The 144179-nt window shown below is 38.8% G+C and overlaps 2 protein-coding genes, 1 long non-coding RNA gene and 1 pseudogene across 3 annotated transcripts; 1 reads left to right on the top strand and 3 right to left on the bottom strand.

Moving 5' to 3' along the window:
• Window positions 1-18936: 18936 nt before the first annotated feature.
• On the bottom strand, window positions 18937-20883 carry LOC105728507 (CCA tRNA nucleotidyltransferase 1, mitochondrial-like; annotated as a pseudogene).
• A 22250-nt stretch (window positions 20884-43133) lies between these two features.
• LOC135272322 (uncharacterized) lies at window positions 43134-93742 on the bottom strand. The gene is made up of 4 exons (XR_010340482.1): window positions 93579-93742; window positions 92249-92339; window positions 49414-49554; window positions 43134-45355 (listed from the first exon to the last, which is right to left on the bottom strand). It is a non-coding gene; the product is annotated as an uncharacterized LOC135272322 (long non-coding RNA).
• Window positions 53373-109732, top strand: RGS5 (regulator of G protein signaling 5). The gene is made up of 5 exons (XM_012468888.2): window positions 53373-53508; window positions 87185-87295; window positions 93448-93509; window positions 102104-102270; window positions 104501-109732. The coding sequence occupies exons 1-5, from the start codon at window positions 53465-53467 to the stop codon at window positions 104660-104662; spliced, it is 546 nt and encodes a 181-aa protein (XP_012324311.2). The 5' UTR covers window positions 53373-53464; the 3' UTR covers window positions 104663-109732.
• Window positions 109733-118485: 8753 nt separating this feature from the next.
• On the bottom strand, window positions 118486-126470 carry RGS4 (regulator of G protein signaling 4). The gene is made up of 6 exons (XM_012468887.3): window positions 126126-126470; window positions 125592-125868; window positions 122650-122754; window positions 122297-122358; window positions 121575-121741; window positions 118486-120903 (listed from the first exon to the last, which is right to left on the bottom strand). The coding sequence occupies exons 1-6, from the start codon at window positions 126181-126183 to the stop codon at window positions 120664-120666; spliced, it is 909 nt and encodes a 302-aa protein (XP_012324310.1). The 5' UTR covers window positions 126184-126470; the 3' UTR covers window positions 118486-120663.
• Between the last annotated feature and the right edge of the window lie 17709 nt (window positions 126471-144179).

Genomic DNA, 144179 nt, shown 5'->3' with positions numbered 1-144179 from the left:
CTGGAGCAGTGATGGTGAAAGGTTTGTCAAACAGTATAGGGCATACTACTGAGTTGTAGTCCACAAATTTCCAGTAGCAGTAATACACACAAGCATGTAACATGCTTTTGCAATGCTCAGCATTCCAAGTGCACAAGTGGAGAAGGCATGTGGCTGGTTTTACTATGGAGATAAATTCACGAGGTGGATTCAGAGTGGGTAAGGGTCTATGGATTTTGAAGTGCTGGTGAGAGTAAGAGATTCACCATGGATCTAGATTGGTTAGGAAAAGAAGAGAAGCCATCAGGAGAGTGATGAACTGGGAGAAAATAGGAGGATTTAAAGAACTAAGTCTCAATGAAGTTAAAGAGCAGGCTGACATAGGGAAATATAATTACTCTAAGGATGGGAGATCATAATCAGATATGAAAATATTAGAATTTACCATTTCAGAGATGAGGGTCCTCTAAGGTCTAGATTCAGCCATGTGTTTAAATTATTAAAGTGGAAGAAGGACTTTGGTGTTAAAAAGTTTAAGATCAGTTTGTTGGATAATCATCCATATGCATGATACAATTCTGAATGATTTTGGCAGGAGTTGGGGCAGAAATAAAAATTGAGTCATATGAGAATGCTCAAGCATGAAATGTGTGGGGTGTAGGATAGAGGGTAAATAATGAACAAATGAGCTTTTATTCAACTTAGAGTTTACAGTGTGGTATTCACAGATATGATTTCACTTAATGTTCACAATCTATCAAGTAGACATGACTATTAATCTAGTTTTATAGATAAGAAAGCTGAGACAGAAGTTGGAACTTGCCAAACAAACATCACTCAAGCTAGTAAGTAACAGAGCTGGAATCCAAGCCCATATTGTCTAACTGCAGATCTCACGTTCTTTCCAAGATAACACACTATCTTAGCTAAGATGAAATCATACCCTTTGGGGCACACATTTAACAGAGGGTAATCTAAAGCTATAATCCCATAAACCAAACAAAGAAATAATGTGAATGTGACATTTAAGACATCTTAGGAGGTAAGGGATGATTTCCCTAAAACAATGGTTGAAGAAAAGAATTTCCCCCAGTTTGTGTAAAAGAACATGGAAGACTTATGTACATGTATCAGTCAAAACCCCTCCTCAGCTGCTTCAAGGTAAAGACAGAACCAACCCTCAGCCATACACCACAGGTGCTTCTTAATATTCAATTTAACTCAATTGCACCTGCATAAAAATGTCAGGTGAAGGGGTCAGGAAATAAAGCATGGAGCATCTAGTATCTTACTTAAAAACAACATAAAAAAAAGGATGGTTCGGGTCTTATTGTTCACATCTCTTTTATGAGTCTTATTTCCTCTCAAAGACATAAGTACTGATAATAATTTAAACAAAATATTTCTAAAGCACCAAATCTCTCTGGGAGAAAGAATCAGAGTCCCTGCTTTTAGACAACATTATGGTAATTTCTTTCTTCTGTTTGATTTGATATAACTATTAAGGCAGGAAAAAAAGATTTAATCCTCTTTCCCACTTTCCTGTAATTTTTGCTACTAGAGTTCATCCATGACAAAAACAGTGAAAGAATGTGATTAGTCTTTGGGAGTTGTTGGGGCTGCTTTCCTACCCAGTAATAACGGTTAGAATTTGGCAGGTATTAACAAATGGTAACTAAGTTACGCTTAGCCTAATAATTAGCTGAGGGCACTGCCCATTAGGAGAGAAAACATTCCAACAATGGGAGATTCAAATACCCAAAAATATTTTTAGAAAGCTTTGAAAGGGAAAAGAATCTAGTTCAAGAATCCTTCCTGAATATGAAAAGGAGTCAATATTTGGAAGACCCAGGAAAGGATCCTCTTTTAGGGAAATGCCTAGTGGGCATATTACCATGAGTTTAGATAGAGTGGGCCCACAGATGGTAAGTCAGGAGAAAATTGAAATTAGATGCAAAAATGTCAAGCAAGTTATAGCTGTCCAGCTTGCATGAAAAGGATTTGAGCTGTAAAGCCCAGGCAATGAGGTCCCTGAGGTTCTTTATTTCATAAGATGTGGGTTTGGTTGGGGGTAGGAAGTGGGCTTAGCTGAGAGGTGAGCTTCAGTCAAATGCCGCCCAGACCAGTTTACGAAATTAATTTCTCCTCCATGCCCAGTAGAGAATTTACCACTACTCAAACAGATGCAGGAATCTCCAGCCCATGGAAATACCTAGGGTCAGAAAGAACTTTGATGTGAGTAACAGTAATGTAAAAAATTTCAAAAATTAGTGTGATCAGCTCTTCTCTCAGAACATAGACTGGCTTCTCAATTCCAGTACTAACCATGTCATCCAGTTAGACTACTGACAGTACTAACCATGTCATCCAGTTTGACTACTGACGGTACTAACCGTGTCATCCAGTTAGACTACTGACGGTACTAACCGTGTCATCCAGTTAGACTACTGACGGTACTAACCGTGTCATCCAGTTAGACTACTGACGGTACTAACCGTGTCATCCAGTTAGACTACTGACGGTACTAACCGTGTCATCCAGTTTGACTACTGACGGTACTAACCGTGTCATCCAGTTTGACTACTGACGGTACTAACCGTGTCATCCAGTTTGACTACTGACGGTACTAACCGTGTCATCCAGTTAGACTACTGACGGTACTAACTGTGTCATCCAGTTAGACTACTGACGGTACTAACCGTGTCATCCAGTTTGACTACTGACGGTACTAACCGTGTCATCCAGTTAGACTACTGACAGTACTAACCATGTCATCCAGTTTGACTACTGACTCTTGCCTCTAGATTGTTACCTCCATTTTGGAGTAGATTATCTGATATTGTGTGGATTGCTTTGCTCCAGAATATCATTGTCCTAGGTGCCAATTTGTGACACAGACCCAGATCATCCAGAATGAGAAATACTTTTAGAAAATGCAAAGATTTAATAAGCGAAGAATATAATAAAATAACAATTTTGAAATATTAACCTTCCCCTCCACCCTGTGTCCCCATTTTCTTTACAAGTTAATAGTTCTATATAATTCAACAGTTATCTGTGTTTGTCATTCTACAAAAGGGCTCATGAGCCTCTTGATCCTGGTTTGTTTTCCAAAGACTTTCAGGAAACAATAGAGGAGATCCAAAACCATTGGGAAATCTGTAGATTGCCCCCGCTGCCAGCTGGATTTGCTGAGGCCATGTTCTTTCCCCTTTCCAACTCTTGAGACTTGCTTTCCCTAATGTCTTTTTTTCTAATCAGGCTATTTGCAGTTTCTTAATAGATTCCTAGCAAATTATGTAATTCTAGTGAGTGATGAAAAACTTCTGTAGCAGCCAGAAATCATATAATAATAATTCCTACTGGCTTTTAAGAGTAACATATCATATGGCTTCTCCCTGTCTCCAGCTGTACTGACGGTCTTTCAACATACCCGTGGTTCCTTCCCTTAAAATTGTTTACCATACTGTCTTTGTGAGTGTGTTTATCGATCTGTCTTTCCTCAGAGACTGTGAGACCTTTAAAGACTAAGACTATGTCTTATTTTATCTTTTAACTACAAGCTTGATGTAAACTGGGAGGTCAGGTACCTTGTTTGAAAAAATGAAAAAATAAACTAGCATCATCATCATGTTATATACATGGAATACCTTGGCTTTTTGCCTAACATTATGCTAGTGATTTTACATGTATTAAAATATTCATCTTGGGAGGCCATGGTGGCTCACACCTGTAATCCCAGCACTTTGGGAGGCCAACGTGGGAGGATCACAAGAACTTAGGTGTTCAAGACCAGCCTGGGCAACATAATGAGACCTTGTCTTTACTAAAAATTAAAAAAAAAAAAACAACTAGCCAAGCATGGTGGCACACCTGTTGTCACAGCTACTAGGGAGGCTGCAGCAAGAGTATTGCTTGAATTTGGTAGATGGAGGCTGTAGTGAACTATGATAGCACCACTGCACTCCAACCCAGGCAAGAGAGAGAGACACTGGCTCAAAAAAAATTGTATACACACACACACACACACACACACACACACACACACTAGCATTTTCCTCTTGAAGATAAGGGTGTGGATGTTTTGGTTAAATAACTTAAGGTGAACATCTAATAGATAAAATTATCAGGCCAAGCCACAGGAAGGTTCAGTGGAGAGAGAAACTTTATAGCAGATTTGTTTATTTTAGCTTTTAGCTTTCCCAAATCACATATAAATGTTTCTGTCTCTGTGTACAATACCAGTTTTGGCTTTGGGATCCTGAATGAGTCATTGTACAAAGACAAAGACACAGAAGGGGAAAGGGCTTTGCCATATATAAACATTTCTATTTACTGCAGATTTATATCCATATTCCATCAACCCACAACTAAATTCTGAAAAGGGCCTTGTTTTGATAAGTTATTTCCTTGAGACAATCTGGAATACTATCTTCATGAAGCTGAAGATTTCCCAGAAGAATGCCCTGAGAAACTAATTGGAGTTCTTGTCTAATAACATTCAAAACCACCAACTAATTCTTCTGTGAACATATTCAAGCCACAAAGGTTGTAAATGGCATTGGAAGAAACCAGACCAGCTACAGGCATTCCTATTTGTTTCAATGTAGGATGAACCTTGCTTGCAACCTAGCTGTGCTGAGAGGGCCTGGGCTGGTGGGAACACAGCAGCTGGGGCCCAGCAATCCTGAGGCCTTCATCTCCCGGGGGAGCACTGTCTTTTAAGGTGCCACAGGGATCAGTTAATTAGGCCAGGCTGAGGTTCTCGGGTCATGTCTGAAAGAGGAAACGAGAAAATCTTCATGGGAAAATTATGCAAAAATGAAAATAGCTGGAATATACAAGTATTATCTAGCACCCTAGGGAGATTGTAAGTATAGCCTGAAAAAGAAGTAGACGGGAGTGATAATGGAAAAAAGAAAAAGGAACTGGATTAGAAGTTTAGACTCAGCTGTGCTACAGTATTCCAGTGTGTGTTGCTAATTTCTCTAGGCCTCCGTTTCCTTCTAGGAAATGTCACTTCGAGTTACATTCTATGAGGTACTTTCCAGTGCTAAAATTCTGTGGTGCTGTTTTCAACTAAGCCCCCTGGATTAAAAGCAAAATAGATACAAAAGAGAACATAAAACAAGATTAATTTTAAATGTGTGAAAAAAGTAGTAACACGGAAATAGAAAGAAGGGAAAATTTTGGTATTTGATTGCCAGCTGGAAGTCTGGGGATCTCTATCCACCCCGCCTCCCATCCTACATCTGAGCTTTATGTCTCAGAAAGAACAAAACTGGTGATGTTAGATCCCTAAATGGGACCCTTAAAAATCCTTTTTGACTGTGAAGACCCCAAAGAGGACCCTAGACTTAAAGAATCCTCCTTGACTATGAAGACTTTTCTGATCTCACCCTTCCAAACCCCAGATCCCCTCCTGTGGGTCTTTCACTTGCCCATATAGAAATAACAATTCTTCCTTTTTGCTTTAAATTGCCCGTAGGACATAGCTCCAAAAAAACCACATCTCATTCTTTAATAACGATTTCTTTAGTTCTACTAACTAGATTAGCCTGAACTAATGTCAGCTCCTTGATGAAAAGGATGAAGCCAGCTCCTTGATGAAAAGGATGCTGACTGAATCACCTTGATAGTCTCCAGACCCATGACAGTATGAGGCCCATAATAAAACCTCCAAAAATATATGTGCTGAGTAAATGGGAAAGTGAATGATTATGATGAAAAAGAAATTTGAGCACAGATAAAAGGGAAAGTGTTTGGCAACAGATTACCTTTCAAAGCCTTTCCAATTCTGAGATTGTTAAACTTTTATTGATTCAACTAACTAAGTGGTTTTCTAAATATCAGTGTGATTCTGACTATGATCTTCCCTACCCATCCTCATCACTGTGTTCTCAGACTTGCGCTTACCTCTTTCTTGCACTTAAATTTCTGCCTCTCTCTCCTCCAGCACCACGACATCAGCATTCTTTGGCTGACTACTGTATTCATTCTTCTCTTCCCTCTGTATCTATAGATTATTGCTTATTCCCTAGTCTTAGGATGACAGGTTAGGAGAAAAGCATCTTTTAAACTGATTACCAAACTGCCTAGGAGAGGTACTTTTCTTTGTGAAGTTCCTTTTAAGCAAAGGTGCTGTTGCAATTAATTATAACCCAGTTTTAATGATATTCTTCTTACTGGATGAATGAGTATCTGCCAACTGATTAATAAATCATCACAGGCCTATACATTAGCTTCTTCCGCCTTCTCTCTCACTCCTGCTCCCTTCCAACCCCCAAATCTCACTTGACTTTAAGAAAAACAGTCTTGGCCGGGCGCAGTGGCTTATGCCTGTAATCCTAGCACTTTGAGGGGGCCGAGGTGGGTAGATCACCTGAGGTCAGGGGTTCAAGACCAGACTGGCCAACATAATGAAAACCCATTTCTACTAAAAATAAAAAAATAAAAAATAAATTAGCTGGGCATGGTGGCGGGCACCTGTAATCTCAGCTACTTGGGAGGCTGAGGCAGGAGAATTGATTGAGCCCGGGAGATGGAGATTACAGTGAGCCAAAATCGTGCCACTGCACTCCAGCCTGGGCAACAGAGTGAGACGTCTCCAAAAAAAAAAAAAAGGAAAGAAAAAGAAATATGGTCTTATCTGTCTTAGTTTATTCCTAATTATGATCATTGATTTTCAGTTTTGATTGAGATCAGAAAGAAAATGATCAGAGAACCGAATGTAGATTTCTAAGTTCTCTGACACAGGAAAGCTAGAGCAGTGGAGGACTGCTTCAACACTTTGATTCCAGAAAAAAGCAGAAAGCATATTGTGTTTTTATTAGAAAGATGTTGCAAAAAATTCATTCATCCTAGTGAAATTTTAGGCATCATTTAAACACACTCAGTGCTCAAATCATAACTATTGTTAAGTGTTCCCAGTCAGAATCATGCAACACTTTCATCACAGATGAGATTCTCATCTGCAACTGGAGGGAGTATTGGTGTAAGTTAGATTATAAGATGTTAAACGTGCTCCCGATTCTTCACTTTTACAGATGAGGAAGTTCAGGCTCAGAATAGAGTGGCCTATCCAAAGTTACAAAAACAATTAATGGTAAATACAAGGCTAGTGGCCATCTGGATATCACTAGACACTCCATATCTAGTGGCCATCTGTTAGCAATATAATGGCTTTTTCCAAACAGCTCCCATAAAGACTAAAACTCCCCCCTTTAATATCACTTCTTATTTGTTTTACATTTGTGTCCAGAAAGCCCCAAGCAAAGCACCAATATGCAAGTCGGTAGAATGGTGCAGTCTTACAGCATTCATCGCCATAAATTCGGTTATCAGAGTAGTTTCTGATGCTTAATAGAAAGTAGAACTCTGAGAGAATTGAGAACACTTGGATGTTGGGAGTAAAAGTCAGGAACTTTCTGGAACAACATTTTCAAGCATGTGTTTTGCAGAACATTTGTGATCTATCAGATGTGAATTATGGACCAAAAAGAGATAATCTTGGTCAAATCAATTGAGAAATGTTGAAACGCAGTTAAATTAATTTTTTAAAGACTTTTGCTCTGCAAAAGACCCCGTAAAGAGGATGAACGAACAAGATCAGATGGAGAAAATCTTTGCAAACCAAATATCTAACAAAAGATTTTTATGTAGAATATATAAAGAACTCTCAAAATTCAACAGTAAAATTTGGAAAATGGGCAAAAGACATGAAAGTCATTTCATCAAGAATATAGAGATGCACAAATTATTAATTATGTTCAACATGCTCACTAGAATGGCTGTAATCAGAGAGACATGCAATACCAAGTGTTGGCAAGGATATGGAGAAACTTGATCTTTCATACATTGCTGATGGGACTGTAAAATGGTATGGTTACTCTGGAAAATAATTTTGCAGTTACTTAGTAAACTAAATATATACTTAAGATACAACCCAGCAATCATGCTCCTGGGTGTTAATCCCAGAAAAATGAAAACATACATCCACAAAAATATATGCGTATGAATATTCATAGAAGCTTCATTTGTAATAGCCAAGAATTGGAAACAACTCAAATGCTTTTCAATGAGTGAATGTTTAAATAAATGGTGGTACATACATAGCACAGAAAATGAGTCAACAATTGATACATGCAGCAACATGGATGGATCTCAAAGGAATTATGCTGAGTGAAAAAAGTCAATCTCAAAAGAGTATATATGATTGTATGTATGATTCCATTTATATAACATTTTCAATGTGACAAAATTATAGAGCTAGAGATAGTGGTTGCTGAAGACTAAGGACACAGGTCAGTATAACTACAAAGGAACTACAATATCTAAGTTGGAGTTATAAATCTGGGAGCCATCAGTATACAGATGGCATTTAAAGCAATCACTTTGGGATGAGAACTCTAAGGACCAAACCCTGGTTTCTGAGACATTAGGAATCCACAAGAAAAGGAAGGACCAGCAAAAGAAATTAAAAGACATGGCCACAGGGTATTAGAGTGGTGGGATTTGGGGGTGATTTTTCTCTTTTCTTTACATTTTCTTCACTGTGGCTTTATAACTTTAAAAAATTTTTAAAAGGTTCAAATACATCTTGTCTTCTTTGATGTGTTTGTAAACTGTTTGAAGACGGGGCAAATCTATGTCTTTATTTGGGATTGTTTATATACTTTAACTCCATGGAGAAACTAATATTCTTCACAGAGAAAATAATTGTTAATTCAAGGAATACATTAGCCCAAAGCATTCAGTAGGCATGATAGAGGATCGAGTTCATCTCGTATAAGTTTGTGTTGTCTCACATAAATGTAACTTGAGGAAAAAAGAAAAATTATAAAATGTATTATCAGATAACCTTCAGGGTTGAATTTTCCCTCTTCCAGATTCTAAGCTACGTAAGGTCAGGAATAGTATATCCAGTTCTTTTCACAGTGCTTTCCATGTAGTAGGGTTCCATAAAATTTGAAACATTTATGTCTGCTAAAATCTCCCAAAACCCAAATGCTACATTTAGGAAAGACTCTTTTGCCAATAACTAAGCTCTGTGCAGAACTTGTCTATAATTTTTATATGTTCGAATTTTTTCCCTTTTATGGATGGAGTTTTATAGATCATAAATTCAACTGCTCAGACAACCCTAGAAGTTATTCTTACCCTCTCTTACCAATCCTCTTTTGTTGAATTACTGACTCAACAGAGCTTAGCTGAAACTGGCACTTTTCTAACACTAATAATATTTTCTATTTTTTTTAGGGTCTTTCTGCCAAGAGCTTAAAAGAGTAGTGAGGTAAGCAGTAAAAGGAATTTCCTCTCTGAAGGCCAAATCTTGAAAGTTCACATCAAGATTTGCATTAGCCAATGTAAGACTTTCTCCATTTCCACCATACCTGACTTCAGTAGCTTTTCTTTAGCAGAGATTTAAGGAGCATGGGTTCTGTTTGTAGGCAAGTCATTTAATCTCAAAGTTGTAATGACTCAATTATAATGCTATAATCACCACATCACCTTCACATCTCATAATTTTGCTGTGGGAACATTTGAGACAATATTCCTAAGTGGGTTCAAGATATACTGATGCTTAAAGGCCACTGTCCTAAATACAAATGTTCTTTACATATTTGTCTTTGGCTCTCTTTTTCCTTTGCACTCATTTATCGTAATTGCAGTGATTGCTTCCAAAAGATTAAATCCACTATTTGTATCTCCAGTCCTCCTCTCTAATGCTCAGTTCTGGATAATCCGGAAGTAGCTCTGTACCAACGTAGTCTAAGTCATGTTTTAAGAAAAGCTTAGGGCCCAGCTGGAGAACCCAGTGATCATCTTTGGGGCGTTGTGTTCTGCGTCAGCCCAGATTCATTAGGTGGTAGTAAGTTAAATGAAGTAGCTGAGTACTTCCAGCCTCAAGCCCATATTAGTCTAAGAACTGTGGCAGTGATGTACCTAACAACAGGAATACCACGTACTAAGCCAGGGCAGCTGAGAGAAGGCAGAGAAAGAGAAATAGAGAGATGAGAATTGTAACTAGCAATTATTAGTGCTTTGTGATGTTAATTCACCTATCACCAAAAGCTTGCATGGTAATTACCATTTTATTTATTTATTTATTTGAGACAGAGTCTTGATCTGTCACTTAGGTTGGAGTGCAGTGGCGCATTCTTGGCTCACTGCAACCTCCACCTCCCAGGTACAAGCGAGAAATTCTCCTGCCTCAGTTTTTTGAGTAGCTGGGATTACAGGTACCTGCCACAACACCTGACCAATTTTTGTATTTTTAGTAGAGACAGGTTTTCGCCATGTTGGCCAGGCTGGTCTCCAACTCCTGACCTCAGGTGATCTGCCCACCTTGGCCTCCCAAAGTGCTGGGATTACAGGCATGAGCCACTGCACTTGGCCTTCCCCATTTTGTTAAAAAGGAAACAGCATCATGAAAAGTGTGGGTGATTTTCTCAACGAAGTATTAAGGGTCTGGCAGAAGGTTGGAGTCACAGTCTAATCTTCTAAAAGAAAGGTCATCTTTCATGTTGTGAAAAACATAAATGAAAAGAATGATGACAAACATACTAATTGAGAGACTATTGCCATAGCAGGTGGGAAGATGATGAAGACCTGAACTAAAAGCTTCCATAAGGAAGAACTTACTTTTCCTTCCTTACATTTTCATAAAATAGACACTTTGATGATACTCCTCATAGAGCAGATAATATTGAAGTGAATACTTCTAACTTCTCCATCTTCACTTATATTTATTCCAACTCAGGGGGCAGAGATAGATGATTTGAAATTTGAGCACCTCCTGCCTTATAGGGTAACTTCACTTAAGGAATATTTATTCAAGTGAATGGCAATATGAGCACATTTCTCTCCTTCCTTTTTATGTTTTCTGCCTTGTTCTATAAGAGAGAACAGAACTTTCTCATCTTTTCCTCCTATCATGAAGCAGGCAAAGGGGCAGTTGTTCTCCACTAGATTGAGGTGAGCTATTCCTCCTTAACATTTGGACGAGTAAATTGGATTCCAATGTTCCCACCTATTGGTGCCAATGTCCCCATTTAGTGTGAGGTATAAAGATGTTCACAGGTTGGGCCCAGCCACAATCTCAAATCCAGCTTCACTGAGAAGCTCTGTATTTTCTTTTACTGAACAGCTAACAATAAAGCTGACTCTTTCTTCCTTCTATCTTTCTAGACCTGTTAGGATGCTAAGGAGAAGAAGAGTTATTAGTACCCAAAAGAAGCACCAGTGGGGATGGAAATACAAGGTTCACATTCACTGAGCTGTGTTTTTTCCAGGGAAATGGGTATTCTTGATATTTTGAGGAAACTCTGCTTCCCTGTTTAATCAGTGCCCAGAACAAGAAAACGGGTTATACTAAAGATACAAAAAATTAGCTGGACATGGTGGCGCGTGCCTGTAATCCCAACTACTCAGGAGGCTGAGGCAGGAGAATTGCCTGAACCCAGGAGGCGGAGGTTGCGGTGAGCCGAGATCGCGCCATTGCACTCCAGCCTGGGAAACAAGAGCGAAACTCCGTCTCAAAAAAAAAAAAAAAGAAAAGAAAACGGGTTAGTCTCTCTGAGCTTTAGATTCCTGATCTGTAAAATAAGGATTAAGGATAGCTCATTTTAAACAGAGGTAATGCTATTTTCTACCCACTTATGTCCATAAGAGGATATGTACAGAGCCTGGTGAGTTTTCTATCATCTCATCTTGAATGACAATCAAAACTCCTTCTGGGCCTCCAGGACACCCTGATGGAGTGTCAGCAGTTATTAAAGTAAAAGAACAAAGATAAACAACAGGAGTCTTTGATCCCTGGGCCTGGTTGATCAGTCCCTTAAAAAAACAGAGGATGAGATCTAGTTATGCTCTCTAACCCTATTAAAACCTAGGCAGATCTGACTCTGCATGTTTCCAGGGCCTGCTGGCCTTACCCAGATCTAATAAAGAAAGTGGTTTTATCTTTGCTCTTACTAACATTGCCACTCTCTGCACTGAGGGAGGTAATATGGGTGAGAAGAAAGTGGTATCTGGAAAGCAGAGCACCAGCTGTCCTAACTACATATTTATGAGATACTCTCTGTGTCTAATGTCTCTTCTCCATGGAAGAAACAGAGTCAAGGCCCATAGAGACTGATATGCTCAAAGTTACAGAGCAAGTTGGAGCAGGAAAAACTGAGAAAACATGTTAAATGATTGAAAGAACATTCATTGATCATCCACCATGAGCCAACATTATAGTAGGCTGTAAGAATCATATGAAAAATATGAATAAATATGAGTCCTTTCTTATCTCTTAGGAGCAACAAAATATTTGTGGTTCTATGAGAGAACATTGTAAGAGATACAACAAGATTACTGAGGGGGGAGCGTCCATTTTTCTACAAGAGAAAATTCAGAATATCTCTATCAAAAAGTTATATGTAATATAAATCATATATCAAAAAGGTTATATATAAACCTATACATATCCTATGCATGTCATATATATACATACATATGTATATATAAATCAATTTCTACCCAATTGAATTGCAGTGTAATTTCCATAACTAAAGTGGCACTTATAGGTGATTTGAAAATGTTATTAGTAGAGTTAAATGCAATTTAATTGGATTTGTTTGCCTGACAGCAAATCTGAATAGTTACTGATTACATATTAAATTAATCTAAGTTAGCAGGTTACCCCGTCACAGATAATATGGTTAGAAATATACAGCCTAAGAATGGCACCATATCTTTGGGCTGAGAAAAACCATGAAAACTCAACAATTCACTTGACTAGAATAAAAATCACATTTTCTTATCAGTTCTTTTCTTATAATTATTCACATGATAATTTTATCTTTCGTTTAATGATATTAGGTATGGGTTTTTCTTTCCAGGTTTTATTTTAGGTTCAGGGAGACGTGCAGATATGTTACATGGGTAAATTGTGTGTTGCTGGGGTTTGGTATACAGATTATTTTGTCACCTAGGTAATGAGCATAGTGGTATCCAATAGATAGTTTTTCAATCCTCACCCTTCTCCTACTTTCCACCTTCAAGTAGGCCCTGGCATCTATTATTCTCTTCTTTGTGTTCATGTGTACTTAATGTTTAGCTCTCACTTATAAATGAGAAAAGGCAGTATTTGGTTTTCTGTTCCTGCATTAATTCTCTTAGGGTAATGGCCCCCAGCTGCATCCATGTTGCTGCAAAGGACATGATTTCATTCTTTTTATGGCTTTATAGTATTACATGGTGTATATATACTGCATTTTCTTTATCGAGTCCATTATTGATGAGAATCTAGGTTGATTTCACGCAGATGACTATTTTATTTATATTGGAATGACTTTCTAATTTTTGGAAAGTTTATCATTACAATAAATCCCAGAGGAATCAGCAGGTAAATATAGACTCATTGTAGATTGCTTGCAGACACTAGTGGGTTTTGTAACAATATATTACTGTAAGAAAAGCTGTTTTTCCCAATGATTAGAGTTGTCATAAAGTGCTTGGGTATTCTTTCTTACAAATGGCTGCTTGTTTCTAATTGATGGCCAACTTGAAGGCATAATCTGAGTGATGTATCTGGAGAAGATTATTATACCTCAACTCTACAGAACAGAGTTTGTTTTTAAGGGACTATTTATTGAGCATACACAATGGATCAAGTGCCATTTTAGATGCTTTTTATATATTGTCATAGGTAATCCTCATAAATCTTTGAAATTGGTATTATTATACCCATTTTTACAAATGCATAATCAGAAATTCTAAGAGGTAAAATAATACAACTAAATTCACACAGGTACTAAGTGGTAAAAGTAGGATTTGCTTTTGCATTTTCAACTGTGATGCAATAATCACCATGCCAGGCATTTCAGATGATGTGGCAATAGAAAAGTCTTGGTTCCTGATTTTTAAGATCTTATAATATGCTTGGAGAATCAGATATTCATGAAAGCAAAATGATGTCAATGCTAAAGTTTTAGAAGCAAAGTCTTATAGCAATATTTAAAAAGAAAAAATATAGAAAGTTCTCTTGGAGTTTTGTGAAACTTCAAAAGAAAATGTTTTTAACAAGTTATCATGGGGAAAAGAGAATTCTGGGCAAGCATTCTTGCACAAGTATGTGAGCTTTGCTCAGATGTCAGTGGGTAAGTGGCTGAATAGGGTTCATGGGGCAGTACATGAGGGATATAGGGGAGGATTAAGCTGGAAAAGTAGAAGTCAATGAAAAGAGCAAGATCACGGACTACCCTTCCTGCAACACACACACATAAATGGAAGAATTTTAAAGCTATGAAAATTCTGGTGTATTTCAGGATTTCTTAGTGGGAAAAAGTCTTTTTCATTGTTGTTTTGAGGAAATTTACTCAGCAGACTATATTCAATAATGTAACCTAAGGTTTTATTTCTCAGATCTTCTCTCTCCAGTACCTCCTATCTATCTAAATAATATGGAAGCCAGGGTGAGGAATGGGAACCCAAGATCTATGAGCCCTTATGGCACATGAAAAGTGGGTGTTATCTGAAAAATAGAACTCTGGATGAAACCAGGCCTTTCCCAACAATGGAGCCCAGGACAATGCTGTTTTCAATGTCCATGTCATTGGACTTGTTATAGATGAGCAGCTATAATGATGGCTTTCTGGTTAATTAAACCCTCTGAATGATTCTGTGTAATGCCGACTTCTGTGATTCATCACAGAACAAGTCTTCAGTCTTTCATGGATTATTACTGTTTTCAGTGAATATATTTGGTTGTTTACCCTGTTTGGCACCAATCACCCAGTGAGTCAACAACCAGAGTTGTGAACAAATTACCCTCATTGTCTTTTCTGAGACCCTTAATTTACTTTATTTTTTATATGTTACAAATGTCATTGTTTCTGCTAATGTTGTTTTATAGCATCTGCCAAGATAAAAAATAAAAAAAATCACTTGTAATCCTTGTAGCTTGTTTTCTTCATGAGTCATAGAAGCTGTTGTAAGATAAACTTCAAGGAGTTGGGAACAATATCTGATAAACTTTGCTGTGTTAAATGCTTTGGAAATCATTCCTGAACAAGAGTAGAATAATGCATTTATAAGTGTATAGTGAAACTTCAGGAAAGATGGAAAGTGTTTACTCATTGAAGTAATTTCTGGGAAAGAAACTTGGAACATGATTTAGAAGATTCTGTGTGCTGTTTCTGGGTCTTCGTTTGTTAAAACAGCAAGACCATAGCTTTGGAGATGATGGGCTTTATCTTCTTGACTCTGTAGACCTCAAGCTGTTTCCAGTAAATGCTATTACCAATTACTCATTGACTTGAAGTACATCTAAAACTGACAACAATAGTGAAAATGGCAGTAGTAATGTTAGCTCTCAGCTATTGTGTACATTCAATGGGTAGAACTATATTAAATCCTTCTCATAGGTTATTACATTTAATGTTTAACAAGACTTAAAAGTAAACATTTTAACTCCATTTTATATTAGAGTTTAATTATCTTAAGCAAAGTTACACAGTGAAGGAGCCAGGCTTTTGTTTGATTCTAAGGCCTATGTTCTTAACCACTACAGTATTCTACATCTCAGATTCACTGACTCTTTGTCAAACCAACGTGTGTATGTATGTGTGTTGTGTGTATGTATGTAAATGCCTCTTTTTTTTTTAATTTTACTTCAAGTTCTGGGATACATGTGCTGAACGTGCAGGTTTGTTACATAGATATACATGTGCCATAGTGGTTTGCTGTACCTATTAACCTGTCATCTAGGTTTTAAGCCCCACATGCATTAGGTATTTGTCCTAATGCTCTTCCTCCTCTTTACTCCCACTCCCCAACAGACTTCAGTGTGTGATGTTCCCCTCCCTGTGTCCACGTGTTCTCATTGGTCATCTCCCACTTATGAGTGAGAACATGCGGTATTTGGTTTTCTGTTTCTATGTCAGTTTGCTGAGGATGATGGTTTCCAGCTTCATTCGAGTCCCTGCAAAGGACATGAACTCATTCTTTTTTACGGCTGCATAGTAATATATTCCATGGTGTATATGTGCCACATTTTCTTTATCCAGTCTATCATTGATGGGCAGTAAATACCTTCTTCTATGTATAAAAACACCTACACAAATGTATCTCTGCACTTCTGAGTATAGAATGTTTGCAGACACATAGTAGAACTATTACCACTCATAGTGAGCTGCAGCTATAGAGACTCCTTTTATTCTCTATTCCCCTCAGTCCAACCAATGCAATTTTGCAGAAGTAACTTTATTTTAAACAAATCTGACCATGTCACTACTGCCCTCAGAAAACTTTAGAGGTTCCCTATAGAAAATGTAATAAAGTCTAAACTCCTCAGCCCTCTGTCAACATTTCCCCTGCGGAACTTTCCAATCCTATATTTCATTACATCTTCCCTCCAATTCTAAGCTCTTCTCATAGTAGGATACCACCAATTCCACCAATATACACAGTTTCCTGACTGTGTACCTTTTTACATGCTGTCCATTCTGCCTGACATTTAATACTTGTCCTAAGCCTTAAACATCTTTTAAGTCCCAGATGAAAACACTTAAGAACAGAATCTGCTTTATTTTCTCATTGAATATTATATTGGAGGATGGTGTGTTTCAAAGTTTGCCTTAGAGCATGATACTCATTTGTGTATGCATCTATCTTATAACTCTCTTCCACCTGTGCTCCTTTCAAGCACAAGAACACCTGGTTTATTTTGCATTTATAATTTCTTGCATAATGCTTTACACATGCTCAAAAAATGTTGGTTAACTTGAAGCAAATATTCACTGTTATTTATTTTTATAATTACTTTATTCCATTAGTGTGAAGAATGCACCTATTCTATGAAATGGCCAAAATGTAAATATTTTTTCTGACATATTTAAAAAATATGCCATGTTTGATCTATTATCTCTCTGTCCTCAAGGAGCCACTAACTCAGATGTTTAGGTCAAAACTTTTATAGATCTCACCTGTAAGACATGAATCAAACATTTAAACAACAAGTTATTATTTTCAAGAAAGATCTTTTTATATAGTGAAGAGGTTTACTTCAAGGCTCCACTTCCTTTATTCCAGTGCTAGCTATGAAATGTGAAGTAGCCTGAGGTGCTTGAGATTAATACTCTATGGACAATTAATCTGGTTCAATCTTGAGCATAAATACTTAATGCAAGTACTATACTTATGCAGCCATTAATTTTCCTAACGAAGACTGATGATATTCCCAGGAAGTCAACCACAGTTCTCCATCGCTTATAGCCACTGGCTGACACTTTATCTCCAGTGAAAATATTGGGTCTTTTTCCATTTTAAATATTTTTATCTTATTTTTATATGTGAGTATCTGTTTATGTCAATGTTCTCTATCTTAAACTAAACATTTAAGAATGGAATGGCCATACCAAAGTCTGGTCAGCCTGATAATTTCAGTCATTTTAATTTAAAGAATGAATTGGATCAGCAACTTAATGATCTGATTTAAGATGGTTTGGAAATAAGATAATATGAGAATAAGTGACTGTGGGCTGCATAAATGTGATCCATACCTATCTGGAAGGATACCATAAACCAGAATAACCATAGTCTGAAACATGGGGTGGAAAAACAACTTTATTACAAGAAAATATTTTACTCCCAGTTTCTTCAGGTAGGAGAGGCCCTTCTAGAGAGCTACAAAATGCAATTACACATAACAAGAGTTTAGAGCAATGAAAGGGAATCTCCCGGCTATGTTCAGAACAGAAGATAATATATTTCAAGAGGTCTTCATTCATTCATTTTACAAGGCCTGCTCTGTGCCAGACACCATTTTAGAATTGGGGATACAGTTAAGAACAACAACAACAACAATCTGCCATTATTAAACTTACATTCTAATCTGAGAATAAATAACCAAATGAACACATAACACAATATCAGTTATTAAGACATGTAGCATTTGGGGATAAGTCAGGTAACAGAATTTCAGAGAGAGTGGTCAGGGGTCTCTTACTTGAGGACAAGTGAGCAGAAACCCAAGTAGGCAAGGAAGCAAGCCATGAAGAGATCTTGGGGAGAGTGTTTCAGACAAAGAGAACAAGTACAACTACTGGAAGAGAGTAGTTGGTAGGTTCAAGGAACAACAAGAAAGTCATGGTGTCTGGGTGTGAGCTCGGGGTAGAGTGACTGAATATGAGATCAGAGATGTAGCCAAGAGGAAGAACATGTTAGACCCAAGCACAGATTCGTTTTTAATTGAGGTGAAATTTATGTACAGTGAAATACATAGATTTTTGGATTAGATAACTTTTTAAAATTTTATTTTAGGAATAGAATCTCGCTTTGTTGCCCAGGCCAGAGAGCAGTGGCTTTTCCTAGGACTAATTGTAGAGAACTATACCCTTGATCTCCTGGGCTCAAGAGATCCTCCTGCCTCAGCCTCCTGAGTAGCTGAGGCTATAGGCAGGTGCCATCACACCTGGCTTAGATACATTTTGAAAAATATATTCACCCATGTTACCATCACCTCAAACAAGATACAGAGTATTTCCATTTTGGCCTGGTGCAGTGGCTCACACCTGTAACCTCAGCACTTTGAAAGGCAGAGACTGGAGGATCACTTGAGTCCAGAAGTTCAAGATCAGCCTGGGCAGCATAGCAAGACTCTGTCTACAAAACATTTAAAAATTAGCCAGGTGCAGTGGCATGCACTTGTGGTCCCAGCTACTTGAGAGACTGAGGTGAGAGGATCACTTGAGCCCTAGAGTTTGAGGCTGCAGTGAGCTGTGATCACAACACTGCAGCCTGGGTGAGACAGTGAAACCCTGTCTCTCTCTTTCTAAAAACAAATTATTTTTCCAATTATCCCTAAAAGTTCCTTCCATCTCCACTTCCAGTCAGTTTCTGCCCTGTCTCCTGATGCATATGGTCTAGTCTTCTTTCTCACCATGGATTAGTTCCACTCATTTTAGAACTTCATACAAATGAAACCACTTTTTTCCACTGTTCTTGCAACTGTTTTAACAGAGCGCCGATTTCTTTTCCTGAAGAGATCCCCACTTCCCTGATGTTTTCCTTTCGGAGACAGTTCTCTCCTTGGAACCTCAGTAGCTCACATACACAAGGAGTCGCATCGTATTCCCTAGAACCTATAATGAAGGCTTGATAAAGTTTCAATGATTCTGAACTATCTGTTGCTTTAATTAAATCTTTCCTATTTTTGCCTATAAATAATCCAATGTTTTTCTCTTTTTGTGCAGGCTTTAACCTCAAATCCACTTTGGTAACATCATCCTGTTATTTGCATAATGAGTCAAAAAGAGTCATTGACTTTGATGAAAAACCTTCAACATTTTTACTGACCTTGTTAAACAATTCTAAACTTTAATTAGCCAGTAAACCTACATAAGGAGCCATGCCGAGATCACAGATAAGGATAATCAAATGATTTACATGATTACCAACAAAAATTTTTCGGTTCCAACCAAATCCTCATTCCTGATGTTCCAGCCAAGACTCCGGCATTTTCTGCAATTGTTTACGAAGTCTCAAGACCATGGTCACCAGGTTGCTCTACAATTTTCCCACAAGAGTGTAGGAAGGTCTAGCTAAGTTGGGGCGAATATTAGGAGGGAAGTTCAACTTGTGTTCCGTGGAAGCTCATGGGTTTCTTATTTTAATTTACTAATCAATACTCTGAGAGTTTTTTCAACTCCTGGAGCATTTTGGAAATTTGAACTTGGATATTGCAGCAGTTTTTCGTTTTTAGTTAAAAGAAAACATTTGGATTTTGTTCTAACATCCTATTCAGATTGTGGCAATTAATATGATTTTGACACTGAATTCTCTAAGGTGCTTGGACCTTTCCAAATAATGTTACTTGCTGTTCCTGTTATTATTTGCAAGGATAGATGTAAATAATTATAACATTTAAGTAGTAAGAATATTTTATCGGCCAGTCATGATCTGTACAAGTATTTTTAAAAAGCCAATACTCCTATAAAACCTGAAATATCTTAAAATTATAAGATAATCCTCTTTTATTTCTGTTTGGCATGTCCAACAAATCTAATGTTCTTATTTTTTAAATCATAACCATTAAAGTAGTCAAACAAGGTACCATTAAAATCTGAAAACATAGAATTTATGTGAAGGGCCCTGTGTTCCGCATCTTTCTGGCAGTCAGTTGTGAATTCGACTTCAGCGTATCTTCCATTCAGTGGCAACATCAATCTGTAGTATAGTAATTTCAACATTTTCTTGGTGAAGCCTGGCAGTAATTGTTCCGTGCTTTCCTCCTTTCTTGTTTGTCATCTGAATCCTGGCCGACTGAAACAGCATCATCATCTGAGTAGGGGTGTCACTGTCGACAAAGCTGTTATCTCCAGGCTTTACTGCATTGCATAAACCCCTCACTGCTCCTGCCCTCCTGCTTTTTTTTTTTTTTTTAACTTGAGACAGGGTCTCTGTCACCCAGGCTGGAGTGCAGTGGTGCTATCTCAGCTCACTGCAAACTTTACCTCCTGGGCTCAAGTGATTCTCCTGCCTCAGCCTCCCAAGTATCTGGGACTACAGACGTGCGCCACTGTGCCCAGCTAATTTTTGTATTTTTTTGTACAGACAGGGTCTTACTGTATTGACCAGGCTGTTCCTGAACTCCTCAGCTCAAGCAATTTGTCTACGTTCTCAGCCTTCCGAAGTGCCAGGTTTACAGGGTGAGCCACCACACCTGCCCCGCTCTGCTATTCTTAATTCATCATTCTCTTTCACAAGTAAATTGTCAAATTCTTCAATCCTTCTGAGAAAAGTGACTGGAATTCTGAAGACTGCCACTTCATTATAAATAGATGTTGCTTTGGAAGGCAGTCTACCCCACCTACGGCTCAATGCTGGCCTGTGCCAAGGATACACGGGTCTCGGCATCTGGAGAGAACATTAGCAGCCTCACATGGACCCCGCCGCCACTGCACCCATGTTTCACTCCCTTCAACAATGTCTGGTTCTTCCACATTCTCCCCAACATTTGCTGTTGTCAGTCTTTTTAAATTTTAACCTTTTTTTGTAAGTGCATAGAACCATCTCATTGTAGTTTCAATGAGCATTGTTTTTGACATCTAATGATGTTGAACACTTTTTCATATGTTCATTGGCCATTTTTATATCATTCTTTGTAGAGAGTCTATTCAAGGGTTTTGCCTATTATATTACTGGTTTGTAGGAGGTATTTATATATTCTATATAGATTCATATAAGTTATACTATTTTCTAACTGTGAAGGAAAGCCATCAGAAGGTTTGGAACAAGGCAAAGCCAGTAGTTTAATTATGCAGAATTTGCACTGTGCAATTTTAGGGGCTGCCATTCACATTTATAGTCATCAGAGGTATGTATATTTGTTACAGTTTTCCTGGATATAACATTATATTTTGAGGAAGAAACAATTTTTTTTTCTAATTCACTCAGAAACACCACTTGAGGTAATGTTGGACCACTGCCATAGATCTGTACAAGGCTCATTCTATCTTCTGTGTGGATAATTAACTGTGAGGAGGCGAGGAGAAGAGGTCATCCGAACAGAAGCCTGAAAGTGTCAACATGATGTCTAAAGTAGAGAGAAACCTGCCTGAAAAATGAATGGTTGGAATGAGTTTTGTCTTGTAAAATGAACTGTAACTTGATAGACAATAGAAAGCTCACAAAGTTTTAAGAGAGTTGTATTATATTAGACTAAAAAAATCAAAGATACTACAAAATGAAAGAGACCTCTTGGCTTCTAACTTTCTACAGGCTGAAAGTTTGCTGAGAGAGCTAAGCAGCTGTCAACACAGACATTGCTTATGAAAAAAGATGTTCCAAAGGGTAGAACCGAGACCCAGACTGAGAAAGACCGGGAGGGTGAAAAACCAAGAGATGAGAAGAACCATGAGTTAGGGAACTATTAATACTTTCAGGAATTAGAACTGGGCCCTAATCAAGAAATAGTCTCTACTTCTGTGGAAGGTGAAATTAACAACATATGTGTAGCTGGAGGTAAGAATTGCTAGAGACCAGAACTTCCATGAATTTCTTTTCCTTCTCCTTTTGAACGGGAGTGTCTGTAGCCAATATCCTACTACTTTTTCAACATTATATATTGTATGTGTTGGAGGAGATGATGTCATTTTTGTTCAGAAGTATCTGGATTAAGAAGAGTGGTATCAGAGAAGATGTGTTTGAGAAACCACATCCAAAGTGCCTCATCAGTATCTGAACCAGATTTATATGATGAGATCAAGAATTTTAAGCCTGGTGCTCTGACTGAATGAGAATTTGGGGGTATGAAGGAGGGATTGTGTAAATTTTGCATGTAGAAGGGATATGAATTACTCTGGCCTGAACTGGTTGTGGTAGATTGCTTGCAAAGCTGGCTGCAACAACTTCTCATATTCTGCATGCCCCTCCTCCTACTTGGAGGCAGAATCTTTATCCCCTCTCCTGAATCTGGGATGTCCCTGTGATTTTCTTTGATTCACAAAATGTGGCAGAAATAATGGTGTACAATTTCTGAAGCCTGGCACAGTGATACCTTGTAGCTTCTACCTCCAATCTTTTGGAACAGTTTCCTGAGGCTGCCTAGGATGAAAGAAAACATGTAGAGCCATTAGCCACAGCTAACTGACAGACTTGGGAGTGGGGCCATCTTGGGGCTTACTGCTCAGCCAACCCTTCAGGTGAATGCAGCCCAGACAAAACCAGCCAATTCACAGAAGTGTGAAAAGATATTAAATTGTGATTGTTTTTGGCCACTAAGTTTTTGTGTGTTTTATGACACAATAATAAACAACCAAAGCTGAGACTGACTTTGTTATAAAAGAAAATCTTTCATCAAAGAAAACTGGCTCAGATAGCTTTACAAACAAATTCTATGATATTCATAATAAAACCATCCCGTATGAACACTCCCTAAACTAAAAGAGGAAGGAATACTTAAAATCTAGTTTTATGAGATCAGCAAAACTGTGGCGTAAATAATGAACTAGTACATTTATTATTAGGAAAAAAGCATTAGATCACTATTCCTCATAACTATAGGTACAAATATTCCTAAGAAAATATTGAAAAATTGAATCACAATATATAAAAATGGAAAATATTTCAGTACCAAGTGGGTTTTATTCTAAGAATGCAAGGTTGTTCTAAGGGGAAAAATATGATCATCACAATAGATGCATAAAAATTTGAAAATCCAATGCCCACTGGTGGTTAAGAAGTACTAAGAAAAATGGAAACAGAAAGGAACTTTCTCTGCTAAAGAACATCTATAAAAATTCTACAGCTAATAGAATGCATTCTCTCTAAAATCCAAAATGAGGTAAAGATATGTGATCTTATTCCTTCTATTCTGCATTATGTTTGAGGTCCTAGCCAGCGGTAGGTCAAGAATCAGAAACAAAGGTTCAGGGATTGGAAATGAATAAGTACTGATTGATTGACTGAAGTATTAATTTTTAAAATAATGTGGTTGTTTACATAGAAATTTCCAAAGGATCCTACTCCCACTGAAAATTTTTAAAGCAAAGGAATAGCCTGCTCAATGAATGGCAAAGCTATTTGGGGAAAGTTTAATGAGGAACCGGATTCTTCTATCATTTCAAAACATCTCTTATTACAGATCATATTAATTACAAAGAGAAAAAAATGGGAAAATCCCATAAATCTCATTTTAGTCAGGTGGTCAAAGTAATGTCATCAATGACCGGACACACAATGACAGAAAGTTAATGTCATTAATCATGTACCTTCTGATATGATGCACAGAGAAGAAAAAATATCACTCAAGTAGTGCTCCTGTTCAGGATTCATAATGAAATCTAATTATGGAGAAATATTTTTTAAAAATCAAAATTAAAGGAAATTCTAAAAATTGACCTTTATTCTCCAAATATGTCAAGATCATAAAGGTTGAGGAATTAAAGTCATGAAAATAATAAAACGGATCTTGAATTGGATCTTGAATAAGAGGAAAAAACTGATATAGAAGACATAAAATTTGAACATAGGCTGAATAGTAAACAGTATTACTGTATTGATGTTAAGTTTTCTGAATTTGATCAATATACAATTGTTTTAAAAGAGACACTCTGTGTTTTTCATTTGGGCCTATGCTATCCTTCATATTGGAAACATTGTTCTTATTTTCTCCATCTACGCATTTTCTGCTTATCTTCAAATTCCCTGTAGAATTCTCTCTTCTCTGAAACCTGTTCTGATGACCCCAGCCCACATCCACATCCCCCTCCTCAGGGCTCCTATAGTAACACACTATTATATTGATAGGTAAATTAATGAAACAGAAGGCACAGCGTATTAACAGATTGAAGAGACAGGATTCTGTACCTGGGCATGTCTTTTGTTTAATGATATTCATTTTTACCTGTTACTTGACTCCCTTTTTACCTTGAGACATTTCCTCCTTGAGAAAGTTCCCAATTTCTCAAGAAGGAATCTATAATAATATACATACAAACTTCAAACCACAGCCAATATTTTACCCAGACTTAATATGTATATAACTACATTGCCTACAAAAAGTTTATACTTATTTTTAAGAGTTTGGTGAACATAATACCAGAAATATATCAGATATACATTATTTGCTTTAGAAGGCACAGGAAACGTTCACTGAGTATGAACAGTGAATAAAGAGACACTAAGGTTGTGTGTCTCTGCTCATCGCAAGTAAGCAGTTCAGAAAATTGCTTCTACTTTAAATGGACAATTGGCCAATCTCCATCCCATAGCCTTCTAGAAAAAAACTATCAAGAAATTAGAGTGCTATACCTTAAGTCTAAGCAACCACTTAGTTCAGCACCCATCCCTCCCCACTCCTGCCATCTTTGCATTTCACAAGAAAACCAAACGAAGAAAATGGAATCCTAATAAAAGAAAATTAATCACCCAAGGATATACAGTTAAAGGGAAAAAATGGTCTAGAGTCCAGGTCTCAGAACTTCTGTTTTTTTCTTCTTTTCTTTGCATATCAGCCTCTCTGATTTTACTCTTATATACAGAAACTATTTAGTTGATAAGCAACTACTGTAGTTGTGGGAATACTTTACTTCTGTGCATATAGTGATATCAAGGAAAGGTGGAAGGCCTGCTATTTCCAAATTGCTTTGAATGAAGTAACAATTTTAACCCTGAAAATAAGAATATGTCCCATTTAGCCTTTTTTTTTTTTAAATTTTAACACTTGTTTCTTCCCAGTACACCAGATAAACGAGGCCTAATAAGCATAAAAGGTCCTGGGGACCTAGGACAAGGGGACAAAAGGCAACAGTACCAAATAAGTTCAGTTTATTCTCCATCACACAAAACATTCCTTCAGGCTTACTCTCACCCTGTGCATACCACTGGACTAAAAATAGACCCAATGTTTATTCCTGGAACATTATTTAGTTTACTATTGTTAAATTCTCCAGGCAAAGTGTTATTCCTAGGAGATTACTTCTGGGGATCAACAAAAGCTAAGGTTCTCCTGGGTTACTCCTACAAAACATACTGCTCTCCTGGTCCCTTGTAACATGAACACAAACTCTCGTCTTTTTCCATTACACAAATTTAACAAGCCAGCTGTCATCTCCATGCCTCTGTTTTCTTGCCTGTAAAATGGGAACAACTGGTTATTTCATGGGTTTTGTATGGCTCTAAGTATACAAATGTGTGCAAATGCACAGGATTTTTATAGTTGTCAGAGACTTATAAGAGGCATTTTTTTCAATACTACCTATTACTTAAAAAGAGAAAAATGTTGGAAAAGTTTCTCTAAATATTATCTTTGTACATTTCACCTGTCCCTCAGGTATCCGACAGCTTCTGACACGCGTGCAGTTTCTCGCATTCCACCTCTACTCTGCTCTTTGGCCAGAGAACGGATCCTGACTCGATTTTGCCAGTCAGACAAATGTCAATCACTGTGCAAAGCCATTTAAAGTCTAGGGTGGCCATCTTATAATCAATAATGGGAAAGGTGATTACAAATGGGATTGAATTTTTTTGTAATATGTCTTTATGGATTTTTTAAAAAAGATATCTGATAAACATATTCTGTTATGCCTCTTACATGGTATATAGAAACTTGTTACAAATAATCAGACAACTGTCTTAAGAGGACCCTATGCTAACTAGTCAATGTATTATAGACTTCTTTTTATATAAATCCAATATGCCACGAGATCCCGAAGGTTAATGATCAGGTGTTATAAATCTTTTATCCTTTACAGAGTTACTTAATGGTAAAAGTAATTTAGTGCCAGTATAGTGTCACTGAATGAATTGTTATTAGAGACTGATCTTCAGATTGTTTTTAAAAGTAATACAAGAAAGGCATGAGTTGACACAGCCTTCACTGATAGTCAGGTATGGCCAAGGTGTAGATAGAGTCAATAAAGTGAAACTGAGTTAAACAAATCAGCCTATGTGGACTAAATACACCAAAAGCTTAGTATCTTACAACTAAGGTAACCACCCAGAGACAAAGTAATAATAGCTCCTATTGGTGTCATTAGCATTATCACTATAACTTTTTTTTTTTGGTCTGGCTAATTGGAGGGAAAATAGGATTGAAACAAATATTGACTGTATACCTACTATGTTCCCTGCTCTCCTTTCAAAGCTCACAACAATCTTATGAAGTAGAGAAGGAAATTATGGTTATGTTAATATGAAGTACAAAGATCTCTTTTCTAGTCTTCAACTCAGGTCTTTAGACCCCCAGATCAAAATTTTGAATTTTACCTCTGATTATAAACATCTCCTCTCTTGATGCTTTTGATTAAGAAATGTGAAGTTCTTTGTAAACATGAATTCACAATCAATGGTGAAAGCAATGACTTAGATGGAGTATTAATTATGATCTTTATTTTACAGAGAAATAAATTCAAGTAAAAAGCGATAAATTGTTTCTAATTAGCCAACAATTAGATATAAAGCCCAGGTTTATTTTATTTATATCATTCATTCATGTAGTTATTAATTTGGTGAATATTTGTTAATCATCTACTATGAGCCAGGTATCTGGAATATGCTGAGAATCCAGAAATGAATAAAAAAAAATGAAAATCCTTGCCCTTAGGGAACCCAAATGTTAGTGGGAGGAATCAGACAGTAAAGCAGTAAGGACGTAAGGAGAGTATTGTATATGTGTTGAAATTTTAATTAAAACCATAGGAAAAGTCTCACCGAAAAGACAATATTTGAGTAAAAGTCTGAAGAAGATGAGAGAGACAGCCATGTAGCTATCTGAGGAAAGCATTCCAGGGAAATGGAACTGCAAGGGCAAATGCCCTGAGTTACAGGAAAGACACCAGTATGGTGAGGACAGAGTGAGAGGGAGGAGAGTGGAAGACAGAGTCAGAGAGGTTGCAGTCACTGGACCTAGGGATGGAGGGAACACGTCAATCTTGCAACCTTGAATGTTATTGCCCCAACTTTGCCTGATGACATGGTTTGGCTCTGTGTCCCCACCCACGTCTCAACTTGAATTGTAATAATCCCCACATGTCAAGGGTGGGACCAGGTGGGGCAACTGGATCAGAGGGGGGGTTCCCCATGCTGTTTTCATAATGAGTAAGTCTCAAGAGATCTGATGGTTCTGTAAGAGTCTGACCTTTCCCCTACTTGTACTCCTCTCTCCTGCTGCCCTGTGAAGAGATGCCTTCTGCCGTGATTGTAAGTTTCATGAGGCCTCCCCAGTGATGTGGAACTGTGAGTCAATTAAACCTCTTTCTTTTATAAATTACCCAGTTTTGGGCAGTTTTTTTATGGTTGCATGAAAACGTACAAATACAGTAAATTGGTACTGATAGAATGGGGTGCTGCTGTAAAGATACTAAAAAATGTGGAAGCAACTTTGGAACTGGGTAACAGGCAGAGGTTGGAACAGTTTGGGGGGCTCAGAAGAAGGCAGGAAGATGTGGGAAAATTTAGAACTTCCTAGAAACTTGTTGAATGGTTTTGGCCAAAATGCTGATAGTGATATGGACAATAAGGTTCAGGCTGAAGTGGTCTCAGATGGAGATAAGGAACTTCTTGGGAACTGAAGCAAAGGTGACTCTTGCTATACTTTAGCAAAGAGACTGGTGGCATTTTGTCCCTGCCCTAGAGATCTGTGGAAATTTGAACTTGAAAGAGATGATGTAGGGTATCTGGTGGAAGAAATTTCTAAGTGGCAAACTATTCAAGAAGAAGTGGAGGATGAAAGTTTGAAAAATTTGCGCCTGATGATGGAATAGAAAAGAAAAATCCATTTTCTGGGGAGAAATTCAATATGGCTGCACAAATTTACATAAGTGATTAGGAGCCAAACATTAATCACCGAGTCAATGGGGAAAATGTCTCTAGGGCATATCAGAGACTTTCATGGCAGGCCCCTCCCATCACAGGCCTAGAGGCCTATGAGGGAAAAATGGTGTCCTGGGCCAGGTCCAGGGTCCCCTGGCCATGTGTAGCCTTGAGACTTGGTGCCCTGCATCCCAGCCACTCCAACCATGGCTAAAGAGGTCAGACCACAACTCAGTCTGTTGTTTCAGAAGATGCAAGCCCCAAGCCTTGGCAACTTCCATGTGGTATTGGGCCTGCGGGTGCACAGAAGTCAAGAATTGAGGTTTAGGAACCTCAACCTAGATTTCAGAGGATGTGTGGAAATGCCTGGATGTACAGGCAGAAGTCTGCTGCAGGGGCAGAGCCATCATGGAGAACCTCTGCTAGGGCAGTGCAGATGAGAAATGTTGGGTTGCAGACCCCACACAGAGTCCCTACTAGGGCACTGCCTAGTAGAGCTGTGAGGAGAGGGCCATCATCCTTCAGACCCCAGACCCCGAAATGGTAGAACCACCGATAGCCTGTGCACCTAGAAAAGCCGCAGGCATTCAATGCCCCTCTGTGAAAGCATCCTAGAAAGGGGCCGTACCCTGCAAAGCCACAGGGGCAGAGCTGCCTAAGGCTGTGCGAGCTCACCTCTTGCATCAGTGTGACTTGGATGTGAGACATAAAGTCAAGAGAGATCATTTTGGAAGTTTAAGCTCTAATGACTGCCCTACTGGATTTCAGACTTGCATGGGGGCTGTAGCCCCTTTGTTTTGACCTATTTCTCCCATTTGGAATGGGAAGATTTACCCAATGCCTGTACCCCCATTGTATCTTAGAATTGACTACCTTACTTTTGATTTTACAGGCTCATGAGTGGAAGGGACTTGCCTTGTCTCAAGTGAGACTTTGGATTTGGACTTTTGGGTGAATGCTAGAATGAGTTAAGACTTTGGGGGACTGTTGGAATGGCATGATTGTGTTTTGAAATGTGAGGACATGAGATTTGGGAGGGGCAAGGGTGGGATGATATGATTTGACTGTGTGTCTCCGCCCAATTCTCACCTTGAATTATAATAATTTCCATGTGTTAAGGATGGGACCAGGTAGAGGTAATTGAATCATAGGGGTGGTTTCCCTCATTCTCTTCTCATGATAATAAGCAAGTTTCACAAGATCTGATGGTTGTATAAACATCTGACATTTCTCCCACTTGCACTCATTCTCTCTCCTGCCACCTGGTGAAGAGGTGCCTTACGCCATGATTGTAAGTTTCCTGAGGCCTCCCCAACCATGTGGAACTGTGAGTCAATTAAACCTCTTTTCTTTACAAATTACCCAGTCTTGTGTGTTTCTTCACAGAAGCATGAGAACAGCAAATACACCTTATATTCAGCAAGATGGAAAGCCATCAGGATGTTTTGAGCAAAGATGTGACCATACTGTGACTTAGCTCTTCCCATGACATGATCACTCTGATGGCTGTGTTAAGAATAGACTAATAAATACAAGTATTTAAGAATGGCAAACATTTAAGAGGGTAAATCATTAACTCAAGCAAAAGACAGTGATAGCTTGGGCCATGCTACAAGCATTGGTGGTTGTGAGAGTATTTTTTTCTAATTATCACTTAGGACTATCACTCCTCTTATTTTGTTATATCACTTTAAAAAATGCCAAATGTTTAGAATGATAATCCTTAAAAACTGAAGTGGAGGAGAAATGCAAAACAACTTTTGGTCTTTAAGGGTAGTTATGGAGTAAAGAAGTTAGGCACAGATAACAGTGAAATGCTAATTACTTGAAACTGTTTTTTCCCACTAGATATAATAGCAATAGTCTCCAAAGACTCACACATCACATAAAACTTAGCCCTATTTGTAATCACACTTCTATTGGTGATTAGAAAAGATAATTCTGTAGGTTAGTTCTTCTTTGTACCCTTAGTTGGCATTTGCTTTACGAACAAAGTCAAGTTCTGGAACATTCTTTGGCTAATATATTGAGCTTACTTATTAGGGTGGTGGCGCTTCTCAGAAACCACAAGAGATTCATGGAACAAATTTGTTCCTCAGAGGTCTTGGTCGCCGTCCCAATGTGCTCCTTTTTGGAGACCAGAGACTCTAGCATCAGTTGAGCAGTGCTTCCTCCTCAAAGGTGTGGGCTGCAGGTCCAAGGGGCCACTAATTCAAACTTTTAAATTTAACTTCAACAGGATCCCTTTGTTCCCCCAACTCTAGAGGTGGCAGCTGCTTCCTGCAGTTTCTACCCTAGTGATAATTTGTCTTTGCTTTTTTGCTTTTAAATGTATCCAGTGAACAATTTTTATACCTAATTAACAGTTTTTCATATTAAATTTTTTCTTTTAAAATTGCTTGTGATTTTGTCCTCCTAACTGAATTGAATCGGAAATTGGAATCAATATTGTCCCAGGAAATAGTTCTTTGAAGATGGAATTTTGGCATTGGTTTGGTAATTCCTTGGACTTGAGTTCAGTGCTGAGATTCTGGCCTTGAGAAATGAGATGCTGGTAATTTATGAAATGCAGTGGTATTACAGCCCAGTTGTTACTTGTGATTGATTGGACTGGTGCATCTCGTGCAGCAAGTGCCCCAGGATGCCAAGCGTCTCGTACACTTAACTCTGTGGCAGACATACAGTAATAAGTCCTGCAAGGACTTTGATATATGAGTGTGTCTGTGTGTGTCGGGGGGGGTGTAGGTGGGTGTACACAAGCACTTCAGGAGAACGACAAACTCAGATCTTTAAACACTAAGCCTGACTCATGGTTAGAGAGCCCTAAAAGAGCCTCTAATTTTGTAACCAGAAGGTCAACACTGTTTGTCAGAAACCAAACACAAGATTTAATTCTGTAGGTTGCAGAAGTGTCATAGCCTCCCCGAATTTCTCATGTGAAACTTTGAGCCCCATGGATCCACTGGGAAGTAACGGATCCATGAGGATGGGTAAACCCGGGTGGACTCAGCTATCTCAGTATATTAAAACCTGACTCACTGTGACTTTTCTTTGACAGTGGGAACAGTCTTCCCTTTTATATCTGAGGAAGCTAGTCTTCTTTTGCTTGAAAAACTACTAATAACTGTAATTAGATGTTCATTATTCTCAAAACCCACCCCAATGGAAGTTACAAAACATAGAGGGAAAAAAAAAAAAACAGGGGAAACACTTTGTTACTTTGATCAGGGCAAGGATGTTTGGAACAAGACCTCAAAAGCATAGGCAACAAAAGTGAGAACAGACAAATGGGATGTCATCAAACTAAAAAGCTTCTGCACAGAAAAGAAAACAATCAACAGAATGAAGAGACACCTCTAGAATGGGTGAAAATATTTACAAACTATGTATCTGATAAGGCATTAGTATCCAGAGTGTAAAAGAAACTCAAAAAACTCAATAGCAAAAAAAATAAATAAATCTGATGGGCAAAATATCTGAAAATACATTTCTCAAAACAAGACATACAAATGGCCAAAGGATATATGAAAAAGTGTCCCACATCACCAATCATCAGGGAAATGCAAATCAAAACCAGAATGAGATAACCCCTCACCTCAGTTAGAATGGCTGTTGTCAAAAATAAAAAATAAATGCTGATGAGGACGTGGAGAAAGGAGAACTCTTATACACTGTTAGTGGAAATATAAATTAGTATAGCCATTACAAAACAACGGTATGGAGGTTCCTTTTTATAGAACTACCATATGACTCAGCAGTCCCACTACTGGGTATATATGTCCAAAGGAAATGAAATCAGCATATCTAGGAGATATCTGCACTCTCATATTTATTACAGCATTGTTTGTAACAACCAAGATATGCAACCTATGTGTCTATCAACAGACGAATGGATGAAAAAAATGTGGTATATATACACAATGGAATACTATTCAGAAATTAAAAGGAGGAAATCCTGTTATTTGCAACAACATGGATGAACATAGAGGATATTATGTTAAGTGAATAAGCCAAATACAGAAAAAGAAATATAACATGGACTCACACCTGTGGAATCTAAAAAGTTGATCTCATAGAAGTAGAGAGTAGAACAGTGGTTACTGGAGGCTGCAGAGGTAGGAAGGAAGAGGGAATGGAAAGAGGTTGGTTAGCAGGAGGAATAAGTTCTGGTGTTCTATTGCATAGTAGGGTGACTATAGTTAACAATCATGTATTGCATACTTCAAAATAGCTAGAAGAAAGGATTTTGCATGTTCTCGACACAAGGAAATGACAAGTGTTTGAGGTGATGGGCATGCTAATTACCATAATTGGATCATTACACAATGTGTACAGGTACCAAGACATTACACTACATTATATAAATATGTGTAATTTTTATGTATTCATTAAAAACAAAACTCAAAAAAACCTTACACAATGACTTTATGTTGCTCCCAGACCCATAACTAGATTTTAATCCCAGCAAATTCAGATGGGGGCAAGTATGAAGTCTGACCTGGGAGGAAATAGCTTATACACTAAGATAATTGCAAGGTTTTGATAATTTATGTAATTCAAACTGGTGGAATGTGTAGATCAAGGAATATGGAATATAACCTTGGGTTGTGTCTACTTTATTGATATGAGTTCTCCTGCCAGATACTCTAGATTACAGCTGGAAGTAGTGCTAAAAGTGTATTTGGTGGATTGATTAAAACTTGGGCTATGTCTAATGAGGGTAAGATGTTAGATCTTTCCTAGCTTAAAGAGAAAGAAAGCCAAGGGCTTGGAGATAAAGGAATGCTGAAGAAGATTTATCACCTGTGCCCTACATGCCCACCAACCCCTATGCTTCATTCCTTAATGGGGTCTAGATAGCAATTTCTTCTTCCCCAAGGCATTAAGAAATATGTTAGTGAAAGGAGCAGCAGCATCCTTAAAAGGTTGAAGTATATCTGTACCCTATCACTCCATAATTGCAGTGGGAGATGCCACCATTAAGATGGGCTCTCTTATTTAATTGAGATTGAAGAGGCCTGGGATAGAAGTGGCCAATTGGCAATGCTTTATCGCATATGACAAGGTGGGTGCATTTATTGTAATGCACAACAGGACACAGTGATAGTCAGAATTCTTCTGACTCAGAAGACTTTGTAGTGGCCAGTTAATCTTTAAGAAATAGAGGCTGGGTGTGGTGGCTCACACATGTATTCCCAGCACTTTGAGAGGTCAAGGCAGGAGGATCACCTATGGTCAGGAGTTTGAGACCAGTCTGACCAACATGGTAAAACCCCATCTCTATTAAATTTCCAAAGATTAGCTGGATGTGGTGGTGCACGCCTGCAATCACAGCTACTTGGGAGGCTGAGGCACCTGGGAGGCGGAGGTTGCAGTACATCAAGATTCTAACCTGGGTGACAGAGTGAGACCCTGCCTCAAATAAATAAATAAATAAATAAAAATTGAAAATAAATAGAGAAGCAGCTCACTAAAATTTTGCTTTACGTAACATGAAAAACTCCAGTTCTGGTGGTTAGAAACCTGACTTCAGTCATTTCAACCAAGAACCCCTGTCTTTTACCTAGTTTCCACACCTCAGCCAGGTCACAGTTCAACTCCTTTGAGTGCTGAGAGGTCAGCTCTCCTTGAGAATCTTCTCTGTTGCTCTGTCACGAGTATTCACTGTAAAGATTCTTCTAAGCTTTCCATGAAGGGACCTGTGGCCATTTAATAAGGTGTCTATACATGGAGAAAAGGAGAATCCAGATCTTTTAGGAATGACTAAACACTGCCTGCTGAGGATCTGATCACCACTTTTGTCCACCAGTCAAGGTGGAGGCTTATGGAGGGCAGGTGATAACAATGGCCCCCAACCTCTTTGGCACCAGGGACCAGTTTCGTGGAAGACAATTCTTCCATGTACGTGGGGTGGGGAGTTGGTGGCTTTGGGATGAAACTGTTCCACCTCAGATCATCGGGCATTAGATTCTCATAAGGAGTGTGTAACCTGGATTTCTCAAATGAATGGTTCGCAATAGGTTCACAGTCCTATGAGACTCTAATACTGCTGTTGATCTGACAGGAGGTGGAGCTCAAGTGATAATGCTCACTCACCTGCCGCTCACCTTCTGCTCTGTGGCCCAGTTCCTAACAGGTCATGAACTGGTATTGATCAGGCGGCCTGAGGATTGGAGACCCCTGAGGTAATACACTGAATTTTGGCCAAGTAAGTCCATCATTATTTCTCTGGTTCCTGAATAAAAAATTGAAAAAAGATGTATTGGCAACAGACAGATACCCCACATCAGATATCTGACTGATTGAGTCAAGATCATTATTATAGGAAGGGCCAAATGAAAACCTATGGAATCTTTATTTTCTGCTATGATAGTAAACCATAAAAATACTGGGTTCCTGGGAGAACTGAAGATGTTAGTCTCATCATAAAAGTCTTAGAAGATGTAGAGATATTGACAGCTCTCTTATTCTAATTCAAGTCACATGGTTGGCCTATGCAAAAAGATGCTAGAGAATGACTGTAAATTATAAACTTGATAAGGAAACAACTCCAGTAGCAGCTGCTGTTCTAGACATAGTAACTTCACTAAAATAAATCAGCACAACTTCCTGATAAGTGGCGTGCAGCTATTGAGCTGGCAAATATTCTTTCTCTATACTAATTTGCAATAAACATCAGAAGCAAATTCTTTTTATCTGGTATGACTAACAGTAAAACTTCACAGTTTTGCCTCAAGGCTACATCAATTTGTCTGCCTTCTGCCATAATACAACCTACAGAGTTTTTTTTTTTTTTTTTTAGACGGAGTCTTGCTCTGTCACACAGGCTGGAGTTCAGTGGTGTGATCTCAGCTCACTGCAGGCTCTGCCTCCTGGGTTCAAGTGAATCTTCTACCTCGGCCACCAGGTAGCTAGGACTACAGGTACACACCACCATGCCCAGCTAATATTTGTATTTAGTAGAGATGGAGTTTCACTATGTTGGTCAGGCTGGTCTCAAACTCCTGACCTCAAGTGATCTGCCCTCCTTGGCCTCTCAAAGTGCTGGGATTACAGGATTGAGCCACCGTGCCAGACCCCTACAGAGATCTTAATTGTCTTTCCCATACAACATTACACTGGGGAAAGAAGTTGGCTGATATCCATAAAAGGTGTCATTTTACATACATATATACAAATGGTGGGAAGGGCTGACACAGAGCGTCTCCTGATACAATTCACTAAAAAGAACCTATTAGTTTCCTGCTACTGCTGTAACAAATTACCCAAAACTTAGTGCCTGAAACAACACAGATTTATTCTCAGAAGTCTAAAGTGAACATCACAACAGGGCTGAACCTATTAGTTTCCTGCTACTGCTGTAACAAATTACCCAAAACTTAGTGCCTGAAACAACACAGATTTATTCTCAGAAGTCTAAAGTGAACATCACAACAGGGCTGTGTTCCTTTCAGAGGCATCTGGAAGAGTGTTTCCTGGACTTTTTCACCTTGTAGAGGCTCCCTGCTTTTCATGACCCCTTCCTTGCATCACACCAAACTTTTCCTTTCATCATCAGATCTCCTTCTACTAATTCTGATCCTCCTGCCTTCATCTTATAAGGACCTTGTGATGACATTGGACCCACTGTGATAATCCAGATTGATTTCCCCATCTCAAGATTCTTATTCTTAACATTCTAAAAGTTGAATGGAGTCTGGTTTGGATGAGTGCCACTTCAATATTGAGAGAAAAACATATGATTATTTTAATGGATGGAGAAAAAACATATATATATCTCCTACAACTCAATAAGAAAAAGGTACATGACCCAGAAGAAAAATATACAGAATAACTGAACAATTTGCACAAGAATATTTAAATGGTCAATATGCACATATAAAGGTGCTCAACTTGACTTGTTTCAGAGAAATGCAAATGAAAACCCTGATATGATGCCACTAAACAAGCAAAAGAATAGCTAAAATTATAAACAGTGCCTAGTGTTGGTTAGAATATAGAACAACTGAAAGTTTTATAGATTGCTGATGAGAGTGTAAATTGGTAGAGACATTCTGAAAACCTGGTGGTATTTACTAGAAACTAAATATATACTCCCTGTCCCAGCAATACCAACCCTAGGTATATATAGCCAACAGAAATGAGTCCATACATTCACCAAAAGACATGTTCATAGAAGCAGTATTCGTAATAGCCAAAAATTAGAAAAACCCAATGCTCATCAACAATGTAATGAAAAATAAATTGTGGTATAGTCACAAAATTACAGTAATGGTTTTCAAGGTTTTTGGTCTCAGGACAGCTTTACTTAAAAAAAAATTATGGCAGAACTCAAGGAGCTTTTGTTTATGTATTTTATATTTTGTTATATCTACATCATTCATCGCATTGAAAATTAAAACAGAAAATTTTGAAAACAGGAATGCATGAACACCATCATGTACATTGTAGCCTCTGTGCAACTCCACTGTACACTCATGAGAGAATGAGAACAAGGAGACATATTATATCTTAGTGTATTTTAAAAATGTTTTAGATCTTGTGAATGCACTGGAAAGGTTGCAGGCACCCCAGGAGTCCCCAGATCACATTTTCGAAAATCTCTGCCTATATAACAATGAAATTGAACAAACTACAACTTTCAAAAGTATGGATTAGTTTCCCAAGCTTCATGAAGAAGCCTAACACAAAACTGTACATACTATATGATACCATTTATATAAAAATAACAAGAACCAGCAAAACTATGCTTTTAACAGTCAGAATACAAGACTAGGACAAAGAGGGAGAACAGGCAGGGCTTCTGGGGTGCTCTCAGTGCTCTTTCTTAACAAGCTTGTCTCTAGTCAGAATACAAGACTAGGACAAAGAGGGAGAACAGGCAGGGCTTCTGGGGTGCTCTCAGTGCTCTTTCTTAATCTGGGTGCTGGTTGTATGAATGTGTTCAATTTGTGAAAATCCATAGAGCTCTACATTTGCAATACTTTTCTGCTTCTTGATCCCTAGCTGTTTCACAACTACATTTTCACAATACGTACATTTGTTCCTTTTGTGAGGTAGAGAACACCTCTTAGGTAATGCTGGAGAATATCCTAAGGCAATCTGTTTATCTTTTGCCAAAATCCCATTCCTAAATCTCCTGTTTTCCCATAGTCTCTCTCACTAATTTGACCTTGGATAAAGGTTCCTAACCGTTTTTATGCCACAAACACCTAGGGAACTTAGGTGAAGCCTATGGACTCTTCCTCAGAATAATATTTTTACATAAAATTTTAAACGTATTTTTTGTTTTTACATATTTTATTTTGCATAAAATAAAAGGCATAGTGTATAGAAAAAATAAATTGAAATATAGTTGCAAAACTATTAAAAACATGATATAACATAGGTATCTATAATTCATGTAAATTAATATTTAAGATATGCAAAATTAATATCTAGCAGTGAATCTACTAAAATTTAAAAAATAGTTTTGACTGTAAATGATATTTTAAGATATTTCTAACAACTATAATGTGATATGAAAATATCTGAGTTCTATTGGTGACAAATTACAAATAACTACCTGTGGGTGTGTTGGTTCTACATTTATAATTATAGGAAATGTAAAATTTCAGTTAGAGGTTAATGAGAAGAAAGATCTATCACGTTTTCCTCCATTCAAGTTTACGTATGCTTTTGATTTTATCAACAGGCTCTCAAAGCATTTGAGACACGTGGAGCCCTGATTAAGAACTCGTGGATCATGCTCAACTTTTCAAACCTGCATGGCTCCAAATTATCAGATGCTTAGTTCACTTGGGCTGCAGGGTATGGCAAAGCCATATTTCCCACTTCTTTTTTTTTTTGGCAGACAAATCACTTTTAGCCCAAGCTTGTCTCTATTTCTATAGAGGGGCATGATCAATGGTCAACACAAATTGACATTATAAATAATGGGTTCCTCATGGTTCCATATCCTACCTCTTGGGTCTGATCATTTCTGCAATTTAAAATCTGTTATTCATAGTACCATAATCTGTGCACCGATTTTCTGTTAGTTCACATTCCAAATAATATAAACCCCAATTCAAACACTGTTAACCAATAAGAAGATTTAATAAAACACATACCAGAAGTTTTGCACAATGGTAGAATTCAGGTTCAGGATACTTTTAATCAGTAGCTCAACAATATCATGAGGATTCCAGGTTATCTGCTTTTCTCTCAGCTTGATTTCCCAAAATAAATTCTAAGGAACCCTAGCCCAGGAAAGAAGTGCCTGACAAAACAAAGCAGCCAACCCTTAGTGAAAAGTATGCTCAGGAAATATTTCACAGGGTAGTCTCATCGTACGGATGCACAGTGCTCATTGGCATATCCATGTATGTACAAACATTAGTCTTAAATAATGTTTTTGCTTAATGTTATAATTTATAGGAAAGAAAGTATGTAGTCATTTTGTGGAAGGATGCCAATAGTGCTCGGTTTCAGGCCCCAAATTCCTTCTCTTTGATGGGAGGAAAAGTGCCAATGCTGATGTTTTTCAGGGACCATTCTTCAACCATCAGTGTTCCTTCATGCAAAAGACCCGGAGTAAAGGCATGATTGTTTCTGTTCAGTTCCATAGGGAAGGTGCATTGAACAGTTGAGTCTTTTTATTTTTTTAACTTTTATTTTAGATTCAGGGATACATGTACAAGTTTGTGATATAAGTTAACTTGTGTCATGGAGGTTTGTCATACAAATGATTTCACCACCCAGGTCCCAAGCCTAGTACTAAATAGTTATTATTATTTTTTTGATCCTGTCTCTCTTTCTACCTTCCTCCCTCAAGTAGACCCCCGTGTCTGTTGTTCCCCTCTTTGTGTTTATGCATTCTCATCATTTAGCCTCTAGTTATATGTGAGAACATGTATTTAGTTTTCTGTTTCTGCATTAGTTAGCTAAGGACCACACTTTGAGTCATTATTAAAAACTCAGTGGAGTTTATGAAGCCAACTGTAATGTGAGTACTTGGGGGTTGTGAGGTTTAGTTGTCAAGGTCTCTGTTAATCAAAATTTATTTCAAATTGAATTTCATTGAGAATCACTTTAAAGTAACGTTATCCACCCTTTCTCAGAGCCAGTCACAAGCTGAGAACCCTGGAGCCCATAGCCATACTCACAATGGTCCTACAAAGTTATCTGCAAAATACTTGACACTTATTTGAGTCTTACATGATAATATCTTCAGTGAATCCAGTATTAGAGTAACTGTTCTTATATTCAGCATACTTTTTGTGATTGCAAATGATGACCTACCAAAAATCTCCTAAAAGTAGTTTGCTGACAGGTTATAAATCTCTATTGTGCTAGTTATAGTTGATGTTAATCTGCCTAGTTATTATACACCATAGAGTTGATCTCTGATGAGACAAAATTAAAACTGTTTATTGATGGATCTTATTGATTTGTTTCCTCCACAAGACAGTGAGGAAAATCTGTGAGGGCTAGAGTCCATCTGGTTTGTGAGTCTTTGCACTGTCACTTTTCACATGGTTAAAATTTCCCCAGCCAAGAGGTTTCAATAGGCCCACTAGGCTGCAAGGGAGTTGAAGCTGAAATGGTGCCTCATGTCCCTCTCTCCTGATTTTGGAAGTCTTCAAGACACCAAATCCTCCCTGCTCCCCGAGCACTTGGCAGTCTTCGACAAGGTGATGAGACAGGATAAAGAGCGCTCTTCATGGGTTCCTTCCTGACTCCCACTTTAGCACAGGTAAAGCTCTAAGAAGTCCTGGTGAAAAGAATTGTTTAATTTTATTTTAAACACTATTCCTAAGCTTATTTGACAAGAAACCCACTAACATTCTACAGAATTAGTACTCCACTGAACATGCCTTTGGAAGCCTTCATTATCTGACTTCTGTCTGGCTCTGGCAACCTTTTTCTCTAAAAAGGTTTTGGTGTCTGCATATAGGAGTGTGTATAAAATTTTTATTTTACTTTAGTTAATTATTATTACGTAAATGAAGAGATACAAGGTCTCACTATGTTGTCCAGGCTGTTCTCAAACTTCTGGCCTCTAATGATCCTCCCACCTCCACTTCCACAGTGCTGGGATTACAGGTGTGAGCCACTGTGCCTGGCCTAAAAACTTTTAAATATAGTTTGGATATAACTCAAATGCCTAAAAATTCCCTTAGGAAATGGAGGGAAAGAAGACTGGAGAAGAGATTTCAATTTATTTATAAGACTAATTTATTTTCTAATGTTTGCTTTCATTCTGGCATAGAAACGTTAATAGCTCCCTCTTCCAGCTGCTGTCATGAGTAAAGGTACTATTCTTTGTGGTCCTCCTATTCTCTGACTACGCTTTTGTTATTTGCTCCTTTATAAGTAAACCTTCTTCCAATTATCCTAATTTGAGTGTGCCATCTGTTTTCCTACTGACACACTAGTACTGCATGTTTACTATGAGACAGAAAGGGTCTAGGTACTTTAGATAATTTAAATCATTTAATCCAAAAATGTAGCTACATCTATTAACTATATTTTATAGATGAAGTGACTGACGTCAGAGAGTTTGGATAACTTGCCTAAGGTCACACAGCTAGTTAGCAACATGGGTTTGGAGTAAACCCAAGCAGCTTGGCTCCAGAATACCTGATTTTAACCAGTATACTACGCACTCTCTCAAATAAATGATTTTGACTATATAAGATGAAATATATACAGCATTTACAATGAATGTAATAGATAAATATAAATCAACATGGGCAGATCTCAAAAATCTAAGGTCGAGGCAAAAAGACAGTTTCGGAATCATTGTATTTTACATATATTTTAAAATAAATACACAAAACTAACTTTAGATTGCTTATGGGTACATGTGTGTATGTGTTTGCAGTAAATTATAAAAGGTTATTTCAAAGCAAACTAAGTGCATCATAATGGTTTTCTTGATAATGGAAGAAAATGTGTCTAGCGAAGAGAAAACAGGAGATTTCAACTTCACCTACAATGATTTATTTGTTTAAAACCACAAAGTAATGAAGAATCTGGGAAAAAAAAAAAAAAAACAAAATTTGGCAATTTTTGATTCTAGGTCATGAGTACATGAATGTTTGCTATATTGCCCATTGTACTAAAACAAAACACTTTTTATAGCTCAATTCCAAAAAGCAAACAGCAACAACAACAAAAAAATTAAAGAAATACAAATGTGAATAGTAAATAGAAGGTGAAGGCATGGAGATTAGATATGAAAAAAATTCTTTAAAGAACTTTGGCCATAAAGGGGAGGAGAGAGAGAGAGGGAGCTGTTTTTGGTGGTAGGGGTGAGATTAAGGATGGGTTCTTGAAGAAAGACCGGAGCATGTTTGTATGATTATAGTGAATGAGCCAGAAGGAAGGGAGAAATTGATAATGAAGAAGATAGAAGGGGATTACATAGAAAGGAGAAAGGCCCTATATCTGTGAGCAAGGTTATATATATATAGTAATAGAAATGTGAAGGTGCTTGTTTCTGAATGATTCACCCTGAAGTGAAATGTGGAACTAGGCTTTGAGAAGAAGGTATGACACAGTCATTTCAGCAAGTGGGAAAATGAACTTAGGTGGAATTGCTGGGGAGGGCCAACACCCACTTGAAGTTACTGATCACAGATTTAACATGAAATCTGTCTCTCCCGTGTGAGAACCTATGTGATTCTCTTTAAGAACGTTTAGTTGCTTGGTGAAATTAGCTTTAGGTTTTGCTGTAAGAATACATTGGAGGAATCAGGAGTCAAGGGAGTATTTGCAAGAGTAATCATACTCTAGTCCAATGGAGCCCAACTATGGGACTAAAGCAGGGAAATAAATAGAAGAGGGATTTGAAGACTAGTGAGAAAGTCGAGTTCAACTGATTCGTTATGTGATGAGGTCAAAAGTTTATTTTAATGGGGCTACTTGATCAGTTAATCTCAAAGAATAGGAGACGATGTCAGAAAATGGAAGGTTTGGATTTGAGATCTTGGCAGGTGGAGAAGTTTCTGGTAATGACAAAATTCTGAGTGACTCTCTGGTGGAGTGACACAAAACTAATCAGAAATTAGTGTTTTTAAATCCATGGTGGAAATGTTGACTGAAGGGAGATTCAGAGGGGTTCACCCTGAATACAGATGACACAGTGAATGGAAGAATGTGATACAGCAGTTGAAGTTCTGGAAACACAGGAGGAAAAAACAGGAGGGAGAAGTTAGTTTTGTTTTATTTATCTTCAAATATGGATTAAATAAACAAAAAGTTTTGTTTTCATTGCATAACCAGAAGCCTGGATGTAGGCTCTCCAGGCTGATAACGGCAGCCACATAATGCCAACAGCCTCCTTTCATCCCTCCTCTAAACCATCTTTAGCTTGTGGCTTTTGCCCCCATGATTGCTGCCTCATGGTTACCATGATCATCACCAAGTTGTCATTACAGTCAGCTAGAAGGGAGAGGAGGAGGACAAAATGAGAGAGCCAGCTGACTCTTCCCCCATTTCAAGTGCGTTCTTACAAATTCTATCCAGTATTTTCTGTTTACACCACATTAGCTGAAACCATGTGATGTGGCTAATCTTAGCTTCAAGGGAAATTTAAGTTTTAATTTTTCCCTTAAAGCTGAGCATATTGTTGCTCCATACAAAATCAATTTTGTTTTTTGGAAAAAAGCAAGTAATACGTAGCAACTAGAAGTATCTGCCATGTGTTATATCCAGGGCATGAGTTTTAATGGATAAATTAATTTTGTGAAAGAAAGGAGGCTTGTTAATCTGAAAATAGCTACGTATAGCAAAAGGGAACACTAGATTACTTTTTGGTCCTGAGATCCACAAGATACAAGGAAACAAAATTGGATTTATTTTTTCTTATTTGAGGCACAGTTCAATTTCAGTTGAGTCCAGGAAGTGGTAGAAATGAAAAGAGAAGAAGAAAAAGATAGGGAGAGTCAGCTAATTCAGAAAGACAGGGATATAGAAGGGCCAGTGATATGGATATGACAGAAAAAGGAATTGGAGCAAAATAGTGTGAGATTAATAGTTAATGAATAGTGAGGCTTTACTTCTGCAGGTGCCAGAGGTAAACAGAGACAAAATGCAGGATAGTGTTGATCCCCAATAGTATATTGGAGGAGGGTGTGTATTATTTTGTGGCTGTGGCCTAGATACTTAGGTTAGTGGTGTAGTGGCTCCCAGGATAGCTGTCCCCTCGACATCTAGGCAGACCCATGACAGAGTTATGAGGAAGCCTGATCCTCAGGCTTCACTGGAGCTAAGATGCTGTGTGTCAGTGCCAGGCATGCCCAGCAGAGTTATGGAGGTAGTGTTTCGCACAACAGCACATGGGCAAGAGAGGTGGGTTATCTGATGAGCCAGTGCCTGTGCCTTGTTGCTTTGAGAATCAAGCCATGTATTTAGATGTTTTGTCCATCTGGAAAAGCCTTTCTTTTCTAGTCCTCATTAAGACAATACTTCTAGGCAATGCTATTATATTTGTGGGTATTCCCATTTACTTAATTAACTTACATATTATTTCAGTAACAGAGATTTACTTATACAGGCACTCCAGTCTACATGTTCTGAGGAACCCAAAGGCAAATAAAACATGTTCCCTATTTATCCTCAAGAAGCTTAGTGTATACCAAGGAAATAAGATGCAATAGCTGTAATCACCCAGACTCAAAAAGCCCCAGCATGTTAGAAATGGAAGGGAACTTAGAGGTCATCTATTCAAATCCCTCATTCAGACACGGGAACCAAAACGAAATAAAAACATTTGTGAAGAAGGAGATTAGGAATTGCAAGACTAATCCTCAGTCCAAAAGATCTTTCTTATTTTGTGGAAAAGGAATTAAGTCTAAGACATTTTGGCTCAGAAAGATCAAAAAGGACTTTGTTTTGAAAATGTCCTTCAGTGCTACATTGGATAATATTTGTAGTGAGAACATGGACTTACAGAATGTTCTTCCAACAGAAATTATTTGTCAGAGGAGGATGCCGTTCTCCAGGGAAAGGGACAGCTTTTTCAATGGCCACTACTGACCTTGAGGATAAATAAAACATTAGAGTAATTATACCAGAAAAGCAGCTCTCACAAAACTATGATGACTGCTCTTTTTAGAAACAGAGTAGGACTCCTTGTTTTTAAATATTATCTAGAGGCAAAAAGCATGGAGCCTGAACCCAACTCTATCCTGCTTCTCATATATCCTATGTGGTGAGAGATTCCTGGGATTTCCATTAGAATAATCTTATTCTATAGTTGTGTGGGGTTTAGATATGGTGAGGCCACCCCCCAGGGAAAATTCTATCAAAACATTTAATAATGTAACAGAATATGGGTTTTCCAGTCTCAATTGTTTCATAAACCAAGCAAAAAGAGCTAGTGAGAATCCTTCTAAAACTTCTATGCCTTTACCACCGCCTCAACTAAGAAAACTGGAGTTACCAAAGAATCCCCCAGCCCACTCACCTTGTGTTCCCTTAATAAATTTTCTTAGAATCATCATTTTATTCATTTTATTTTCCCTTCGTCTCAGAATGGACCTACACATTTGCAAACCTCAGCCTTCCCACTCCAGGCACTCTGCTCACATCTCATTCTCCTATTAGAAATAATTAAACTTATGGCTCCTTAAGTTAACATATCATTTCTCTCCTTCCAATCACCCTTAACCTCCTGAAAAAAAAAATCTTTGCTCATTGCTTTATCTACCTGAACTCCCATTCACTAGCAAATTTCTTACAAATGGAGTTCTGTAGCCACAACTTTTCTGACATCATTATCTTCAAGGTATTTTTTCAGTCAACTAGCTTAGATAAACCTGAATCAAACAGTACCCATCTCATTGTTGTTTACTCCTGGCTTAATTCATGATTCCTAAATGCTCTTAGCTTGGGTGTTCCATATGCATTCCACCACTCCATTCTCTAGATTCCCACCAAGACACCAACATAAGACCAGCTTTAAAAATCCAGTGTATACAGTAGAGCCAGGCATAGCCAATGTAGACTATAGCCAACCATAGTCGCACGCAGTCTACCTTGGGGAAAAACTCTTACAGGAGGTAATTCCATGAAAGATTAAATCCTAGGCAGAAATTAAAAGCCATGAGTAAACTCAGGGTCATGGGGAACAAAATTTAAAAAACAAGACAGATAATTTCAATAGCAAATCTTTATTGAGTGTTGACTTTGTGTAAGGCATTACTGTTATAGACACTTTTAAACACTGTCTCCTTTAACTTCACTTTATAGAAAATACCAAGGTGCTCAAATTTTAAGTAATTTGCCCAGTGTCAGTTAGAAAGTGATAGAACTATAGTGTGAATTAGACACTTTCTCTCTTTCTTCAGTCCATATTCTTAACCACTGTACTATATTGCCTCCTATAAAGTCACTGGAATCCTTTAAAAGTGTTTAAAACTATTTCAAGGCAATTAAGCATGGCTATTATATCCATAAAACTAGAACAAGAATAGTTACTCAAAAGAATCAAATAGAAATCTTAGAAGTAAAATGTATAGTCATTAAAATGTTTAATTCAGGGCCAGGCACAGTGGCTCACGCCTGTAATCCCAGCACTTTGGGAGGTCGAGGTGGGTGGATCATGAGGTCAAGAGATAGAGACCATTCTGGCCAACATGGTGAAACCCCGTCTCTACTAAAAAATACAAAAATTAGCTGGGTGTGGTGACGTGCGCTTGTAGTCCCAGCTACTCGGGAGGCTGAGGCAGGAGAATTATTTGAACCCTGGAGGTGGAGGTTGCAGTGAGCTAAGACTGCGCCACTGCACTCCAGCCTGGCACCTGGTGACAGAGCAAGACTCTGTCTCAAAAAAAAAATGTTTAATTCAGAAATAATTGATAATTTTTTAATAAGAATAAAGGCATACAGCCTGGCATGGTGAGTGGCCCATGCCTGTAAGCCCAGCATTTTGGGAGGTCAAGGTAGGTGGATTACTTGGGCCCAGGAGTTTGAGACCAGCATGGGCAACATGGTGAAACCCTGTTTCTACTCCAAAAAGTAAATAAATAAACAAATAAAACAAAATTAGTTGGGCATGGTGGTGCATACCTGTAGTCCCAGTTACTTGGGAGGTTGAGGTGGGAGTATGACTTGAGCCTGACAGGCAGAAATTGTAGTGAGCTGAGATTGTATCACTGTACTCTAGCCTGGCTGATAGAAAAAGAAAAAAAGAAAAAAAAGAAAAAGACCCACAAAAAAAGAAAAGAAAAAGAAAATTACAGTTGTAATCTTAAAATCAATATCATATTTAATGAGGAAACACTAGGAAATATCCACTAATATCAGGAATAAGGCAAAAATATTCCTTTCTCTATATTGTATTATAGATAGTAGATAATATAATCAAGGAAACTCAATTAGAGGCATAAAATTTGGTAAAGAAAAAAAGCCATCTCTTTGCAGAAGTCATGACAGCAGGCTTCAAATACTCTAGAGAATCGACAATAAAACTAACTTAACAAAAATATAATTCAGTAAGGTATCATAATATACAATCAATAAGAAATTAATTAGAGGACATATGGTAGAGAAAATCCCATTTATAATAGAAGGGATGAAGATTAAATACTTAGAGATAAACTTAACAAGAAACGTATAAAACCAACAAAAGGAAAATTATAAAACACTTTTGGCAGATATACAGGAGACTCAAACAAATAGTAAGACATTCCTGTCCTTGGATAGGATGACTCAATATTATAAAGATGTCAGTTCTCCCTAAATTCATTTATAAATTTAACACGATCCTAATAAAAATTTCAACAAGCTTTTTTTTAGGGCATTAAATAACTTGATACTAAGGTTCAACTTGAAAAGAATGAACATACATTAATACCTAGACATTAAACATACTACCGAGCTTACATAATTAAAACAGTATGCTACTGGTATATAAATAGATAGATATACTGGTGGAAAACAATAGTCCAGAAATAGACTTAAGTATACATAGAAATTTACTGTAAGATAAAGATATTCTGTAATTTCAATTTGTATTTCTTCTTTTCACTCATTATTTAACAGAAAGGTTTTGAATTTCCAGGAGGAAGAGCCTTTTTGGTTTTGCTAATCACATTTAATTTTATTTCATTGCAATCATAGAACACTGTTTGTAACATTTCTACTTAACTGGACTTACTAATTTTCTTTTTGAATTGTTATACTCTCATTTTCTGTGAATATTTCATAGGTATTTGAGAAGAAGTTAGATTCTCTATTAGCAGGCTGTGGGGTTTGATATATAACCATAAGAACTATGGGTGGGTGGGTGGGGGTGTGTGTGTGTGTGTGTGTGTGTGTAGTTTTGACTATAATACTTATTTTTTGTCCTCTTTCTTGTACTAAAAATAAGTCATGTCAGTCTCTGATTATTAGAGTGTCTCTATGTACCAGAAAGGTAGTTGCTGTGTTATTTGTGCAGAAATATTTATATTTAATACTTCCATTTTAAGTTGTGGCTTTTAAGCCTGAAAAAGTATTTGCTTTTGTAGTGTTCAATACATTTTGGCTTGGATTTATCTTCTGTCAAGTTTACTTCTCTTGCCTTCTTGTTGTTCATGTCGATTTTACCCTTGCCCTTTCTTTATTTTTAATCTTTCTAAATAACTTGTTTTAAGTATGGCCTTTGTATACAGAATATAGTTGGGTCTTCTTACATTTTTTTTTTGTTTAATGGAGATAGGATCTTGCTCTGTTGCCCAAGGTCAGAGTGTACACTATCATAGCTCCCTGCAGCCTTGAACTCCTGGGCTCACGTAATCCTCCTGCCTCAGCCTACTGAATAGCTGTGACTACAGACAGGCATGTACCACCATGCGTGGCTAACTTTCTTAAAAATTGTTTTCATAGAGATGGGGTCTCACTTTGTTACCCAGGTTGGGTTTTATTTGTAAGCCTAACTAAAACTTTTCTTTTAATGAAAAATTTATGCATATCTACATTTATTGATATAACTTATATGTTTGGTCTCAAAATTCTGTCACATGTTGTATAATTATGTGTTTTTTCTTGATATTTTCTATATTTCATTCTCTATGAACTGTTTATTCTTTGTTCTTTAATCTTTCTCTTTTTTTTGGTATTTAGGAGGATTTATATCTGTTCTAATGGTTACCTTTGTCATATACTTTACTTCATGCCTTTCATCTTCTGTTTTCTTATTTAACCTGTTATCTGGTTTATCCGACTTTACTGGTATCCTTTAACCACTCCTACAACAATGATCTAATTCTACTTTTCTTTTCTCCTTTCTCCCATTTTTAGTTTCATTATTTTTATAAAGAATTTTTGAACACAATATTAAAAAGCCAAATAGTAAGATTGCTTAAAAAATGGGAATATACAACTAATGGAAGAAAAATTACAATGGCCAATACGTATATGAATAGAAGCTCAAGTCCCCTAGTAATTAGAAAGGTACAAATGAAAATGACATGGTATTTTCTGCCTGTCACTGGAAAAAACTGAAGCTTGGCAAGTGATGCATACTGGGGAAAATGAGGCTCTCATACGGTTCTGTTAGGAGTCTCAATTGGTCTGATCACGTGATAATGCTGTAGTGTTACACCTCTCAGCAGTTGTTCCACTTCATGAACTATATTTTAGATAAACTGCTCCAGGAGACAGATATAGGAATATTAATTTAAGTACTTTTGCCAGAAACAAACCATTAGAAATGACCTAAATATTTAACAATGGATCTGTAAAGAAATGCAATTATATTTGTATACGATAGAATTATCTCCAGAAATTAAAAAGCATAAACTAGAGGTATAGACTTTACACCTTCTATGTTAGTACTGATGCTTTTTAATCCTAAACAATTTTATTTTCATTTATATGATCAGAGGGTTTTCTCTTTGAAATAGCAAAAATAATACCACTTATCTCATGCTTTCATTGTGAGAATGAAATGTGTAAATATATGAAGTGTTTTATAAAGTGATGGATACATAGGAAATATTCTATAATGTTAGTTGTCATTACAATCTAAAAATGAAAAACAAAAAAATTGTAATCTTAAATGAAAAAAGATGTGGATTATATTCATATAAATCAAAACACATACAAATAATTACTATATACTTTTTATGAATCCAAATTATCTTATTTGTGCTGTACCTGAGACTCAGCGCTTTATAAACAATAGAAATGTATTACTCACAGTTAAAGCCAGGAAGTTCATGATCAAGGCCCCAGCAGGTTCAGTGTCTGATGAGAGCCACTCTCTGCTTCTCCAAGATGGTGCCTTGTTGCTGTCTCCTAACACGGCAGAAAAGCAGAAGAAAATGAACCCCCTGAAGTCCTTTTATAAGGGCTCTAATCTCATCCATGAGAGCTTCAACCTCATGGCTTAATCACCTCCCAACAGCCCCATCTCTTAATATTATAACATTGATTATTAAGTTTCACCACATGAATTTTGAGGAAAACATTCAGATGATAGCACATATGAATATGAGGACATTAAAAAATGATCTCTAAGACCAGACACCAAAATCATAACAGGTACTGAGTGTGCTGAAAGTGGAAAAACAATGGACATGGGAGTCCTCTTTTTTTTTTTTAAGAAATAAAAAGGCAACATTAACTATATACTTTTAATAACTCTATATTGCCTTAGTTTCTGCTGCTATAACAAAATACCCGAAACTGGGTGCTTTATAAACAATAGAAATTTATTTCTCACAATTCTGGAAGCTGGGAAATTCAAGATGAAGGTGCCAGCACATTCACCAGGACTATATTTAATATAAAGTCCAGGGATTTTAGTTTTATCCATTGCTACTTTATTTCTTTAAACAAAAAAAGCCATGGAAGCAATATCACAACCTATTGACAGCATACATTTCTGGGTGGCAGAATTATAAATTGAGCTTGCATATTCTTTAAAACATTTATCAGAAAGAAAGAGAAATCAAGCAACATGAAGGTGAAGACCTTGCCTCTGTTTACTCCATGTGCTCCTGGCTGGCTTTGGGGTGAGACTCTTACTGCTATTAGGGACATTAGTTAGTGAGTAGACGCTTGTTCACCATCGATCACATAGTCCCAGAGGTCCCCACATTGGAAGTTATAAAATGCATCACAATAAATACATTACCAATAATAGTTAAAATAAAGACACACATGATTTAAGGAAATGAATTAGAAATGAATCAGAGCAGTTGTGTGGGCAGGAGACCCTTTCATCTGATGAAAATGTTCAGTGTCTCACTACCTCCACTTGCACGGCTAACTTCTGCCTTCTGTAGAACTGTAGCATCTAGCACTTTGGAGCCCAAACCCCTATGGCATCCTCCAGGGCAGGTATCTCTTTGAAGCATCCCCTGAATTTCTTCCCCTGTTTCATTAGGTACCACTCCTAATCACTCCTTTTCACATTCCATGAAGAGGTGATTGAAATCACACAGAATATGATGGCTTCTCTTTTTCTTTGCCATTATAGATTTATACCTTTTTCATATATTTACTGTCATTTTTGAGGGATTCTCAGGAGGGAAAGGAGATTTCAAAATAGTTAATTTATTTTTTTAAAGACTTCAAATTTATCTTACCTAGTATACTCTCTCCTTTTACCGTGATTAAAAAAAAATCACATAACAGAAACTCTATCCTCTTCGCAGATTTTTTAAGTGTACAGTACAGTATTGCTAACTATGGGTGCAATGTTGTACCACAGATCCCTATAAATTTTTCATTTTGCATAACCGAAACTTTATACCTATTGAAACTTTATGGAATAGCAACTCCTGCATTTCTAACCTCTAGCAATCTCTGTTTTACTTTCTGCTTCTAGAGCACACTCTTTTACATGCTCTCTGGCTATCCCATCCTTACAAAGTTTTAAAAACAAATAGGTGTTGGATTTAGTATTATTTCTACTGAATTTTACATTTTGGGTTCTAGTCCATCTTTTAGTAAATTGAGATAATTTCTATTCTTGGATAGTCCATCACATGAACTCCTCTGGGGCAGTCAGAAATATGCTTTGATTTTTAACCCTTGCCAACACATTACCCTCCATTGCACTACATCATTCCTGGGGTTTTTCTTTTCTATATTATTATCTCCTCAAGGCTTCTTGGTATCAAATAGTGATTTAGACTCTTGTCCCAAGGAGTTTCTTCTACAGGTTTTATATTTCCATTATTAGATTTAATGGTCAACAACAGTGTCCACATCTCTCAAAAATGGTAATTAATTGATTTGCTAATGTTTACTCAGTCAGTAGATGGCAGAACTTGGACAGTTGTGTTAACCTCATTCAGTATTTACAGATGTCTATGTGCCTGACATTATGCTTAATGCTGGAGGTACAAATGTGATTGTATCAGGATTTCATATATATATGGCTGGACATGGTGGCTCACACCTGTAATTCCAGTGCTTTAGAAGGCTGAGGCAGGAGGATTGCTTGAAGCAAAGAGTTCAATACCAACCTGGACAACAAAGCTAGACCCTGTCTATACAAAAAATTTAAAAACTAGCTAGGCACAGTAGCACGAGCCTTTAGTATCTGCTACTTAGGAGGCTAAGGTGGGAGGATCACTTGTGCCCAGGAGTCTGATGATGCAGTGAGCTATGATCACGTCACTGCCCTCCAGTCTCCGATCTGGGTAACAGAGCTAGACTCTGTCTTGAAGACATGTGGTTGTGTGTGTGTGTGTTGGTGGGGGGGAGTGGTTTAGAGTTATGGCTTTCAATCTTTTTTGATTACGATCCATAGAAAAAAAAAGTATACTTAATGACCCTGTGCATACTTACATATTGATCATTAAAGTCAAAATTTCAAGAAACAATATTTTCTATATGCAATGTACTTGGATATTTGTCTGTTCTATTTATTTCATTAAAAACATCAAGTCATAATACACTGCATTGACTTTACAAGCCACTAACAGATGTTGATCAACCATTGTCTAAAAAGGGTAGGTAAAAAGGGAGTCATTTAAAACAACTAATTTCAAATAATGGAGAAAATTATGAGAATAATATTTAATTCCAAATTCAGAGTTTCTCTTACAAATTATGCAGTGCCACTTGTTTTTAGCTTGAACTCATGCCTACCTTTTAGGCAGTTATATTTACAGATTAATTTGTGAGCACCCTGGGCCCTGACAGGACAAGACATAATTCGGGTAAATTTTGGTAAATATTCAGGTAAATATTCCTTGAGTGATAGGAGGCAGGAAAAGTTTGAAGGGGAAGGGAAGACAAGCCTAGGCAAGGATGGCTAGGGTGGGGAGGTCCAAAGAATTATAAAGCATTAGTCATCCAAGTAAAGAATAATCAGAAGACCACCTACAGAATTAACAGAGTTCAGGGGTAGTATCATTATACTCAATCCCTATTCAGATTTTGGTGTATGATCTCCCAGATCACATTTTTAGTACCTTCACAGACATATGGATTCACAAAGAGCATATAGTAATTATTCATATTTGTTTTGATTTATATAAACAGTAATCTCGTCTCTCAGCTCCATAAAACCTTGCCTGGTGCCCCCTGAAGGCTCACAACATCCCAGACCGGCCTCCATCACTCACTTATAATGTGTTTTGGGGTCTTGAGGTGAGGAAGCTTTTTCTTTCTTCTCTGAATACCTAGCATCCAGCTGAGTGTCTGGCATATGGTAAGTACTCACATACACATTCCTTGAATTCCCTACATCTCAATTTCTTTCACTGTGAAACAAAGTTGGGCTAAACAATCTCCAGGAGCCCTTACAGTCCTAATAATCTATGATTTTGACCGATCTGAAGTGCTCCAAGGCACTTTGCTTCATGAGAAAGCTCACCTCTTCCCTGTCACTGGCCTGAGATTATGAGTTCAAACAATAAATGGCCTGTGCACAGTTTAGGGTCTAACCCTGCCGTGTCCGGTCAGCAAGAGAGTGTTGGGATAAGCGCAGATGAAAGCCTTATGCCACAGCAGTGCCTGCAGCAGAGAAAGGATTCCCTTCTCCACCTCACGCCCCACTGCTGCTGCTCACCAGCCTGCAGTTTCCTCTAAGGCTCCGGATTGGCTGGAAGGGCAACAGAGGGCTGGGAAAGAGCTTCTATATATGCCTCAGAAGGAAAGGCATCCCAGACAGTTTTGAAGTTTTCAAAGACTGGTTCTGCTGTTAAGAAGTTGTACTTAAGGCGGAGGAGCTAAGCCACCTGCCAAAATGTGCAAAGGACTTGCAGCTTTGCCCCACTCATGCCTGGAAAGGTGAGAACCAAGTTATTGTGGTTTAAGAGATGGAGATACGGAGAGTCTTTACTCACGGGAGCAGAGGTAACAGAGGTATTGTAGTTTGTGGCTAAACTGAGGTGAAACCAGTGCTTGTAGACTGGGTATAGTCTCTTCTCTGTAAACAATATAGAGATTTTGAAAGATCCAAGCTAGGAGATTTATACAATTACAATATTTCATACACCATTTAATATCCAGAACATCATTTCCTTCAAGGAGATGCCTATTCTGTAAGTGCTTATTCTGAATAAAAACTGTATGGTTAAAAATATAGATTCCAACATCAAACTGTCTAGATTAGAATCCTGGCTCTACTACTTCTTGTGTGGCTTTGGGCAATTTATTTAACCTCTATGTAGCTCAGTTTCCTTATCTGTAAAATGGAGATACCGTGTTCTCTACCTCACAGGCTGGTTATGAGGATTGAATGAATTAATGTATGTGAAGCACTCAGAAGCATGTCTGGCACCTAGTAGGACTGTATAAATGTTAATTTTTATTAATGTACAGGGACTGGAAGAGGGAGGCAGGTTTGCCTTGAGGGAGGAAATTTCCCATTGTTCTTTGTTCTCTGACCTCATTAGATAGAAATAGCTGGATGGCTAGACAAAGAAAAAGCCCTTGGGACGCAGGGGTTATTTATTAGCTAGCATTCTGTTTTAGCTAAATGCATCAAAATCTTTGATGCTCCCTGGTTGTCCCTAGGCTGGACAATATTCTGGAGGGAATCCTAGGTATTCAGGCTAAGTAAATAGAAGAAGAACAAATATCTTACTTGTTAGAAAACTTAACCCAACCATCCTATCTGATGGAGAGAAGTAGGGATGCTTCTCCTCTTATTAAGAATGGATTTGATTAAATTGGGTTCGATTCCTCATTATTTAAAGTGAATAAAGGAGATCCTTGTGCAGATTTTCATCCCATATGCATTAGGAATGTTTGTCTTGGAATACTTTGTTGTTTAATGGGCTATCTATGACTTCTGTCTCTTACAAGCTCAGATCTTCTTTTTGATAACTTCCACTCTAGAAATAATCTAAAAATAATTTCAAGGTGATAACATGGTAACATATAATTTTTTTTCTCCAATAATACTATCTAGTAACTGAATGTGAAACCTCCAGGGAGCTTTACTCTCTGAATAATGGCATTCAAACTTTTTTTATTATGATCCATAGTAAGAAATATAGTTTACCTAATGACCTTGTGCACACTTACATATTGATAATTAAAGAAAAGCACAGCATATTATTGTTTTTAAATTTACATAACAGAAACTTGTAGCTATTAAGTTGTAGCAGTTAGATCGTAACTAGGGGGTCAATATTGTCTATTGTACCAACCTGGGGAAGAGGATAGGGTGGATACTATCTATTGCTATCAGCCTGTTCTTTTCTCTTACCTACTGTACAGAAAGCCTAAGAAACAGGGAGAGCACAGAGCACTGAAAGGCACCCAAAACTCCTTGAATATGAGAAAATGTATAATTATTTCCTTTTTCATTTTTATAACTATGAGAATTGCAACTTGATTTTAATGGATGATTTTAGCCCACTTATTCTTTGAAATTGTGTACCTCATGTAGTGAATAAATCTTGCCTTATTAATAGGTAAACAGTTGACTTTAGAATGATTGTAATATCAGTTTTCCAAGCATTTTGTGATTCTACGACATATTGCTTGGCGTTTGGTGAAAAATCTATAGAATTTCTGTTGAAAATTTGCCATGTTAATTATTTTGCTCTATGTGTTCTCATAACTATGCATAATATTTATGGAGATATATAGATGGAACATTTCTTTCAATGATTCCTATTACTGTATTATGTCTGATTCACTAGCAACATTAATATTGGATCATGTCTTTTAATGCACAGTAAATTCTTATGCACCAGGACATAACTCACGTTCATGTATTAAAGAGTGGCAAGTGGTAAAGAAACAAGCTTTTTCCCCTCATAGATTCACTGAATCTTTTATTTACCGGAATGTGGTAGAATACTGCAATTTTTGTGCACTATTATATATTATTTCATAATCTGTTTTCATTGTAAATAGGGTAATTGTAATTTCTAATTATAATGCTGTTGAGAAGAATGTTTTGGAGAAATGGAATTGTGGAGCTGAGAAGCTGTTAGCACGTTCCCATGGAAAGGGTCTAACACTGTCTAACCTAAGAGGAAAATGATACTTGAATAAATGCTTCCGAACCTGCTTTCCATGCTCTAATCTCTGACTCCCACCTTCCTCCCCCACACCGCTCCTGCCTTTGCATTTCTTCTCTCCAAGCCACAAAAGGAACATGGGTATGCTTCAATGCTTAGACAAAAATATTTAAAAATTCATATCAAATAAATTAGGGCAGCAAATACACATTACAAAAAAATCTGCTTTAAATGAAAAGCTCTGCTGAAGAGTCCAGTTCTAACTTCTATATGGCTTTAGAAATACAATTCAGTTTACAAAAAGCTGAGAAGCATACCATTATTTATCATAGTGGAAAGAGTACGAGTTATGGAGTAAGGTGCAGACTTAGTTTTGTCATTATCTGAATTTGTGTCCCTGAGCAAGTCATTTTACTTTCCCAGGACTGTATTTTCTAATTTAATAGGTAAAAGTTCAATTCATTGTTCTCTAATATGTTTTCCAGTTCCAACATAATGTAAACAAAGTGAGGTATGCACTTAGTCTGAATGACTACTAAGAGATATAATTAAAGGAAAATGTTCCTGATTTGTTTTTCTGTAAAAGTTTGAGAGCAGGTGGGACATGCTGGCTCATGCCTATAATCCCCTCACTTTGGGAGGCTAAGGCAGGAGGATCCCTTGAGGACAGGAGTTTGAGGCTGCAGTGAACCACATTACACCACTATACCCCAACCTGGGTAACAGAGCAAAAGCCTATCTCCACAAATCAATTAATTTAAAATAAGAATAAAGTTTGGGAGCAATGAAGAATCAAATAATGAAAAATAATCAAGGACCCAGTCCTGTGGTGAAACCACTGGGCCATGGCAGAAGCAACATGCTCAGTGAGTGATTCTAATGCTGATTCATAAGAAAGCATTTATAAGAATAATTTACGTCATGTAAGGGGAATTTTTTTGACAGCAACTCTTCATTAGTAAAGAATATAAAATAATTTTTTTTTACAACAAAAAGACAAGTTTTTTCCATAAGATTAAAAGGTGGAATATATATAATGGGTGAAGATAACCAAAATCTGCAACATAAGGTAAGAAAAACTTCAATAATTAACAAGACACATAAGGAGAAATTTAATCCTAGAAAATATTCCTTTCTCAATGTCTAGAGAAGCTTTCAGCCAAAGTCAACTTTGATATATTTGTATAAAGTATTCTTTATTTTTAAAGAATATTGCTCATTAAAATTTTAAGTAGGCCTCACATACTTTTATATGTTTAAAGAGACAAATAATCCAAACATCTGGGTAATGAATAACCGTAAGCATTCAGTTTCTACCCTCTGGCATATTGAAACCTGTACTCTATGGGTGAGAATCTTACATGGTCAATGAAAAAGAAAAGAGTTGTGTCAATTGAAGATCTTATTTTTACCTATGATTTTCACTTTGAATTTTAGGCTTCTTTTGAAAATTTATTCTCATAGTCTGTTGCATTTCTCTAAACAAGTTTAAATTTTAAAGTAAATATTGCTTTTTGGGGAAATGGAAGTATTATGAAATAAAAAGTGTTACTATTGGCCAGGTGCATTACTCACGCCTGTAATCCCAGCACTTTGGGAGGCCAAGGTGGGACGATCACTTGAGGCCAGGCGTTTAAGACAAGCATGGGCAACACAAGAAGACCCTATCTAAAAAAAAAAAAATCCCACAAAAATGAGCCAGGCACAGCAGATTGCACCTCTGGTGCCAGCTGTTCAGGAGCTGAGGTAAGAGGATTGCTTGAGCCCAGGAGTCTGAGACTGTAGTGAGCTTTGATCACCACCATTGCACTCCAGCCTGGGTGACAGAGTGAGACTGTCTCTGAACAAAGAGGGTTATTTAAAAAATTAAAATACTAATAATTGCACTAGTTGCTTTATATTATGATGACAACTTTGAATTTTAGGCTTCAAATTGTGTGCCTATGGTTATTCATTGCCCAAAAGTTTGGATTGTCTCTTTAAATATATAAAAGTATGTGAGTTCTACTTAAAATTTTAATGAGCAATAGTCTTAAAAATCTAAATATCATTATAAATAAAGCAATCAGTGCCGTTTTTAGTATTTTAAAGAGCTACAAGCCCTCTGCTGCTCTAGGTGACTGGCATAGATCTGATTTCTGTTGCAGACTAAAAAGGCTGCTAAGCGTATTATGTGTTTAATCCACAGTTCACACAGGGGCTTTTGTCCATCTCGAGGGTGTGTCAATGCTAGGAATTTCAGAAGCCATAGAAAGTAAATGAGAAAGCTGATTTTCAAACATTTATTATTTTTAATTTTATTTTTCATTTGTATGTTTTTAAAAATTTGTTTTTAAAATGTATTATTATTTTACTAAACAATCAGTTTTTCCCCACCTTCTCTGATTTATGTGGGTCAAATGTGGACAACTTAGAATAGAAAGGCAGCTTATAAGCAGAACTACTAATGAACTAATCTTCTGAGATTATTAAACCTTTGAAAGCACTAGATTGAGTCAAGGTACCTGGGTTTGCAGGATAAATAAATACAGCCTCTTCCAAAGGGATGAGCATATCCTTGGGCTAACTGTAGAGAAAAGGTAAGCACCAAGTGTATTAAAGACTGGCAATTAACTTGAACAACTGATAGCTCAACTGGAATGAATTGAGGAGCATCAGAGAAGCCTGACAGAGGTCATAGCAGAGCCTCTGGTTGGGTTTAGGATCATGCTTGCTGAAAGTATGAATTTCAAGCTTACTATAGTTGACATTCTAAAGATGTAATTGAAAACATTGCAGTGAAACTTTATAATGTTAAGAAAGTGAGTGAACTATCTAATAACATTTGGAGGGGATCACTAAGAAAAAAGGTTTATTTTGATTCCTACTGATGAAACAGTATCAATTATTTCTTTGGATTGCCTTTCAAACATGTGTACCTGCCTTAGGCATATGGATGAAAGACCTATGCCCTGCTCCCATGGAAATTTAAGCCCAGTTAGGGAGATAGATAAGAAAAAATTAATGCTCAGTGTTGCAATCTACTATGAAGGAATATATGCATAAAGTGCTAAGAAGCACAGAAGTTGAGGTAGTAGATGGGGCCCCTGGAGCTTTTGGTGGATAGGGAAGAATTTACAAGGTTACAAGGATGATGCTTGAACCAAGTCTAAGAGGATAGAGGAGTGCGCCTGGTCTAGGCAGGAAGAGGAGAGAAGAAGAAGACCATCTAGGCCAAGGGGACAGGGCTGTATGAGCAGAGACTCAGAGATGAGAGGGCACAGACAATGTGGCTGATGTTATGACATCTGTGCACGACCTGTATTATCTCTCAGAGGTCAGCAAGGAGGGAAAACTCTGAGTTTCTAACCACAGTTAACGTCTTGGGCAACACGTCCTTCATATGGTTCTCTGGGAACTTCTCCAGTGCTTATCTGTTCCCAACTCTGAGGATGGAAGCGATTTATTCAGGGGAAAGATGGTCCTCCCCTTTGCCTAAATAATTCAATACTAAAAATACAGACTGTATTTGGCATATAGTAGGCAACAAATAAATATTTTGTTGAAGAAATGCATGACTGAATTTACAGCAAATAGAGACAGGAGCACTTTCAGGACAGCCTGGTCCTTTCTCTGCTTTCCTTGGGTGTTAGGGAGACCAAGAACAGCATCAGTGGTGACGTTTTAGGCCACAATGGGAAAAACCGTGTGTGTTGCTAAATAGAGGTGCCTGCTATGGGAGGAGTGGGGATTAGGAGAAAAAGAAAAGTAAAGGAGACTGCATTTCTATAATTTCATGAGGAAAACCGCATTAAAGAGGTGAGTCTTCTTTTGGCTGCAATAATGGTATCCCTTAGGTGAGCTCTAGGAAATTGTACTGCCTGGGTTGTTCCTCACGCAGTTACTGTTGAAGCTTCTTTAGTGAATTACATTCTGTATTCTAGCTAGTTGTCCCGTCTATTCTGTCTTTCATTTAGTCTGGGTTATGCTGAATCATCAGATATCAATTCATAACACTTTTAGATGCCAGAATCTTGTATTTTGAAACATCCCTGAAAGGTTATCTTCTTCCCTGCAAGGACTACACACTATTACAGCATAGATGACATCTAGGGACAGAGTTTATTTATGTCTCTGGAGCCAGTGTTAATGGTGTTTGTCTGTACTGCTGGCCAGAGAGCAAAGCGGCTAAATTTTAATTAATTTAGTCAGGATCAATCATTAGTAACAGGAACCAGAATATGGCTGGAGGCCAGAAGATAACAATTTCCTATCTCTTTCCTCCTTTAAAGTTCCAATCAGTTCTCATATAACATTGCATCTGCATTACTTTGAAGGCAGAGTCACCCAGAGGATAAAGACCAGTGAAAGCTTGATTGCTTCTGACCATCGGAGAAAGTTACTCTTAAGATTACAGGATTCAGGAACAGGAAAGAAAATGTGCAGAGTAAGGAAGGATGTGAGCTCACAGTCTGTGCCCTCCCTCAAGACCAGTGCTTGAACTGCAATATGGTGGGGTAGAAAGAACAGTGGTTGTAACTTTACCTCTATTTCTTCCTTACTGTATGAACTTTGGGAAGTCACCAACCCTTTTGAACTTCATTTTCTCATTGGTAAATGAGGATATTTATCTTGTGGGGAAAAGTGCTATAAGAAATAAATGAAATATTATAGTAAGTTGACTAGTTTTAAGTAGAAGGACCCCTATTAAATAATTAATTTCCGGCTGGGCGCAGTGGCTCACGCCTATAATCCCAGCACTTTGGGAGGCCAAGGCGGGTGGATCATGGGGTCAAGAGATCGAGACCATCCTGGTCAACATGGTGAAACCCCGTCTCTACTAAAAATACAAAAATTAGCTGGGCATGGTGGCACATGCCTGTAGTCCCAGCTACTCAGGAGGCTGAGGCAGGAGAATTGCTTGAACCCAGAAGGCAGAGGTTGTGGTGAGCAGAGATCGTGCCATAGCACTCCAGCCTGGGTAACAAAAGTGAAACTCCATCTCAAAAAAAAAAATTATTATTTTCCTTTCATCTTTCTTATCCCCTTTGTAGATAGTGAAGAAACATAATTTAAATCAGCCAATTATGTGCCAAGGCCTTTGATAATACTTACTCCTTTTTATCCTTCCTCATCATAACCTCATCTTTTAAAAAATAAATTTATAAAATAGTACAGTATTTTTAAAATACTTTATTCATAATTTTTTCAACATATGTAGATTTTAAAGTATTATTGTTACTTTTGTTTCAGTAGTTTTTGGGGTACAGTTGGTGTTTGGTTACATGAATAAATTCTTTAGTGGTGATTTCTGAGATTTCAGTGCACCCTTCACCCAGGCATTGTACCTTGTATCCTATACACAGTCTTTTATCCCTCATCCCCCTTTCAGCCTTGCTCCCTGATTCCCCACAGTCCATTACATCACCCTTATGCCTTTGCATCCTCATAGCTGAGCTCCCACTTATAAGTGAGAACATATGATATCTGGTTTTCCATTCCTGAGTTTTTCTTAGAATAATAGCCTCCAGCTCCATCCAAGTTGCTGCAAAAGACATTATTCATTTTTATATGCAACACGGTGTATGTATGCCACATTTTCTTTATCCCCTTACTAGGTCAGTGGGCGTGTAGGTTAGTTTTATATCTTTGAAACTGCAGATTGTACTGCTATAAACATGTCTGTACATATGTCTTCATATAACGACTTCTTTTCCTTTGGGCAGACACTGGATTGGGATGGCTGGATCAAATGGTAGTTCTACTTTTAGTTCTTTAAGGAATCTCCATACCATTTTCCATCCCACCAGCAGTGTAAAAGTGTTCCCTTTTTACCACATCCATGTCAACAGCTATTGTCTTTTGACTTTATAATTATCAATATATATTTCTTCTTAAAAAACATATCAACTCTTTACAAAATAATAGACTCATTAAAAACCATGATCATACCTAAAAATCAACAATAATTCTATAATTCACTGAATCTCCAGTAAGTATCAAAATATTTTCTATGCTCTTTTCTCAGTTGGCTTGCTTGTATTAGGATCCAAAAGTGTTCACATATTGAGATTTCTTAATCTTTTATCTCTCTTAGTCAACAGGCTTCCTGTTTATTCTTTCTTGCAATTTATTTGTAAAACACTGTCTTTTTAGACTAAAGCATAAGAGGCTATATAACATGTGGGAAAGGTGCTGGATGGAGAATACAGGCATCTGAGCTGTAACATTGGCTTCTACTACCTACTAGAGGGCAAGTTATGAGGCAGTTCCCCTCTCCAAGCACCGCTATTTTATTTGTAATAGGACATGATCTATTATATGATCCTTTATATTCCTTCTAGCTCTAACACCTTCTTATTCTGAATTGGGACACCATGTATTTTGAGAAAATATTCCATTTATATTCTAATTTCTTATTTCATCTAAGTCATATAGGAAAGGCTGGGAAACAAACTTTGGGATGTAGCTTAAAGGAAGCAATCAATTAAATATGTACGATTTTCTTCCCATAACTTAAAAAAATCTCAGTGGACTCAATCAAGAACCTCATGTTTTACCTGGTGCGGTGGCTCACACCTGTAATACCAGCGCTTTGGGAGGCCAAGGCGGGCGGATCACAAGGTCAAGAGATCGAGATCATCCTGGCCACATGATGAAACCCCGTCTCTACTAAAAATACAAAAATTAGCTGGGCGTGGTGGTGTGCGCCTGTAGTCCCAGCTACTCAGGAGGCTGAGGCAGGAGAATCGCATGAATCCAGGAGGCGCGGAGCTTACAGTGAGCCGAGATCGCGCCACTGCACTCCAGCCTGGTGACAGAGCAAGACTCCATCTCAAAAACAAAAACAAAAAAAACATATTTCTTTAAAAGACTTGTGATGACAAGTTCAGAATATACTCCCAATTTGTGAAAAGTATATATTAACAGGCAGTGGAAAGTGACTCTATTTTGGTGAACTCTATGAAGACAAAGGATGGTCTCAGTTTCTTGTACAATTTGAGGATGAATTAGAATCTGAATATAACAGTTTATGATGGTTGCACTTTATTTACAGTTAACTTCATTTTCTCCAGTGGGAAAGGGTGGCCCACTCAGGCTCTTCCGAATGCTGCTTAGAGGTAAACTTGTCATTTGCCTTAACAGTGGAGGAGTTTTCCTCCTTGAGGATTGGATGAGAAGGATAAGTCAAGGTTTCTAGGTCCTTACATAATTAACCAATTTTCATCTGCCATCTGGGTAGATCATGAAGTACTGACAATTCTTGGAAGTGCTATGAAGACTGCTGACTACATAAATCCAAGTCAGGCATGTATATGCACAGCAACCGCAGTTTTCAACCAGATTAGGAGCATATGGTTTGCCTCCAGACTAGGCATTAGAAATTGGGTCTTTCCTTGGAAATCTGTAGGTGTGGTCAACCTGATTATGGGATGCATGCATTATTAACACAGCTAATCCATTTGTGTTTTTAGGCTTATTTACCCCTACCATAGAGCTCTTGAAAAGTCCAAACAGAGTATTTATTTGCAAGGCATTCCATTCAGTTGTCATGTCTAGGTAAAATAACTTAACCTGATTTTTTTTTTCCTCCTTCAAAAAGGAAATATTTCAGTGTTTAAAGGAATTGGCCAAGCAGCTTTTGAATACTTTGGACAGTAGATACTTGATGATCATGTTGGTTTCACAAATAGTAAGTAAGGCTAAGACCTTTATTCTACATTCTCCATGTTTTCCTTCCCAACTGTTTCCCCAGGCATTGCTCAAAACAGCACCTGGCCCACATGGACAGATATTTACAGCCTTAAAACTCTACGTTCTAGAAAGACATTGGAACTATCATATTAGAGTCAGAAGAAGAAAAGCAACATGAAATAAAGTAACTGTGAAAATGTGACATGCTCTCCTCTGCCAGTGTTTGTTATTATTAGCAAACTGTGTGGAGCTGTTTTGGTCAAGCTACCACTTTTTGATATTTTCTTGTGCCGAACATCTGTTTCTTGATGAGGCACTTGTCTATGGGATTCAGGAAGTTTAGAGAGAATCGAGATGTTCCATTAAAAAATAGCTTCCTCTATTTTGGCAAGTTATTTATGTGATAGTTTATGAGAGATAACCAGTGCATGGGAGTGTGAGACCACATAACCTGTGTACTTGGGACAAGGTCAGCAATGCAGGTCACATTGAAGACTTTCCCAGAGGATCTGGTAGTCTGATGCTTTCTGGATGACAAGCTTCCAGAGTCTAAAATCTTGCTTCTGAATCACCCAAGTGCAAAACAAGATGTCATTTGAACACATACATGCATGTGCATGCACACACACTTACACACATGCACCCTCGTTATTATTTATGACTTGGATAAAAGATGGATTGTTTGTTGAAATCAGAGATTTGTGCACACAAACAAAGTATAGCTGGGCGTGGTAGGAAGAAACATTTTTTCTTAAACGAAGATGAACATAGATTGATGGGAATTTTTTCCATCTTAGTCAAATAGGTGTTTCCTACATTCATAGTTTAGATTTTAAACTAAATGGGAAAAACAAACTTTTCTTCTTTCCTCACACAACACTTCATTTCTGACATCCAATGTGTGGGTTTTCCAAACCAAGAAATTCCCTAACTTTTTGCAGTCACCAACTGCGTGTTTTACAATTCAACTGAACTCTGACACTATCTACTTGGAGTTAACATCATATTCCACTGGTTAAGGGCTCAGCCCCACAAGACTGCCCCGCACTTCAGATGGCAATTGCAAGTTCAGCTATAAATTGAGGTTTCCTGTAACCTCTTCCTTAGCTTCAGTAATCTGTATAATGGCTCATAAGACACAGAAAAACATTTTTACTTTTACTGATTTATCATAAAGGCTATTGCGAAGATTTAGTTGAACAACCAGATGAGGAGTTACATAGGGCAAGGTATATGGGAAGGGGCACAGAGCCTCTGTGACTTCTCCGGGCACACCACCTCCCAGCACCTTGACGCATTCATTCTTGTTCACCAACCAAGAAGCTCTCTGAATTCTGCATTTTAGAGATTTTTATGGCGGCTTCATTACTTAGGCATAATTGATTATTAACTCAATCTCTAGCTCATCTTTTCTCTCCAGAGGAAGCTTTGTTGAAAGCTCCAAGCTTCTAATCATAATTTGATTTTTCTAGTGACCAACCCTTATCCAGGAGGCCACCAAGAGTTGCCTCGTTAGAGCAAAACATGGTCTTCTTACCCAGGAATTCCAAGGGATTTAGGAGCTTTGTGTCAAGAACCAGGGTCAAAGACCAAATACTAAAACGAAAAGTGTTCCTAGCACCCTTATCATTCAGGAAATATGAGTTTAGGAACTTTGTGCCAGGAGTTAATGGCCAGAGACCAGGGGTTAGACTATGACATAATAAGAAACACACTCATGAAGGCAGTAAGCTAGCCCTTCACGCCTGCACTGCCCCCAGTTTACACAACCAATGTTTCAGTCACCTGTTCTACTTGTCCATTAAACTGTTACTCCGAGGAGGATATCCTTCTGCTCATTGTTGGACATTACAGGCTATACAGTATGCTCCTTGGTCTGAATAAATGATGGCTGGCTACCCAAATTACTGCACTATCTTCTTTTTTTTTTTTTATAGCACTTTGAGCATTTGCATCTAACACCTCATAAGCAAAGCACACTCCAGGGTCGGTGGCTATTCCTGTCAAGACCCACTTGTAGCCCCCGAAGGCTACTGGCATCAGTCTCACTTGCCAGCTGTGTTCATGGCCTTCCCACCAGGGAATCTGCCACATAGCCATCCGCAGTCTGTCTCTTTTGCTGACAAACAGGACAGTTCTCACTGGCATTTTGTTTTTCAGAATGTGCAAGAAGAGTATGTCCAGATTTAGTCCATCTCTGCCTTACTGTAGTACTTGCCTATCCACTCATTTCATGGACCCAGGTGGCTGTCACAGGAGAGCACACACAATAAATATATATTTATTGATCCAATCACCTTTCAAACCTGAAAGGGACTTCTGACGGCCAGCAGTATGTTCTACTTTAATGAACCCCTTGAATTCCCATAGTTGTCTCCATAGACCTGTGCCCCAGGTGGGTATCCCTTTAATGGGCTAGCCTTCCACTAACCATATGGCCAGGCAATTAGCCACTGACCATGATTCAGTAAAAACTGAAACACAGGGGCTTTCATCATTCTTAAATTCTTCTATCATTGCTAGACAAACAGCATGCAATTCAGCCCACTAGGCTGAGCCAGCTTTTATCTTTGATAGGTGTGACAGCCTTCTAACAGATGCTGTCCATACACTTTGAAACTACTGTCCACAAACCAAGTAACTGTTTGTCCGTCGAGCACTGTTTATAGGGTATTGTCTAAATGATGATAGAGGTTGGCAGTTCCTCACACAGTTCCACAGTCAGTCCTAGGGGAAAAGGGTTCCCTGCTTTTAACTGCTCCTTCCATTCTCCAGGTATTATGATCCTGTATAAGCCATTCTTATTTTACTATGGAACTTTTCCAGGCATTGCCATCCCCATTAGAGTGTTTCTCTGATATCACCAAGACACCATGGATATTTCAGGTTTCAAGATTATTTTATGTCCTTCAGTTACAGAGTCAGTTTCAATTAATGTCTAATAGCAAGCTAATAATTGACCCTCAAATGGAGATTCTCTAGTCCAAAGTCCCAGTAGTTGACATCAGGAGGCACTCACAGGCTTTTGCTATAAGCCTCAGTCTAAGCTCTGTATAGGCTTTCAAACAAAGAATATGTGCATTCAGGCTCTACTCTATATCGCTTAGGATTGAGCAATCTTATTGGCTCTAATTTAGCATGCTCAATTAGCACGGTTTGGAGAGCAGATTTACATGTCTTCTGTATTACAATACTAGGTAGGGGAAATACTCCCCAGTCAGATACAACGTTGATTCCCATAATATAACCACTTCACACAGAGCCTGCTTAAACATTCCAACTTTCATAATACTATCACCTTCAAATTTTTTCATAATTCTATCAAATTTCAAATTCTATCAAATCTCAGATTTTTCTATTCTTTGAATCTCATTGTAGCCTAAGTGAGGACTTTACCAATGGGTTTTGGTACCACAGTGCATGAGACTCCTGTTTCTAGGCGTTCTGACCATTTACTCACTTATAGCAAAAGGTTTTGGGTTCTCACGAGGGGGTCGAGCTCAGAGACCCTGACCTCTTTGTCAATCTTTATCTCAATGGAGTAGCCTAACTTTTGCTCCAAGCAAGTGCAGGTCCTATATCTCCTTGTAAACTTAGTCTTCTGGCTTTTTAAACTTCTCTAAACTGGGGTAGATAGAAGGAACTTGGTTAGGGCCCTTCCATCACCAGAGATCACTTTGACCCACACAGCCTTTGTCAGTGTTGTGTTAAAACCCTTGTTTTAACCCCATCAATGTTTGTTTTATTCATCGCACTTCTTAATAACCATCTAAAGATTTTGTCATGGTTGCATGAGTCCCATTATACATCTCTTTATTTCTCTGTTTGTTTTGCTCCATCAGATCACCTAATGTCTTAAAAACTTTTTAAACATTTTTACCTTGTTGGGAAGAGTTTCTTGACTCTTCCTTCTGCCCTTGGCCATCCTCTTGTTAACTACTTGTGCTGTTTTTATTAGCATCTGTACAACCCATGAGGGGAAGCCAAGATGGCAAATTCAGTAAAACTTCCCAGATTGTCATTTAATTTTGCCACAGTAAAATTATATGGAGTGCCCATACAAATGGTGCTTTTTTGCCCACAGCACTTACCATGTCCTGGGAATACAGGCATATTCAGTGAGTGAATATCCTGATTATCACAATTCAATCCCACATGGCTTGTGCTCTAAGCACAACAGTCGCTTCATCTGGGCTGTTCTACATGGCATTTATGTGGGGAAAGGAATGGTTCACTTTCTTGGTATAGACAGAACTTACAGTAGCTTTTATCTAGTTTGCCAGGTTGGCTCTTCCCTCAGGAATGACCTCCTGTGTCTCTGGATCATGTTTTACCATCTGTAATTATCTCAGAGTAAACTGTGGGTCCAGAATCCACCCTGAATTCATTTTAGTAAAGGTTCTTCAGGAAGCTGATGATACCAATCTACAAAATGAAGGAACTCCTTCGCACTATATGCCCTGGTCTCAGTAGTTCCGGGTTGTGCCCTCTCCCTGTTGACTATCTTTTTGGGTGACCAGAGGGCTCACAGGTAGTTCTGCCATTCTGCATAATGTTTCCTTTTGTGGGTGCCTTTCAGGATAGTGGCTAAAGCTCAGACAAACTCATACCTGAATTGGTCCAAAGTTGAGGTCTAACCCAGCACTTTGAGTTTAGCTATTAAAGATAACAATAGCCACAGGACTGGATGCCTAGCATGCCTCTTCTTAGTTTGTATTTCCTTACATATCCAGTGAACCAGCTCCTCAGGAGTCAAATCTACCACCATTTCTAAACTCCACTGGTAACTCCAATCTTTAGTAACTGAGTGCAGCACAGCTGCAATTTCATACTGTGTCAGAAAAACTCTCCTCAGACATGTTTTCCATCTGCTCTCACACCACCACAACAATCATTAAGAGGGCTTCTGTGACTTTTAGGAAAACCCCCACATGCCAAGCAGTGGACGCCAGCTGAGTGTCCTCCAATTCAATCCCCGCACTACCTACTCAGAGACAGAGTCAACTCCCACAGGTTGTGGGCTCAGTCCCACAAGACCGCTCCCCCTGCCCGTGGTAATTTCCCACTTCTGGAACTTCTGACAAACTGGCTTCAAGTTAAGGTTCCCAAGACCCCTCTTTGGGTTTGATTAATACGCTGGAGTGGCTCACAGAACTCCGGAAAACACTTAACGTTTACTGGTTTATTGGATATTGCAAAGGATATTGCAAAGGATACAGAGGACGAGACACTAGGGCAAGGCCTGGGGGAAGAGGTGCGGAGCTTCCATGCCTTCCCTGGAGTGCCACCCTCCACCGTCCGGGAACCTCCAGGTGTCCAGCTATCTGGAAGCTCCCTGAACCCACTTCTCTTGGGTTTTTATGGAAGCGTTTCTTCCACCAGAGTATGAGGCGGGACCTCTCAGGGAAGGGTCTTAAGACCCACAATCGCAAGGTGGGAGCAGATTAGAGTTCTGCCTGTGGTAGGTGAAAGGAAGGCTGGAGAGACTCTGTTTCCTGAAGCCCAACACACCCATTAACACAAAAGACCGTAATAAGGGGGTTATGAACCAGGAACCATGGACGAAAACCAATGTATATCATAACACCACACATACTTTAGGTGACTAGGGGGCCATGGTCATTCTCATTTAGCTGGCAAGGTTGAGAAAAATGCAAATAAGATTTTCTCAAATTCTAATCTGAGGGCTAAAACAGCTGTTCTTTTCAAAAATTTCCCTCTAATCTTTTATCTTCTGGGTCTGCTAAGTATAGCTCAGCTTTTATCTCTCTTCCTGGTCCAGATGGGGCCCTGATGTTTGTGATTATGCTGAAATGTGAGTGCAGATGGCTGAACTGCAGCTGAGAGAAAGGGATATGTAACTGCCATTAGCCACTATGGAAAACATTTTATTAAATGGATACTGGCTCAAGAGCATGGAAAAGAAAATGTCAAAGACAGTTGAGAACCATGACAGACTACGAGTGAGTGCCTAGCACAAGTCTGATCACACAGAGGCATGTAATAAAAGTCCATTGAATTGATAGATTCTGCTCCTCATATGGGATGTGACTATTTTCCCCCTTCTCTAATATGGCCAGCTTAGAATCACAGACTGAGAATTGATTCAGGGTAACAAACCAATTCCTTCTTCGGTAGATGAGAAAACAGGTCCAAACTGTTGTGGGGACTTGTCCAAGGTCACATAGTTGTGAGTTGGAGCTTATGCAAGGCCTCTGGATTTACATTTCATCTTCATTTTATTTTATCTGATAAACGTTTATTTAGGAATTTTGGTCATATATTCATAATTTTGTCTGTCTTTGCTTTTAAGATATTTATTTTTCCATTAGCACATCTTTTACAAAGTTTTGGTTACTACACTGCAATCTTTAAAAAGAAATGATTTTTTCCCTATTTCTATTTGCCAGTTACATATAACTGCCAGTTAGAATATCTGAGCAACATGAGAGAAGTGATATTCCATAATAATTAAAAGCCCATATGCTGACATGAGACCAGGTTGAATTCTACCTCTATCATTTACTTGTTGAATTTGAGCAACTCGTCTAAGTTCTCTGTGAGGTCACAGTAATGCCTCCCTCCTAGGATGATTGTGAACACTAAATAAGTTTATGCACTGCATGTGTTGAGCGAGTCATATAGTTAGCTGAGAAATGTGCCGTTTATCTTAATGTTTGCTTTTTCCTAGTTATCTTCAGGTTGGGACAACCTTGCAGCCAAACCTCAGAATGGATCTAAAACAGGGAACTGGAAAGCATCAGGAAATATCTTCATCTCCCTACAGAGGTGTAAGAATGGGGCTCCCATGAAAGGGCCCCTTGCAAGGAACACTAGAAAGTAAGGAGACAACTGGGTGACAGGAGGAAGGAGAGAAGGGAGGGTCACAGATAACCAAGTTGAGCCTGGGGGTTGAGAGGATAATTAGACTATTGATGGAATATGATTACGAGAAAGGGAAGCTATTTGTAGTAGGTGATGAGTTCATTCTTCTGAACTCTCACCTTGTCTTTTAGGAATTTTTAGATGATTTCAAGTCAAAAGCCCTGATCTTCCTGGACAATTTTATAGTTGTTAGTTATTAATTTGATTTTAAAAACAGCTGTGACTACCATATGCAAGACTCCAGCAAGTAATTCACAGGTAACATGGCCATAAAAACGAAGCCCACCCTCACCTCTGCGTGTGTGTGTGTAAATGAAGACTATAGGACACTGTCTTGTCTGGTTTGAACTTTGGGACTTAGAAGAGAAGGAGCAATATTGGAACAAATAGCTGGTTCAGGAGAGGAAGATTAGATAAGGCTGAGAAACAGATAATTCAGTAGAGGTTAAAAGAATTAAGATTATCGGTTGGGTGCAGTGGCGTACGCCTGTAATTGCAGCACTTTGGGAAGCTGAGGTGGGCAGATCACCTGAGATCAGGAGTTTGAGACCAGCCTGGCTAACATGGGGAAACTCTGTTTCTACTAAAAATACAAAAACTTAGCCGGGCGTGATGGTGCACATCTGTAATCCCAGTTACTTGGGAGGCTGAGGCAGGAGACTCGCTTGAACCCAGGAGGCGGAAGTTGCAGTGAGCTGAGATCATACCATTGCACTCCAGCTTAGTCAACAGGAGTGAAACTCTTTCTCAAAAAAAAAAATTAAGATTATCTATTAAGTGAAAATAGAATGGTAGAATGAAGATGGGAGAACAGTCTGACTTTAAGTCTATTTCCTATAGTTACCTAAATTTTAAAAACAAAAGCTAAGTGAGATATATTAGCTTCTTATTTGCTGCTATAACAGTTGCCACAAGCTTAGTCACTCAAAGCAACATGAATCCATTCTCATACAGTTCTGGAACTCAGAAATCGAAAGTGGATCCCTAGGGCTGCATTCCTCCTGGAGGCTCTCAGGGAAATTGATTTATTTGCCTTTTCTAACATCTAGAGGCCACCTGTATTCCTTGACTCACGTGACAGACAGCAGTACAGAATTTTTAAATCTTTCTTTCTTTTATTGTCACATTGCCTTCAGACTTGACCCTCCTGCCTTCCTCTTACAAGGACTCTTGTAATTACAGTGGGACAACTTAGATAATCCAGGATAAATTCCCACTTCAAGATCCTTAACTTTATCACTTCTGCAAAGTCCTTTCTGCCACCATGGAGGGTGATGGGGGATGTAACTTTGGCCATCTGACTTGTTCCCCTTTCTCCTCTTGTTCCTGTTTCTATGCCTTGCTAACTGTTGTTCTGTCGTCTAGACACCTTTTCATTTAACAGATACTGTTCTTCCCTTCTTTTTGAAGGATGGGGTGGTCAGGGAATGTTCCCAACATCCTCTACGGCTTCTCCAAGTTGTTAGGTCTTTTTTATTCTTTGGTGATGTGTTTCATAACTGATGGTCTCCTGTCACCTGTGACTTGCATTTGCAGTACCTAAAAATACATTTGCATTTGTCTAAGATGGTTCATGTCTACAGCCTAGAGAAGGGTACTCAGCCCAAAGGCACCCTGTTGTCTTGTGGCAACAACCTTTTGCTCGGTTCCTAGACTAAGCCCTGATCTCTAACTTAGTGGCTCCTATTCCAGTAACCACACAATTTAGGGGAGTTTCTATTCTTTAGTCCTCAGTGTGTGAGAACCACAGGGCAGACTGCATTGGTCACTGGGAGGAAAAGGAAAGAATATTCTAAGGATGCTGAGGAGAAGTTTCCAAGAATGTAATTCTGCAACATTTGCATGAACCTCGAAAACTTATTTGAAATTTTTAGAAAACTTACTGGGGAATTGTGAACTTTTATATTAAACATTGGAAGGAATCTCTGAAGAGATGAGAGAAAGACAGGAAGAGGGCTCTTGCTTTGGGATCCAAACCAATACCCTTTCCTTCTCTGGCATGCGAGGTCCCAGTAAAATAATACATCCTCAGATGTCCACTCTTCTGGGAATCCTTTCCTAGTTCTCTCTCAGAGAGAAGCTATTGCTTCATTCTATAAACTCTCAGAGAACTTTTCTATTTTTCTTGCAGTTTATATCATTTTTACTCAATTTTCCTCAGTCAACTTTGTCTGTGTATTTAATATTACCTAAGTTAATTATTAGCATAATCTTTCAAGATAGATATTGTCAACATTATTATTTTACCAGTGAATAAGTTAAATGTCTGGACCAAGGTCAGAAAACACACTCTATAACCCTGAGTTTAACTTCAGGTTTGCTAATTCAAAACCAAGGGCTCTTTCTACCATATCACAGCTGCACCTCAATAAAAGCATCTATGTATGTCTCCTTTGTAAAATGAAAGCAATCTGAGGTCAGGAATAATTGCTTATTAGTTTTGTAAAACAACCCCATAGCATCTAGTACAGCGCCTGACAAATAGTGTTTGCTCTATTAAAATCTGACAAGCAAATGAATACAGAAATGAATGTATGAGTCAAAAAATAGATTGTTCTTTAAAATGGAAATCTTGGGAATAATAAGCAGCTGTTAAATTTTGGGGGAAGAAGAACTGGTTTGAGATTGAATTCAGCGCTTCAGAAACAGTCCTCATTCCTCATCGTTACGTTATTATTTTGCTCAGCAAACTCTTTTAGAAAGCCGGCAAAGATAAATGTCGACCAAGTATTGTTGTTTTCGGTAATTAATTTGTATATTTTATGTAAATGTATTGTGAGAGGACACATTAAAGTCCTGGGAACTGTAATTTTATTAAGTGATGTAATATATGTTAATGTTTATTAAGATCTCAATTAATTTTACTTTTCTCCTCTTTCCCTTCTTCTCCAATACCTTTTACTACCCCTTTCATTTATTTTTTATGATATATAAAATGAGTTAAAAATAGAGCCATGTACAATAAGAAACCTTCAGTCTATAAAGTCCCTCTGTGTAATTCAAAGCAGAAGGACATGGAGACGCTCAAAGGCTTTGAATGACGGTAGTGTTCAGAGGAGCTCTCGTGGGAATCCCTTCTGACCCTTCCACCTTTGGAACTCAGAATAAACCATAAATGTCTGTCTTCTTTGACTTGAGGACAATTTTCCCACTATTCATTATCTGGCTTCCAAAATGATTTGCCAAAAGTCCAGCAATCTTGCAAACAACATTTTGAATAAGATGAGGGAATTTAAGGCCAAAGGGAAATAAACTGTTTCTGTCCTGTTGGTCTTGTCCCTCCACTGTCTCCTTCCTTACCCCCAGTAACCTACTCTGAGGGATGAGCATGTCAGAGACAGGCCAGAAAAGCATGGGAAATATCTCAATTTCCATGGGAATCATTGAGTAGGCAGTGGCCAGTGCTTGGGAAAAACAATACTCTTTTAAAAACTCAAGTAAAATTACAGCACCGGGGGTGATATTACAATGTAATTGAGCTGAACTAGGCAGCAGTGGTGATCTCCACACTTACTTTCTTTGTCCCTCCATAGGAGTTCCCAACGAAGAGGCCAGCAGTGTGTCTTCTCTTTGCTATCTGAATTGGTTGCATTATTATGAGGTGGAGATCTTCTGAAAGGAGTTTACCTTGAATGCTAGTTAAATAGATCTCTGTTGAGCCTACCCTAGCCTATGCTATGCTATCCATTCACCCATTCAACTAACATATATCAATCAACACATATAAGCAAGATGCTATGATAGGGACAGGACAAAATAATAGTGCTAATAATAATAGGTAACAATTATAGAGTAGTTATAATACTATACACCAAGTGCCATGCTAAACCCCTCAATGCATTAACTTATTTAGCATCACAACATTATGAGTTAGAAACTCTATTATCACCTTCTTACATAGAAAAATGAAGGCTTGGAATTTAAGTAATTTGCCGTCGTCACTCTGCTGGTAAATAAGAGTTGGAATATATCCCAAGCAGTGTGCACCTGTGCTCTTATCATCTATGCCATCCTAACAGTTAAAGCAACTTTACGGGGCCTATTTTTAAGATGCTTTGGGGAGATCGAGGAAGTAAGATATGGTGCCCATCCTCAAGGAGCTTACTATCTCACTGGGCGTACATACATATGGGAGTGTTAGGTATACATTTAGAAAAAGCTAGAGTCATTCTGTAAAAACAAGCTATCCATACCTTAGAAGAAGAAATGCATTCTGTTCTTTGCTCTGTGACTTATTGGCCATGAGAACTTGGAAACATCTTTTAATTTCTATAACTCTAAGTTTTCCCGCTTTTAAAATGGGGAATGTAAATTAAAAGCTCTTTGAGGTCCCTTAAATATGCCTCTCTTTTGTGATTTTATAGCAGAAAAGAGAGAAAGCAGTCTGGGAAGGAATACTTACAGAGGTTTCGAGAAAAGAGTGAGGCTTGTTCTGGTCCTGGAGTATTGAATTAGCACAGAGGTGGAGGGAGGAAAAAACGGTGTGATTGGGAGACACTCAGGAGGCCAACAGGACTAGGTGTGCACATAGTTGTGGGGAATAATGGGAAATAAGGTTAGCAGTTAAGGATGTTAGAAGTCAGAAAGTGATGTTGGAAGTAGATACGGTAGATCAGTGGTTCTCAAAGCGTGGTCCTGAACCAGAGATGTGAATCCTCCAGCCTCCCCTCAGACCTCCTGAATGAAAAAACGTCAGAGGCAAAGGCTGCATACCATATGATCTTATGTATACGAAGAAAACAAAACCATAGGGATGGAGAACAGATCAGTGGTTGCGAGGGATAGGATAGCGTACGGGCTTTATTACAAAGGGGCAGCATGAGAGAATTTCTGTGGTGACAGAACTGTAGCAATAATCTGTGTTAAAACTCATAAAATTGTACACCCAAAAATGGTGGGAAAAAAGAAACTTTGGAGTGGAGCTCAGCTGTCTGTGTTTTAACCAGAGCTCCAAGTAATTTGGGTGCACACTGAAGTCTGAGAATTACTGTGTTTAATATAGAGAACCATTAAAAGTGAGGAGGAAATTGCCTCTGAAAGGCTGGTCTGATAGGGAGTGCTGAACGCACTGCAGCAGGAAGAGGGAGATGGGCAGGTGGGATGTTACAGTAATTCAGACCTGGAGAAAGGTGGTAATTTAGGTATGAGGAAGAAAGAACATATTTAAAAGGATTTTCTGGGCTATAATCCCAGTAGTTTAGGAGGCCAAGGCTGGTGGATCATCTGCACTCAGGAGTTTGAGACTAGCCTGGGCAACATGGCAAAATACGGTCTCTACAAAAAAGTATTAAAACAAAAGTTGGCCGGGCGCGGTGGCTCACGCCTGTAATCCCAGCACTTTGGGAGGCCAAGGCGGGTGGATCACGAGGTCAAGAGATCGAGACCATCCTGGTCAACATGGTGAAACCCCGTCTCTACTAAAAATACAAAAAATTAGCCAAGCATGGTGGGGTGTGCCTGTAATCCCAGCTACTCGGGAGGCTGAGGCAGGAGAATTGCTTGAACCCAGGAGGTGGAGGTTGCGGTGAGCCGAGATCATGCCATTGTACTCCAGCCTGGGTAACAAGAGCGAAACTCCGTCTCAAAAAAAAAAAAAAAAAAAAAAAAGTTAGCAGAATCAGTTGAGCCCAGGATGTGGAGGCTGCAGTGAGCCAAGATCATGTCACTGCACTCCAGCCTGGGTGACAGAGTGAGACCCTGTCTTAAAAAATAAAAATAAAAGGATTTTCTGGGAAGACAGAAAAACATTTGTGAGAGATTAGCTCTTGGCAATAAAGAAGACAGTCTAAATAATATAGATCGGAGAGTTTATAAATTGTGAGAATAAGGAGATTATAGTTACATAAAAATGGGGAGTTGGGAAGAAGTGTTGAGTAAAAAGGAATACATGGTGCCATTCATGAGGCATTGAACATCTCAGGTCCTTGATTTTTCTCATTTCTATATTAAATATATTGAATGTGATAATATTGAAATCTTAATTTATGAGAGCTAGAGGAGCTGTTAGAGGTTGTTTCACTAAACTTCCTTCCTTCCTCCTTTTCTCTTTTTCTTCCTTTTTTCTTTTTTGACAGAAAACAAGAGAGCTCAAATAACATATTCAAGATCACCCAGAAAAGTACTGACTGAGTTGATAATAGGGCTTAGTCAAGGGCAAATTTTTTGCTGTTATACTGTTTTTTGCATTTTTCTCTATTTCCAATTGTTATGCTCAATGTTACATTCTATGTTGACGGCTGTCATTTTTTTTCTGTTAATAAGCTACACATTTTCCTTCATTGGCACGGGACTTTAAGTAATAATAATAAACCTTGCCACTTAGGGAGTACCATAGTAAATGTGCTAGGCACTAACATAGCGTTTCATGCATAGTAACTCACTTAATCACAAAAGGCTTATGAAGTAGTTACCATTATTACCTTCATTTTACAGATGAGAAAACTAAGGCAAGGTAAGGTTTTAAAACTTGCCAAAAGTCACACATGTAGTAAGATGAATGTAGTGTGGCTCCAATATCCGCACCCTATACCACTATGTTATTGTCTCTTGCTTTAAGAAAAAAAGAGCTTAGTTTTGGTATTAATTGAATTTTCTAAGTAAGAGTTTATTTGTTCTACTTGACTTTCTCTCTAGGAACAGTTTTTATAACGTGTATCCTATTTGCTTTACAAACTTCCAGTTATATAGCGTGAGACAGGATTTTTGCCATGGTTGGGAACTGGAGATTGTCCTGCCAAGTGTAGGGAAGATTTACACAATTCAACATGTTACTTGTGACTGTAGTAATGGAATGGGGATCTGGAAAGTATCTTATGATATTGCTTGGACACATCCAGGTGGTCATATGACTTAGTTATCCAAAACAGCTGGTTGCTAATCTTTTCTTGGTAACTTTTCTTCTGTAATGGAAACTTCACCACATTTATTGTTCACGATTTCCATGGTTTCATCACCATTACAGTTAGTAAGTTCTCTTGAACACTTCCTGTTTAAATTTAAGCAATCTCGTATGTGAGTGTATGTGTGTTGGGGTAGGGGCCTTTCACAATTATAGATGGCTGGGTTATGAAAATTTATAAATATGCATCATTATTTATCAGTTTCTTGCTCGAAGCTTCACAATCTCTTGAAGCTAGAGCCCTGTGTGTGAGTTTGGGTATCATCTTGGCTAAGGGTAGGAATCCTGTTGCTTAGGATCAAGTCTCATGAGGGGCACCACACAGTTGTCCCCCTCTGTGCTCCTGCCAACTCCCTGGTCTCCTGAAAAGGTGCATGTGGCCGGAGAAGATGAGGTTTGCCTAGTATCGAACCCTAAATCCCTGTCCTCTGACATTTTCTCAGGGATTCTCTTTTATTTTTCTGCTTCTTTTATTTTTATATTATTTTATTTCATTTTATTTTTTTGAGACAGAGTCTCCCCTTTGTTTTCCAGACTGGAGTGCAGTGGTGCGATCTCGGCTCACTGCAACCTCTGCCTCCTGAGTTCAAGCAATTTTTGTGCCTCAGCTTTCTGAGTAGCTGGGAATACAGGCACGTACTACCACACCTGGCAAATTTTTTGTATATTTAATAGAGACAGGGTTTCACCATCTTGGCCAGGCTGTTCTTGAACTTCTGACCTCAGGTGATCCACCTGCCTTGGCCTCCTAAAGTACTAGGATTACAGGCATGAGCTACGGGGCCCAGGCTTTCTGCTTCTTTCTTTACCACTCATCAAATACAGAAATTTTTCAGTCCTTCTCTCTGGGAACAAGCTGCCATATCAGTGATTTGGGGTTTTAGAAAACAGATGCCAAAATGCGATACTACTGTCAATTATCATCTGCTTTTGACCTCACAACACAACTCCCTCAGAGGCAAGAAAGCACAAAATGCCGGCTACAGTCATTAAAAAGGAAAAATTCCATGTGGAGGAACATACAAATTAACACCTGAAACATTAATATGTATTTAAGCTATTATTATCTTTAAGAGTTGCTACAGATCACTTGTTTTCTGCCTGTTTGCCGTGGAGAGGGGTGACTGTGTGATCATGGGTGGAGTCTTTGCACCTAGATTCAGGAGTTGTATGATTCAATAAAAGTCTGGTGACCTCATGTGGTCCTCCACACTTGGATATATTAGAGATCTGGGGAGATAAAATGTGTTTCCCCCCAACCCCCAGGTTACCGAGGAAGAGGATGCCCAACAAGTAGGGCCAGATTTATGAAAGCAAGGCCACCCTACACATAATGAAATCCAATTGTTCCTTGCTTTTTGGACAAATACTTACTAATAAGCTCAGGTAAAATGTTCGTATGACTTATTCTATAATCCCAGTAAAGTCCTAGTTCTTTCTGCCTTGACTACACCTTGTATGAAAGGTTTGCTCAGATACAACAATATTGTAAGCTGGAATTCTAATAGCCTTTAGCTGGTATCAGACAAAATAAATCTTAGCATCAATGGCTAGACAGAGGACTACGTGGGAATCAGGCCACAGGTTCCATCTCTAAGGGTTAAGAATGAATTACATTTTCAAAATCTTTCTATGTAATTGGTGAGGATTTCCACAATAGCGTCACTAGTCCAAGTGACTTGAATATTATTATTGTGACTGGAGAGAGCCCATTATCTAATAAACAAGGCTACATGTAAGCACTCACTTCTAGCATTGTTCTGCTAGCTGGCAAAGCATCTGATGTCAACCTCGATAGAGACAGCTCAGGCAGCTACAGCAGCCTCCTTTGGAGGACAGTCTTTCTAAAAGGCTTGTTGACCACCGTTGAGACGCGAATGCTTAATTAGGGCAAGTAGCTGAATTAACTATGACATACATAATGGGATATTGTAACGATTACAACCAGCTACAATTTTTCATCTCATTGTTTTTCATTGCTTGTTTTGTATCTGTCTTACCCAATTTAAACATAAACTCAATGAGAAGGCCTTGTCTTTTTTCATTTCATTGAGAATCTCAAAACATATTATAGTGTACAGCATGTGGTAGGCATTCAGTAAACATATTTTTAATTTGTTGAATAAATAAATGAACAAAAGGAGAAGCTGCACAGGCTTTTCTTTTTTTTTTGAGACGGAGTTTCGCTCTTGTTGCCCAGGCTGGAGTGCAATGGTGCAATCTCAGCTCACCGCAACCTCCACCTCCTGGGTTCAAGCAATTCTCCTGCCTCAGCCTCCCGAGTAGCTGGGATTACAGGCATGCACCACCGTGCCCGGCTAATTTTGTATTTTTAGTAGAGACCAGGTTTCTCCATGTTGGTCAGGCTGGTCTCAAACTCCCAATCTCAGGTGATCTGCCCACCTCAGCCTCCCAAAGTGGGATTGGAGGCATGAGCCACCCAGCCTGCGCAGGCTTTTCTCTGTCTACCATGGTCCTATGAAACAAAGTCAGCTTATTTAAACAAGAACCCTAGGAGACTTCCTGGTCTGCTACCACAGGCTACCTGTGATGGTCCCTTACTGACAATGAGTTAACGTGGGGCAGTTGAGGTAACAGCTTGAACACAAAAATGAAAAGAATTGTTATTAAGGCAATCTGTTGAAGGGAAACATTAGAACATATCAAGAGTTGAAACAGTATAATAACGTGCTTTCTGTGAATATATTTGACACAAATGACATTGTCAGTTTCATCTTTGCAGTCATCTTATAGTTTGAAGGGGCTTATTACATAATTAATCACTAATATGAGCAAAAGCCTAAAACACTACTAGGGAATGATTCACTTGTGTTTGGAAAAAGAGCTGTCGTTTCTGAAGTCATAACACTTTAATACTACTGCTACTACATATTCTTTAGCGTGTTCTTCACCTTTTTATCATTTGGAGCACCTGAGGAGTATTTCATATTAACTAACCATAGAGTCATTTTCGTCATGTATCATGTATTAATTATAGAAATAATAAATATATGTTTTAACATGATATCACACGCATGACTAAACTTCTCTTTCATATGCTGTTAAAGCACAAGCAATGAGCGAATTTTCTGCAGTTCAAACTGAAGTAGGTTAATTCAGAAAAAGTGTAGACGCCAAAGCGATAGATTCTTTCTACCACAATCACCCAGCACTGCCTTTCCGTGCAGCTGAGAGTCAATCTTTTAGGGGCCATGCTGAAGATTCTGGCAAGTTGAGGATTTCAGCCCCAGAACTGAGCTGACTTTCCACTAGCATATCCTTATACTCCGCTAAGGGTTTTCAGGATCATCCATTACCCTGTCTCCATGAGCCACCTGCGAGGAGCAAACTCCACTGATCTAAAGTTTTAAATGAGCAGCCAGGGAGAAGGCTTTTCCAGCTTTCAACCGAATGCATCCCTCCTGACTGGCCCCCTTCCCTCTGTCAGTCTCTGCTCGGTTCTGCCTCTGAGATCAGTTCTCAGCTGCACAGAACTCAGAGGAGCTCCTGTCTCTTCTGGTCTCTAATCCGGCAAACGTCTTACTCCCGGCTGTGGACATTGACAGCTAGCGAGGGTTTTAGAAGCCTGCGTAGATCTTTCCTGGATATCTACTCCAGACACGTTCTTTGTAGTCCGTGGAAAGAAGCTTCTTGGTGTTTCTTCAGGAGGAAGCATCCTGGAACCGATCTGCTCTCAGCTTCCATCTTTGCTAATGCTCATGCCTTCCCATACCCAGCAGGGGGCATCTGCGACACGGATTTAAATTGCATTGAATTTAAATGGATTATCCCATGTGTGGACACCTCTTTTGGAAATGTGTTGTAAAAGTCCTGCGTTATACCTCTCAACTTTCCTCCGTCTCTTCTTCCTTGTCGTTGTTCCTGACATATGTCTGGCATCTACAGAGAAACCTGTCTGTGATTGCCAAGTCTTTCAACCACAGGAATAGCCTATGCCTCCCAGCCACTTCCGTTTCTTTTAAATCCTAAAAAATCATGGTCTCATAATTGACTCTTTTCAGCTTGCTACTGATTGCAGTTATCCTCCCTGCCTCTTCTCATCAGCATATGTTCTATACAAAATGAGGAACTAAATGCCCCACTCGACCATTCTCAATCTCTTTCAAGGACAGAAATTGAATGCACTTACTTTTAGTGCTTATAGTCATTTAATGGTGTTACCTCTGTCCAGTTAACAAATTAGAGACATCTTAGTCCTCAATGACTCATGTTAAGCTGCACTCCAATGTTTCACCTACTCCACCCCAAAATGCGGTTTTATTATAACCTAGCAATTCAGTTCATTTATTCATTTTTTCATTCATCAATTTACATGGCAAATCTTTATTGAATGCCTATTAAATGCCAGGCCCTATGCTAAGTGCTAAAGCTGTAATTGTGAACAAGACACATATTCACCCTGCTGTTGGGGACCTGACACTTCAGTGGGAGAGACAGACAATATTCACATATGCACATGGAGATATAAATGCAGATTGAAAAATTCTATGAATAATGAATACAAAATTCAGAGGGCTCTGAGAATATCTCAGGAGCAGCTTTTAGGTATATAATGTCTCCAATTGCACATTGGGAAGTTAGGGCTCCTTGGGGTCAGAGTATACTTATTTTATTATTATACTCCATCTACTTTCATCAATGACTGAAAAAATATCTACTATACGGTTTACATGTATGTTTTATATTCAATTGTTCCAAGTGTCTCTGAAGCAAGAAACACCTCTGCAACTCTTGAAACACCTAATATAATACTCTATATATAGCTGGTTCTCCATATATTCTGGTAGAATCTGATTATATTTCTCAAAATTTAACTATGCTTCTGTTTTTAGTGATTGCTTGTGCTGGTTTTCCACGCTTATGCATCTTAAGGTAATAACCCAATAAATGCATGCACTAGCAGGACGGACTGAGGTGGGCCGTGGCCTTTTGAGTTTTGACTTCCCAGCCAGCCAGCATACCTACAGAGGGGGCAGTTTTAAAATTGCACAGCCCCAGGATTATCCAAACCGTTTTCAGTTTGAAATCACTACTGCGAGTCATCTAGACAAAGGATTATCTTCCTCTGAGCCTTTAATTAAACTTTTACTCAAGCATTTTCAATGGGTTTTATTTCAAAACAAGTTTTTCTTTGTAAAACAAAAGAGTAACAAGAGGAAGAGGAGAGATGAGAGGAGATAAAAATAGTTTCTTGTTAACAAGCCCTAATGTAACGTGGCCAGGAAAAAGGCCTAGTGTGCAGTCAGATAGAGCCCGAGACCAAGCATGAAATTGTAAACAAATTAGAAAATGATCTTCTCTGGATAGTGTTATTTTTGATGTTAAATTAATGTCAGATACATTCAAGTTTATAAAGGGAAAACAGTTTGTTAGGCTTGAGCTATTGTTTTGTTTGAATTTTTCATTTGGTTTGTTCCATTTTCATATTTATGTCTGTGAGGCTTTGGTACAGAGGAAAGGGAAAGGGGGATGAAATAATATTCCAGGAATTCTTGAGGAGAAAAACAAATCTGCTACCATTATTTAGTCTCGTGAAAACAGTACAATGTTTAAAGTGGTTTGAACTTCAGCATCTGTCAACTCCTTGGCCTTCAAACTGTTACTGTTGTATGAGCAGAAACGCAATACTATTTGTTCCCTGAATGGTCCTGAGCTCCTAACTAAATTTAATGGACTTCACCACTTATATACTCTTAACTTTGTAATGCTCTATCCTTGAGCCTATACCAAGCTAGAAATTGAAGCCATAGAAAGAAGACTTTTCCAAAGCACCGAGTATCTTTTCTCCCTTACATCCCCAGGGCAAATAAGAGAAAAAGAGTCACCTCATGTTCTCGTATGTTTGTGTACTCTGAGGAAATGGAGTATGATTTTCTCTAGGCAATGTTGTAAATGATAGTTGATTTCTAGATCATTCCACAAAAAAAGTCTAAGCAGTGACATAGACAAAATAGTAGTAGAGTTCTGATTCATCCTGGTCTTAAAAGAATTTTGTGGTATGTCTTGAGCATTTAACTACCATTTATAATTGGTGTTTTCACAGAAAATATATCCTGAAATTTGGTAAAAGAAAATGTGAGATACATTGAGTTCATATGATAGGATGCCACCTCTTTACATACCGAGAGTCTTTGAGAGGAACCTTTCAATAGTTATATCTCTTGCTTGTTTTCATACCAACTTTGCTGCAGGCTGGGTACTGTATAAGCTCCCTCCAACATCCATCCCTCTATCTGGAAGGGAGGCAGAGTAAGCTCATCTAGTTGGCTTTTTGCTCTCTCGCATTTCACCCTTTTGCAGTACAGACTACTTTTACATTCCTTAAAATAACACGTACCCCTTCTCTCTGGAAAGCTCATTCTTTTCTAGCCAACTGACTGACTGCTGCTCATTCTCTAGTTTCACCTTTGCCTCCTCTGAGAAGTTCCCCCCGATTTGTCCTTGTGGACATCGGGGCCCCTCCACTGGAGCTCTGCTGCTTTCTGGACAGTCTGTCTCTAAGTACCCGTTTATAATTGTTTCCATGTCTAAGACCTCTGCAGGCTAAAAACACCTTGAAAGCAAGGAGTAAACCTAGTGGTGTGTGTATATTTATTGTGTAGTGCCTGACACAGTAAACATGATCAATGAGTAACTCAGTAAGGACTAAATGAATTAAGTCACTAATAATTATTTTACAAACATTCAACTTCTTTGTTAATTACCCCTTAATCCCCAACTATTATTCTTTAACCAGGCAATCAAACACAAATATTTTTCTGCCTTTTACAAAAACAAAAGGCTCAAATGGAGCAAAAGATGGAAAAAAAAAAAAAAAGGAACTAAAATTGAGAGGGGAGATAAGTTCAAAACCAAAGGAACCAACCAAACAGGAATCTAAACACAAGAGACTTTCATTACATAATTGTTATCTAAATATTGGCGAGTGGACTGTTGGGTCAAGGTTGAAACTGAAAACAGTTGCAGCATGCATTCCACTGGTGTACAGGAGGAGAGGGACCTATGGACCCAGAAGGAGATGGATTATGAAGTTTTTCATGGACCGGGTGGGGTACTGTGTCCTATGCACCTTGCATCTCTGACTGTAATACTGCACGTTAGCCAGCAGAGGGTAGCCACAAATATTGCATGCATTTCTCCTCCCCACTTAATGTTTTCTTCATTTTTCAGATAAATATAAAATTGGCAATGCTTGTCCCCAGAGGTAGAATATAGAAGGTGGTGGGTGTAGTAATTCCTTAGTAACTTGTGGGGGATTTTTTGTATGTTTCAATGTGATGCTCGAAGCTAGGGAACACGGGGGGTGGGTTGGAAAAATGATTGTGTAGTTAGAACTAACTTTGAAGAAGCCGTGTTCTATGCCAAATGCTGTGCTAAGTGACTCATATGCATTAGCATATTTAATCATCTCAAAAAGTCTTAAGATATACTATTTTATCAATCCCAATTTCTTGGCAGAAGAACTAAATATTAGATAATTTAAGTAAATTGCAATCCCTGGAATTAAAGCAATATGATTCTAATTCACAATGTTATATAAGCTCCCGCAGCAGAACAGTCCCAGTTTCTGCCTTAGTGCTGTGCTGAGCTTGATCTGAGGTAGTGTGGGACCCGAGATGGCTTTAGTCAGTGAGAGGGTTTTAGGGAAAGAATGAAAGCAGAACGAAATGAAAAGAAATCATGAGGGTGAATCACAAGGTCAGGAGTTCGAGAACAGTCTGTCCAGCATGATGAAACCATGTATCTACTAAAAATACAAAAAATTAGCCAGGCATGGTGGCATACACCTGTAATCTCAGCTACTTGGGAGGCTGAGGCAGGAGAATTGCTTGAACCCAGAAAGTGGAGGTTTCAGTGAGCCAAGATCGTGCCACTGTGTTCCAGTCTGAGTGACAGAGCAAGACTCCATCTCAAAAAAAAAAAAAAAAAAACCCAAAAGAAAAAAGGAAAAAAAAGGTATTTAAGACTAAATTACAAGAAAGTAATTGGAGTAAGCTTTTTACAAAAACGTATTGGCGTAAGCTTGGCAAATGGATGGGGGCAAGGAGGGGAAAATAAGATACCAGTTACCTTTTGGGCCCATCAGTCACCCAACAAGCAGAAATGAATAAATTATGAAGAGTTAAGCTGGGAAGAACAAAAGTTAAAGGCATCACATGACGCATAGTTCTAATTTAGTGCGCCTCGCATGCACTCACTGTAGAGATGACTATTCCTAAAACGTAGTTTTCAAAACCATATTTACTAGCCTAAAGGAAAGTACGTTATGATAATGAGGTGTGTGCGGGGTTTTTATAAGTTACCACAATAGGTTTCCTGAAATTTTTCTTCCTAATATCCGTAACTGCGAATCTTAGGCATTTTATTTACTTAAATTGCCTCATCGCTGTCTTCCCGTGAACAAACGGGGAAAGTCTGTGTACAGTAGTAAAACCCTACTCGGCCGCCATGTGAACTTCACCACATCTCTTTAAGAGTTTGTTTACGATTAGCATTGACTGGGAGGTAAATGTTAGCAGATTTGTAAGGAACGAAATCAAGATATTTTTAGCTCACTTTGGCAAATATTTTTAAATGTTTATTATGTTGCCAAGCATTGTGCTAGGCACAAGGGTTAAAAGGTATTTAAGAGGCTGGGCAATGTGGCTTATGCCTGTAATCCCAGCACTTTGGGAGGCCGGGGCGGGTGAATCACGAGGTCAAGAGTTCAAGACAGTCTGTCCAGCATGGTGAAACCCTGTCTCTACTAAAAATACAAAAAATTAGCCAGGCATGGTGGCATGCACCTGTAATCTCAGCTATTTGGGAGGCTGAGGCAGGAGAATTGCTTGAACCCAGAAAGCGGAGGTTGCAGTGAGCCAAGATCGTGCCACTGAGTTCCAGTCTGAGCAACAGAGCAAGGCTCTGTCTCAAAAAAAAAAAAAAAAAAAAAAAAAGGAAAAAATGTATTTAAGACTAAATTCCTATTATCAAAAAGTTCTCATATTCAAGTGGAAAAACAGAAGCATTTAAGTCAATGACCATAATGGAATATGATGAACCCTCTCTTAAAAGCATGAGTAATGTGCTAAAGTCACTAGGAAAGTGTAGCTTTTTGGGTCTCCCAATATTCAACAACTTATCCTATGGATTAATATTTAAGATTTGCCTGGTGCTTTTCTAGTAATGGATAGATTAGAAGTTTAGTTTTAACACTGAACATGAAAATAGTTGCATCCTGTGACGGAGGAGTACCCAGAATTCTGACCATACCTACTCACTGAAATACTGAAGCTACAAAGAAGTACATTCTGCTGTGGTTCCCTGTTTGGCAACTAGTACTCATTTACCAAGGCTCACTGCATGAACAGCCATGGGGAGCAATGGATAAGAGGTTGGAAACAAAAATTTTAGAGAGAAATAAATAATTGAGTAGAATGATTTGATTTTATAGCTGGAAACGGCTCAAAAAGACATCTAAAATGATGGTTAACATCATCATTTTACAGATGAGGGAACTGAGGTCCGGCAGTAAAAAGTAGTCATTTTTCCCAAATGTCATATGTCTAATAATAGTGAGGACCAGAGCCCTCAGAAGACCGGTAGGTAATGCGTGCATAGTTCCACCTGGGAGCTCTAGCATCAGACAGCTTGGGCTCACATCTGTCTCCACCAAATACTGACTGGGTTATCTTAAATTATTTAAACTCCTGTCATTCAGTGACCTCATCTGCAAAATGGAAATAATACTATAGTATCTGCAGATATAAAATGAGTGAACACGTATAAAACAATAATGAGGATTAAAATGTAGTGCAAATTAACAAAGGACATACTAAGAGCTGGGTAAATGCTAATTATTAGAACTTAGGTGGCCTAATTTCTGCGTTAGTATTCTTTCTGCCACAAGAGACATACAAGTGAAATGGGATTTTGTTCATTTGTGTTTCTCTGACACAGGAAGAAATCTGTCTTTGAAATCTGGACGCTCCTGTGGTGTCCTCATTCCCCCCTGTGTCTCTTCTTTCAGGGCCAAGGAAATTAAGATCAAGTTGGGAATTCTCCTCCAGAAGCCAGACTCAGCTGGTGACCTTGTCATTCCATACAATGAGAAGCCGGAGAAACCAGCCAAGACCCAGAGGTGAGTCATGAATATGGATTCCACTCATTTCCTCCAGAGGATGGCTATTTTTCAAGTGTTCAGCACCATTCCTCATCTGTAGGACTACTCCCTTCAAATACTCATTAAGGATCATAAGACCCTCAGAGAGTTGGTTTGCAAAGAAGCTTTTAAAAAAAAAAAATCTCATGTCTGAATCATCTTATCGAATACTGATAGAATATTTTAAAAGTGAAAGATAAGGCTCTGCCTTATTTTTGGAGAGACCATACTTATAAAATAACACCAGCCACTTCCCCAGTTACTTACCACACAGTCGTGTGGTAAAAATACCTGTTCATTCACTGTCTTAGTAGCCACTCCTGATCCAGTTAATTACGAACCCTGGCTGCTCACCTGCTGACGAACTGTCTAAGACTGCTTCCCCAGCAGGGGGATATGAGAACATTTCCCTCAGAGAGATGCTAAGGGCAAGGCAGACGATGTGAGCCTAATCGTTCTTTCTCCACGATAGTGGCCCTCAAGGTCCAACAGAGGAACAAAGTCTGTTACTTAAGAATGAACACTTGACTAGCTGTTTCTATTTAAGGTACACCAAGTATTGTTTTTCCAATTCGTAAATTAACATTCTTGATTGGATTTCTGCAGTCCTCCCTCATCCCCATTCCCCTCTCCCTACATATTCCTCCTGTCAATTCAGACAACCTAGGGAACTATACTTCTAAAGAATCATGATGTTACGACAGTGAATCCTGCTATGACATTTCATAGCAGGAACAGTGTGCACTGGCCCGGGCTTACCTCAGGAACACGACTCCCAGCATTCCCACTGTGCATCATCATCCCTGCTAGCTACAGAGACTGTCACTACCTAGACAGATACACTCCATCTTCCCATTAAAACAGAGACACCCATGAAAATCAAGAAAGGAAAATGGGAAGAAGAAAACAGCAAGGTATTCAGACTCCTTCGCTCTGCTATCTTAGAGCTTTGAGGATATCACAGAGTGTGGGAAAAATATAGGAGTCACTTTAACCTGCATTTCTCTTTTTATATGTAACATTTATATGAAGTGGCCAGCCCATCCTTTGACCAAATGACCTCAACTTAATATAGCTGGATTGACTGGGAGATAAAGAGATAAGTTATTCTTTTTCTTTTTTAAATCTTTTTCCATTAACCTAAGTGAATATTTCCATTCCCCCTTATTTTTTTTATTACTTCAAAGTGATTCTAAACAGGAAGTGAGGCATAATTGAATTTTCTGCATTTGAAAAGGAGAAGCTAATTCAGTGTGGAGCAGCAGGCACCAAGGGGTAGTGGAGAATAAGAACCACATTTCAGAGCGGGAACAGACCAAAACATCTATTTTGAAGTAAACAATGTGACAATTGTTATTGATCTGTTGGAATTAACCTTAAAAAATAGAGCTCTACATTTCCTGTTTTAAATCTCTGCTTTAACATTCACATAGACCCTTAAAATGTTGGGCTTACCAGGGATTCAGAGAGAAGCTGTTTTGGAACAAACCCTGGGGCTGACCATTTATTGGATTATTTGCTTTTCTTGTCTCCCATCCTCTTCCTTCCTCCAGAAGACTAAATTGTTTTGGAAAAATCCTTCATATCCCTAGAGAATAATTCTGTGTCTATTGCATTTTCAACAGCGACCACTAAAAAAGTTTCCCACTCGCCTCTGAATCCATAAGCCCCATCCCACCTCCTCATGTTTGGCAACTTTCCACGCCGTTTATCTGACAGGAAACACTGTGTTCTGCATAAGCTCCATCTCTCTCTCTCGTCTCTCCACTTGAAAATTTCTCTGTATTTTTAACTCATTTTCTTTTCTCAGAGGAGAAAATAATCCTTCTCTTGACTGGAGGTATTTTTAACCCCTCTCATATTCTTTGGTTTATTGACATCAGTAGAATCAGTTTTTTAAAAAGCATTTTCTATTTTTTAACATGTATTTTTGAGTTCTCATTTAAAAAAAAAAAATGGACCATTGAGAAAAAACAGAAACAACTACTTATATTCCTACCCCCTAAAGCCAGCTCGGTTCCCCTTTTAGCATTTTTAGCTGCCCTTTTTCCCTGTGGACCCTCTTCCCCTAGGAGCAAACAGGTACCCACGTTCCATGCTGAAACATTTCCTTCCCACCTTTGTCTCCTTCTGCATCTATATACCTTTCTCTTACTTTAATTGGCTAACTGTAGAAAACGAAGTCGGTTCTCAGGCTTTCAGTCTTTTCTGTATCATCTCATCCAGCTTCAACCTTTCTTCTCACCAGAACTGTTGTCTCTAAGGCCCCATCTGTGACTTGTCTGCAGCGTTTGACGGCTCACCAGTTGACCTACTCTTAAAATGCTTTTCCTTGACTTCTGGTCTTGCGTTCTCCCCCTGCCTTCCCTTTCTCTGAGTACTCCCACTGCTGCTCACCCTCTGGACGTGAGCATTCCTTAAGGCTCTGCTATAGCCCCTCCTGATAAACAACGGACAACATTAATCTACCACACAGGTTTAGTTTGTGATAACTGTTATCATGGCTTACAATATCATCAACTGTAAAATGCTAGGAGCTGATATAGATATTTGCATAGCTTATTTTATATTATAATTGTCTCCCTTTCCCCATGTCAGCAATTTTTAAGCCCTTTTTCTGGTTTGTTGTTGTAGCCATCATTTTATACTCAAGAATGACCTCCACGTGTAAACAGTAGCTAGCCTGTGCTAGTGGAAAACAGGTAAAGAAAGTTGTCCTGCCTATGCTCACCTGGTTAACTTAGAGTGAGCCTGGCTGTCAGGACTAAAGATGTATGTACAATTTCAGGCCCACATATGGATATCAAGAAGTGACATGTTTTGCTTAAGTCTGTATCCCCAACCATGGTGCCCAGGTCATTGTTGTCCATCAGGTAAGGGCTCAATAGATGCTCATAGACTTGACCCTGCTCATGAGCAGACTGCACTGTGGGGCAGGAAGGGAGAGGGGACTAGGCTTGTCTAACTGACAGTAAATAACTTGAATTTTCTTTTCCTTGTTAAGAGCACGGATGTGCAAGAACCTTATTAAGACATTTTAAGTGTGTGCCAGGCACTGCATAGATTAAAAACCAAATCAAATGAAAACAAAAACAAATGAAAAACATCACCACAGGCACGTTAGAGAGGTTACAGCTAGTAAGGGCCAGCACTGCAAAGCAGTAATACTGGTTGATGGGACCGTGGGACCGGTCATCAAAATCTAAGTTTGGGGTTATTTGTGGCTTTCATCCACCAAGCTAACTCAGGGCAAAACCATCATTCGTTTACTTATTAATCTGACACACATTTATTGCAAGGTGGATTGATGTTGTAAGGGTACACCATGGGATAGGGTGGAAGGGGAAAAGCTCTCTGTGCATGACAACCTAAACCCTTGGGCAGTGAGTGCATCCTTGCCATGTGAGAGATTCAGTGCGTAACTGTGGTAAGAGTAGAGTGAAAAGAGGGATGACACTTCTAGCAGAGATGGCTGCTTCCTGGACCAGGTGGCATTTACACTAGGCATTATAAAACATGTGGCTAATCATCTCTATAAATGTTTGAGTTTCATTTGAAATAGCTTCCTCTTTCTCCCACACACATCCACACACAGAAACTCCATGCCCATCCTCTGTAGTCAGCTATGACCTAGCAAACTGGGACATTTATTGGTCATTTAGATGTGCATCTATCTTGTTTCCAATGAATTTAGACCTAATGAGGACTGGCAAATTCTGAGAATAGGGACAGGATGAACCTCTGTTAGCTCCTAGGCTGGTAATCAAAACACTGGGCTTCATGCTGTGGGGGACGCGTCCTGCTCGACTGTGCCCTTAAATCAATTTGGACCAGTTTCACTCCCAAGTGGGCTCTGCACATGTCCTCTTCAGGAATTTAATCTTGGCTGTGATGTGCTGCTGTTATTGACCATTAGCCTAGTCCCAAGACCATTTGGGACAAATCAGATCGGACAACATGCTTAAATTAGGTGCACCTGCTCATGTCATTTCTTCTTCCTTTGCTCCTCTGTACTAACCAGAGGAAAAGTGGGGCAGGAAAGTGATTTCATTTAATGAGAATATTTATAAAATCAGGAAATCCTGTGAGTAAACCAGCCTTCCTCTTGCTCTGAGCTAGTTTCTTTTGTCCAATAATTTGATGTCCTGCTGCTCTGTCAACAATGACTAGGAGCTTGGTGGGTGTCTATTATGGGTCTATTATTGAAACTACTGTAGCGAAGAAGGTAAGATGTGTAAGGCCTTGTGACAACATGTAAATGTGAAATCGTAGGTACAAAAACAGTTCTCCGCTTGCAATAATATAAAAGAGCCTAGGGGATTTATCGACCTCTAGTAGATAGATCCTTTTCTGGATAGAAGTAAAATGAACCAGACCACTATAGAGAAATAAATTTCTGAGGCATTAGTGTGCTTTCCATCTATGATGGCTGTGTTTCTATCCAGGAAAACAGAAATCGCCCAAGATTATTTCACAAGGTTTGTTACCCTCACTTTGGCAAGTTTAACTTGCAAAGAGTGAACACATAAAACTTTATGAAAAATCATATAATCCTGACTCACAACCTATGCATGTTCTGCAATGAGGAACAGAGAAGGAAAGGAATTTTTCACAATATTCTAGCCCAAAACCTACTGCTGTCTTAGATTCCTTACATAAATAGAGTGAAGCTGATTCTGCACCTGGGACAGCAAAATGAAAACTAGAATAAGCAGCTGTCATTTCAACCAAAGCTGCCTATCTGAATAATTTACCGCTCCCAAAATATCATTGTATAAAAACTAGAAGTAGGAATTTTCTTTGATTGCCTGGAGAGTTGATAAACAAATTAAGACCTAAGGAAATTCCAGTTTAGGAAAAAACACCTCATTTGGCCTTAATATTCTAATAATGCTTTGTCGGTCTGTTTTGATTTGACAATGAAGAACTCACATCATAAGGCAAGAGTTCGAGCCGGGTGAGCCGAAGAGTGTGCAGTCAGCCATCTTTCCCAGACAATAGGAGCTCCACTTGACACATCCTGCTGTGAGAGAAAAATTGGTGGTTAAAATGAAATAGCTGCAGGGTTTCTGCATATATAAATGTTAAAATAGAAACAGCCTAAGGAGAAAGTATGTGTTGGCTATAACCTTCTCCTTTTGAGTCAGTTTCTCAAGTATTTGTGTATAACATTCCTGTTCAGGATATATTAACCACTTTTTTTTTTAATCAGACAGAGTACATTTTTTTAAAAAAAGTCTGATCCTGTCCTAAGTAGGTAGGAGAAATGTATCTACATTTTTTTTTTTTTTTTTTGAGACGGAGTTTCGCTCTTGTTACCCAGGCTGGAGTGCAATGGCGCGATCTCGGCTCACCGCAACCTCCGCCTCCTGGATTCAGGCAATTCTCCTGCCTCAGCCTCCTGAGTAGCTGGGATTACAGGCACGCGCCACCGTGCCCAGCTAATTTTTTTTTTTTGTATTAGTAGAGACGGGGTTTCACCATGTTGACCAGGATGGTCTCGATCTCTTGACCTCGGGATCCACCCGCCTCGGCCTCCCAAAGTGCTGGGATTACAGGCTTGAGCCACCGCGCCCGGCCGTATCTACATTTTTGACATGTAAATTTGGTATGAACACAATCCCAACATAAGGAAAGCATTATACATTCACATCTTCCACTAGCCTTAATTAGATGGCTTTGGGATGTGGATGTAGAACCCCAATGCCTTTTGCTGATTTGGTAATTAACATTCAGTAATGGTGAGGCCGAGAACAGTTCAATCCCTGTAATGGAACAACTGAATTTCATGAAGTTATATTTGGAAAAAAAGACCACAATTGGAACAACTTTCATGGGATATGCAAGAATATCAAGTCACAGCTTAATGACAAGTAAACTGTACTTCTAAAAAGAGACAGACCTAACCAAATCATTCAGGAAAGATGAAGATATGCAATACAGCTGTATGAAAGCAAACCCAGCTCATCAAACCCGATTGTTAGAGAGAAAATAACTCAAACTTCTTTGTCCTGAGCATAGACCAACGGTCATATCATTTCCATCTAAGAGAAACGGGAGGAGTTACTGCTGGTACATGTGGTTCAATCCCTATCTAAGCCGTACCCTTTCTCTTCTTGTTATTGATGTAGACCCTCGCTGGACGAGGCCCTGCAGTGGCGTGATTCCCTGGACAAACTCCTGCAGAACAACTGTAAGTTTGCATTGTTTCTTTAAATAAAGGTCAGGTTAGGGACAGAAACAAAAAACACCTCTGTGTTGCCTGTGTTCTTCTTCCCCAATTTGGACACTTCTTCAATTTTTGAAGGTGGTATGAACAACGGAAGCGGGGCACGGGTATGTGATTATCCAGTTCACAAGGAAAGGAGAGTCTGTAGCACTGTGGGGGAATGTGACCATAGGTGTTCTGAAGACTCATGATTGCAGGCTGTGTTTCCATCTATCCTGCTTGCTTGTATGAGCCAGAACAAGTGGCTTGACCTTCTCAACATTCTCATCAGTAAAATAGAGAAACTACCTTTCCTGACTTAGCCTATGACAAATTGAAAAAGATCAGATATAGCAGTGTAAAGATCACTAACAAGTCATGAGTGGTACCTCCTACTTCAAACTATTATACTGTCAACTGCTCTTGTGACCTGACCTGGGTCGTTATCTCCCCCAGCCTCAGTTTCCTTTTCTGGCACCAGGCCTTTTACATTTTCATTCAAGACGTGACAAAGATGCTAATCAGTGCAGACTCTTCTCCAAGCTAATGCCAGTGGATCTATAAGCACTAGGTGCCTTTCCCCAGTCCAAAATCCTTACTGATTTCCATGACTTACAGTATCAAGTTCAAATTTCTGGTGTTCAAGATCACCGTAACTATATGGCCTGCCTGTAGGCAAACTGAACTCTTCTCTGTTCCATGCAGGATTTCTACATTTAATTCCCTTGGCTGGAATATCTTTTACTCACATCTCTCTCTGTTGAAATCCTCTCTCACCTATAACAGATAATTCAAATCAGAAATGCCCAGTGTTCCTTGACCATCCAGAACAATTTATCCACCCTGTAAATTTCCAAAGCCATATGTCTGCACATCTTTTATGCCACTTAATACTTGCTGCCTTCTGTTCTGTTCATAGTTGGCCCCCTTCTACGACAGATTATAAACTCACCAATGGGCAAGAGTTAGTCTTTTTCATGTAGATAATTTCACAACAGGACGTATATAGTGTCAGGAAAACAAATATTTGTTGAATTCACTCTAAAAGTATGATTCAATTTAAAATACCTCATCTATATTTCTCCATCTTTATCATAAGAATGAAATATAAAACTTTGTTACATGCTTTGCAAAAATAAGGATTTACAAAATATTTCTCACAAGACTATCAAGATTAATAGGCACAGAGTAGATGACAAGGAATGTGTGTTGAATTGAATGTGAACATTCTTTATGTCTTGCTTTTGATGTCGTAAGCTCCTGCTTACTTGCAATAGAATTAATCTTTTATTTTCGGAGACAGACCGCCACAGTCTGTAATTTAAAACTTTCTCTAGCTTATTCATTTCTGATTTTCTCTCCTTTTTTCTTGTGCTAAACAAAGTACCCTGCCCTGACACATACAAGATGTTCGGTGAACATTTATGTAGTGAATGACTGAATGAACTAATTCATTTTGCTTCTTGAACCTAGAAATTCCATGAGGTCAACTAGCAGAAAAATAAATATTTATGTTTATTAATAGACTTATTGTCTTGCTCCAGTGGCTTCTGGGCCAATAGCAGATTCACAGGTGACTTATTGATAAATTATGAATGCTAGTACTCTGAACACAGGTATTTACTGCTATTGTCAAAAAACCTGAGAGTTAGCAGAACTATTTTCATGTTTTCAAAACCGTTGAGAAGAATAAATATTTATGTGCCGATATACACTCCTTTTCAGTCACACTAAATCCTTAGGGCCACACGTCTATATATTTCAGGCTTTTAGGAGACAGAGAGCTACTAGAATAAGAAAGCTAGAGTTAGATAGAGTTAAGCCAGAGGCAGTTAGTGTTAACACCTTAGCATTTGTTAAAGGACTAAAGATTTTCAGCTTGCAAACAGATGATTACCATGGTGTGAGATTGAGACCTGAGAGCCTCACAGTAAGATTTTCTACTTCTCAGAGGGGAAAATATACTTGGACCTGTGTGTGTCCACATATGTGCATGTATATACACATGTATGTATATATATATATAATCACAATATTTCATTGAATTAATGTATTTTAAAATTATGTGTATTTATGTGTGTATGTGGTACATGTATGTATTCTTGTGTGTGTTTGCCTGTGTGTTTATGCAAAAGTTCCACATAATTATCTTCTTAAGTGATTAATATTTTTAAGACCTGGGCAATTAATTTCCCTAAAGCAATAAATAGGAAAGCATTTATAACTATTCTGGTCAATGCTTTCCTTGAAAGGGACACTAATCCATTCAAACTAGCCCAACTAAAAAAGAGGGGTTATGGTGTGGGTATAGAGACCTCACAGAAACAAAGGCAAGCCATGGCCCTCTGGGAGGTGAAGCCATCAGTAAGTGAGACAGTCTCTTCCCTCTCTAGTTCTCTATTCTTACCGTCACTGTATTGTTCTTCTCCTTTATCTGTCTCTGCTTCTCCCCATGACTCATCTTTCTCTATGTCTCTCTTGCCACTCTGTCTTTGCTCTTTCTGTCTGGCTGTTCCTAGAGAAGAACCAGTGGAATGCCAGGCATACCCAGATAATTCTACTCCAACATCACCGATCTGAAAAGACAATATTTGACCTATTTTCCCAGACATCAGCTATGGAATACCATGAATAACTGTAAGCCAAACCAATAAATCAGTTCTTATGAGAAGTTCTCAGAATCCATGAAAACCAATAGTCTATGATCAGAAACTACCTAACATTAGCTGTGGCTAATGCAAAACAGGTAATGAAAAAAGATATATTTGGGACATATATACATTGAAAACTTCGTAACTGGGGCCAGGTGCAGTGGCTCATATCTGTAATCCCAACACTTTGGAAGACTGTGGCAGGAGGATTGCTTGAGGCCAGGAGTTCAAGACCAGCCTGGGCAACATAAAAATATCCCATCTCTAAAAAAGAAAGAAAGAAAGAAAGAAAAATAGCCAGGTGTGAGGCAGGAGGATGGCTTGGGCCCAGGATCGCAGCACTGCACTCCAGCTTGGACCACAGAGAGAGACCCTGTTGCTATAAAAACAAATCAAGACAAACCACTTTACAATCTCTTTTTGCATGTTTGATTTGATAAATTTAAACCATTTAACCTTGAGGAATAGCATCATTGTCAATTTATAAGGGAAATTTGGCAGTTATGTTAATGTAGGATATTGACTTTAACAGTTGCTATATTAAATGGTTCCCCAAGAATTCCTTACATTCACATCTTTCTTTTTATCGATGAAAATGAAGTTAACTGGTACCAAGCTTCTAAAAAAATACGACAGTTAAGCTGCTACTCAATCTTTTCTAACAAGGCTCCTCTCATCTTCCTTCATTTTCAAAGTAACTTTTAACCATCCGGTATGTGTGACTCTGTTCATCAACTTCCTGCATGTTTTATCTTCAGTTCTTTAGGTGGCACCATCTGTTTTCGTTTCATAGGCACGTGGGGCGTATACACAGTGTGTTGTTTTTTAAACACAAAAATAGATTTCACATGGGAGTTTAAATAAGACAGTGACATTTAATAATTCCCCACATGACCATTTTTAAGAGCAGAGGAAGAACGAAACAAGCCAAAAACAGAGAAGTTTTTATGTGGATCTCCCTTCCGCAGGAGCTCCGGAAGGAAGGTCAGAGCATCTCCTTGAGACGCCCTTGCTATTTAGATTTGTCCATGGGAAATGAAGGAGCCTGGATCCAGATACATCTTTTTTTTTTTTTTTTTTTTTGAGACGGAGTTTCACTCTTGTTACCCAGACTGGAGTGCAATGGCACGATCTCGGCTCACCGCAACCTCCGCCTCCTGGGTTCAGGCAATTCTCCTGTCTCAGCCTCCCGAGTAGCTGGGATTACAGGCACGCACCACCATGCCCAGCTAATTTTTTGTATTTTTAGTAGAGACGGGGTTTCACCATGTTGACCAGGATGGTCTCGACCTCTTGACCTCGTGATCCACCCGCCTCGGCCTCCCACAGATACATCTTTTTGTTTCTCTCTTTGCACTCTCCTTTTGCTTGTTCCTCTTTGGTTTTCTTCCTTCTCATTTCTGCTTCATTTTTGCCATCACCTTCCTCACGGGCAACCATAATTTCCTTGAAGATAATTATTATAATAAAAGCAATAGCTCACATTTATTCATCATGTGCCAAGTACTGTTCTAAGCACTTTGCATATATTAATTTAATGATTGTAATAATTTTAGGACTTGAGTGCCATTACAATTCCTAGTTTTTAGAAAATGAAACTGAAATTAAGGGGAGTTAGGGAACTTGCCCATGAAATAAAATACAGCTACATCCATAAATAATTTTTTTTTAAGTTAGTGTTCTTTGATTCTGTCACTTGGAAGCAAATGCTTCCCTGAATGTGTCTTATTTCCATGGGAACCTCTGTCAAATGTTAGGTGCACAGATTTAGACTGGGAGGTGGGATTTAGACTAGGGGCAAACAGGTGAAACTCAAACCTTGAACTCAAAGAATTAACAGCCTCATGGAAAAGATACAAAAGAAAACAAGCCCAACGAAAGAACAGAAAGTGAGTGCTTCTCCCATAATGATAAAAATCCTCAAGAGCAACTGCCTTACAGATGAGGCAGCGTTGGAGTTGGGTTTCAAATTAATTAAAAGATTAATTTAAAATTTGTAATGAATAATGATAATGAACGCCAATGAGGATTGCGCTACATAATGATAATTATGTTTGGTACCGTATAAGAACTTTATATGAATTATTTATTTCTTAGTACAACCTCATCAGATAGATTCCTTTATTATCTCCATTTAACAGATGAGGCAATAGAGTCTCAGACAGATTTGATGACTTGCTTAAGTTATTGCAGTAATATAATTTTGAACCAATAAGCTAGAAATGGTGCTTATCAACTATCAATGACTTCACTTTTATCTCCCCTGGTTGAAGAGATTTGCATTAATCTGCTTTTGAGATGGAGTCACGCTTTGTCACCCAGGCTGGAATGCAGCGGTGCAATCTTAGCTCATTGCAACCTCGGCCTCCTGGGTTCAAGTGATTCTTCTGTCTCAGCCTCCTGAGTAGCTGGGATTATAGGTGCGCACCACTAAGCCCAGCTAATTTATGTTCTTTTAGTAGAGACGGGGTTTCACAACGTTGGCCAGAATGGTCTCGACCTCTTGACCTCATGACCTGCCTGCCTTGGCCTCCCAAAGTGCTGAAAATACAGGCGTGAGCCACTGCGCCTGGCCTAATTTAGTTTTTAATATTTTTTCCTTTATACCAAACTAACTTTGATTTGTCTAATGCTCCTTTGATTTTCAAAGCGATTTTATGGGTGTTTTCATCTTGTTCTTAGGTAGGGCTGCTAGTTTACATCAATGTCAAAAGTGACACCATTCATTGTAGTGTGGATTACAACTGGTAGTGTTTCCATAAGACCAGATAATCAGGTGGGTTTCATTGGCTATGTAGATAGTGGATGCCTGAAGAGGTGGGTCGAGAGGCACTCTGAGGCTCCCTGCAGGCTCAGCAGGGAAGAACGTGGTGATTTGTCAGGGAGGCGTGCTGAGACTCTATTGGGGTGTGGAGCAGATAGAGGAATGGTGTTAGGGCAATGAATAAATGTGTGTTCTTTACAGAACAGAGACATTTGGCCTGGATTGTGTTTGACTCTGACCTAATAGGATGTCCGCAGGGGTGACAGAGAGAATCGCTGTGGAAGGAACTGATAGACAACCAGAGGCTAAGGAGGAGAAGGGGTCTCAGGGGTGGCTTTAGTGGGACCCTCTAGAGAATGCCCCAAGCCAGGAGAGAGAAGGAATAGCTTTATACATCTCATGGACCGATACAATAGAAAGCCATTTTATGAGTTATACGTTAACAGAAAGGTTTAAATAATATTGTGGAATTCAGTGAAAGTTATTAAATTACTATCCAGGAAATGGACTTGCTGCACAGGAAAGTTATTTTGCAAGCTTATTCCATGGAAATGCCGTCAATGGGAACATTGCTGGGGAATCCCAGCATACTTCCTCAGGTCATAAATAGCAATGTTTGGGAGGACTGAGATTTTGTCTCTACGTTTTAAATAGACGCAGAATGGGTGATTCAGAGACAGGTTGTAGGATATGGACTAATGAGAATAAACAATGGACATTTTAACTATGACAGAGAGAAATAGGTCTTATATTTTTCTTTTAGCACTTACGTTGACTCTTGTGTCACTAAATTGAGACAAATAGTGCTGGAAATATAGTAGGAAATATTGGGAGAGAGAGAAAATACAGTTGATTTTATCCAATTATAGGTTATCAAATGGTTTCAAAGTGATTCTTCTAGCCAAGTTTCTAGAAAAAATGTATTTTTTTCCTTTTTCTTTCTTTTCACAAGTGTTGAAAATTGTTTATGATACCTATCATTGCTCCCAGAAATATTTTAGTGTTAATCAATGAAAAATGTATTCAGGGTAAGTACAGGAAGAAGGGATCAAATTGCAAAGTGTCTTGTCTGAATCCTGAAATCGATGGTGACCCTAGTGGAAGTTAATAATCACCCTAGCCATTCTTTTTCTTTAAAATTGGGTATTGTTGCAGGGTAGCATGAAGGGTATGAGGACAGTAGAAATGTACAGGAGGTAAACTGAAAATGGATAACTATAGTGTCTTTTTTATTATTGCATACATTTTGTGCTTGTGTGAAAATAATGTATTGGCAATGACTAATAAATGAAAATTTAGAGCCTATAAAAAGAATAGGGAAAAAGAATACATGGAAATTAGGCCAAAGGAAATGAATTCAGAACATAAATATGATCTCTAAGCAGAGCTGATATATTGCAGAAGTGTCTCCAGGTGGGGGCAAATTAGAGAAAACTGGACCCTAAAGTACTGGTGACAGTAATCTTGCCTTCTGCCCTGGGGGGCAAAGTGACATTCAAAACATGTTACTGAGGGTAGGTCTGTGATTTTGACACAGCCTCTGGAAAATTAGAGTTTTCTCTCTCCTCCCTTTGGAAATCTTTACTTTTCTTAGATAATAAACCAACGTGAATTATCTCCCTATAGATATATATTTGTTAGAATTTTGGCTTATGTGTGTGTGTGTGTGTGTGTGTCTAATGTATGCTGAATAATATATATATTATACAGTATATATATATATATTCAGCATTAAGGAGAAGGAAAATACTGGATCAGGCCCAAGAATCCTTATATATACATAGTTTTATAATTTTAGTCTTATAGTTTTAGTTTATAATTTAAAAGCTGTATCTATATATAATAGGCTACATCTATATTTATATAAACTATAATCTATATAGACTATATCTATATATTACATATATAGTTTTTAAATTATAAATCGAAGTTTATTCTACATGAGCAATTGTACACTGAAAACAGAATCATAATAACTATAATTATATTAAATTTAACATGTTAAGAAAACCTGATGTATAATTGATGGACATGGTAAGTACACTGCATGGGGTAACTTCATCTGGCCCTTTCCCGTTCATCCTTTGGGTCTCAAATTGAATGTTACTTTCTTGCCTTCCCTTAGCCTAAAATGAAGTCAGGACTCTCCTATGATTCTGTTGCTACCTTTCATACAGTTTCCTTTCATTGTGTAAATATTTCTTCTATGTCTTCATTTTCTTCCTACTCTTTCCAGAATCTATAAGCCATTAGGACAGGAACCATGTCTATTTTACTTATCACAGTGACTTATCATAGTGCTTGGAACATAATCTGTACAAAGAGAAAATAAAGAATTGTAAGTAGTTCATAGTGATACTTAACATTACTTATATGGACAAGCCATGTTTTAAATGTATTATTTTCTCCTTTGTGGTTTGTTAAGTGTCCAGAATGGCATTAGTGTTAATAGTGTTCCTTAATATGTAAATAGGTAAACATTTGTCACTAAAATAGACATTGCATTCAATTGTTTGGAAAGACAATGTGGTAAGTCCCCCTGTCTAGTTTCAGAGTTTCCTACAGCTCTACATGATGAGCAGGGCTTGAGCTCTGTGTTCTCTGCTGTCTTTCTATCTTCCATCTCTGTCCCATTCCTTTTGCATTTGAATGAAGGGGTAAAGGAAGCTAGATATGAAGGAGCTAAAGCTTGCGCATAGAATAGCATTGGTAAGCCCTTTCCCTTTCCGTCACGGATACAACATTTGTGTTGGCCTTGTATTTTTCTCCCAGTCCAAGTGCAGTAAAAAGCAGGCAGCCATTATTGGACAGTTTCTTTGCCAAGAAGCTGAATCATGCATCTCTTGAGAAGTAGCTTAGAATAATGGATAAATGCATGGACTCTTGAGCCAGACTTCAAACCCTCGGTTTGAAGTCTGGCTCTGCCACTTACCAGCTGGTTATTTATGGGAAAATCACTTGATCTCTCTGACCTCATTTACAGAATGCGATATTGATAGCACCTGCCTTTTAGGTTTGTAAGGAAGATTAAATGAGTTAACATTTGTAAGATTCTTACATAAACAACAAAAATAGTAAGTAAATATGACTAGGCTGTATAGAAGGGTATGCCATTTGTTAAGTAAATTAATAAATTTATCCAACTGACTTTTTTTCCTTGCTAGATGGACTTGCCAGTTTCAAAAGTTTCCTGAAGTCTGAATTCAGTGAGGAAAACCTTGAGTTCTGGATTGCCTGTGAGGATTACAAGAAGATCAAGTCCCCTGCCAAGATGGCTGAGAAGGCAAAGCAAATTTATGAAGAATTCATTCAAACGGAGGCTCCTAAAGAGGTTGGTCTGTGGGTGGGTGGGTCAGTTAAGGGTAGCTCATTAGCTCTCAGGAAGGATTTACACCTGAGACACAGACCTCCCGTTGGGAGCCAAAGGCTATTCCTATTTGTGAATTGGCCACCTTATTAAGCACCTACTGAGTACAAAGGCAGAACAATATGGTCAAGTATTTACGAACGTGAATCCAGCTCAGACTGCTTTTAGTTTTATGGGTCTCACTTCAGTAGCAAGTAACCTCTAGTGGAAATCATAACAATTTGAAATATTGCATTAATTTGAGTCTCTCTGAACCTAATTTTTTCCTTTGTGAAAATAAGAATAATGGAGACTACTTTGTAGAGATGTTGTGAGGATTAAATTTAAAAATGGGTGTAAAAATTTCTTCACATTGAACATGTCTGATCTGAAAATTTAAAATCGAAAATGCCTCAAAGTCTGAAACTTTTTCAGCACAATGATGCCACAAGTGGAAAATCCCACACCTGACCTCATGTGATAGATCTGTCAAAATACAGCCAAAACATTTTTCATGCACAAAATTAAACTATTACATAAAAGTACCTTCATGTTATGTTTAACGGTATATATGACACATAAATAAACTTTATGTTTAGACTTGGATCTCATATTAAGATATCTTACCTCATTGTGTACATGCAAATATTTCAAAATCTGAAAAAATTCAAGATATCTAAAACATTTCTGGTTCCAAACATTCCGATAAGTGATACTCAACCAGTATATTAGTCCTTCCTCACGCTGCTATGAAGAAATACCCAAGGCTTGGTAATTTAGAAAGAAAAGAAGTTTAACTGACTCACAGTTCTGCATGGCTGGGGAAGGCCTTGGGAAACTCACTATCAAGGCAGAAAGCAGCTCTTCACAGGGTGGCAGGAGAGAGAATGAGAGTGGAGCAAAGGGGGAAGCCCCTTTTAAAACCATCAGATCTCGTGAGAACTCACTCACTATCACGAGAAGAGTATAGGGGAAACCGCCCCCATGATTCAATTATTGCCACCTGGTCCTGCCCTTGACATGTGAGAATTTTTACAATTTAAGGTGAGATGTGGGTGGGGACACAGGTCAAGCTATATCAACCAGTATCTCAGTGGTCTGAACGCGTTAATGCCTAATGAGTATTTCTACAACTTTTCTATGTTTCTCAGTGGTCTGAACACGTTAATGCCTAATGAGTATTTCTACAACTTTCCTTTGTTCCTATTTCCTTTCCCATTCCTATTCTTTTCTCTAAATGCCTCTCTTTTTTTTCTCCTCTTTACTCTTCCTTATCCTTTATTTTCCCACTTGGACTTTGCCATTTACACTGTAGTTGGGACAATGGTACATTTACTCACAAAAATCAAAATATTACAAGAAAACTGTGCTAGAGATGTTAAAGGTCAATATACCACTGATTGACTACTAAAGACCAGATTTTTGTTGATTTCAAAGAAACTTTGGGGAAGTTGATCTGCTTTTTTCTTCGCTAATTATAAAACCACATTAAAAGCCTATTGTGGAACTCAGGATATCCACAGCAAGCCTGTAATCCCAGCAGTTTGGTTGGCCAAGGCAGGCAGATCACCTGAGGTCAGGAGTTCGAGACCAGCCTGGCCAACATGGCAAAACCCTGTCTCTACCAAAAATACAAAAATTCACTGGGTGTGTTGGCATGTGCCTGTAATCCCAGCTACTCGGGAGGCTGAGGCAGGAGAATCGCTTGAACCAGGAAGGCAGAGGTTGCAGTGAGCCAAATGGTGCCACTGTACTCCAGCCTGGGTAACAGAGCTACAGAGCTAGACTCTATCTTAAAAAAAAAAAAAAAAAAAAAATTAGGCACCAGGACACCTGGAGTCAAATTCTGATTTTCTAGATTCAAATACACTTATCAGTTCTGTGATCTTGAGGAAGCCACTTAACCTTCTGCATATACATATTTTTTTTTCTAAAAAGGAAAAGAATCATTCTTAGGATTGTTGTAAAGGATTAAATAAGTAATGTATGTGTTAGCTTCTATGGGAGGTCTGACACCTGGTGGGTGTCTGATACTGGTTGGATGCATCTGTTGGAACATCAGCTGCATTATTCCATCACCTATAAAGTGAGACATGACATGTCTCACTTTTTAATGACTTTCCTCCCCTTTTATGTTTTACTGATGAGAAATTCCACCTCCCTCTTCACCCCTCATCAAATTTTATACTTAGTGACCCTGTTTCCTGGCCCACAGGTGAATATTGACCACTTCACTAAGGACATCACAATGAAGAACCTGGTGGAACCTTCCCTGAGCAGCTTTGACATGGCCCAGAAAAGAATCCATTCCCTGATGGAAAAGGATTCGCTGCCTCGCTTTGTGCGCTCCGAGTTTTATCAGGAATTAATCAAGTAGTAATTTAGCCAGGCTATGAAATCATCCTGTGAGTTATTTCCTCCATAATAACCCTGCATTTCCCAGTAATCTATATATCTTCCCACAGCAGCTTTGCTCAATAATACCCACATGGGAAAAATCCCAGGGGACGTTGCTTACTCTTTTCGCCTACACTGCTTTAGATGCTTATCTACTGTCCGAAGGCCTTCTTTCCCCACTCAATTCTTCCTGCCCTGTTCTTAATTAAGATGTCTTCAGTTTTAGTCAGACCCAATCAGAATCACAGAAAAATCCTGCCTAAGGCAAAGAAATATAAAACAAGAATATAGTATCAGTGAATGTGGATTTAGGTAATAGATTTCCACCTAAATTGGTCTGAAAAAAAAAAAAATCTAAGTGTGGACAGACCTATTTCAAAGGAGCTTAATTGATCTCACTTGTTTCAGTTCTGATCCAGGGAGCTACTCCTCTATTTCTGAACTTGGTTAATAAAAGGTGATAAGATTTTTATGAAGCAGCCACTGTATATTTTAAGCAAAGATGTTATTTAAAATATTGATCCTTTTCTTGGAACACCATGTTAGCTAGGAATTATAAATAAGAGATACAACCATGAATATATTGTGTTTATACAAAATCAATCTGAACACAATTCGTATAGATTCCTATTTTTACCTTCCTCACTGCCCCCTCCTCCACCTGCCCATAGTTACCAAATTCTGTTTTAAATCAATGATCTAAGGTCAGCAGTGAACTACTTTATATGTATCTATGCTCTTAGACTGTAGGTCAAATGTTTGCATTTTCAAATGATTTAAAATTCTTAGTGTAAAATTCACAAATTTCTAAATCCAATCCTGTAAAATGAAACTGTTTCTTCTTTGGAGTAGTCTCTCACCTAAATATCAAGATGGCTATACACTAAAAAGAGAAAATATGGTCAATTCTAAAATGGCTAATTGTCCTACGAAGCTATGATCATAGACTAATGACATTTGTCTTCAAAACACCAAATTGTCTTTAGAAAAATTAATGTGACTATAGGTAGAGGCCTTCTAAGGTGAGATACATTTAAGGTACACTGCATTTTGCAAAAAAAAGTAAACTTTTAGCAACCCCAATATTCCCTCACTATTTTGCTTCCTGCATTAGTAAATTTTACTTACAATCAAAAGCACAGATTTATGCTCCTGATATGCCTTATCCACAGCTAATTGATAGGCCATAGGATTTTTGGTAGGTTTAAACTTTTAATTCTGTATTTCATGATTATAAGTCTTGCTAGAATTTTTTCTAATCTTTAATAGATTTGATTAAATAATGATTCACAGGATTTAGTAACAAAATCAAAGTAAACCATGTATGAGGGTAACCAAGATGAGGATACTGAGTTAACTCAAAATAAAGAGGGTGACTTTTAAAGGATTAATAAAACTCTGAAATGCTAAGTAGAAGATTACATTGTCTAGTCTTGTATTTCCTCCTTTTGTTGCTCTTTTTCATTCACACACTCTTAGTTTCCCATATTTGTAGCTCATTTATTTGGTTATTTCTTAAGAATAGTGAAAGTGAAGCAACTATGTGACTGTATTCTTCAGGCAAACAGCGACTGTGCTTGTTGGATTTTCCCCATTTTTGTGACTTCAAGGATAATTTGACCTGCTGAATACCTGCCATTTCACACTCTGAAAATGGGTAGAGTGGCTGGGTGTGCTGCCAACAATTGCTAGTGGTGTGAATTCATTCATAGTTGCCAGTATTGTTTATGTCAAAAAAACACTCCTTCATCAAGCAGTCCAGAGCTAGGCCAGATCAATGATGCAGTCATGAAGTTCTCATTACATGCAATTGTGTAGGATTGACAAGAAACTCAGATAAAAATTTCCAGGGTGCGCTTCCGGCACCAGTTTCAACACCTATCTACACTGCCCCCAAGCCAATAAAGTGCCAGCCCTTTACCCTCTCATACAGCTAGAAATGTTAGAAATCCAAAATCTTGGTGCGTTTTTTCATAAATGCTAAAACATTTAAAGAAAAATTTAATCTAATAATATAAAATTCAAATATTTTATTCACATTATTTGAAATATCCAAATGTTTGAAAATTCCCAGATAATTAACTAGCTATCACAGATCTCACCCAGAGGGTTGATGTTATGAAGACGCCAATGGACTGTACTCACAAATTGACTGGACACCCTATGAAAGTAGGTAGATGTTTTGGTGGAAAATAAGATGGGCTTTTACCTTTTAATAAGCTGAATCTAGGAGGTAGAGAGCAGGAAAGAGCCCCATGAAAGCAGTTCTGTGGAGATATAAAAAGGATTGAAGAAAGAATGCCCTATAGTGATATTGTAACATTATATCTACATATATGTCTATCTATATCTTTGGCTATATAATCTTACATTTAAAATCATATCACACACGTTAGAAACTCTTTTAACATGAAGTAATAAAATTAGAAGAAATACAAATATTCTAGCCCCAAATGATAAACCAAATGTATTGAAATTGTTCTAGAAAATTTCTTTGAACACTTTTGAAAGTTTTTGGTGAAACTTAGAAAAAAATCCTTTGTTACTAATAATTTCCATGGTAATACAAATAAAATACATTCTTTTAATTCTGGGAAGTTAGAAAATGTGGGGTGATCTTTCCAGGAAAAATATATGTAATATCTATTTATCACTCCATCTCCCTCCTCCTCCTCCTCCTCCTCCTCCTCCTCCTCCCTACATTCTCTTGAGTTAATTTCTGGGAAAGCATGAAGCTTGATGCAAGAGCCCTGTGGTGCCAGAGTTTTCATCCCCTGTGAAAACGTAACTACAGTTGGGAGTGAATTGGGGTTGTACAAAGGTGGTGGAACCAAATTGTGGTCAATGGAAATAGGAGAATATGGTTCTCACTCTTGAGAAAAAAACCTAAGACTAGCCCAGATAATTGCCCGTAACTTAAGTTTTTCTGCCTGGGTTCTGCTGGAATTAGATTCAGATCTAAATTACATCAGGACAAAGAGACAGACTATTAACTCTACAGTTAATTAGGAGGCATGTTCTATGTCGATTTGTTAAAGCAGGGTGAATAACCTTCAAGCATGTGAATAATCTTCTATCTTCCCCTGACACACACACACACACACACACATGCAAACACACATGGAGGCACATTTTTTTTTCTTCCAGATAGACACCTTTTAAAATGCAGAACTAACTGAGGCATTTCAGTAACTTTGCTTTCAAATTAATAAAGTCAAACATGTGGAAACGTTTTGTGCCTCACTCTCCACACCCCATGCACTCCAATTCTCTATTGTATAAATTATGCTTAAAGTAGATTTCAGTTTTCCATGCCAAGGAGAAGAACTTGGTGAAAGAAATTATTTTTATTTTTATCCTCTACAAAGCCATAGATTTTATTTGGTAGATGTATTCTCTGTACACAATTCATTTCAATAGGATGGAGCTGTTAATTATTCTCCGAAGAGTAGTAGACATGCAAAAGTTTGAATAAAAACTGGGCCATTAACAAATAAATTGATAAACTAATAAGCATTCCCTTCTAGGTTTTTGCCGAACTGCCTATCCAATGACAAATTTGAGAATCATTGAAAAGGCTAGTTATATTTCAGAGAAATGATTTTCAATATTGAAACTGTTTCCCCTAGCAGGCCATTTTCCCTGTTTCCTGGGAATTTAGCAAGTTTCGGAGAGAATGGTCATGAGAAGAAAGGGAAGAAAGGGGAGAAGGGAAGTAGTTAAAACGTTAGTGCCCAGACCTGTGAAATTAATCGCTTTGCTGGGAAATATTTAATAGCAGTTCAGAATGGTTGAAATAGCTTTTGCCATCTTCCATATTTGCAGGAAGGTATTTCCTGACTTGCAATGCAGCTAGATGTAAAATTTTATTTTAACAGCCTAGAAAGCCTTGACTAGAAAAAATAATAAATTTTGAGGCTTGCATATTTGTCTCACGTGTGCCAGAAAGCAGAGAATGGAAAATGGAATTTCTAACATCCAAGCATCCAAACCCAAGGGCTAGGCAACACTATGTAGGTTTTGGACATAAAGTTTGGTGCATCTTGGTTTGTCCTGGTTTATAAACCAGGATAAACTGCTGTTAAAGCTCTCTGGTTTATAGTCTCTTCATTGTATTAGACAAGCACGTACTGAACACTTCCTTGGCACAAAGCTCTTTAGTTAACAATTTAGCAGCTACTGTTTGTGTTAAACACACTTTTCACCAAATAGGTTCCGAGGCAAACAAGAGCAATGAATATTTAGAGAAAGGCTTTCCCAGCATCACTTACCCATCCCAGAACTAAAAAGATCAAGTTTTCCAACTGAGAAGACACTCCTGGCTTTGAATGGAAACTTACAGCAGAGAGTAATATGCAACAACAACCACAACAACAAATATTTGGAATATTATTCTCAACTCATAATTTAATAATACATCTTTTAATTTCTCTAGTAGAGAAACTACCAATCAGCTTCTTCAACATTTACATCCAGTTTACCAAGCCTGTTGCAAGATACTTGTTCTCTCACCTGAGATATTTTGTCCTCTCCACCTCGCCCGCATTCCTCCCTTCCTCTTCTCCCTTTGCAAGAGGAAATAGTTAAAATATTTGGGTCTAACTTCAATTATGCAATAATTAATACATTAAAAGCATTTAACTTCCTGTCTAGAAAACCATACAGGCTATGGCATAGACAATACAAAGAGAAATGCTTGAGAAATTTGCCACTGGAGAAAAGTAATATGAATAAATATTTGCCAAAAGTTCTTTTTATGTCGTACAGTGTCAGAATTTGAAGGAACTATTTTTCTTAATGTTACGACTCACAACTCATCTTCAGAAGACACAGCCAGGAGAATGCAGTAGAAGTGAAAGGTTTATAAATCCGTTTGTAAGCATTTATCCCATATATTTTAAATTCAAGAACAATTATGTTTATCTTTAGAATTTTGTATTCAATACTTTATGTACTATGTGACTTATGCTTCTGGATAAATAAAGCACCAAATATGTATCTGTAACCACCATCACACATATTATATTAAATATAGATCTATATAACAGCCTCATATGAGTCCTTCTTGACTCCCATATATTTTCTCTATGAAATGTTCTTCCTTAAGATAGGCTTATTCTTTCACCATCCTTCTTATACCAGGTTAACTCTTGATCAATTGGGAGGATGCTTACTATACTAATAAGGGCCAACTATAATACAGCCTGACATGCAAAACTCAGGGAAATACAAAGTGTCCCATTTTCATACACTCTGTTGACTACTTTCCCTTGGAGTCAGGTGACAATAATTTATTGACTCGGGTGCCATCACTGTTAGAAACTGACTGAACATATTATGTCATTTGGATCCTGCAATATTCAGTGAGCATAATAATTCCTTTCTCTTCCTCCCCTGGTGAAAGAACTGAAAGATTTGAAATCCAGATGCCACTGCAAGCAGCTTAATTCTGTGACCACAGATTTGATGCTTAAGTAGTTAAGATAATGTGGGATTGAGACTGGGTAAGAGGCGATCATACAACTACTGGGGTTGAGACTGGGTAAAAGGGGAAGCTTGTATTCAGAAAGAAGCAATAGGAGCAGATCTATAGGGAGAAACCCTGGAAAGAGAGAGAGCGAGACAGGCAGACAGACATAAAGAGAGATTAGAGAGAGTGTCTGTCTTGGTCTCTGATAAGTTTCTTAATTTTCATTCCCAGGCTCCATGAGGCCTAACTGCATTTAATATAGATATGATGCCCCTGAATAATTTCAATACCACCTACTCTCCTCTTTATTTTTATTACCTTGAATGAGTTTCTAAGAGTTTTCACCAAGAACTATTATTAGAGCAAAGATCATCCACACTTCTTTGTTTCCCCTACAGAGAAGTGATCTTCTTGAGGTCACTCAGCAAATCAGTGGCAGAACAGAGATTAGAGATCAGTTTGACTGTCTCTCAGATGCCTGTTTGGTTCACTAAACAAAAGTAACCCCATATAATCCCTCATGACATTAGGGTTATTGGCTCTAACTTGAGCAAGAGAGGTTAAATGAACCATTCTCCAAGTGGGAACCCATTCTATCATCTGTCAAAGTCAGGTAGGCCAAGCTCTCCAAGTTATCAGATTTCTAAAGCACATTGTACCAGTTTTACATTTTCCAAATCAGCAGTACCTTGAAAATTATTTTGCCCATTAACCACTTTCGAAATTCATTAACTTTTCAGATGGCTTCCCAAAGCCTCCACTACATCCTGCATTTGAATTAGTTTCATCTGACAAGTTCCTAGTCCACTTTCCAGGCCTTTCCACGGGTTGGTCAAATCTTACCCTCTTTTAACAGTTTAACTTGGCAAAGCAATAAAAGATATCAATGGAAATTTTATTTAAAAGTAAACTTTTTCATTCCATCCTTGGCAGACAGTCTTTGTGGCCAGGTTAGCCTGGTCTCTGTTAATGAGGTCACATTTTCAAGTCACTTTCACCATAGGAGAATGTTTTTGATGCCAGGGGTACAGGGGTGGGTACACCCATAGGCAATTTTGAAGGTCAGTTATGCTTTGAAAAAGTGATGCCTTGTGAATGCTACTAGAAAGAACTGTCTGCAACAAGTGAGAAATAGATGGCTGCCTCAGATTTTGCTGTTAAATGCCCTAAGCCTTTTTGCTTCCAAGCAGAATTCTTGGAAAACAGAAGAGACACTGAAAAAAAAATTGGAGCGTAGACACTTTCATGAATAAGCGTGAATGAAAATTGATGTTCCCCGATTTCTTTTAATTGAACATTTATTTTGACTATTTTAATTTAACTAAACGAAAGCCTTAACTTCTATACTATTTGAGTTTCTCAAACAATTCGACTAACAACGAGCAAGGAAGACAATAAAGAAAAAGTCCAGATACAGAAAATGTCAGAGTTGGAATAGACATTACAAATGCTCTCATAAGCCCAGGATGAAAGTTCACTCCTCCTCTCTTTGCAGATTCTTTTAAGCTTCTTTTAACTTGGGGGACACAGACACTTAGAGCCCAGAGAGCAAAGGAGGAACCTACTTGCCTGGCCAGTCATATCAGCCAAATTACTAATGGTGATCAGTCAGGAAATGGTCATCACATACAGAAAACCACTCTGCCATCCTCCAATGGCACCATACCCAGCCTAATCTCCATTTTAAATATGAGGACATTGAAGCCCATAGAAGTGAAACATTTGTCCAGAGTTATACATCTGTATAATGCCATGATGTTTACAGTATGATCTGATTCTTAGTGTGCGGTGTCTTTTTTCCTCTGGAAAAAAATTTATATTATGTCACATTCACATATCTATACTAAGGAAAAGTAGACACTCTTAAAATTGATGTCAAAGAACTATAAGACACGAGAGAAATGATAAGTTGACCCCGAAACACCCTGCTTCTCAAAATGGACTCCTCTCCCATATCTCTGTAACAATTTTCCCAACTAACTATCCTTTTGGGTTAGCAAACCACTCCTTTAAGTGTAAAACGTCCTATTGGGAAGTTATCAGCCATTCATACTTTAATGTGAATGACTCCAATGGGATGATACACATTGCTTGTTTCTTAAAATCTTTCTGAAGACAGCCCAGAGATAAAGGTGTTCTGATTGAGAAGACTGGTTCGATTGAGGAAGAGAAAGTTCCGCCTATTGTAGTGTTACTTTTTGAAAATCGGTAATGCATACGTGTTATATACATCCCCATTCTCTGACAGCACCAGGTAATAAATAAAGATTTATGCACATAACAGTCTTTTATCCTAAATATTGCTCTAGCAACTATCATGTATTTACTTTACTCTTTACTGAGATTCGGAGAACAGGCAGCGTTCTCATGCTAAATTTCCCAACTACCCATTGCAAACTGTTATTTGCAATTGATTGCATTTTGTTAGCATTGTCCATCACTTAAGAATTCTCCCTTAAATGAAAATTCTCATTAAAAAAAGGTAACATATAAAATCTTTAACTGCTTTTCTTGACAAGGGAAGAAACAATTTAGAGCATTTATCTGATTATGTTATTCTTCTGTTTCAGACCTTTCAATAGTTTTCCATGCTCGCAGCCTCCTGTAGTCTTAGACACAGGGGACAGAGAAAGACTTGTCTATGAATCCATGTGGGGTACTCTTTACTTTTCAATGACTGAATAACACCTCAAATATCCTTATATTGTTATTATTGAGATGGAGTCTCACTCTGTTACCCAGGCTGGAATGCAGTAGTACAATCTCTGCTCACTGCAACCTCTGCCTCCCAGGTTCAAGAGATTCTCCTGCCTTAGCAGATATATGGGAGTTTATTATGTATTAAATTACACGATCACAAAGGTCCCACTGTAGGCTCCACAAGCTGAGGAGCAAGGAGAGCCAGTCTGAGTCCCAAAACTGAAGAACCTGGAGTCCAATATTTGAGGGCAGCAAGCATCCAGCACGGGAGAAAGATGTAGGCTGCGAGCCTAGGTCCATCTCTCCTTTTCACGTTTTTCTGCCTGCTTTATATTCTCTGGAAGTTGATTAGGCTGTGCCCACCAGATTAAGGATATATCTGTCTTCCCCAGCCCACTGATTCAAATGTTAATTCCCTTTGGCAACATCCTCACAGACACACCCAGGTTTAATACTTCATATCCTTCCTTGGTAGAAACAAAGAGTATGAACTTTTACTCAACTAGTTCTAGAAAACTAATCTGGGGCCAGAGAAAATGCTTGTCTGCATTAGAAATTGGGGAAGCTTTATATAAATAATAGATTCCCAGGTCCCAACTCCAGAGATTTGGAGTTTTAGGGACAGGTACCCAAAACAAAACAATGTTTAACAATGTCTCCATTGAGTTTGGAAACTGTTCACAAACAGTCATTCTCTATGTACTAGGCTAATGTCTTGATGCAAATCAAACGAGACATGTTTCATAACCTTGAGGAACTGGCAGTGTCGCTTGAGATACAATGATAAATTAATGTCACAGGACAATGTGCTAGTAATAATAAAAGCATGCCAGAGTATTAAGGGAATCCCACAAAGGAACATTGAAATCATGTCAGAAAGTGGGGGAAGTCTTTTCAATGTGAGTAGTCTTGAGCTAAGTCTAAAATAAAGAGCAGGGGTTAGCTAGGTAAAGGAAAAGATCAGAAGACAGAGTTGGACAATGATAGAGGCAATTAAAAACATGCTATTTCAGGACCAGCAAATCTTCATTACTAAATCCAAGGAGGAGTTGTAGAAGATAAGGCCAAAAAGAGAGATAGATTCAAAATCATAAAGAGTATTGAATACTAGCCTAGAGTTGAGAGTTTTGCAAATTTTAAGCAGGTAATAGATCAAATGTGCATCTCAGAGCAGACTAGCAGTTATTTGGAGTAAATTAGTGGATATCAGATGGGATACCGAGAGGCCAGTAGAAAGGGTAAGGCAATAACCCGGGCGATGCACGATAAGAGCCTGGATGAAGCTACATTCACACAGGTGGAGCAGCAGGAATGGTTTCTCATAGGGTTTATCTAGAGAAATTCTGCAGAGTCGGGTGACTTTGAGTGTATGGAGTGAGTCAGAAGTAGGAAATAGGGATGATTCTGTGGTTTCTAGTTGGAGTGACTCAATGTAAGATCAGGCCATCACCAAGGTAGGAAACAGAGAAGGAGAAACAGCATTTGACCTGGAATTTACAGATCGTCCTTACAGTTGTGCTTTTTAACACCCTCAAAGGCATTAAAAATATTATTATTTCCTAGAAGGCAATAGGTATCCAAAATATGGCCTGAAAGAGGAGAAACAGGAAGAGAAGGCAGGCGGATCTCAAAGGTGTGGTGGTGAGAGAAAAAGACTAGCAGATCTTGTCTTGAATGTGACTTCACTAGAATGTGTTTCCCACAATTTGCTGCTATTGAGATGTCTCAGTGACATACTGTCTTGGAAGAAGATAGCTACACAAAGACCAAATGGACTGGTAAAATAATCTAGGAATTTTACAAATGATACTTGAAAAAAATCAACAAAAATTTTCTTTTGCTTTTTTCAGAAGCAACAGCTTCAAAGTTGACCTTGCAAAGTCACACTCAAGAGGTCACTATTCACTAATTCTCACGTTCTAACTTACCACCTTTTTCCATGCTCTTGCCTTTACTGGACTTGGGTGTGTGTGTGTATGTGTTTGGGGGCAATTCCCTTTGACCCAAACCCTCTGGTCACCATTGTCTTCCCTCCGAGAAGAGGAACAGCAACAACGTGACCAGGACCATGTGCCAAGTGCCTGTTTCCAGCTGGGATGTCATCTGAGTGTGAATCCTGGAATGGCTGACTAACTCAGATTCCCTGTACAATGCCTCCTCAAACAGTGCCAAAATAGAATCAAGGAGAGTTGGGGTATTCTTTTATCCTTTTTTCTTCAGGTATTAAAAAACAGCAACAACGGAAGAGCCACTCTGTGGCTGGTTCAATATCTAGCAAACTTAGAGTGAGAAAAGGATAGAGAAAAGTGATTCTTACAGAGAAATCTAATCTTGGTGTCTATTTCGTGCTTCCAAAACTTACTTTTTGCTAGTCCTCTGGAAACTTCTCACCTGCCCCAGCTCAGTAGGACATGGAGACCAGCCGGTAGAAGCAGGTGCTGCAGAGTAGGCACAGCCGACTATGGCACGAGGACCTGTGCGTATTTAGCATTTGTCCTTCCCCACCTCATGTATCTTCAGTTCTTTTCTTCTTCTCTTTTATGGCCCTTCCTTCCGCATTTTCTTTCCCGTCTTTTCCTTCTTTCCTTCCCTTCTTTTCTCCAGTCTTTTTATCTGTTTATCTCTTCCCTCCATTTCCATTTCTTCCTGTTAATCTTCCTTTGCTTGGTTTTGTTCCTGCTATTTTTCCCTTTTTTTCTGGCTTCTTTGACTAGGGTACTCAAGTGTGTGGGCTTTGGAGGCGAATTTCTGGGTTTGACCTAGGCTCTACCACTTCTTTTGTATATGATCTTGGGCAAATTTTTTAAAATTTCCTATATCAAAATTTCCCCATCTACTCTGAAATTATATTAATACCATCTGCTCCAGAGTTTTGTTATAAGGATTTAATAAGGTAGTATAAAGCTGTAAAGCACTCAGCATAGGCAGGGCATAATGTAAGATACTACTATTTCTTTCTTTCTTTCTTTTTTTTTTTTTTTGAGAGGGAGTCTCACTCTGTCACCCAGGCTGCAGTGCAGTGGTGTAATCTCAGCTCGCTGCAACCTCCACCTCCTGGCTCAAGTGATTCTCCTGCCTTGGCCACCCAAGTCACTGGGATTACAGGTGCACCCCACTGCCACCTGGCTAATTTTTGTATTTTTAGTAGAGACAGGGTTTCACCATGTTGGCCAGGCTGGTCTCGAACTCCTGACCTCAAGTGATCTGCCTGCCTCAGCTTCCCAAAGTGCTGGGATTATAGGCATGAACCACTGCACCTAGCCCTAGTGTTAAATTTGAGACTCCTTTGGAAATCAAGTTCTCTCTCTAGGCATTGTTTGCCTCCATTTGGGTGCCTTAGAAATAGAATAATTCCTGATCTCAGATCTCCCAGTAATCTCTTTGAATGCAAAATTTTAAGAGTCTCATGCTCTACCTGAGCTAGCCGGGCAGCAAAATTAAAAAAAACTAGATTCTAATTCTAAATGGATTCTAAATCATCTCATGTGATTATTTTCTTATATCACAAATAGAAGTAAACAATATTTTCCTTCCTCATGTCATATTTCCATGCGACATCTCGATAAGCAAAGCAATGCATATTAAAACATCAGATAATTTAGTTGTTCATCTTGTGGTTTAATGACCTAAGTGGATTCATGTTTTGAATTCAGCCTCTGATATAAATGAATGGTGCAGTTTAGTTTTATGATGTGTTTTTGAGTCAGGCACATTACATGAGCCACTTTATCTGACTGGCTTTTCTCTGATGCTTCACTTTTTGTCCACATGTTTGGCATGGGCTGAGAAGTAGTTGATTTCACCTTCAAGGTACTTCTTTTTTATTTCTTTTCCTTCCCCTTTCCTCTTTCATCCTTCTATAGTCACATTCCACCTTAAAAAATCTAAGCATTATTAACATGGAGTGCCAGAACACAGCCTGAGGTACACACAGCCAGTGATTTATCTGTGCCTCAGTTTCCCCATCTATAAAAATTTCAGGGGAAATGCTCACGATTGGCATCTATATCTTAAGGTTGTTGTGAGAATTAAGTGTGTTATTTATATAAGGGCCAGTCACAGAACAAACAATAATAAATGTTTTTCAAAAGCTGGTCCTTGTTATACATATCTTCAGAAAAAGGGTCAGCCTATATATTTTTTTGTTTCTTTAACAGAGAAAGAATGAGGGAGGTAGATTGGGGAAAACAACACTGCTCACACTTGCTGCTAATAGCAGTGACTTTGAATTACCCTGCAATTCTTTTTTTTTTTTTTGGGGCAGGGTCTCACTCTGTAGCCAGGCTGGAGTGCAGTAGCACAATCTCAGCTCACTGCAACTTCTGCCTCCTGGGTTCAAGTGATTCTCCTGCCTCAGCCTCCCAAGTAGCTGGGACTACAGGCGCACGCCACCACGCCCAGCTAATTTTTTTTGTATTTTTAGTAGAGACGGGGTTTCACCATGTTGGCCAGGATGGTCTCGATCTCTTGACCTCGTGATCTGCTTGCCTCTACCTCCCAAAGTCCTGGGATTACAGGGTTGAGCCACTGTGCCTGGCCTACCCCGCAATTCTTGATAGATATTATCAAATACAGTGTACAGCAACTATACTGTCTCAGTGAGAGTCTGACACATCTATAGTGTAAGAGAAGAATGATAGTTTTGTCTGTTTTGAGGGGAGATTCTGAGAGTTCCCTCTAAATGTGTATGAAAAATTTAGATTCCTCTATGTATTTTTCTTAAAAGATGGTCAGGTCCGTAGTTTTTACCAGATCCTTAAAAGGATCTATTATTCGGCTGGGCGCAGTGGCTCACGCCTGTAATCCCATCACTTTGGGAGGCCGAGGCAGGTGAATTGCCTGAACTCAGGATTTCAAGACCAGCCTGGGCAACACAGTGAAACCCTGTCTCTACTAAAAAAATACAAAACATTAGCTGGGCCTGTAGTCCCAGCTACTCAGGAGGCTGAGGAGAGAATTGCTTGAACCTGGGAGGTGGTGACTGCAGTGAGCTGAGATCACACAACTGCACTCCAGCTTGGGCAACAGAGTGAGACTCGGTCTCAAAAACAGGGATCTATTACTCAAAAGTGTTGAAGAGCATCTGTGCTTAACATCTTGTACCACTCTTACAATGGGAAAGAAAGATGATGAAATGGGAGTCTCATGACATAATAAATGCAGCACACCGCCTATCACTGAGGATGTGAACGTTCTGTGACCTCTGTTCCAGGAAAGAAAATTATTAAGAGAAAGGGAAGGATTTTGAAGTTTGGGTAAGAATCTATAGCTCCTTTCAGCCCTCTCAATTTCCCACTGCTCTATCATCTCTCAAACAGGCAGGTAATAGGAAGTAAAACAACAGTTCTGGAAGGTGAACTCTATCACTTGAAAGTCGATTGAGAATCTGCAAGCAAATCACTTAATCTGTTTAGCAGTCTCTGAAGCTAAGATTGCCTTGGTTCTATGAGTAAAGTCAGGCAGAGCAGTGGCATGAACTAAGGAATAAACAATATTCAGTTTGTGCTTTCTTTCCGAGTTCACTGGCATAGGAGGGATTAAAAACTCAGTTTGAGTCTTTTTCTAAAGTCGCCCTACACCCTGATGTTTCTCATAACATGTCTCTGTGGATCATTAATGTGTTTCCAAGCAAATCGTTTCATATGGAGCATTTATTTACCCTTATTATTAAGATGCATGTGTTTCACTGGAAGCATCAGCTTTGAGGCCTATAAAGCACATTATAGAAACATGCATGCAAAAGGAAGTAGTAATCTGTCCAGAGAGCATGAGCAGGCAAGCTCACCATAGGAAATAGTGATGAAACAGCAGGGAAATACAACTGAAAAACACACTCAAAAATGTATTACACAAAATAATTTACTTCTCATTCAGAATGACCTTCCAGACCTATTGGTAAGACAGCAGTCTGTGAGTTCAGATACAATCTGAAAGTCATGACAATTAAAATAGGGCAAGACCAATAAAGTTACACATTTGAAGTCAACTAGAGACAAAATTGTGGAACTGTGTATAACAGAAAATGACACTGATGAGGAACTGCAGGGATATTAAGGGCAAGATTGCCAGAGAGACAAGAAGGGTACAATTAGAAAATCTACATCTTTAATACAGTGAGATTTGTATGCACACACTCTGTGTCTTCATTTTGCAGCCCATTACATTGACTTAAAAGCCACAAAGGTACTCATGCATGTAATTTATACTGGAGCAACGAATGCAGTGTATGTGGATGCATGTGTGTGCACTTTCAAAGGCAGTATTTTCAGAAGAATGAGAAGAAAATTACTTCCTGGGCATTCATTAATAATTCAGGTGATATCCTGCACCTCCATTTATAAAACAATATAATAATAAAAGCTTGTACAAAATAACATCATAAATAACATAAATGAGAAGTTTTCAAGTATTTCAATGTGCCTTGAAAAGTTTCAAACAGTGGTTCTAACAATTGGTTAGACAATCATTTTTTTTCTTTCCTTTTCCTCTCATTTAGTCTCAGAGCCTAAAAAGAAATGCGTCAGTCTCTGTCAGCCCTGATGTTTGGAATGAAATTAACAAGATTCTACCTTGAAAGAGAAAACTTAGGTGGGCTTTTCAAATTGTGAAAACTTGTTTCCCTCTTACAAAATATAATCTTTCCCCTGCTGCTGGTTTATAAATATAGGCATATAGCCCAGAGCCATTATAAAGAAACAACAACCAACCACAATAAACTAAGAAGCCTCATCTGATGGCTAAGGTTCTCAGGAAAAAATGAGAAGAGCACCTTGATCAGGAGAGGAAAAAAGGATAGAGGATCAAAACAGTAACCTTTAACTTCTTATGGTAGGTGTTGCTGGCAAGGCCTTAACTGCATTTCTTCATTCGGCTCAACATCCTGTCCCCCGACTCCGTAACAACCCAGCTGCTAATAAGCATGCCCTGGCAGCTTCGGAGCTCAAAAGTGCCATCCGTGAAAACCAGCTCAAAGGAGCTAAGGTATTTGCTCTTTAGAATAGCGCTTGAAGTGGAGGCTGTCAGTGGTTAAATCAAGCATGAAGCTCCTTGGATGCTTCTCCAGCAAGATCCATGGAATTTTACAAAACGAACTTTCCAAAGGTTAGCATTTCTTCCTTAGCCTACATGGCAGTTAGTTCATTTTGCCCTGTTCAAAGGTAGTATGAAAGAACAGAGATCAAAACATGCATGTAAGTACATACACATACTCTAGTTATGAGCACCTAGGATCTTTCCCATCATTCTTGCAGAAGTTTGTGTGTGTATATACATACACTCATACATATATATGTATACACAGACATCTATATACAGAAATAATGTATATATGTGTATGTGTACATATATCATATATCTATATATATAGACATACACGCAAGCACATATCATAGATCGACTTCATCTAAGCGTCTAGTCTGCAGAATGTGCTGGCCAACAGAATACATGTGCATATGGCTGTCATGTGACATGCACTAACCAACTAACCCAAGGTAAAACTGTTGGGAGGAGGAAACTGCCAACTATCTTTGAAAATCCAGACCTACCAGGCCGTGATTTAGATATTTGCTCCCATAGAACTCTCAAAGAAACTTAGGGAAATTGGACTGGGATGGGGTCCCACCCTGATGAACACTCAAACACCAAAAGCTATATCTAGTTTATGCGTGGAAGTGACTCACACATGGCAGGCAGCATGAATATTAGGCTACAATGTGGATAAAGCACTGGAGCTTAATACAGATCAATATTTGGCCTCAGGTGTTCCAGAGCATTGAGTCTTGGCATTTCATCCCTCTGCCTCCAGGTGAGAATCAGGCACACTGGGGGACCAGGGAAGCACAGTCTGCAGAACTCTTGGCTCCTTTCTGCTTCTCTGCCCCACAGTTGGAAGGGTTGACCAAATCAAGATAGAATCGCGACTTGAGGAAGCGGCGGTAGGAATCCTTCTCCATCAGGTTGAAAATTTTCTTCTGGGCCTCATCGAAGCAGGTTATTGTAGGCTCCAACATGTTCCGGCTTGTCTCTTCCCTGGTGCAAGAATCCAGGTTCACCTGAGGGGCAAAGGCCAAGGCTCCATTAGACCTATTTCCCGATGGGAGGCTGCATGCTTTGTAGCGACTTGTAAGTAACTGTGCACCCTCCATATTTCAGAAGTGAAAAACAAAAGTGACATCAGGCTCGTCCCTGGCACATGTGACAGAGTATAAAAGATTCGTTCTGTTTCAGAGTAGGCAGGGCAAGATCTTCTGTTCTAACAAATTGGGGAGATTCATCAGAAAAATTCATGAAGGGAGGTTATATAAGTCACATGGACAAAAGAGATTTTTTAAAAAACTGATTTATTTGGGGTTGTCAAGATTATGATAGTCAGCTCCACTATTCTAGGAACCTTCACTAAGATCCAGAAAGTTCTCTGCCATAAAACCTTAACTTTTCAGTTGGTTGGCTAATGAGTAGAAGGAATAGATAGAAAGCTGGATACAGGGAATAGGTTCTAGTGTTTGATTGCATAGTAGGGTGCTGATAGTTATCAATAGTTTACTGTATATTTCAAATAGCTAGAATAGGAGATTTGGAATGTTCTCTACACAAATAAATAATATTTGAGATATCTATATACCAATTGCCCTGATTTGATCATTACACATTGTATGCATGTATCAAAATATCACACACACCCCATAAATAGGTACGATTTTTCATGTATCCGTAAAAAACCTACCTCTTTGGTTGCCTGGACTGAGATGAATTCATTATAGATCTTTTTGGCCTTGGGACTTAGTTTAGATGGTGATTTGATTTTCTTGTACTCTTCACAGCTGATCCAGAAGTCAATATTCTCCTCACTATATTCAGACTTCAAGAAAGCTTTGAAAGCTGCCAGCCCACCTGTGATACAGAAGAAAGGACCACAGTTGTCATCACACCGGCTGGCCTCTTGGATATGAGATTTCACATAAAGCTGAGGCACTTGGGGAAATAAAGCATGGATTCAAGTAATCCCTTATTTCACCCGCTTTTTTCAAGTCACTTGGAGTCAGGTAACCCTAATCTGTGTTTGATGTCTAGTGGATTCCAGATCTACCTAATGATTCATATTCAAGTTTGAAGCCTCTTTCAAGAAACTATTTTGTTTCTGAAATGCCTATGCAGCTATTCGAAAGAGAAACAGACATTGATTTTGCAAGAAAATATCAATGTTTATCATTTTTTCTCTCTTCCCTTTTTCCTTCTGATGAGAGAGATGGTTTCGCACATGGTTCCTGTATAAACTTTTCATTGTATATCACAAAGCTCTAGGGCATATTACAATTTTAAACAGACTGAATATAAGACCATAAGGGTCTCCTGAGTCTGAACATCAGAAAGAAGCCAGGCCTTGCTGCAGTTACTATTAGTTCAGCACAATATAACTTGTCTTATCTAGGTTGCTGTCAAACTTACATTCATGACTAATCAGGTTTTCCAGTGATTCAGCCCATTTCTTGACTTCCTCTTGGCTCACCCTAGAAAAATTAGAGAGAAACAGAAAATAATTGGAATGCCATGATACAAAATTGGGGCAAGAAATCCAAGATCCTGAATAAAAAGCAGAGATTTTATTTTCCATCATTATGACAAAATATATTGTTGATGAGGGCAGTTTTTCACTAAATGTATAGAAATTTCAAATGTAGTTATAATCTCCATGAAAAGGGAGGCTCTCTTGGTTCAAATCCGGCTTAAGTAGGAGCACAACACATCTATCGTCAGATAGTTAATGCTCGGTAGATCTTCACCAAGTCCTTTTCTCTTACCTCTGGCAAATAACCACTTTGTCCTTCTTGCAGTGAGAAGAATTATGTTCACAGGAATCAGATTTCTGCAGCAGGAAACCTAGCCGATGTTTCATATCTTTTGCACTGCACAGAAGAGAAAAAAAGAATCAATAATGATAACCAGCTTTCTTTAAAAGATACCTAATGGTAGAGCTTCAGGAGTCCATTACTAGTCTATGGCTCAGAGGCATTTATTTAGGGAATGGGGTTGGAGGTGGCATGAACTCTCAGGAAAACAAGATTCCTCTTCTGGTTGCCTATGACTTGCTACAAAACCTTGAGGCAGAGTCACAACACCAGTTCCTTCATCCACAGCTTGAATTCTGACCCTTCAGTTTACCTCAGAAATCTCAGAAGCCTTTGTATGCCCGTCATTTTGACCAACAGAATATCTTTGGTATCTTCAATAGAATCACACTGAAAACATGAGTGATCTCTGAGTAATTTTTAGGAATCAGAAGGCAGCTGCGAAAGATGCACGTCCTTGCTGCACGCCACCTTCTGGCAGGTGATTGCCATTTCCATCTGTCTCCCTGCTGGCAGAGAGGGAACTGCAGAAGCACCTCAGGGAAGTAAAAGTCTATTCCGTTCCAGCCATGTACTTGGTGGGCCAAGCAGTTCCTGCTGTGAGGTGTGCAGGGAGAATACACTGAGGTGCGCAGCTCCAGCAGAGGGAGATGGAACACGGACGGTGAAAGCAAATGCCCAAGCTGAAACCTGAGCTCCTTGGGGCTTCTTTGTAGACAGTACCTGCTGCTGCTGCTGCTTTCCTATTTAATAGCTACGTTAAAGGACAGATACACTATAAAGGGCATTTGAGGCTTAAAAACTATAAGGAGAAGCGGGCTAGAGCCATCACCGAGCTTCTAGTTTATTGCGGTCGTTTAATAGGTAGCCAGGGCACAATAGGGCTCCTGACTACGGGGTCCTTTAATAAGCCTTAAACTCAACTCTCTAACTTTTTCTTAACTATCCTCTTGCTTGCATCTCTTTTATTATAAAAGCCAAGAAATAATTTTAAAAGAGAAATACCATTCTTTAAAAAATGAATAAATGTTCCTATTTGGAGCAAGAAAAACAAAGCCACAGAGATATAAAGACATTCAGGACGGCTACTAATACATTAGTGGCTTACGTATGTAGGTTTTCCCAGAAAGTCTGAATTCCATTATGTTCGCTGACTGCCTCTTAAACAGTATTTTCTCTTCCTCCCAAGATTGCTTTCCCTCCTCTGCTTCCCTGACTGATGACTGGTCAGGGGTTATAATATCCCTTTTGATGATAATAAGATATAATCCTGAATGTTAGGGTAATTCCAAGGTGATAATATAAGTGTATCATGAAGTCCAAATAGAAATGAATTCATATTTCCATGTGCTGGATCCACCTGAGATCTGAGAGCTATTGATCAACGCAGGGTCTAAGTGTGCTTAGCAAGTATTCTTACAATAAAACCATAAAAATAAAAACCAAAATGACTTCAGAAGTTACTGGAGCCAGGAAATCTAGATTTGGCCCTAACTCACCCACCATCTACATGACCTTGGGTAGGAGATGGCTCCTCTGGAGCCTCGGGCACTGGTGGTAAAGATGTTGGACTAGACGATTTGGAGTTTACTGGTGAGGAAAGGGAAGAGCAGCTCACCCTGCTAACATAGGGTTTACCTCCTGAGATTAGCTGCTTAACTCTTCAAGGGCAGAGCTCTAGTACTTTTATCTGCCTTGCAAAATATTTACCAGAGTGTAACTTCTCCTGACACTCTTGTATTTTTGAATGGTTCATTTTATATGTAAGTTAACTGAAGCTTGAAGTAATTTGCCCCACTCAATTCAGAAAGTTAATCACGAAGGTCAGAGGCACTTATTTCATTCTCTCCGCCAGACCCTCCTGCTTCATTTTAAAGAAGTCATTGATACTTCCACACTCATGAATGACACAATATTTGAACAGTAAATGTTTTAATAGTACATAAAATCTTATGTTTTCTGAAATTATTCCCAAAATAAAAGTTGTGGTAATTTCTATTTGCAGGGCGATAAGAAAGCAGGAAGTATACCTCTAGATTGACTTTTTATCTTTATCTGCAAGATTAAGTAATGTAACATGCACTCATTTTGTGTTTTATTTTCAACTGGCTAATATACAATCATTCTCTGAATGCATTTGTTTATGCCTTTTTTTGAAAAAGCAAAAACAAATGAATAGCTGTATGCCTGTAAGGCCTTTTAAAAACATTAAGAGAGTATACTAACAAAACAATGTCTTTAAGGTGAGATCTTCTGACTGTTAACTGATTTGTAATAATCAGTACTTCCCAACCACACTCATCTAAGATACTTTAAGAACTAGAGATGGAGCGGAGAGATGAGGAAGATCTGGCTTTGAAACTCATATCTCATTGTAACATTTGCTTGTAAGAACATAGAGAGTGAAAGATACTGCAGCACCACACAGAAAGCATAATGCCTTTCCGATGATGTAGCCAAACCTCATTGTAGGGTACTTTCCCTCAAACAAGATGTAGCATACAATCAGAAAGCCCAGAGCCAGGCTTCTATGTACTCCAGGGATGCTCAAATAACAGTAGGAATCACAGATGGAGATATTACAGACCACTATACATAGCCTCAAACCTTATCTCACTTCTTAATTAAAACTAGCTTGCTTAGACCTGGCTTAAAGAACAGAACGGTTCTCAAAATTGAGGTCATAAAACAACACATAAGGACTGAAATTTGGGGAGCACATGTCTTAAGTCACAATATCTAGCTAGTCTTGGAGGAAGAAAGTTAGGAAGTCATTGCTCTCCCGACCACACCGTTTCTAACTGCACAGAACTAGGTTAGTAAGTACAACATGTAAATAACTGAGAAAGTCTATCCGAAAGTTTAGCATGATTAATGGCTGAAAGCAACCTTACCTTCTCAAGCAAGAAGCCGGCAGACCTGCAAGCCCTTTGCACATCTTATTTAACAGCTTGGGATTCGCAAGCAGGAAAGAAATGCGGCAGGAGGAGCTGTGGCTTCGGCTTTGAGCGTACTTTGCCTCTTCTCCGGCAAAGATACTGTCAGAATTCTCTGAGCGTCTTTCTCCCAAGCCTGTAGGGGTCTCTTTTATAGCCCAGCTACGACCATCCAGCCAATCAGACGACAGCTCTGCAGCACCAGCTCCTCTGTCTCCCTCTGCCTCTCCAGCCCCTGAAAGAGATGAGGAAGAAAAGACTGACGCATCAGCAATGCTGAGTGAACGAGCACAGAAAATCCTTCTGCAAAGTAGACAAACAGAAAAAATGTACTCAATATCTCTACGAATGTCAAAGGTTTAGAATTTCTAGAAAAGGAAAAAAGTGTACAATGCTGCAAAATATAGTGTTTATTCATATGTCTATTAAAAAAAAGTATCAAGGAAAGTTGCCTCCCGAAGGAAAATTACCAGCAAAAATTCTGGAGCTTACTTAGGAGCTGACTCCCAATGTCCTTCCTCTTTTGGATCAGAAGCATCATATTATACATGGTCCAAGGTCTGATCTTCACGGCTTCCAAAAGGGAGTTGGTAGGATCATCGTCTCCATGCAGTGATTTGCAGAAGTTGCCTTGGTTTTTATGCAAACAGGAAGGTGGAGAGCAATAGCTGGATGACAGGCAGTTATAAGCCCCGCAGCAAAGAGAAACTAGCCTAGGAAAAATAGATTCGCGCTATCTGTAATCAACCTGACTGCGGAATACTTTGCTAGAAATCTTGGTAACAACAGAATTCAGCCTAGCACTGACAGTTTCTCCTCTACATGCCTGCGTCCTATAAAAAGTCTAAAACAGCAGCTCGAGGACAAAAGGAGGGAGTAGATGAGCAAATATACACACCAATTCTTATTGGCAAATGGGTTTATGTCTTATGTAACTCTAAGTCTCCAAACTGGTATCGCAAAAGATAAAGAGGGATGTACAGAGAGAGAGAGAGAGCAGGCAGAAAAATATGTAGTTTGCCTTATATATCACCAACCTTCAAACTAATCGTGAGAATATTAAGCCCTATGGGTGTTTCTGAACACCTGGACAATTAGTATCTTTTACATACAATATCACGGACTGAAATGACTGCATGGACAGAAACATTCAGGCATTTCTCAACTTACAGCCAGATATCAAATACCTACACCAGAGTTACAGAGGGATCTTTTTCATGGAGGAAAGCTATAAGTGGAAGGAGGGAATTAATTGCTAAGTCTGACCAAAACAGCTTTCATTTTGAAAGCAGATAGGTTCCTGATCATAGGCTACAATGAGCTGTTCTTTATTTATAAGGAACAGAGGCATCAAATGGTTTAGGTGAAAAATAGTTGGGTTCCAGTGAAATGTAAAATATCAAAAATATAGAAAGAATGGTACAAAGCAATGTCCATATGTGGCCCTACCTACCCTTGAACATCCTACGCTGCCCACAGTACCGACTCCTTCCGCGACTAGCAGAGCAAGAAGACAGCAGACAAATATAGAATAGTGGAGGGACCATAATCTACAGAAGATGCATTTAAATTATAGGAAAAAGTCTCTAGCTGCCCATAAAGATAGAAAGACGTTTATTAGACTAGCTACTGGGCAACTTTTCCTTGAATTATAACATAGAACAAATGAAAGTTGACAGCCATCCCTGATGGTGGTGTAGAAGGAAGTGCAGTACAGTGTGAAATTAGGGAGGTCATCAGACCAAGGAAGATGAACCAGGGAGAAGAACCGGTCAGAACTGACATCAAAGAGGACAGACTAATTAAAAGGGAAAGAAGGTCACTCAAAGAAGAACCATGGCCTTCTTTGTTTACCTGGGCACCTAAGAGAGTGAACACTCAAATAGACTGATTTTAGGAACATAGGCGAGGACCCAAAAAGGTTTACTGATGCCTGAAATTCCACAATGAGAACTTTATGTCTTGGACTTAGAATAAGAGAAGCCTGATTTGTCACGAGTTAAATATAAATCACTGCAAGAGATGGGACTTTAAAGACAAAATGGGACTTTAAAGGCAATCTAGGCTAACACCCTCATTTCACGAAAAAGGAAATAGAGACCCAGAAAGAGAAAGTGACTTGCTGAGGTTACAGCTTCTTACTAACGGAGCTGGGTCCAGATCTAGGTGTCTCTGTACTCAGTGACATGGGTTGTCCACTGTGCTACCGTATAACTCAACAGTCTGATCAAATGAGATAAACTGTGGAAACAGAGATATTTCCACACTACAAAGTGCTAATCAAATAATTTTTTTATCATTCTATCATACACAGTAGAGAATAGAATCCAGTGTTAATCTTACATATTTTTTTCAAGGAATGCTCACTCGCCCGATTTGTTCCTGCTCCGTGAAAGCGGGAGTTGCAGCATACCTCGCTATGCTAGTTCCCCATTAGAGCCAGGTCTTCTAATGTGCTTAGCTCATTACTCTGTTCAGGCATTTCATATTTACTCACTTCTTTGACTATTAAATCTTGCTTTCTTAGGAGTTTTAAAACTTTAAAACAGTGTCTGTAAAGCGCTTCACATGAGTTAACTTATTTTTTCACTGTGGGACTTGCCGGTTGTGTTTGAGGAGGCGAGGGCTGGTACATCATGATACCTTGACAACCTTCCACCTTCTTTCTCTGATATGCACAAAGCAACAAATTCTGTTATTCTATGATTTGTCATTCCTGAGTGACTCTGGTAGTGTAGAAGAGCTTTACTCTCAAAAGATCTACTTTTTATTTATTCATTTGTTTAAGAAATATCTTTTCGACACCTACTCTGTATCAGGTACTGTTTGAAGAACTGCATTTAGCATGGTGAACAAGCAGGCAAAATCTCCACCCTAGTAGAGTTTTCATCCCAGTAGAAGGAGTCAGAAAATAAACAAATCAGATAATTCCAGATTTTGACCTGTACCATGAATAAAATGGGCAGGTGATGTGCTAGAGAGCAATCAGATGGTGAAGGGCTAATTTAGCCAAGGTGGTCAGGAAAGGCCTCTTTAAAGAGGTGGTATCTAAAATAAGATTTGATGACTGAGAAGGAGAAAGCAATGCAAGAAGTCCAGGAATTAGTATTCTAAACAGAAGTAAGAGCAAGTGCGAGTGTTCTTTATCTAAATTGAGAAAGAACACAGCCATAAAAAAAAAAAAATGAAATCATGCCTTTTGCAGCAACCTAGATGGAACCAGGGGCCATTATCTTAAGTGAAACAAGTCAGACACAGAAGGACAAATATTGCATGTTGTCACTTATAAGTAGGAACTAAATAATGTGTACACATAGACGAGTGTGGAATGATAGATAATGGAGGCTCAGAACGATGAGAGGGCAAGAAATCAGTGGATAGTGAGAAATTACTTAAGGGGTACAATGTACATCATTCAGGTGATGGATACCCTAAAAGCCCTGACTTCATCACTATACAGTCTATGCATGTAAAAAGAATATTTCACTTATAACCCATAAATATACACAAATTTTTAAAATTAAAAAAAAAATCACGAAAGAACAGGAGGGAGCCAGCATACCTAGGGAATTGAGAACACAATGAAAGTAGCATAAAAGGAGTTGGAAACGTAGACCATAGATCCTGCAAGGATTTGTGGGCTGTTGTCGAGAGGCTGGACTTTATCAAAGTGCAGTGGAAATCCACGGAAGAAACAGAAGCAGAGGAAGGGCATGGTCTGATCATTCTGACTCTTTTGAAAGAATGATTGAGATGAGTGGGCAGAGTATCAAAGCAGGGAGACCAGTTAGCAGAGTTAGCAGCTTGAATCCTGTCTCATCAATTACACACACACACTAGATGGAGTCACCCTCTGTCACCCAGGCTGGAGTTCAGTGGCACGATCTTGACTCACTGCAACCTCCACCTCCCAGATTTAAGCAATTCTCCTGCCTCAGCCTCCCGAGTAGCTGGGACTACAGACATCTACCACCATTCCCAGCTAATTTTTGTATTTTTTAATAGAGACAGGGTTTCGCCATGTTGGTCAGGTTAGTCTTGAACTCCTGACCTCAGGGGATCTGCCCATCTCAGCCTCCCAAAGTGCTAGGATTACAGGTGTGAGCCACCGTGCCTGGCCACAAATATTTATTTATTTATTTTATTATTGTACTTTAGGTTCTGGGGTACATGTGCAGATCACGCAAGATTGTGGATAGGTATATACATAGCAAGGTGGTTTGCTGCCTCCATCCCCCCATCACCTATATCTGGCATTTCTCCCAATGTTATCCCTCCCCAACCTCTCCACCCCCCACATAAAAACAGACAGTTTCTCCTGGGTCTTTGGGTTTTCATTTTTGAAGACTCCCATGTCATGTAAAACTTTGATTCAATAAATTGTTTACGCTTTTCTCTTGTTAACTTGTCTTTTGATATAGGAGTGTTGGTTGTGACCCTTATGATGGAAGAGAAAATGTATCACAGGTTTTCACTCCTACTGCGGCTTTCGGGGAGAAGGAGATAAATGAAGATGCATGGATACGCTGAGAACTAAAGTATGTTTCTTGTGACTCTGAAGGCCAAAATTTACTCTGCAGTTGATGGGGGAGAAGAGGTAGCTCAAGTACTTAAGCCAATCAGGTTGGTGTTCTAGAAAGAAAACTTGGGAGGCAGAGTAAAAGAACAGATTGGTTATGAGAGAAACTGGCAAAAAGTTTGAAGGCTATTATAATAGTCCATCTGAAAGGTGATATGACAATAAAAATATGAACAAGATTGTTGTGAGAGTCAAATGAGGTAGTGTATAAAAGCTCCTTAAACTGTAAAAAATGCTAACATCTGGAAGGTATTGTTGACTTTGACGACAGGCTTTAGAAGAACTGTTTCCTACTGGGGGACATTAAGCCGCACAGTAGGATGTGAATTATGTGTGGTCTCCAGGTAAATTTCAATTTTTTCCAGCCTTTGCTCAGGGAGAACAAAAGAAAACATTTCTCAAGCACTGACCGTATCAAACACAAGGAAACAAGTCACTGTGGCAGGAGTTGCATCCTTTACTTCTACCAGAGTTTACATGGGGCACTGCTTCTCCACTCGGCAGGATGTAGGCCAAGGCCCAGCCCCAGGCTATGCTTGCACCACTTCAGATAACAATTTCCTCTCAGCTGTTAGAAGCCTCCCTCCTTTATTGTTTACTACAATGGCCTAGACATCAATGAGATTTCAGCTATTGATTTTTACGACTAAAAGGAAACATATGGGGCTGGAGGATGCTGTGTACCAGGAAGATAAACAGGGACTTCCCAAGTATGTCTTACTTTTGGGAAATGTGTCTTACGCTCTGCACCAAGCTTTGTGGGCATACGCAATACATCAAGAACGCTAACCCTGACATTTGATAGCAGCAGGTGATGCATCGCTGATTTCTCTGGAAGAACAATACCACACTTAATTAGCTAGGGGGGAAAAAATTCTTTTTCCCAAGAAGTAGGAGAAAACCCAAAATATCTTTATCCCAAAGATTAAATCTTTTTTCTGCAGCACTTAGCCCAAGATAGAAACAGCAGTTTCATAAGAGTTCATTTGCATTGTGCGGGTGGAAAGAAACAGTGTGGTGTCATGAAAAGTGCTTGAACTTTACAGAGACGCAGACCTGGATTCCAATTCTAGATCCTCTAGGAAGTCTTGATAAATTAGGGTAAACTTTCTGACCTCTAGTTTTCTAATGTGCCCTGGACTTCCATCTGCCCTCACATTTTGAAATCTAGGTTCCTTAGGATAACATTCTGGTACTTTCATAATTCAACCCCACTCTGACTTTTCATCGTTCCTTTCCACTCTTTTCTTCACTCTGTTCTACTCTGTAGTCATCCCAGACCACTGAATAGTCCCCACACATTTGTGTATTTCCCCTACTCTATGCCATCAACCTGAAATGTCCTTCTCACAATACCCTGCTATCAAGCTCTCTTTTCCTCTGTCCCCAGTGGTAAGCAACTGCTACCTCTTATGCACTCTGGGAGTACAGTGTTTGGGCCTGACCTCTGTTTCACTCCTCTTTAAATCTTATCATGATATATTTGACAGTAAATTCAGTTCAACAAACATTTAGGTTGAACATCTTCTATGTGTCTGACAAAGGTCCTCATTCTTGAGATATTAATCTAACAAATACACATAGAAGGTAGAGTAATGGGACATGACATTGAAAAGAGGGACAGGAAACAGAATGGAGACTTGAGCAGAGTGCCCCCTCCGACTCTCCCACCCCACCAGCTTCCAAAGCATTGACGAATCCCCTGAAGCCCAGTTTAAGAGCTTCTTCTGTAAGCCTACTCTGAACATTCTAGCTAAACATCAACTTTTTCTTTTAGGCAATTGTAATCTCTATCAATTTAGACAATATACGGTTTGGTTTATATTTCCAGGCCTTCCCATTCCAACACAACTGTGAATTCTTTAAGTGTTTTATGCCGCTTTTCCACAATGCTAAGATCCTCAGAGGTTCTCAGTTCCGATTGGCTTGGGGCATTTTTAGTAGTGGTGGCACCACCGAAGTTGGCATGCCACCTCCCTGGGTAGCTAGTCTGAGGCATATCATCCTTTTACATGTAGCTGTCTCTGGAATCTCTATAATAGAATCAGTTTAGTTTTTAAACAAAATTTTTAGAGACAGGGTCTTGCCCTGTCACCCAAGCTGGAGTGCAGTGGCACAATCATAGCTCCCAGTGACCTTGACCTCCTGCGCTCACGTGATCCTCCCTCCTCAGTCTCCCCAATAGCTGGGACAAGTGTGCGCTACCTAATTTTTTTAAAAGCCAGACACCATGGGTTTTATAATGCTTGTGAATTGCGTTTTTGTTATACTAGAAGGATATGGAAAACTTATGGCAAATAATAACAACAATAATAATACATTTTATAACAATTAGGAAATGATGGTGCCTGACTGAAAAACAGGAAACCTGCATTCTATTTAGCTTTGGCTAGTAAAATGAAAAGGTTAGATTGAATGTCAACATTTTTTTTCTTTTCAAGGTTCTTTTTTTTTTAAGCTTTCTCTTTAGGAATAGATGGTGATCTAAAATGTTCTATCCAGCTCAAAGGAGAGAACCAGGCTGACTTCACATGTTGGCCCTTAAAAGCTGTGGACTCTATGAGAGATGAAGGAGCCCCTGAGAGAGAAAAGAGCTGGGCCTTCAAAAGAAGTACTGGTATGAAAAGCTTCACTCTAGAACAAACCTCTCCTCTCAGTATCTTCATTACGGGGTCTCATTTCCTCCATCACTTCTTGCTTTTGCATTTTCTTGGTTCATAGCCCAGGGTTTGTCACACTTAATGCAGTATGTGAACCTGGACACAGCCTCCACCATCCTCTGCCCCGTGCACTGAGTTTTGGCAACTTGGCCATTCTTCTGTGACATTTCAACCCTGGCCTATCCTTTAGGTTCACATTACTCTGTTGCTCTCAGCAACTCATAATAATAGCTAGTCTTTATAGAGCACACATATACAATGTGTTACCTTCTTAACTACCTGACAGGATAGTTATCATTAGTTTCTTTCTTTTTCTTTTTGAGATGGAATTTGGCTCTTGTTCCCTGGGCTGGAGTGCAATGGCACCATTTCACTCACTGCAACCTCTACTCCATGGGTTCAAGCAATTCTCCTGCCTCAGCCTCCAAAGTAGCTGGGATTACAAGTGTGCACCACCACGCCTGGCTAATTTTGTATTTTTGGTAGAGATGGGGTTTCACCATGTTGCTCAGGCAAGTCTCGAACCCCTGACTTCAAGTGATCCACCCACCTTGGCCTCCCAAAGTGCTGGGATTACAGATGTGAGCCACTGTACCTGACCAGGTATTATTATTTTCTTATTTACCAAGTGATGAACCTGAGGCACAAAGAATTTAAGTGATTTGTTCAACAGTTACATAGCTAAGAAATCACAGGGCAAGCTCAGCCTGCTTGGCTCCAGAGGCCAGGCTTTTAACCACCATCCAGTGCTGCTCGCTGCAGGTTGTGCTTCTCTGCCTGACCTTAATACGCTATTAGAAGTCTTCTATCTCATGAGCTTGCTCATTCTCACAATAGTTAGCATGTGTGCATTGCTTCCTTTCAGGGAAGCAAGATGATGGAGTCAGTGTTTCTGGTGTCAGTGAATTACCTAATGACTTTAATCTTCAATCTTCACTGGCATTAAAATAACTAAAAAGTTAAAACAAGGCAAGATAATAAGGAAAGGACAGTTCTTTAAGTTTGACAAATTCATGCAGTAGTTTGTCCCGGTAAATGAATTCCTATAAGTACAAACCTTTAAACGCTGCATTTTTAAAATTATCACTTGACTTGAGAATTAAGGTATGAAGAAGTAATCTTATCTATTTCTATAAAGGTCAAGTTTTAAAGAAATACTAAAACAAAATCCTAATAAAGAGAACCAAGCTGAGGAGGGCTTATCGAATTTTATCCCTCACTTCTGAACTAAGTATCTCACCCACCAAAGCTTTGCAGGCAAAAAGCTTTGCAACTCTTTCAGCAGTTCTATCTAGACTCATGTGTAAACAAGTAGATGTATTCACCTACGTCAGTCTATAGGAACAGCTCCCCTTCATTTCAAAGGAAACAGTAGCGATAAAAATAATATCATAATGCCATGATGTTGACCTAGAAATTTAACAGGACTGTCCCACAATCTATAGCTCATGCGCTTTGTTTTTGCAGGCGTGTTGATTGGGTTTGTGTTGAGTCATAAAACTGTTTCAGCCATTTCCGCTTAAAACCACCCTCCCATTTCACTTCTCAGTTCGTGAAGCACCTTTTACTACATTATCTCATTTGCCTTTCACATCAAACTCGATATGTCCAAAATTGAAATAATTTCCCCCTCTCAAAGCTACTCTGCTGTTAGTGTTCTTTATTCCCGTAAATCCACCCTGTACCAATGTTTCTCACTCTGTTCCTCCTCTCCATCCTTCACTGCCCTAGTTTAGGCTCTCTTTACCTATCCCTTGGAACAGATGACATCATTTCTCTTTTAAGCAGAAATGATCCTGTTTTAAAGGAAGTCTTCATGCAGACAGAGTGACATGAAGCCTCTGGAGGCAAGGAAGGGAAGGGAAGTTTTCCATTCCTTCAAGGACATTCTCTGAAAGCCCTAAAGGGTTGTTGGAACACAGTTATGCCAATTTATTTAATGTTTTTTTATCTGTGTCTGGTTTACTCTCTGGCCTTTTACAAAAAACAAATGCTGTTAGTCTACAAGACGGCAATAATATTCTAAATGGACTTCCATATCAACTTTCCTCTCTCTAATTAATTTAACAAGCTACTGTCATATTCCACCTCAAAAAGTTAATACTAAGTTTCTACAAAATAAAGTTCAAATTTCTTAGCTAAGACTACCCAAAACATGACATGCAAGTACTATTCTATATGAATTTCTACGCCCTTCACAAACACTCTAAAATATTTTTCTCGTTAAATGGTCTGTGCTTCCTGTTACCCAAATCATTTCTACTAGGAGGAAAAACCTCCTGCGCTTCAGCTCCCCAAGTTTGGTGCTATCCAACCTTCATACTCAGTACTCCTACAGGAAGAGCTTCTGAAGCTGGCAGTTAAAAGGGGACCTCTTTCTTTTAACTTCCCAAAGTATTTTTTATCACTTCCTATCTGGTGGTATTGAACAATTTCTGACATATATTTTAATTATGTATCTATTACTGTTTTTTTATTATTTTATACACTTATTGATAACAAGAGGCTGACACCATTTCAATCCTGTGGAACCTACTCTTTTCTAGCATGTGTCCTGCATTTAGTAAGATCAAGCTGAAGAGTTGCTGAATGAACAAATCTGAAGATTTAGAATTATTTTAACATACGTTTTACAGAGGAGAAAACTAAGAAATAAGATACATAGCAATCAGAACAAACTAGTTTATGCTGCAGTAACAAGCAACCCCCAGACCTCAGTACACTTAAAGAACAAAGACTCATCTCTTCTTCGTTGCATGTCCTTTTACATCAGATATGACTATGTCGTTCACTGTTGTCTTTGCTGCAGAGTCCAGGCTGTTGGAACAGCCTCTCTGAAACACTGCTGATACTCATAGCAGAGACAAAGAGAAAGCATAGTGCAATATGCATTGTTCTCGAAAGCTTCTGTTTAGAAGGGACAAACATTAGTTCTGCTTATATTTCATTATATATTTCATTGAACAAACTTGATGTCAGAAAGGCAGGTAAGTACAATCTTTCTCCTATGATATGGTTTGGATCTGTGTACCTACCGAATCTCCTGTTGAAATGTAATCCCCAGCGTTGGAGACAGGGCCTCGTGGGAGGTCTTTTGATCAAGGGGGTGGATCTCTCATGAATGACTTAGCACCATCCCCTTGTTGATGAGTGAGTTCATATGAAATCTGGTTGTTTAAAAATGTGGGAACCTCCCACTCTCTCTCTCTCCTGCTCCCCCACTGCCATGTGAGACACCTGCTCTCACTTAGCTTCTGTCATAAGTAAACACTTTCTGAGGCCTCACCATAAGTGAGCAGATGCCAGTGTGATGCTTCCTGTGCAGACTGCAGAACTGTGAGCCGATTCACCCTCTATTCTCTCTATTCTTTATAAATTACTCAGACTTGGATATTCCTTTATAGCAATGCAAGAATGACCTAATACACCCTAAGAGGGGCAACAAATGTTTTTGAACAGTAACACAAGAGACCACAAGGAGCTTATCTTTTTTTTACTTAATTTTTTTTTGCAGCCTCCCTCTACAAGGAGTTAAATGATTTGTCCCAAAGCATACAACTAGCCAGTGACAGGATATAACTTGAAAAGAAATTATTTGACTTATAAATCCAGTTCCTCTTCATTTCATCATAAAGCAGACCGACTATCAGAGGGAACGATGGAATGACTATGAAGCTACCCTGCTCTGATGCCCTTAACTGACCCAGCAGCCAAGAACATCTGAGGAGGTGGAGAACAAATGAGATAAGTGATTTCTTAAGGTCAGTTCTTTTAGTGTATCAGTATTGAAAGCCAACTACTGTGGCCGTGGATGGAAATACAGGAAGTGACAGCTTCTTTTACTGCTGATTGCCTTAAGAGGATGCTAGAAGCAGTGAGAATGCAGTGAATGGAATAAAGCTCCAACTGCATTACCTGGACTCCAAAAATTATCACCAGCATTCAAGAGCAAAAAAGCCTGGGGAAACCTGATAGCACAAGGATTAGAGAGACACAGTAAGGCTGAGGGTGCCTTTGCTCATATGTCTTTTTCAGTTTATTAATTTTCCTATCAATGACAAAATTACTTGAATTTAATCTGCATAATCAGAGCAGATTTCTGGCTAGTTCTATGAAGAATTCAACAGTTACTGAGTTTCAACTGTTAAGTATTATGTTAGGCCCAGGGAACAAGATAGATATAATCCCTAATCTCATGCAGATTATAATGTAGCTTATAGACGTATAAGTACTTATGTCTTACAGACATTAAGTAACACATCACTTCAAAGGTGTTGAAAACAAAAGGGGAGGAACAGAGTTGGACTGGATACTATTGGTGCTCTAACAAGATTCTTTTGAAACCCTTGAATTGCTTCTGTGAGCTTCTCTCCCAGCTTCTGAGTGCCTTTGCTTCTAATTGCCGCACCTGGTCTTTTTTTGGATGGCTGCCTTCATGACACTGGAGCCCATTGCCTGCAAGCATAGAAAGTGGGAGTTGCCTGGGAGTTTAAGTGCCCTTATCCAGTGATTGGTTGGAGTCTGAAATCCCAGCCTCTTCGCCTTTTGGGAAAACAAAGTTAGGGGCAACATTTACACTACAGAGTTCTCTTGATCAGGCTGAGCATGAGCCTTTGATGACCAAACCCTTGCTGGATATTGTGGCCATTAAGAATGCACCTCACAGACCTCCAGCTATAAAGAGCATAATTGACTGATGGCCCCAACAGCTGCTTCTGAACTCCATCATTGAGTTTGTGCCAAGGCCACACTTCCCTCAGGCTGTTCCCAGCCAATGACTGAGTGTGGCAGGAACACTAAGGCAGGCCCATTCCCAGGAGGCCCAGGATTCCTATGACAGGTGACTTTGGCTCAAGAACTTATTTGACAGGCTCAGCTCATTTTCCTTAGACTGAACAGGCGTCTAGGATGCTCCCACCACCCTTCATGCCTTCTTCCTTCATGTGGGATCAGACCTGTATCACAGCCTTATGGCGTCATAAGAAAGATAAAAAATGCTAAGAGAGTTCAATGGAGCAAGAGAAAGAGAGAGACTGAGATACTATCCATTGAGAAAACAACAGGAAGGATTTCATAGATGTGTCATTTTAAGTAGTCCTTAAAATATGACTAGGATTTCAAGAAATATAGCATAACTATATAAATAGATATATACACACGCACACACATATAGATATCTAATTATATATATACACACACACAGAGATAGGTATCTACCTATGTAACTATATGTGTATATATATATACATATACACATATAGTTACATATAAAACTTTAATCCCAGAGCCCCTCTTGGCGCCACTTTTAAATATCCGCAGAAAATCAACAAAAAAATTATTGAAAAATCTAATCTTGAACATAATCCACTTCATAAGCAATAGCTACATTTATTAGAGTCCTCCTTTCTTACCTATCCACTTACGTTACACCTTCAGCAACTTTGAATTCTTCCGCTATTCCACTTACACACTCTCCAGAAACCTAGCTGTCTCAAAAACCTTGATGTTTTCCTTCCCATGCTCCTCCTTCTTCAACCAGTTGAGGCACTTGCCATCTGATTTTGTTCCACAAAAACCTGAGAACTACAATGGCTAGGGCAGAACTCTTTTCCAAAGACTAAATTTGGGGTAGGGGCAGACTGGGGGACTCACCTGTTAAGAAATATTTTTTCTGTCCCAAGAAAACAGAGCGGGCATCACTGAGGTCTGTTTTAGGAAGATTAACTGGAAGCTGAGTAGAATGAAGACTGACAGTACATCTCAGGATATTCTGTGCAGGTTTGTCCTACCAGGTCTCAGTAGGTGTTACAGAATATGACATCGGGACTACATTATTTGGATACAAGAGAGAAACAGAAATGACTGCACTTCATGAGCTGGAAGAGAAAAGGGGGGCAGGTGAGACCTATATTTGGTGAACTCTATATACCTTACTTTTTGTTGTACTGTTGAAAGAGTATTCAACTTTTGGGAGAAAAAGGTCATGGGGGAAAATATTTCCATCAGAGACCTATTTTTTAAAACCCAGAGAAGGATCTAAAATCAGCATATAGTTGGCCCAAGCTCTATCTCTGAGCCCTTCGCCCTACCTCTGGGGACCCTGCTGTGCTGATAAATGAGAATTCACATTCATGCTAATGTTCCCTCAAGCCACTGAGTCACCAGAGATTCAATTATGCTTTCCATTTTCCATCTTAAGGCAGAAATGGACTAATGCATTTCAGAAAGATATTTGGTAATAAGTCTTGAAGCTAGGATGTTTTTCATTTTAAATGTCAGGTAATTGAAAAATGTGATCATGATTATTATTAACTATATTTCCTGGCCTAATTCTATTTAAAAAGTTCAGTGCTAAGTTTCATGGCTGTTCTGAAGGCAAAGAAGATAGGGCTCCTAATCTCAAAAATAGACATGCATATAAATAGTGACACAAAAAGAAAGAGAGGGAAAGAAGGAACATTGAGAATGTGAGCAGAATGTGATACAGATAACCTCAAATGTCTCGTTGGGACATCGATACTATCATGAGTTCCAATTTTAAATCCTGTCATGATTATAGAAGCAAAGTTAGTATCCTACTCAAACCCAGAGGTAGAGAAGTTATTAATTCCAGTTTTACTTTATTTATTCCTTGTCTTTCTGGTGTGCTATTTTGGGTAAAAGTGTGATGAAAGGAGAAAGTATTGACAACGGGAGAAATTTGTTGTCATTTTTTTTTCTTCAAACTCTACTTTTATTCAAGTACTTCATTCCCCTTGGCTAATCTAGACACCTTTTTTTCTGTGACCCTAATCACTGCTATTCTGCCAAAGAATAGGCATTTATTGAGCATCTACTGTATTCCACGCCCTTCCAACTTTCGAAGACAGAGACTGCTTGTGTCAAGAGACCGATAGCAATAGCCCCTTACTATTTTCAGTGTTTATTCCATTTCCAAGATGATTCCACACTTTGATCAAGGAAATGTGTCTATTATTCCTCCTTTCGAGGAAATGGAGATGAGTTTGCTATTGGAGATCTTTGAAGAAGAAATGCGTTAGTCTTTGATTATTCATCCAAGAAAGCAAACTGGGGATTTTTCTTATTCTGAATGAAGGCTTTCATCTGCTTAATAATCGGGGAAGGAATGAATGACTTCTACAGAAACTTATAAACAAAATGAAGTGAGAGATCTTTACAGATCCCAAGAGAAGAAAAAATATAGATGGGCCATGTCTTATAGGTTCAGAAAACACATAAATCTCAGAAAAGCCACCTCCTCTACCCTGACCCAGGCCCTAGCAGAGTGCCCATGTGCTTCTGCATACATACATGTTCTCACGTGCTTTCACAGCAAGCTGTGGGCTGCGAGCACAGTGAGAGGATGGAAAACTATCTTGAGACTGTTTTTCAGCAGAGGGAGCTGAGATTCAGGGAGGTTACGTTGGGGATTATTGAAAATCACTGAGCTAGTAAAATTGGGGTCCTGATCTTCTGACTCCAGTCCCAGTGCTCCTCCCAGTAAATCACAGCTTCTACCTGAAATGTGGCCTCTTGGAAGCCCAGTTAGAGACAAACATAGAAATGACAGAGACCTTTTGACAATGACCACCCCAGCTTCCGCTCCACTTTGTAGAAAGATCAAGTGGGAAAATGCACTAGGCTATTAGAAATTATGCCACTAGAGCATTGTTGATGAGAATTGTGGGTGATTTCATCTGCTCAGAGATACCGAACAACATCCAACTGCAGGTTGCTATGACAATGCCACTCTTAGCTTAGTGGCTTTAAACAGAAATATCTCAAGGGCAGAGTAATTAGGTAAGTAGAGCAGTGAGTCTGCGTTGTTTCATGCAGTCATTTTCCAGTGATTACCATTTTATCGTTGCGCCTTGTGCTCCCAGGTTCTGCCTCATATAGCGAATCTCCCTGGAGCAGAGTGTGTGCGTGTTTGTGTCTGTGTCTGTATGTGTATGCATGTGTATGTGGTATGTGGGTATCATGGGGGTAGTACTTTTAATTAGTTCCTGTCCCCCAATACCCTTTAGCAAGTGGTACCATATGGCAAACTCCCACTCAAGTGCAAATATGACAAAAGACGTGGGACTCCAAGACACACGTACAAACTCACACTACGCTTGTCGAGGCTATGAGTACATGTGATGGGAACAGTATTTGCTTGTGCCTTGTTTTTTTCTTTTTAAATTAAATTTAAATGCATCTCGATATTGCTTGTTCCAATTCCCTGTGACTCAGATTGTCGTTTCCCAAGGCTTCTGAAAGGTTTTTTGCTTCTATTTCTAATGCCTGGCATTCCTACCCACCCAATCAGGCGCCACTGCTACCCTCCCTATCCTCTGGGTCCCGGAAATCTAGAACTCTCCCCTTGAATTGCTTATTCATCCCAGGAGAATGCTGCCAAAGAGACTATCTAATTCTCCGGGCTTTATCCTGTGTCCCCTCCCAACATAATTTTAAAAACATTGTTATTTGTCAAGCACCTGCTATGTGCCAGGCCTTTCGTCAGGCACTTTAGGCATTTTATCAGTTAGTCCATCCTCATGATAACAAGGATGAGAAACTGAGACTCACAGAAGTTAAGCAAAATCGCAGAATCACGTGGTTATTAAATAGCAGAGCTGGAGTATAAACTCAGGGCTGGACAAGCCCATTCTTTCTATTATACCATGCCGCCTTACTTAAGGAGGGTTTATATATTTAAGATACGAAAGGGACAATAGCTCATTCCCCCTGTCTTGCTTTGGCATGCTCTATGGCTCTTTAACAATTGTCTCTATTCATTTTAACCAGTGAGTCTCACTGCTGCTTTTCTGGTGACAGTTGGCAATGTCTGGAGCCATTTTTGGTTGTCACAACAGGGGGGTGCTACTGGCATCTAACGGGTCAAGGCCAGGAATGCTGCTAATCATCTTGCAATGCACACCTCAGCCCCTACGACAAAGAATTCTGTGCAAAATATCAACATGGCTTAGGTTGAGAATAAACCTACAGATTTAGACAAGCCCTGTGGATTCTCAGGAGCTGGAAAATATTGCACGTATCCTTTACTTACGGAATTCAGTTCACTGACATCTGCCTGGTCTTCAGTCAGGTAGAACACAAACCTATGCCTGGGAGGGATCTGAACATTTTTCTTTCATTAGAGCCCTTTGTGGGTGTCCACACACAAGAAACACTACTATAGTGGACAGACAAATAAGAAATGTCATAAGATGATAAAATAACTTTCCAGTGAACACACAGAGGACACGGTATTTGTCTAGGGAATCAGAGGAAGGTGCCTTCATAAAAGTTGTGATGCTTAACCTGAAACATGAAGCATAGGTAAGCACTCCTCAGGTGCACAAGTGAAGGGTCAGCTATTCCAAGAAGAGTGGAGAGTGGGTGCTATGTCTTGGGGGTGTGGAAGAGCATGGCTTGTATGAGAAGAAGCATGATCCAAGGGCCCAGAGCACAAGGGAGTGGTAAGACAAGAAGCAGAGCAGGTAGATAGGAGTGTCATCTTAAAGGACTTTGTGTGGAGCTTCAATGCTCTCTTCCAGGTGTCAGGGAGCTTGCTTTCCTGGCTCTGTTTCCTTTTAGTAAAGGCATGATTATCCCAGCCTAAGGATCAGCTACAAATCCCGACCAATAACTGCTCATAAGAATATGCTGATGTATTCATTTCCTAAGGCTGCCATAAAAATACGGGGTGGCTTACAATAACAGAAATTGATTCTCTCAAAGTGAGAAATGCTAGAAATCTGAAATCGACATGTTAAGCAGACCAGACTGTCTCCGAAGCCTGTAAGGGAAGATCCTTCCTTATCTTTTCTAGATTCTGATGGTTGCCAGCAATCCTTGACATTCCTTGGCTTGTAGATGCATTACTCCAATCTCTGCCTCCATTGTCCCCTGGCATTCTCCTTCTGTGTCTATGTCCACATTTCTCTCTTCTTAAAAGGACACCAGTCATATTAACTAAGGGATGACTCCAACCTGGTATGATCTCATCTAACTTGATTACACCTGCAAAGATCCTATTTTCAAATAAGGTCACATTCAAGGTGCTGGGATTTAGGACTTAAACATATCTTTTTTTAAGGGCAGAATTCAATCCACAACAACTGACTAGGTCATAATTCCCTACTTATACTAGGTCAAGCCTCTCTGACCTGGTACTAACACCCTTTTGCCAGGACCACTGCTCAAAGGACACTCTATCTCCAATTTTATACTTGTGTTACAGTCTGTGAAATGAGACGAACAGAACTTGTGCAAGGTTTGGAGAAATTTAAGGAAATCATGTTAAAGACAGACCAGTGAAAGTGAAACTTTACAAAGCTGAATCTGATAGAATAAACTGTGGTGCTGTATTTGCAGGACTGTCAGCCTGACATTTTTAGCCATGTAAAAGTGCTACAAAATGTTTTTATTCCTAAAGAAGTGGTCCCACAGGGGAGATTAAAAACAGAAGTTATTATCATCATTACCTGAAACAACATAGCCACACTGTCACTAGGTAGTGCCTTTAGAATTTCGCTGTTGATGTGTTCTGTTGGTTTTCTGTTTTGGTTTCCAAGGCTATCATCTAAACACAAATGTTGTCCTCAGAAGCATCCTGTAGTTTGCTTCATGCCTCATGGGGCTCTAGCTAGTCAGAGCGCACAGTGCCGTGACTATGGGAACAGTAAAGCGCATTGGAGTGAACTCCGGTCTAAGAATTTGGGCTGTGTGGGAGCTGCCGTGAATTTACCACGTGACCTTTAACAAGTCCCTTACTCTTCTAAGCCTGTTTCCCTATCTAAATATTAGGACTAACACTTAACAGCATCATGCAAAACTGATTCTTCAGCGTTTGACTTCTGTTCTAACCTGGAACTTGATGGTAGTTAGCAACATGGTATTTATCTTTCATTATTGCCCTCAATATACTCCCATCTCATTTATTCCATGTAATTAATCACTAATTCTTCTATGTACAATTTATTCACTTTCTTAAGGGGAAGTTGACATCTTACTTTACAAAATCAACCTGGACCATCAGGCGTATCCCCCATATATGTCAATATCTACTATCCCTCCCCAGTCCTCAAATTTGACCCCATCCATATAAGAATGCCTCAATACCAAGTGTTCTCTGAGCAAAGTGAACTGTGCTTTGAAAAATGAAATTATAACAAATTCTTAATCCATTCAGTTTACTGGTATGTATCAAAGGGTCAAGGCAGTCCTCCATTTTTACATGGCTCCAGGACTGAAACCTCTATCTTCCCCCTTGAAATAAAGGGCACACACATGGGAAATGTGGCAACATTAAGAAGTCTT

This window comes from Aotus nancymaae, unplaced genomic scaffold (assembly GCF_030222135.1).
Source record: "Aotus nancymaae isolate 86718 unplaced genomic scaffold, 86718_ANA_hifiasm-v0.15.2.pri h1tg000108l, whole genome shotgun sequence".
NCBI classification, from domain to species: domain Eukaryota; kingdom Metazoa; phylum Chordata; class Mammalia; order Primates; family Aotidae; genus Aotus; species Aotus nancymaae.
The sequence above is the reverse complement of the archived record's forward strand: the minus strand, read 5'-3'. Positions and strand labels throughout refer to the sequence as shown.

Coding starts and splice junctions, on each gene's coding strand:
- RGS5 (XM_012468888.2), top strand. CDS start 53,465: ATGTGCAAAGGACTTGCAGCTTTGCCCCACTCATGCCTGGAAAG. Junction 53,509..87,184: donor CCCCACTCATGCCTGGAAAG/GTGAGAACCAAG, acceptor CTCTTCTTTCAG/GGCCAAGGAAATTAAGATCA. Junction 102,271..104,500: donor AAACGGAGGCTCCTAAAGAG/GTTGGTCTGTGG, acceptor CCTGGCCCACAG/GTGAATATTGACCACTTCAC.
- RGS4 (XM_012468887.3), bottom strand. CDS start 126,183: ATGTATAATATGATGCTTCTGATCCAAAAGAGGAAGGACATTGGGAGT. Junction 121,742..122,296: donor AAACCTGATTAGTCATGAAT/GTAAGTTTGACA, acceptor TCTGTATCACAG/GTGGGCTGGCAGCTTTCAAA. Junction 120,904..121,574: donor CAGTCCAGGCAACCAAAGAG/GTAGGTTTTTTA, acceptor TTTGCCCCTCAG/GTGAACCTGGATTCTTGCAC.